Consider the following 121,896-nt stretch of genomic DNA (forward strand, 5'->3'; position numbering starts at 1 on the left):
TCTGCGATGGACGGGAACTCCCGTGGCTCCATGCGATGGACGGGAACTCCCGGGTCTCACGCCGGCCCTGTGGCTGGAGCCACCCTTGGGCAGAGATGCAAGAAACAGGTGTTGGAGCTGCTTTTGGAGAAGCCTGAGGACACGTGGGACAGGCATCAACGGGGTTTGCTACAACACGCCTCGGTCATTGATGCGAGGTCCACACTGTAGACGCAACGTCACATCAGTGATACAGCGAAAACACAGGAACTGTGCCTGAAAGAGGGACTAGAAGAAAGCACACCAAGAAGTTAGCAGCGATGTCCCCGGAGTGGTAGGCAGGACTGTGGAGTTCTTTTTTCTCTCCTGTTTATGACTTTGCTGCATTTTCCAGCTTTTTGCCATAAAACATTATGATTTTAGTAATGAATAAGCCACACACGTAAAAAAAAAATGATATAGTGAGAGAAATTAAAGAAAATCCAAATGATCAGAGAGATATATCATATTCAGTGTTTTGGAAGACTCAATATTATTAAAAACAACACAATTCTTCCCAAGTCAATTCAGTGATTAGCAAAAAAAAAAAAAAAAAAAAAAAAAAAATCCCAACCCAGTCCCAGAAGAGTTTCATGGGGGTAAATTGACAAACTGGCTCTAAAATCTGTATAGGGATGCAAAGGACCTAGGATATCTAAAGCTATCTTGGCAAAAAAAAAAATAGTTGGAGGACACGTTACTGGATTTCAAGTACACTCTAAAACCGTGGCAATCGAGACAGTGTGGTATAGGCAAAGAGCGTCAAATGCATCAATGGACGGGCAGAGTAGAGAGCCCAGAAACAGACCCCACTCGTGCTCATTCGATCTTCAGCACAGGCACTGAAGCGATCTGATGGGGGGGAAGGGAGTCTTTTCTATAAGTCATTCTGAAACTAGGTCCCACATGGGAAATGATGACCCTTGATCCCTACCTCACGCCGTGCTCAGAAGTCAAATGGAGGTGGATCCCAGACCTGCACGTAAAAGCCGACACTGGAAACCTTCCAGAGGCAAAGGGGGAACGTCTTCTCAACGTAACTCGAAAGTAACACCCCGAGAGCCATAACCAGGAGAGAAAACCTGATGTAGTGGACTCCCCGAACGTTCTGCTCCTCAACAGACATCATTAAGAAATAAACAGGCAAGGGACGACCGGGGGGCTCAGCAGTTTAGTGGCTCCCTTCAGCCCAGGGCGTGACCCCGGGTTCCGGGATCGAGTTCCGCATCGGGCTCCCTGCAGGGAGCCTGCTTCTCCCTCTGCCTGTGTCTCTGCCTCTCTCTCTCTGTGTCTATCATGAATAAATAAGTAAAATCTTAAAAAAAAAAAGAAATAAACAGGCAAGTGGCAGATTGGGAGGAAATACCGGTAAGGAATGTATTTGCACATGCAAAGAACCACCTGGCTCGACGATAGGAAGACAGACAGCTCAACTGGTGGGGACAGACTCATCACAGAAGACCCGCGGGAGGCCACCAGGCACACGGGGCGGTCCCCTTCATTAGACACCAAAGAAGTGAGAGTGGAAGCCACAGCGGCACCCGCCAGCACACTCTCCGGGATGGCTATGATCACAGAGATGGTGCGCCCCAGCGGAGCACTGCCGAGGGGACGTGTAAAGTGGCGCAACCCTTTGGAGAAGCATCTGGAAGTACCTGCACAAAGCCTCATCACCCGGCGATGGCTCCCTTAGGTTTTTACGGAGAGGAATGAAAAGTCACGCTCGCAAGACACTTGTATGAGGATCCGCGCAGCCGCTTGGCTCGGCTCGGGCCGCAGGAGCAGAGCCCCGGGCCCACAAGCGCTCGTTCCTTCTCCATTCTGAGGCCGGGAGGCCGAGCCTCCGCCAGGCCTCTGCGAGGGCCTCGTAGTGCCGACTGCTGGCGTCTCGCCTGGTGGACAGAGAGGGAGCCGGCTCTTCTGATGACGCACCTCCCGTTAACGTGAATAACACGTTTTCATTAACCAAACAACCACCACCAGACCCTGTAGGTTCCCAAAGACAAAAACCCAAACGAGACGCGCGGCGTTGTTTTCACGTTTTTGCCCATCTCTAGTGTCCGGTCCCATCGAGGACAGCCGGGCTCCCCACCTGCCTCGGCGTCCTGCCTCGTGTTGTGTGTGTGGCTGCAGCTCGTGGGGCGGGTCCCCTCACGCGGATATGCAGTGGGAACAGGAGTGTCTTGAAAGCCTTTTGTGTTTCCCGTGGCAACGGTTAACATTGGCCACGTTGGCTCCGTGTGTTTATATAAGGAAACTCACAGGAATTATCCAGTAACTGTAATAATGCAAGATCCAGTCCCTACCCCAGTGTCCCCTGCTGTGCTCGTGGGTCATATTGGGGTGCCCATTGGGGCCCGTGGCCCCCGCGGTGGCCTGGAGCCTCTGGCCCCCGAGTGGAGGAACAGCCCTGTGTCCCCTCTGCCCTCCCTGCGTGATGGTTTGAGGTTTGGGATCTGCGTTTTGGATCTGCCCGGTTGATTCCTGGGGGACCCCGTGGCCGCTTCCTCCGTCTCCAGTGGCACCTGCGAGTGGGGTGTCCGGCTGAGCAGTGTCAGGAAGCAGTGTCGCGGCGGGGAGTCCCGGGTCCTAACGCCGCACGGACGTCCGGCACCTCCCTGAACGGTGGGTGGACGCGGCAAACGACAACTGTGCCGGCGCCCGTGACTCTGACACAGAGTGAACACAGGACTTTGCACACCATGACGGGGCTCTGTTGAAGTCCCGGGGGTCTCTGTTGCTTCTCAGGACACAGAACGGCCCCGGCCGAATCACCCACGCGGTCAGCGGTCGCGCAGTGATGGCTGTCCTCCGTTCCTGAGCTGTTCCTGGTCACCAGGTAAAGGGCAGGAGGAAGAAGGATGGTCACTTCCCTTTCCAGGCCAGTCTGTGCAGTGAGGCATCCGTGTCGCCTCCCGGTGACAAGTGACACTTGCCTCCTCTCCTTCACTTTCTCACTGGTGTCACCCTGGACTTGTGGGCTGTCACCTAGTCAGGATCGTGCAGTCGACATCACCCACTGCTCGATTTTATGCCCCGGGCTTGGCTACAGGGAGCCCCCACGGTGGCCCCACATCCCCTGCCAGGCCCGCCCCCCGGGAGCACCCCGTTTTCTGAGGACACGGCCCCAGCCCACTCTCCGCTGGCCCCCTCCAGATGCCCTTCTTGGGCTCCCCTGCCCCCTTGTGCCCCCGTGCGGGACTGGGCCTGCGGGGGCGCACCCCTTCCTGCCGGGGTCCCACACTCTGCCTCCCTCTCGCCAGCCTTGCAGGCACGGAAACCTCTCGGCACACCCCAGGCTCATGTGCTTTTGTTTTCTTTTTTTTTTTTTTTAAGATTTATTTATTTACGACAGACACACACACACACACACACACACACACACACACACACAGAGAGAGAGAGAGAGAGAGAGAGAGACAGGCAGAGGGAGAAGCAGGCTCCAGCAGGGATCCTGACGGGGGACTCCGGATTCCATCCCCGGGTTTCCAGGATCAGGCCCTGGGCCAAAAGCAGCGCTAAACTGCTGGGCAAACCGTGCTGCCCATGTGCTTTTGTTTTTAAGGCTTTTTTCCAACTGTGCCGTGTGACCTGGCTCCCAGGGCCCCGGAAGCTGAGCCACAGGCTGCCAACGTGGTGTGATCTTTGGGACTTGTGGAACTACTCTGGATTTTGCTATTGGCACTTGTGATAAAACACCAGATTCTTCTGTTTCCTGTGCCCTCTGCTCCCACACGCCACCCATCAGTAGGCCGAACCAGCCCTGGCTTGCTCTCCCCAGCCCAGGCCCGCACCAACCCCTGTCCCTCCCTGCACCCTCCTGAACAGTTCTGTGGCTTTGGAGAGGAGGGTGAGGGCCACGTGTCCCTGGGTCTCCTCCACCAGCAGGGCAGCCGCTGGCTGTGAGGGCAGGTGTGGCCCACGGTGTGAAGCCGGTAGTGGTTTCCAGGGAGTTCCTGAAGCGGGGATGTCCCGAGGTTGCAGAGGGTGTGCTCAAGAGCCATCCCTGCCCCCTGGCTCCCCATGGCCCTCCTTCCTGAGACACACCAGTGGCTTCCACGTCCTCGACCGGGTCTGACCCATGCAAGCTGACAGCCACACCACACAGGGTCAGAGGGACCCTGTGAAACATGGCCAGCCCAGGTCAGCCTTCCAGGGGCTTCTGAGTGACTCGGAGGGGAGTTCATCCTCCCCCTCCACCTCAGCGGCCCTGGGCGGCCACCGTCCACCTCCGTCCACCTTCCCGCCCTGCTCATGCTTTTCTTAGCTTTCCAGCATAACTGTTTCCCTGTTTGCCTAAGGATGTCAGATCACAGATCGCTTTACCAAATGTTGTGGCATTTTCTCAGAGGATTTTTTTTAAAGATTTTATTTATTTATTCCTGAGAGACACACAGAGAGAGGCAGAGACACAGGCAGAGGGAGAAGCAGGTTCCCTATAGGGAGCCCGATGCAGAACTCAATCCCAGGGCCCCAGGGTCACACCCTGGGCCGAAGGCAGATGCTTAACTGCTGAGCCACCCAGGCGCCCCTTCTCAGAGGATTAAACAGAGTTTCCATGTGGCCCTGTGGTCCCGCTCCCGGGTATGTGCCCGAGGAACCAAAAGCAGGTGTTCCTCCCAGCCCTGTCCACCGTGGCCAGAGGAGCGTTCACCGACGGCGAAGGGATAGACACGATGTGGGCATCCACATGAGGACTGGAAAATTGCTCCGCCGTAGAAAGGACCGAGGTATGGACACACACTATAACACGGACCGGCCCCGAGCCCATGATGCTCAGCGAAAGAAGGACCATGTTGTAGGATTCCATTGACATGAGCTGCGCAGAACGGGTACATCCAGAAACAGAAGACAGGTTGGAGGTCATGGGGGGCAGAGGGACTGCTACTGTGTAGGGGTGTGACCTGGAGGGATGGAGGTGGTGGTGGTTGTACAACACGGCACAGGGGCCGCATGCAACTGACCGTTCAGTTTATTTATTTACTTATTTTAAAATATTTGAGTTATTTATTTGAGAGAGAGAGAGAGAGAGAGAGAGAGAGCGCAAGCACCTAAGCAGGGGGAGGAGCGGAGGGAGAGAGAGAAGCAGACGCCCGCTGAGCAGGGAACCCAGTGCAGGGACTCAATCCCAGGACCCCGGGATCATGACCTGAGCCAAAGGCAGACACTTCACCAGCTGAGCCCCCAGGCACCCTGATCATTCAGTTTAAAATGATTCATTTCGTGTTGTGTGAATTGCCTCCTGATAAATTATTTTTTAAATGTGTCTGTGTGTATGTGTGCATGTGCGTGTGCACATGGGTGTGCATCCTTCCTTGGGAGATGTGGATGAGGGGTCAGCCCTGGGCTGTTGGGCCATCTCACGGGGTGCTGCGCCAGCCTTCTCTGTCATTCAGCCAGTGGTCCCGTGGGCCTCCGGAGGTGGGCCACAGTGTGTTTCCCTGGGGCAGAGCAGGGCCACAGAAAGTCCCCAGTATAGCCAGGCCACGCTGCTCCAGGCCACGCTAGCACTCTGGGACAGCAGGCCTGGAGAGCACATCCCTCACACTTAGCTGGCCCCCACATCTCCTTTGGTGTCTCCGTGGGCACCCATGTCCGCCAACCCCCAATGCTGGCCTCGCTGAGTGTCTCCCCTGCTCCAGAGCATAGTGTGCCTGCCTCGTCCCCACAGACCTGCCTCCACGCCACAGACAGACAGCAGTAACCCCAGAGGCAGCCGCCAAGAGGTCCAGGGACCGGACTGCACGCGGGAGGCTCCTTGCTCAGGGAACAACTCTCTCGAGCCTCAGATTTCTCTCCTGACCCTCTGCACATGGTGGCGTGGGGACGAGGTGCCGTCACAGAGCTCACCATGCTCTGGCTGAGACCTGGGGACCATGCCCACCTCTCTAGTGGGAAGGTGATGCAGATAGCCTCAGGAAAGTAGGTTGTGTTCTGAGAAAGACCGTTTCCCACGCACAGATCCAGCTGGTCTTGTCCAGCAACATGCCATTTCCATGCCTTTGCTCCCCCTCCCGTCACATGTGGCAGCTTGTGTCAGGCCTTCATTCCTTTCACGGTGGAGAGCAGTGCTCCCCTGTACGTGTGCCGGACTTCGTTATCCGTTCGTCAGATGGGAGGCGTTTGACCTGTTTCTACTTTTTGGCTGTTAGAAATAGTGCGGCCAAGAACATTCATGCACAAATATTTTGTGAACGTGTGTTCATTTCCTTTGGGTATATACCCAGGAGTGGAATTGGGGCAGATGGTAACTCTGCTCTTGACCTTTTGAGAAATTGCCAATCTGTTTTCCAAAGTGTTTGTACCATTTTACGGTCACAGCAGCAATGAATGAGAGAGTTCTGCTTGTTTTCTCCATCCTTACCAACGCTTGTTCGTGTCTTGTCTTTTTCATTATAACCATCCTAGTGGGTGTGAAACGAATCTCATTATGGTTTTGATTTGCGTTTCCCTTCTGACTAATGATGTTGAACATATTTTCATGTGATTCTTGGCCATTTGTAGATCTCCTTTGGAAAATGTGTATTTGTGTCCTTTGCCCATTTTTTATGGGGTTGTCATTTTATTGTTGACTTGTATGTCCTGGATACAAGTCCCTTACCAGACGTATGTATGACTTGCAAATATTTTCTCTCACTCTATGAGTTGTTTTTTGGACTTTTTTGATGGTGTCCCTTGAAGGACAAAAGTTTTTAATGAAGTCCAATTAATTTTTGTCTTTGATTGCTTGTGCTTTTGGTGTCATATCTAAAAAAACATTGTGTAATCCAAAGTCATGAAGATTTGTACTTATGTTTCCTTCTTAAAGTTTTATAGTTGTAACTTTTATAGTTAGGTCTCAGGTCCCTATTGAGTAAAGTTTTGTGTATGGTGTGAGGCAGGGATCTAACTTTTTATCCTTTTGCATGTGGATATTAAGTTGTCTCAGCACCATTTGTTGAAAAGACTATTCTAATTGAATGGACTTGGAACCCTTTTTGAAAATCAATTGGCCATAAATGTAAGAGTTTATTTCTGGACTTTCAATTCTATTCTTTTGGTTTATCTATATATCCTTATGCTCAAATATAACATTTTGTTTATCGTAGCTTGGAGTAAGTTTGAAACCAGGGAGTATGAATCTCCCAACTTTGTTTTCTTTTTCAAGATTGTGTGGCTATTCTGGGTCCTTTGTATTTCCATGCAATTTTAGGATCAGCTTGTTAATTTATGCAAAAAAAAAAGACAATTGGGATTCTGATAGAGATTGAGTTAATCCGTAGATCAATTTGGGGAGTATTTCCATCTTAATGATATTAAGTCTTTTGATCCACAAACATGGAAATCTTTCCACTTATTTAGATCTTTAATTTCTTTCACTTATAGAATGAAAAAAAATGTTGTAGTTTTCAGTGTGTAGATCTTGCAGATCTTGTGTTAAATTTATTCCTATTTTATTACTTTTGATTCTATTATAAATGGAACTATACCCTTAATTCTACTTTCTGGTTCTTCATTACTAGTGCTACACATACAATTGATTTTTGTATATTGAGCTGGTATCTTGCAACTCTGCTGAACTTGTTTATTAGTTATAATGTATTTGTGGATTTCTTAGGATTTTCAATATAGAAGATCATATCATCTGCAAATAAGTGCATTTTTTGAGGGGAAGGTGGAGGGGCAGAGGAAGAGGGAGAAAGAGAATCTCAAGCAGGCGCCACACCTAGCATGGAGCACAACACGGGGCTCGATCTCATGACCCTGAGATCATGATCTGAGCTGAAATCAAGAGTCAGATGCTTAACCAACTGAACCACCCAGGTGCCCTCAAATAAGTGATTTTTATTTATTTTTTCTTACCTAATTGCCCTAGCTAGAATCTCTTGTTTAGTGCTGAATGGAATTGGTGAGCAGGGACATCCTTGTCCTATTCCTGATCTTAAGGATAAAGTAGTCAGTCTTTCATCATTAAATATGATTTTGGCTGTGTTTTCACAGATGTCCATTGTCATATTGAGGAAGTTCTATTCCTGGCTCCTTAGAGTTTTCATCATGAAAGTGTTAAATTTAGCCAAATTCTTTTTCTTCATCTACTGAGAAGATCATATTTTCTATTAATATGGTGTCTTACACTGATTGATTTTCATATTTTGAACTGAGCATGCATTCCTGAAATAAAACCACTTGGTCATGGTATAGAATTCTTTTTATATATTGCTGGATTTGGTGCACTAGTATTTTGTGAGGATTTTTCTGTATATATTTGTAGGGGATATTAGTCTATAGTTTTCTTTGATTGTCATGTCTGCCTGGTTTGGTATCAGGGTACAACTGGCTTCATAGAATGAGCTGGGAAGTGTTGACTTCTCTTCTATTTTTTGGAAGAAGTTATAAAGGATTGGTGTTCATTTTTCCTTAAATATTTGATAGAAATTAGCAGTATAGTAATCTTGGCCTGACTTTTGTGTGTGTGTGTGTGTGTGGGGGTAATTTTTAAAAGGTAACCAGTTCAATATCTTTACTTGTTATAGGGCTCCTGAGATTTTCTTTCTTCTTGAGTCAGTTTTGGTAGTTTGTCTGTTTAAGAATTTGTTCATTTCATCTAGATTATTTAACTCTTTGGTATATAATTGTTCATAGTTTCCTTATAAACCTTTTAATTTCTATAAGGTCAGTAGGAATGTCTCCTCTTTCTATTCTAGTAATTTGAGTCTTCCATCTTTTTGTGTGTGTGTGTGTGTGTTAGTCAATCTAACAGTTTATCTATTCTGTTCATCTTTTAAGGGACTAACTTTTGGTTTCACAGATTTTCTATATTATTTTACTATTCTCTAATTTCACTTCTCTTGTCATATTTATTATTTCCTTCATTTTACTTGCTTTGGGGTAGTTTTCTCTTTTATGTCTTGTTTCTTTTTTTAAGATTTTATTTATTTACTCATGAGAGACACACACAGATTGAGAAGCAGAGACAGGCAGAGTGAGAGGCAGTCTCCATGCAGGGAGATCCCAGGTCTCCAAGATCACGCCCTGGACTGAAGTTGGTGCTAAACCGCTGAGCTACCCAGGCTTCCCTGTCTTGTTTCTTAAGATGGAAGTTTAGGTTACTGATTTGAGATCTTTCTTTTCTAATATAGGTATTTACAGTCATATATTCCCCTCCAACCCCTACTTCAGTGCATCTCCTACATTTTGGTATGTTGTATCTTCATTTTCACTTATCTTGAAGTATCTTCTCATTTATCTTGTGATTTCTTTCAACCATTGATGATTTAGGAGTGGGTTGTTTAATTTTCACATACTTGTGAGTTTCTCAAATTTCTTTCTATTAATGATTTCTAATTTCTGGATTCTCAGGAGAATATGAAGATGTTTCAGGGCTCCCTGTGGACATCTTATTCCTCAGCTTTTCCCTTTAAGTTTTCGGTCAACTTGTTCACCTCAGTTGAGGTAATACTGCTTCAGACAGCTGTGATGTTAAACAATTGCCACTGATTGTTTTCAACAATCACCATAGGGAAAAAGCTGTTCACAAGAAGTGAGGATTGAGTGAGGTCAAATAAAGATAAGTCTTGCTTGTCTTTATTTCTGGGCTTCCAGGGAACTACCAGATAGGCCAAATAATGATAATTATCAGGAGATGGGGCTCTTGCAAACCCCCAAAACATTATCACTCCTCCAGTGGGTGTTAGGCTGCTGGTTTTTATGATTCCTGGGATTATGAAGCTGTTGGTTTTCAAGACCACTTCAGGGATGAAGAGGTGGTTGGGAATGGGGCAAGCTAAAATGACCTCAAAGCTCATTGTTCTTTCTGAGATGTAGCTGTTTTCCTTGAATTTCTTGGGTTGCAAACCTTTGGTTAAATTCTAAAAATTTGAATATTAATTTTAATAAATTTTGCCATTGTTCTCATTGATTTTATGGAGAAACAGATTTTTGGAGGTTCTTATCCTGTATTCTGAAAGGGTCTACTTCTGAAGCTTTTTCTTTTTAAACATCAAATACAGTATAAAATTCTGTCTGAAATAGTCTCTCTCTTTCTAATTTTTTTTTTCTCTTTCTAATTTTGATGCATGACTGGCACTCCCTGTCACTAGTACAGCTCTGGTGGGGTGCTAAGCCCTCAGATCTGTGTGACCAACAATGGTCAGTCTGTTGGGTTTGGGGTTTAGGCATCCTGGAAAGAAAATGATTCATGGGCAGACCGTGTATCTAGAGGCTATAGGTTCTTCTGGCACCTCTTGGCCATGTCATCTCAGCTGGTGGACAGAGGTCATAGGGGAGCCCACAAGAATGTAGTTGGTCCAGGATCTAATAGCATGAGTTAGAAAAAACATGGGAATGGAACAAAAAAATCTGAGCTGAGCAGAAAGCTTCTTCTCCAGACGTGATATCTAGAGCTGGCCGTGGTGCTGAAGACCAGGCTCAGGTGGGGAAGGCCATGGAGAACAGCAGAGTGTAGTGACATCAGCCACAGGACCACAGTGGGCCAGGCCAGACCAGGGGAAGGAGAAGGCATTTTTAATGTCTTCAGCCCTGAGGAAGCAGTTAATTGATGGGAGCCTTGTCTTTGTACCTCCTGCTGACATCCTAGTGTATTTTACATATTTACTTATATCACAGGCACTGGCACTAAATCTCACTACAGGAAAACTCACAAGCTAAGAAACAATTACATTTAATAGCAGCTGTCTGAAGCAGGTACTGTTCACAGCTGCTTCTTTCAGATAAGGACAAAAATTAGACCTTGGATTTAAATAGCACCTTCCCAGCTTCCCTTCATGGAGCACAGAGCATCACATGGAATTAACTAAACTAGTTAAACTTTTCTGAGTTACACAGTAACTTGGGGAACAGCTCAGAAGCACCCCCGTGTTCCTGACACCTGATTTACCAAGCCTGCCAAATTATAAAGAATAGAATAAAAGGGAGGGTGAAGCTTAAAGCAGCTGTAAATTCTATTTTGTCATACAGAATCATTTCTGCTGTGCCCTGAGCCCCAGGGGGTAGTCTGCAGACCCCTTGCCCACTCCAGGAATTAATCTCTTGTGTGGGGTCGCCCAGGACTGGGAGCAATGCCTTTCCTTAGTCCTGTCCCTGGGCCTCCTGGGAGGGGGCCAGGCTGGGACTTTGACCTGGGACCTGGACCACAGTGGAGGCAGAGATGGATGTCACTGTGTCTCTGAGGAGCAGGGATTTTAACGCTGTGGCTTCAATCATTAAAATACGCTCCAACTTTTTAAAGATGGCTTTATTGGGCTCCTGGGTGGCTCAGTTGGTGAAACATCTGCCTTTGGCTCAGGTCATGATCTCGGTCAGGGTCATGGGATCAAGCCACATGTCAGGCTCCCTGCTCAGCAGGGAGTCTGCTTCTCCCTTCTTTCTCAAATAAATAAATGAAATCTTAAAAATAATTTAAAAATAAATATGGCTTTATTGGCATATAATTCACATCCCATATGATCGTCAGTTTAACGTATATAATTCAAGGGGTTTCTACATATTCACAGATGTGTCTAAACATCCCCCTACTCAATTTTAGAACATTTTCATCGTCCACAAAACAAGCCGCTTCTGTGGACAGCAAGGTGACATTTTCAGCATCAGACTCATGTTTAAAAGGTTTACATGCGTAAGGATCCTGTATTTTTTCATACTCCTGAAAAATACCCTCATATTTGGAGGCGGTAAAGGACCAAATTAACTGAGTGAACAAGGGGACATAAAGGGGGAGATTTTTCAAAGAGTAAGAAAAAAAACCTCATACCTTTCAGCTATCGGCCTTCTTATCCTCCCAGCCCCAACCCGCACTCCCCTCCCAGGAAACCCCCCAAACCACTTTCTGTTTCTATGGATGCACCTGTTCTGGATGCCTGATGTAAATGGAGTCATGCAGCATGTGCTTGCCGCAGTTAGTGGCCTGCAATCTGTCATGTGGGAAAGGAGTACTAGTGACTGACTTAGAGGAGCCTCACCCTGGGGGGCGCTTCTTCAGTATTTAACCCCGACCACTCCGCTGCTCAGAAGCTTCCAGCAGCTCCTGGCTCACTCGGTGTAAAGACCAGAGGCTCTTCCCAACCCCCAAGGCCTTGCATGCCTGCAACCTTGCCCGGACCAGCCACGCTAGCCTCCTGGCTGCTCCCTGAACTCACCAGGGGCGCATCCCCCTCCCCAGCTCACACACCTCTCTGGAAAGCTTGTCACCATCTGACGTTCTAGGTGTTTTACGTATGTCTCTATTTGTCGGCTGACTCTCCTTCCCGGGAGAGAGTCAGCTCCACCTGCAGGGGCTCTGGCCCTGTCGCTCTTTGCTCACTGCCATGGCCTGGGTGCTGTAGACACTCACCTGGCCTTTGTTGAGTGACTCAATTAAGCCAAAGGTCTTTAGACAGCCGTGTTTGGCCCTGGAAAAGTTAGTCCTGACCATGGCTGTCACCTTCTCCTCCTACCCACATCCCTATCACTTGCCCACATCCTTCTCAGTCCCGTAGCCAATAGGTCACATAGAAAAAGCAGCGTGGAGGGTTCTTGCATGTGTCCTATCCAGGAATGCTGCCTTCTTCACATGAAGCCGTCTTTAGTAGAGAGGCTGCTCGACCTTTCTCTTATGCGCCGCTTCCCTGGGCGGGCACAGTGGACACACTCTTGTACTGACTAGTCAGTCTTTGCTGCAGATTTCTGCAAAAAAAAAGTTTCATTTTTTGCAGAAATGGCTGACATTGGCTGTGTTGTATGGACTTGGGATTCAGCTCCATTCTACATGTGTTATTCCAGACCCAGGTTGAGGAGCAGTGACCTCCCCCCACCCCACCCCGCCCCGGGCACCTCCTCACCATGCGGGGAGGAGACTCGGCTGCCTTGGCTCGGAACCGCCTCCCTGGCACTTCTCCCCACTTTCCATCGACAGGTTTCGGGGCAAAGCCCAGACCCACAGGGTAGGGGAGTTCATTCTGTCTGCATCGAGGCCCTAGCAAGGCCAGGATGGGGGTCTAGGGACGAATGGCACAACCTGGCCGCATAGGCCTCAGGGATGAAAAGGGACAGACCGTCCTGTGGAGTGTGTGGAAGGTCAGGGCAGTTCGCAGTGCTCCGAGCGTCCGGAGTGGATGGAAAGGCCAAGGAAATTGCAGCCAGGTGTTTCATTCCCTCTTACCAACTGACACCTGGTGGACCCGACTTCAAACCCGCTGGCGTAGGCCTGGACCTTGGCACTCTTGCTGCCCGTGGGGAAGCGAAATGCCCAGGACAAGCCAGGGGCCCAGCGGGTCAGGAGGAGCAACTGGGCCGAGACCAGGCGCCTGGGCCTGGCAGTGCTGGGGCTTCGCCTGGGCCTTGAATCAAGTGAGGGTCCGAGAAAGCTGTCTGTGGCCAGAGTGATGGACTGACGGTGCCAAGTGTCTGGGCAGGTCCCTTGCGGAGCTCTTCATATGCGTCAACTTGTTTTCTCCTCCCAACCTGCTGGGGCAGGTGCTGCTTTGTCCCATTCTACAGGGGAAGGCACCGAGTCCTAGGCCGGGGCCCACATAGAGTGCCATGCCCCAGCCCGCCGGGCCCTGGAGCGTGGTCCCTAACCTCGGGCGGTCCCCGCAGCATGCGCAGCTGGTGCCCAGCGCGATCAGCTCCCACGGCCTCTCGGAGCCGCTTCCTGCTCCCGGGAAAGGGACCCTTGCCTCGGGCTAGACTCACTCCCCTCCTGCTCCAGGGGGACACAGGCTAGCAGTGGCGTCTGGCTGCCTCGTGGACTGAGGTGACAGATGAGATAAACAGGGTGGGGTGTGCTGACCTGGCCCTGGGCAGTCGTGGCGACTGCCTCCGCTGGCCTGCTGCCCGTCCCCGGCGGCTGAAGGTGGGCAGGTGCCATGGGTGCGGGGCTGGCACGGGGGCGTTAGCAACGGCTCTGACCCATCCTCCTCATTAACTCTGGCTGATGGACTAGATTTAGGGCTTAGGGTGTCAGGTGGCCACCCCTGGTGAAGAGAAGCAGATAGAGGATTGGAGCCCAAGCCCTGTGGTTTAGACCAGCAGCTCAGCCCCGCGCAGGTAGCTGCAGCACCCCGGATGCAGGGGGCGGGCTGCACCAGGGCCCGTGGGGCTTCACCCCTCGTCCTGGCTTCGGGGCACCCGGGACAGCAGCTTGAAGGCGCTTCCAATCCAAGGCCTGCTGCACGGCAGGGCCTGCCTCCTGGCTCTGTCTCAGCCAGAGAACGTTCCAGATGGTGCAGCTCAGCAGGTCTGCTGGGTGCCGGTGCTGCGATCACCTCTCGGAGGCCAGATGGACCCCCACCCAGATTCAGTTCTGATATGGAGACTACTGGCGTGTCACATGCACTGGGAAGAAGGGGGAGGCTTTCAGGGGGGTGCAGAGGGCTCCCCAGCGGGTCTGCGTGAGGCCAGAGAACAGGCGGGGGCTGGCTGGGGTCTCCGTGAGGGGGTGAGGGGGTGGGTGGGTGGGGAGGGCTCCCACTCGGGGTTGGAGCCCGCACGGAGGTCGGCACCAGGCACACACCATGCACGACTCCCTGTCACAGCCAGAAGCACAGTGATGTGAGGCCTTGAGGCTTCCCCATGGGCCTGGGTGCGGGGGAGGCCCACGATGGACAGACAGATGGATGCATGCCTCCCCCCGCACTGTGAGACCTGGGGGAGGGGCTTTTTTCCCACCTCTCAGGCCAAACAACTCACTTCCTGTTGTCTGCTCTGGTTTTCATTTAGAAGATCTTGAAAATGTTAGCAAAAGTGAATCACGGCTCCTGCGGAGGGCTGTTTGGCAGCTCCTCAAACACCCAAAGCCAGTCCCCATGCAACACCGTGGTCCCCATCCTGCGTCTGCGCCCAGAAGAAGTGGGAGCAGGGTCTCGGGGGGACATTTGTTGGCTAGCTCGCGTCGCCCCAACAGCCCGCGTGGGCCCCGGCCCAGGGGTCGTCACGGAGGCCTGGGGACCAGCCTGCAGGCTGTACGCACGGGGATCGCACAAGGGGCTGGTCCTGCCCCATGCGTGCCTCCGGGTGTCGTGCTCAGCGACAGAGGCCAGGTGCCGAAGGACAGCCGTCTTCCTCAAGGTCCCTGCGAGGGGCGCCAAGCAGAGTCCATTGGGATCAGCCCAAGGTGTGGGGACGGTGTCATGCCCACAGAGCTGGGGGAGCCGGGCCCCCGCCTCGAGGTGCCAGCTGGTGGCGCCCCGTGTGCAGACCGGGGCTCCCTCCACTGCCCTGGGTGTCGGCAGGACTCAGTGTCCTGCCCACGTGGCCCCCCAGGCTGCCTCCCACGGGCCCCTCCCTCTCCAAAGCCAGCCTCAAGGTTGTCCCCTCCTGTCGGGGTCTCTGTGTCCTCTGCTGTGGCTCCGGACCCACATGTGAGGGACCCCTGCTCGAGCCAGGCCGCTCCTGTCGTCTCCTGACGTGAGCTCAGGAGTTCGAGCCTTAATGACGTCCTCAGAACCCTCCAGCAGCACTGGCCTGGGGCGGGGAGCCACGGGGGGACGGGGGGGTGCACCCAGGGTGGGAATCTTGGCGTCCGCCTCAGAAGTCTGCCTCCCACACTGGGTGCTTAATGGATGCTGCAAAAGGTGGTGAGATGGGTGCGGGACCGAGGGTGGTGGGTGCTTTCCAGCCTAGGTCTACTTTCTGCGGCCCCCAACGGAGGTGATGTGCAGTTTGTCAGGCCTGCACTGTCGGGAGGAGGTGGGGGCGGGGGGCCATCACGGCGGGAGCGTCCGCAGCATGGCGGGTGGGGGTGCAGGGGGCTCGCCCCGCCTTCTGTCCACCCCAGTGACGGACCATTCCTCTCCCCTGCCGCTCACGGGTCAGCCACCTGCCCAGTGCGTGAGCTTCCCGGGTCGGCCGTGACAAGTCACCAGGGGCTGGGAGCCAACAACAGCGGAACTGTGTCCTCACAGCTCTGGGGGCCAGACGCTGAAGATCGGGGTGTCGGCTGGGGGCCCCGAGGTCACCCCGTCCAGCTCCCGGGCTCCGGGTGCTACTGGCTGGTGGTCGCACGGCTCCCATCTCTGTCTTTGCGGTCACACAACCGTCTTCCCTTGGGACACCTCTTCCCGCATAGACCCCTTCCCGAACGAGGCCACACTCACGGTGGGTTCAGAGGCGCCTCTGTGTCTGGGGGGCCGCCACACCTAGGGTCCCTGGCATGCGCCTAGCGTGGGACAGGGGGACTCGGCTGCCTGGCAGTGCTGATACAGGGGCACAGACACACCGATGTGCACCCTGAAATCCCGTGTCCCCAACCCCCTGCAGCCTGGGCCAGCTGGGACGTTTGTCTCTCGAGTGGGTCCCAGAGCAGAGGACAGCTGCAGCTAACACGGTGCTGCCGGCTGGGGTGAAGGGCTTCCAGGAGCCTCGTGGGGAGCCCCGTGGAGGGTAGCGTGAGCAGCTGCAGGGGTTCAGCTCCCCTTGAGCTCGGGGCATCCTGCTGACCTTGAGGACGGGTTTGCTGGAGGTCCGTGTGCCCGGGGTGGGGAGGTGGGAGGCGGGGGCAGTGGGTGGCCGTCGTGCGGGGACCCAGGGGTGCCGTAGCCACTGAGGAGGCCTGGGATGCTTCCCTTTCCACACGGCTCTCAGTGAACCCGGTGTGAGAGGGGCACTGGGGGGGGGCTGTCCTCTCTCCGTTGGGCCCCTGGCCCTGGGAGGCTCATGTTCTGGAGGCTACCAGCTGGGTCTGGGTGGCACACGTGTCCTCATGTGCTGGACGGGCTGAGGGGGTGCCTGGGCACCAGCTCCTCCGGGAGGGCCCACCCTCCACACTGCCCAGGCCGGAGGCCCCACCCCAATACCATCGCATGGGGGGTTTAACCGGAGTTTGTGGGGGGACACGGACACTCGGGCCGAGCCGTCACTGGGCTCTGTGCCCCTGGCTTGGCCCCTGTGTGGGCGTCTCCTGAACACGGCCCCTGGGTGTTTGCAGGTGCTGTCCTCCAGCTGGGACAAGAACCGGGGTGTCTCGGAACTTCTTAGACTCGGGGCTCAGTCCTTGGGCCACCCCTGCCCTGGGCGGAGGTTAAATCGGGGGCTGCTGTGGGGGCTCACGGGGACAGAGCCCCAGCATCCGGACTCCCCAAGGCCAATGTTGGATTTTATCCATGTTCTCCCTTCTTTGGGCGGTGACGGGGGGCAGAGGGTGGGCGGACGATGTGGGCCAGCAGAGGGGGCCCCCTGCGCTAGCCCAGGTAGGCAGGTGGGGCCCGGGGAGCCCAATCTTGCTGTTGCGCCTCTTCCAGAGATCGGCGCGGCCCTTGCAGCCGTTGGGCAGAGGTAGCGCACGGACGGGGACGTCTTTTTCTCTGGAGCCCATGGGCCCCTTCGGGCCAGGAGCTCCCGGAGAGAGGAGAAGGAAGGAGCAGGGATTGCACACCGGGTCCCGCAGGAGGGGCTCAGGCTCAGCCCCGCCTCCCCCCAGGCAGGGCCTGCTGCTGGCGGAACCATCCGGGACCCTGTGCGCAGGGCTGGTGGGCCTCTGCGGGCAGCGGTACAGCCTCCTGCCTCACCAGACAGCTCGGCCCGAACTGCTCCCCGTGCCCGGAGGTTAGGGGTTCGGGAGACTGCGGGTGTGCAGCGTGGGCCTCTGCCTGCCTTTGCACCGGTTCATGCTCCCGGAGAGCGTTCTGTTCTTTGATCTGAAAGTTCTCTTTCTAGAAACAGCCAATGTGAGCAGCACGCAAGTGCTCGAAGGTGTGGACAGGTGAGTGTGCTTCAGCAACGTGGGGACACACCCTCCCCGTCGGTACCAAGAGGGAGTCCAGCCTCCTTTGTGAGGTCAGGGCTCCTCTGCCCCCGACGCGTCTAGGGTCCCGGGGCTCCATCAGCCCCGAGAGGTTGGTCCTGTCCCTAGCACCGCACCCACTGTGGCACAGGTGGCCAGACCCAGGTGCCCCACACTCTGGGGGTATCTGCCCCCCAGCCCTGCCCTGTGGCTCAGGGCTCAGCTCCACTGGCCTCCGAGGTGAAGCCTGGCCTCCAGGCCACGGTTCACACCTGTGGACGCTCTCCCTGGGGTGCCCAAGGGCCCCTGTCAGGTGCTCCCCGGGTCAGAGGCGCTCTCCCCAAACATCCGGACTTCAGTGCAGATGTCATCCGCCCGGTGCCCTCGCGGGGCCACAGCCTGGCAGGACCAGGACCTGCGTGGGGCCAGTGCCGGCAACTGTGCATCTCAAATAGGAAACAGGTACGGCCCTGACCCCATTCTTCCCGGGAGCCTCTCTGGCCCACATCGGAGGGTCCAGGCTGCCCGCTCGGTCCTCCCCAGGACGCCTGTGCCCTGAGGCAGCCTGCCCGGGGCTCCTGCGGGCACAGGGGGCCTTCGCCCCCGAGGATGGATGCCTGGCGTCCACCTTCCGGAGAAACGCCAGCTCCTCTCTGCTGGGCAGGGGTGCGCTGGTGTGTAGGGCCGACAGCCCAGCAAGCTGGCTTGTCTGCGCCCTCGGGAATGGTCAGTATTGCGGGATTTTCATGCACGGAGTGTCCCACCCGCGAGAGGCGCTGCCATGAGAAAGGTTTACCGCGTGTTGTCCCGCCTCAGGGACACGGGTAGTATCATCCTCCTGGTGTTAAAGACAGAAATTTATATAAAATATATAAAATTGCATCTAAAAGGTCTTGAAGGCTCACAACCAACATCCTGACAGTGGCTATAGCTTGGGGTTGGCCATGGGAAGACCTGTTAACCTCACACACGTCTGAGGTCCTGGAATGATGGGAATTGAGAGCAGCGGGGGGCTGGGGGCAGGCTCGGCTCAGTGCCCCGCCTCGAGGTCGTGGCGGCCCCCTCGGCCCCCGCTGCCCAGCCCACGACCCAGGCCCACCAGCCCCTGTGGGTTCCCGCCTGCTGGGCGGGCCCACGTTTGTGATCACCGCCCCTGGGCCGCGGCGGAGCCCGTGTGTGTGCGCGTGTGCTGCGAGCCAGGCTCCTCTGTCCCAGGGGCCGCCCCTTGCCCAGAGCCCCGTGGGAGGAGCGCAGCCCTGCCCGACTGTCCCCCCGCCTCACGGTCCCTCGGCCGCTGCCCTGGCCTCGGGCAAAGCCGGTGCGCTCAGCTCTTCCTTACAGCGAATTACAAATAAAATCCGTCTCATCCCCATGACCAGTAACCAGCGTCGGGCTTCCCGTATCTCCCCGAGGGATTTTTTTTAAATATATATATAATCCGGTATTACTCTCATTAACAACAAAATATCTCCACTATAGAAATTACTGCTCTGCTCTCCGTGTGTTCAAAAGTCAAGCCTGGTGTGGAGTCCAGTGGGGAAATGTGAGTAATGCTGTGGGAATCACAGGGAGCTGCTGTCCCCGGGAAAGCGGGGGGGGACGCGTCTGGGCGGCTGCACCCACGAGGGGCTCCTGTCCCGGACCTCGAACCGCGCAGTGCAGCCCTAAGACAGATGTGCAGCCCCGCAGCCCCCGGGGCAGAGGACAGTCCCGCGGAGCCAAGACTTCCCCCCTGCAGTGCTGGCCGCTGCCCCGGGGACGGAGGCGGCCCCAGGGTGGACCCCGTGCGCCAGGATCCAAACACGGGGCCAGCAGAGACGGGGGTGGGCTGGCTGGGGGGAGGGCATCCTGGGCTGAGACCCAGCACCCCCAGAGGGACATAAAGAGGAGATCGCTCCTGGGCAGTTCACCTGGCTCTTAAGACCAGTGATTTGTGTGCTTTCCACACAGGGTCCTGACCCCAGTCGTTCTGGAAAAACGTCTGCCTTGTTGGATTCATTTCACGTTGCCTTTTCTTTTTTTTCTTTTTTTTTTTTAATTTTTTTTCACGTTGCCTTTTCATCAAAGGCGTTGGGATTCACAGGCGTGTGTATGCACACGAATGTACACAGGTGTGTGCACACATGGATACATACAGAGAAACACAGATGCACACATAGAAACACACGGAAACAATGCACATAGGAAACGTGCATGCACACACAGAAGCATGGGAACACGCATGTTCACACGGAAACACAAACACACATGAACACATAGAAACACAGATATGTAAACACACTGAAACACACGCACATGTGGAAACACACATGGAAACACATGCTCACACAGAAAACACGCATGCACACACATAAGCAAGAGCACGGGGGTGGATTTTATTTTGTGAACTTGCACATATGTCCAGATGGGTGGAGATGGCCGCCGGCGACAACGTGACCCCGGGGAGGGTGGTCTGCAGCACAGGGGCAGAAGGAGTCCCCGCCTGTGGAGTCTGGCAGAGGTTTTCTTTCTAGAACGGTCTATCACGCACCTGCGCCGGCCCCCGTGGCCTGGCTCACTGTCAGAGAGGAACAGCAGGCCAGCTCGGGGCGGGAGGAGACAGACCTGAGAGCAGGTGTGGTTGGAAGCGTGGAAGTCCTCACGACACACACAGGCACACGCGTGGGGAGCCTGGGATGCCAGCTGGCTCCAGGTCGGGGGACCTTATAAGTTAGTGGACCCATGGGGCACCTCTGAGAGGGGCAGGGGGCACTGCTATCAATGATGCTGGGACAGAAGCCTGACCCCGGCAGCCCTGGGCAACCCTGGCCATTGGTCACCCCCGGCACAGTGTCCCTGCGATCCCTTCCCCTGCCTGTGCACCTGTGGCCTCAAAGCACTGAACCCAACTTTGAGAGGCTGGGCTTGAGGCCTGCTCCAGAGTCTGTGCCCAGCTCCTCGCTGGGGTCCACACGGGCCAGCCCGGGGTGGGGACGGTGCCCTGGCTGGATCGTGGAATCCTGAGCATGGGGTGCCGGTCACAGGAGAGCGTGAGGCCTGTGTGCACAACTGAGCGAGGAAGTTCAGTGTCTGTGGGGCTGGGGGCTGCTATGGTGCAGCTGCTGTGAAAACGGCGGCGGGGGTGGGGGGGCTTCTCAACAAGGCGGCCACCCACCGAGCTGTCAAATGACCCGGCAACTCCACCCCTGCGACCTCACAAGGGGGCCGAGAGCAGGTGTCCAGACAGAACCTGCACCTGCCCGTGCGCAGCAGCACCCTTCTCAGCACCCAAAAGGGGCAAACGACCCAAGGGTCCATGGAGGTCTGTCCACACTGGGGAGGAGCACTGGGCAGTAGGAGGGACCCGTGCTGACCCCCCGCTACCACGTGGGTGGGCCTCTGGGTCCTGACACTCAGCAAGGGAGGCCAAGGCACAAGAGAGGGCAAGTCCCAGGTGGGGTCACTCGTGTGAACTGACCAGGACGGCCAGGTGCACAGATGTGGGGAGCACAGGGAGCGGACAGCAGGGACCTTCGCAGGACAGCTGAGCCCTCCTGGTGCCACTGAGCCCCACACTGAAACCATCCAGGTGGCAAATGGCGTGTGTTTTACACAAGACACACGTCCCTGGGCTGGAGGGTGTGCTGGCACCGGGGTCCGTGTGGGCCACCCCCCGCTCACGCCCCACGGAGCACAGCATCCGTTTGCCGTGTCCCCACTCCTGGGCCGAGGCGGGGAGGGGAGGCGAGGGGGCCTGGCGGTGCCTCCCGGGGAGAGCCCCCCTCTCGGAGTGAGAAGCTGCCCCAGGGCTGCACACGTTTGTAGATGAGACCCCGCCCCTGGTGGTGTGGGGTTTGCCCCTTTAGGATTCTTCCTGCGGTTGGAGTTGGGGCGCCCTGAGCAAGCCCCCCGTCTTGGTCTCCCCTCCGGGCCGTGAGAGACGTCCTCTACCCACAGGACGCTGGTGCGGGTGTGGACCTGAAGCCCTGCACGGGGTCTGAAACCCTCGAGGTTGCCCCCATGTGGACGCGGCGGTGAAGACTGGGGCGGGTGCCACCCCTGGCAGTCTGTGGGACGTTACGGGGTGAGCTGTGCTGTGCTCTGGAGTGGGGCACCCCACAGGATGCATGCCCCGGCACCCCAAGGTCACGAGCACCCAGGCAGGGAGGACAGACCTGCGCTGTGCAGGTGCATCCGTGGGGCCGGACCGCAGGGGGAGGAACCGCCCGAGTCCTGGGTTCGAGTGATCCCGGCTTCGCCACGCACGCGCCTGAGATTTTAGGCAAGGCGTGTGACTGTTTCTGAGCCTGGATTTGCTCGGCTGTCAAAGGGGGGTGCGGTAGTCGGCAGCTGAGAACGTCGCTCCCGTTTCTGTGAGAGGGGCTCCTGCTGCACTTGCGGGGAGGCGGTGATGTCCTCGCGGGGTCCCCTGCGGAGCTTTCACAGTGTGCGGGGGGGGGGGGGCACGGTCACCAGCGCCGTGGGGAGGGTCCGGGGCATCGGGAGCAGCCCGGGGCTCATGATCGGGGCGAGACGCCCGGGGCCACCTTTCCCCCGGCGCCCCCTCGACGCGGAGCCAGCAGCCTTCCCCCTTGGCTGCCGGCAGCAGCCGCTCAGGGCCCACGGACGGCTTCAGCGCAGATCCCCCACGCCTTCTGCCACAGACGCCCTCTTTCCGTGCTTATCTCGCACCATTTCTTTTTGGTTTTGTGGTTGCTGGTTTATTGTGCTTTCAAAAAGGCTGTGGCTTTGAAAACAAAACCGATTTTTAAAATTTTACCCAAGTGGAACAGAAATGCATTCTTCTTGTAAAACGTCAAAGACAGAAGTCACAGGGGTGCCCGGGGGCGGGGGGGGGGCTGTGGTGGCTCCGTCGGGGAAGTGTCTGCCTTCGGCTCCGTCGTGATCCCGGGGCCCTGAGATCGAGTCCCGCATCGGGCTCCCGGCTCGGCGGGGACTCTGCTTCCCCTCTCCCTCTCCCTCTCCCTCTCCCTCTCCCTCTCCCTCTCCCTCTGGGGCTCCCCGCTGCTTGTGCTTGCACGCTGTCTCTCAAATAAATAAATAGGATCATTAAAAAAGGAAAAAAATAAAATCCGTGGTCACGGAGCTTCTGGGTAGGTGACTGCGTCCGCGTGCTCCCCAGTTCCGCGCTCAGGGCCCCTCAGGCCTGGCCCGTGCGTCCACCCCTCTGGGTGCTCATCTGCAGCCTTTGGAACAGGTGGTCAGAGTGAGGAGGCCCCGCAGTGACCCACGGCCCCAGGGCCATCGCCCCATCCCAGGCTCCCCTCCCTCCGGTGCTCAGGAGCGTGGGGTGTGCCTCCCAGGTCCCCAGCCATGCGCCCACACAGTGTGTGGGGTGCTCTGCAGCGTGTTTTTCCCCCCAAATGGCACCATGTAACACATACCATGTGCTACCGGTCTTTGAATTCAACTCTGTGCCTTGAGCTTCCGAAATGTCAAACAGCATCTCTCATGATATTCGAAGTGATGCCCGCAGATTCAGTCCGGGGTCACCGGCCTGTCCTGCCCCGGCTCCGGCTGCCCCCACCTCTGTTAGCCTGTGGAGGGCCCCTGGGGGGTGACGTAACCCAGCCAGCGTTGCCATTGTGCCCATCGCCCTGTGGGGTCACGCTGCCCGGGTCCACAGTTCTGGGTAAATCCGTGCGCTTTCCTTGAATCTGGATGGAGCGTTGGGTCATAGCGGGAGCAAGCGGGAATTTGGTGTTGAGGTCAAAGGGCCTCACTGACCACCCGCCCCCATCCAGCCCTCCCGCGCCCCGAGCCGTGCGCGGTAAGGCTGGCGCTTGCTGGCGTCTCTGTTCACTGGCATCTGATGATGACTTAGGACGTCCACACGGGGGGCTGCGAGCGGACTGGAGCGGTGGACCTTCACCAGTGGCTGTGTCCTCACGTGGAGGCCGAGAAGCCGCGGGATGACGGGGGCACAGAGTGGGCTGATGTGCCTGAGCCAGGGGACCCCGGAGCCCCCAGAGCTGGACGAGGCAGGGCCTTGGGAAAGGGCGGGGCCCCGCGGTGCCCTCACCTGGACTTGCGGCCCCCAGCAGGGGGAGGACAGCCCTCCACCGCTAAGCTGCCCGCGTGGGCCCGTTTGAACAGCGGCCCCGGGAAGCTCCTACTTCAGGTAATTTATGTCATGGAAATGGCTTTTCTGGCTACATCCTGATCCCATCCCCACCCCCAAACATTCCTGGGAAGGGAGAGGCACCGGATAAGCATATCCCATAAACCCGTCGTCTTGCACAGAACCCCAGGATCTATGCAGGGGCACTGGGAGCAGCCGAGGAAGCGGGAAGCCGGCGGTGTGGACGGAAACACATTTCCAGCAGAGCCCACCCCGCGGAAGCCTTCCTCCTGGCATTGGCTATGGGACTCCTGGGGGGCCTCCTGCTTGGTGGCCTCGGGCCTCAGGTGGGCCTGGCCCCCACAGACGCCGCTCTGCTCTGTGCATCTTTGAGAAGTTCCTGGGAACTAGGTGGGCTCAGTGCCGAGCTGCGTGGAAGGGACACCTCCAAGGTCCCTCCGTGTCTGAGGCCTCAGCTTCGTCTACACCAGGGGCTGCATGAGCTTTCCCCGTGGTGCCCTGGCGAAGTCAAGCCGCTGACCTGCGCCCTGGGTCGTCTTGGGCCAGGTCTCCGCCTGCGAGCACAGGGCTGAGGCCTAGCGGAGTCACGTTCGCCTTGTCTGGACAGTCTCCTCGGCCTGGAGGTGGGCGTGCTGCGTGCCTGCGGATGGGCCAGGCCCCTGGGAGGCTGGAGGCCACCTCGGGTGACCCTGGGAGGGAGGCCGGGCCCAAGCGGCCTGCGGGCGTGGGGAAGGGAGGCAGAGTCAAGCTACAGCGGAGATGGGGCGCCCCTGCTAAGGGAGCACCCAGAGAGTGCTCGGACACCCCCTTCCCCGTGAGCCTGCCAACACAGGCCCCTTCCTCCCCGAAGCAGACCCTCGGGCGGAACACGCAGTTCAGTCCCCTCCCTCCTCCGTGGGGCCGGGACCCTGACACGGTTCCCAGACAGCTGGGCGGCACTGACGTCCCAACAGGCATTGGGGACCCGCCCACGCGGTCCTCAGGGCACAGGTGCGTGGATGCACACCTCGGCCAGAGCAAAGCCCTCTTCACTTTCTTTATCAGGACATTTTGTCATCGAGCTTGGACGGAGAGCAACCCGAGGAAGAGGTGCACTACTTTCCTCTGTCCCGGATTCCTTCCCGGATTTCACAAGTGGCATTAATCACCTTAAACATGAGGACGTTTGCGGGAGCAAATATTCGTTTGTTTGCTTTATCTTTGTTTTGGTAAAGGCAGTCTGTCAATTGTCTGGATTCTAAGTTCTGGAAAACAAATGCCATTTTCATATCGAATCCCGTCATGACCCGACACGTGCCCTCACACGGGGACAGACCAGTCTCTGCGCGGTCAGCGTGGGCCGCATGATGCTCTGGAGCAGGGGTGACAGGCAGAGGGCGCGGGGTCAGGGAACAGCCCCACGGGGCAGGTGGCTGTGCTCTCAACCGACCCGGGAGAGTGGAGGGGGCCCGGAGCCCTGCTCGGCCCGGCCCTGTATCTGCGTGGGGCCAAGGGATCGGCCAACCCAGGTCCTCGAGCCCTTCTCAGGGAGCCGTGGGCTCAGCTCCGGGGTCAGAGAGTCCGAACACCCAGCCGAGGAACCCCCAGAGTTGCTGGAGCTCGGAGAGGGGCCTGGACCGAATCATCTTGTGGTGCCTCCAGCGGAAAGCACGCCTGCCGCCGCGTGAGTCTTGGGCTTCCAGCCTCCAGGCCTGGAGACGACACCGTTCGCGGTCTCTGTCTGCAGTGTGTACTCGGCGGTGGCCGCCACAGGGCGCACACCCGGGGTGTGGGAACAGGAAATACGTGACCGTGTCCGGAGCAGGAAGGGAACGCAGCAGGAATGTTTTTCTTTTTCCTGCAGCCTGGTTTTTCTGGATTTACTTCAATTTTGATTTATTTTTAAATTATTTATTTATTTGTTTGTTTATTTTAAAGATTCTATTTATTTATTCATGAGAGACACAGAGAGAGAAGCAGAGACAGGCAGAGGGAGAAACAGGCTCCCTATAGGGAGCCTGATGTGGGACTTGATCCCAGGACCCGGGGGTCACCCCCTGAGCCGAAGGCAGACAACCACCAAACCGCCCAGACACCCTTGATTTATTTTAAAGATAAAGCCTTTCCAGCAGCGGTTCTCAGACTCAGGGTGGGTCGAGTCTCCTGGAGGGCTTGTCGGAACCCAGATTGCTTGGCCCCATCCCTGAATTATTGGTTCGGTGGGTCTGCAGTGAGCTTGGAAAACTTCCCTCCCGATGCTCACGTCTGGCCCAGGGCAGGCCCGGGGCCACCTTTTCAGAGCGACTGCTTTATGGAGTCTGACAGGTAAATGCACAAATAATTCACATCATAAAAAAGAAGCCCCGACCTTCCACAGTGAAGAGTGAGGAAGAACGGATAGAGGTGATCGTCAAGCCCACCGGAGCTCGTGTTACCCACACCCCATGCCAGGCGCCCTGTGAGGCCCTGTTGACCTAATACCTTATTGATCCTCACAATACTCTGGAGACAGAGGTACTTTACTTTCCCATTTGAAATGGGAAAACAAGCACAGGGAGATTAAGAAACCTGCCTGAGGTCGCTCAGCCATAAGCCGTAGAGCCAGGATTCGAACCCAGGAGACTGGCCCCTCGAGGATGGAAGCTCAGGCCAGACTAATCGTGTGGATTAGATAGGACCTGCCTCCACTGGGACCGTCCAGGATCAAACCGCTCAGATGCCTCGATCTCAGTGGTAGCGTGGATTTTCACCTGAGGCCTGCCTGCATGCAGGGGACAGGGCTCCAGGCAGGGGGACGGGACCTGCAGCTGTCGGGCATCCCTTGGAGCCATGTCAGCCACGGACACGTGCTCAGGAGGGACACCAGCCTCCTCCCCTCAAGCTCCTGGGGTCCTCCCCAGGCCTAGACAGGGCGAGACATTCCCCAAACCACTGCCTCCCAGAGAGCACCCACTGGGTGCCGACCACAGTCTGAGAGGCCCGGGGCCCGGGTAGTGGGCAGGCGGTGGGGGCACAGAGGACCGGTTCCCTCCCTCCCACAGTTACCTATTGGCAAGCACCTCCCCATGGGCTGGTGAGCTGGTGAGCGAGGCCCCATGGGGACAGGACAGGGAGGAGGGGAGATGGCTCCTCAGAGGACGGTCACGGGGTTGCATGACTCTCACCTGGTGGGGCCACCGTGGACACGGGGTGCTCTGAGAGCCCGTCTGCAGAGACAGCAGGGAGATTCAGGGTGGCCTGGGGGTGACGTCGGGGCCAGCAGGGCTGCTAGTGGGCGGGCAGGGGGATCCACAGGGGCAGCAGAGACGTCCTGCCACCGGAAATGGTCACCTCGCAGCCCACCGAGGAGATGCGGCACCGACGGCCCTCACCGTATTGTTTTGCACAAAAAGATGTGTGATGGCGCAGGGCAGCAGGGGCCCTGGCGAGTGGCAGGTGCACGGCAGGCGCCTCAGCCTGTGTCCTGGTGAACAGGTCCGCCAGGCAAGGGGCCTGGGGCCGCCCACTGGCCTGGAGCATGGAAGGGCGCCCAGCCAGTCTGGGGGCAGACGCCTCATACACCCTGGATGGATGCCGGCCCTCGCGGTTGTTATTTAAATTACCAAAGCGTCGTTGACTGTGTCAGGTGTACAATAGTGAGGTGACGATTCCGGCCGATAATCATTGCTCACCTTGGTAAGGGCAGTCGGCACACATTAGTAGCGTATTATCGACCGTGTTCCCCACAACGTACTCCTCACCCCCATGACTCGTTTATTTTATAACTGGGAGTTTGGGCCTCTGCGTGCCCCTCTCCTGGCTCCCCCATCCCGCCCTCCCCTCTGGCAACCACCAGGCTGTTCTCTGTGTTTATGAGCCTGTTTCTGTGTTTGTTTGTTTGCTATCTCCCATATAAGTGAGATCATACGGTATTTGTCTTCCTCCGACTGGCGTATCTCCCTGAGCCTAATACCCTCTAGGTGCATCCACGTCGTGGCAAATGGCAAGTATTCATTCTGTTTTATGGCTGAGGAATACTCCATCGTGGAGACACCACGTCTCCTTTATCCATCCATCAGTCGGTGGACGCTTGGGCTGCTTCCCTATCTTGGCTACTGTGGGTGATGCTGCTGTAAACATCGGGGTGCATGTATCTTTTCAAATTGGTGTCTGCATTTTCTTTGGGTAAATACTCAGTGGTGGAAATCCTGGATCGTAGGGTAGCTCAATTTTTATCCTTTTGAGGACCCTCCACGCTGTTCTCCAGAGCGGCTGCACCGGCTTGCATTCCCACCAACAGTGCACGAGGGCTCCTTTTTCTCTGTATCATCACCAACACTTGTGTGCGCGCGTGTGATTTTAGCCGTTCTGACAGGTGGGAGGTGGGATCTCATTGTGGTTTGGACGTGCGTTTCCCCGATGATGCGTGATGTGGAGCATCTTCCCTTGTGTCTGGTGGCCATCTGGGTGTCTTCTTTGGAGAAATGTCTGTCCGGCCCATGTTTTCAAAACCAATCGCAAAAGCCCAGGCATGTGCTGGCTGAATGGATGGAGGTGGGCAGATGGCAGCCACTGAGCGGATCCCCCCCTGGGAGACCAGCAGGGGTCAGAGTGGGGGTGGAGGGTGCCCCCCGTGGAGGTAAGAGTCCTCCCTTGTGGGCAGGCTCTGCCTTCCCTGGTGCACGGGGAGATCTTACAAATTCAAACCTGCTCTTCAGGGTGGCCTGGGGGTGACGCAAAACCGTCCTTGAGACCACAAGCCTTCCAGACCGGGCTCTAAAGTCACTGGCTGTGGAGTTGCCATAGAAGGCTCCGCTCTTAGCGGTCCACCTGCCGCTCAACTAGCGGGAACTTGGTTCTAGATTGTCTGGTAGTTGGAGTGGTGCTTGCGGGGGCGGTGGTACATGCCTGGGGCCAGGGGGTCCCCGGGTGGGGTGGGGGAGCTTCCCTTGCAGACAGCCAGCCCGCTTCCATTTGAGGGGGGATGTCGGGGGCCCCCCGAGAGGCCCGAGGGCAGAGAGGCCCTGGAGGGGTGGGTGCCACATGTGCTCAGGTCTCCGAGCAGCGACAGTGGCGGATGTGTCACATGTGACCTCTCATCTCACCCGCAAGCACCTTTGCACCAGGAATTCCGACCTCTAGTTGCTCCAGAGGTCAAACACGCCAAGGTCGCAGGCTCTGATGTCGGGGAGCCGGCAGGGATCTGGCCATTGCAGGAGGGGCTGCAGAAGGAGCTAGAAGCCTGCATGTCCCCAGGAGAGAGGGTCAGAGACGGGGGTGGGGGTGGGGGCTGCATCCCGAGTAGGCATCCTGCCGACGCCCTAGGAGGGAGCCTGAGCTGCAGCCCCTGGGCCCGGGGCGCTGTGACCATCCAGGCAGCCTCCACCTGCTGGGGGCTTCTGCCCCTGTCCTCAACTGTGCGGGGCTCTCTGTGAATGACAAGTGCCTGGCCAGCTGCGGGGGGAGGACAGAGGGTCTGTCCGTCGTACTTTTATTCACGTTATTCACAGGGTGCTGGGCAGAGAAGCTCTCCAGCCGGAGGGCCAGGCCTTGATACGCCTGGGCTGTGACCTCAGGCAGGTTACTTAGCCTCTCTGTGGTTCGGTTCCCCCCACCCCCCCTGAAAGCGGGACAACATGTCCCTACCTCATAGAGTTGTTAGAGCAGCGTGGCATGTGGAGGACCCGCGGCAGGTGTTGGCTACCGTCACCACCCCCATCACCGCTGTCATCACTGTCTCATCGTCCCTGGCCCCGAGTCTGACCCGCTGGGCCGGCAGGTGCTGAGACTCTCTCGGTGGAGGATCCTTGTATGGGGGGGGGGGGTCGTCAGACTGGTGCTCCTTTTGATCCTGTTTCCTCTTTCCTGCCAGATTCCTAAGCCCCATTAGCTCTTATTCCCCAGAGGTGGAAGCCCCAGCTGAGGGCCCGGCCGAGGGGAGGCCAGGACAGAGGCGCTCGCTGCCCGCGCCAGCCGGCATCTCCGACCGCCCGCGTGAGCCCAGTCGGCCCCCACGGCCAGCACGCCCTTGACGTCCCCTACCCCGGTGCCCTTGAACCAGTGAGACACAGATGACTTTAAAATGCTTCTCAGCGTTACATAAGGAATACATGCTTATTGCAAAAAAATAAAAATAGCGTGAGAGAGAGAGAATACAAATATGTAGGCCGAGTGTTTGGGGGCTGTCACCCCCAAGGTCGTGTTAAGTCTTGTACTTGGCATGTGTTAAGTGTGACTGTATTTGGGGGGGGGTTCTTTAAAGAGGTCACTGGGTGGGCCCTAATGTAGCACGACTGGTGTCCTGAGAAGAGGAGGAGAGACACAGCACAGGGACGACCTGGTGGCGTCTACACGTCCAGGAAAGAGGCCTCGGAGGAGCCAGCCCTGCCGACACGGTGACCTGGACTCGTAGCCTGCAGAGTGAGAGGGTGGCCGCTGGCTGAGCCGGGCAGGCTCGGGGTTTGAGAGTGCAGCCCGCAGGCAGCACGTGTACCGTGTGTGGTGAGGAGCATGCTGGTCCCTGCGGACCCCCCGCTGCGCAGCGCCAAGGGTGACGGCACCTTTGCGGCTGTTCCTACGGATGGTACACAGGGGCTGGGGGCAGCGGGGGCCAGGCGGGGCGCTGGTGGCCTTCCAGGGTAGAGGTCAGACAGTGGCGAGAGCCATGAGGACGCAGAAGGATGCTCCAGGGAAGACTGGGAGGTGGCGGGGGTGGTGGGGGCGGGAAGGGTCCCTGGGAGGCGGCCTGGCAGCTGAGACACCAGGGGAGGGGTGTTGGAGAAACTTCTCGCATGGCCTTCCCTGTGCGACTTCACCCAGTCCTCTGGAGACCTCTTGGGGCAGGTGCAGTGGTGCCATCACTCCCTTGAACTGTACAGGGAACGGAGGCCCAGGGCAGCAAGATGACCGCTCAGCCGGGCCACAACCCTGTCACCCCCTGCCACCCCTGGAACCAGCCCCGCGGCAGCAAGTCCAAGGGTCCTTCTGTCCGGGGGTGACCATGCCTGTCCCCACCAGTTCCGGGTTCAGACGCAGAGGCGGCTTGTGAGGTAGAGTCGGTTCCATCTAACAGAGGGGGTGGGGGCTGGGGGGCACCTGCGAGTCCAGCCTCCGCCCCCAAGCCCTGCCAGGCCCCAGGAAACGGGAATGCGCAGAGTCACCTTGCAACTGCACGGTCCCCATGGACAGCTTGTCCCCGCGCTAAAGGATGCGCTGATTTTTTTTTTAAGATTTTATTTATTTATTCATGAGAGACAGAGAGAGAGAGAGAGAGAGAGAGAGAGAGAGAGAGAGAGAGAGGCAGAGACACAAGCAGAGGGAAAAGCAGGCTCCATGCAGGGAGCCCGATGTGGGACTTGATCCTGGGACCCTGGGGTCACACCCTGGGCCATAGGCAGCCACCTGGGCTGCCCAAGGATGCGCTAATTTTGTGTGACATGACAGGACCGTCGCGTCCCTCCTCCACTCAGCATTTCCAGAAAGTGCCACTGAGCTTGCTCTTAATGCCCCGGCTGGTGCGTGGGCCACTTCCTCATGGGGCCAGGGCCCAGCCTCTCCTTTTCCACTGTTACTCCAAGTATTTGGGTTTGTAGAGCGTTTGCTTCCCCATCCCGTGGCCCCATCACCTGTGCCTGTGCTAAGGCAGGTAGTAACCGCCCCCCAAACTCTGGAGGTTCTTCTCCTCGCCTAGTAACACGCTGGGCTGTTTTTTCTTCTGGAAGTGTTTCCTCGAGCCCGCCGACAGCAGTACCGACCGGCTCTTTCCTACAGCTCAGGGATTCGGTAGGCCTGTGAGCTGGGTTGTGCCTCTCCTACATCGGAGATGCCACATCTGGACAGGTGACCTTGTAGAAATAGCATGTACTTTAGTTTGTTTTGTTTAGTTTTGAATGCCAGAGAACAATTTGAAAGCTGATTTGGTGCAAAGAAAAAAATTAGAATTTTTGTGTGTCCAAGTGGGGCTGCGGGTGGAGGTGGGGTGGGAGGGGGGAGGGTGTGATCCTTTGATAGATCACACGTCCTGTGTGGGTTTCCTGCCCACCTACCCTGCCAGCCCCAGGCTGTGGGCGAGGAGCTTGGGCCGCTCAACGATGGAGAGGCCAGGGGGCCTTCAGGGCAGGATCTGCCCAGACAGCCCCCTTCACCTGCAGAGTTGGGTGCAGCACGTGCCCCGGTCAGGCAGTGTTTCTAACGGGCAGGGGCAAAGTCTCCTTTGCAGGTGCCTGTGTCAGGAGAGGCCTCTAGGCACAACGCAGCCAGTGGGGTTTGGGGCACTAGGGGGGCAGGACGGGGCAGGCGGAGTCTCAGGCCTTGGGGCAGCTGCTGACCAAGGCCAGGAGCCAACATGGCCTGTTAGAGGCACCAGGCTGTGAGCTGACATGCTGGGGTACCCCACCCACTCCGACTGGCTGCAGGGACGAGGCCTCACAGCCTGGCTCTGGTCACCCTGTCTTTGCCCCCTGGCCCAGCTGCCCACCTCTCTGGCTCCCTTACTCTACCCAGGGAGACTAGGATGCCGATGGCGGTCCATGGCTATCAGCGGGGTGGCTCTGGTCGGAACAGCCCCTGCACTCAGGCCACAGGTCCTCAAGCCTCACAGCTCGGCCACTGCATCCAGGAGCCCCATGGCTGAGTATGAGGGGGTGAGGCTCCTACTGCAGCTAGGATGAGCCTGGACTCAAACCCGGGGCTCTCCCCCAGCGCAGAGGGCTTCCCCACATGCTGGACGTTTGCCTGAGGTCTGTCCTCGGCTGGGCACTGGCTTCACCCACTCGTGTGACCTTGACTCTGACCTCCAGGCTGATCACAGTTTCTCAACAACCACCTCGGGGCAGGGTCTCAGAGTGTCGGGGGCTTCCAGGCTCTGCGTCATGAAAACTCCCTTTGAGGGTTTTCGGCCCTGTAGAAGCCCATTTTTAAAACACTTTGTCTCCTGTGGGGCTCCTGGGTGGCTCAGCTGGGTAAGCGTCTGATCCTGATCTCAACCCAGGTCTGATCGTTCAAGCCCCGTGCTGGGCTCCAACGCTCAGCGTGGAGCCTACTTAAAATAATACTTAGTCTCCTGAAAACCTTGCATTTGTAACCACTGTTTTCCTGCTATATACTAATTAAAAACATATACAGTATCTCTCCATTTGAGGCTAGTGTTAACTGCTGGAGTTCATCAATTTCCAGCAAAGTCACTATCTTTAGTTTTGGTAAACTTTTACATCTTGGTTAAAAGTAAACTCTAGGCTTTGAGAAATGCCGGAGCTAGCCCCTCGGCCTGGCTCTCTTGGCACACGCTTGGGGATCAGGGAAGTCTGGGGTGGGAACCTCCTTGCTTTATAGGAAACGAAGACTCACATAGGCCATGTCCTTGACCAAGGTCACAGGCTAAGCTCTGAGTTCCCCCGGGGCAGTGACATCCGTGTCCAGCTGCCCCAGGAAGCCTTCCTCAATCCGGACTCACCTGGAGCCCACAATGCCCTCGGAGCGCTTGAGGAGGCCTACGGGCAGGGCTTGACCAGAGCGAGCGAGAGACTCTGAACTGGAAAGACTGCTTCTAGGCTGCTCTTTGGCCTCAGGATCACCGCCTGGGGTCTGGTTTATTTACCTGGTGGAACGGTTATCAGGTTATCAAGCAAGTTGGTTTGGAGATTTAGAGCAAATAAGGAATGGGGAGTCCCCCTCCCAGGACCTACCTCACACTCAGGCTGTACTCAAAGGCCACTCCCCTCCTTTCTAGGCATGCAGAAAGCCCCTCACCCTGCAAATCTGTGCCTGTGAACACTCTGGCTAAGACCTGTCCTTTCCCCATTTTAATTTAAGCGGTTCAGGGGGGACCTAAGTCTCTCCCAACACAGAGAACTTGGTTACTGGGGTCACATGGAGCGGGGCCCTGCTGCCCGCTGCGGGCTGGCGGGGGAGACACGGAGCTTCCCGGTGCCTCAGTCTCTGCAAATGTGGAACAGATGCCGGTCGTCTCTACCTCAGGGCTTTGTTTGGGGACGTGGGTGAACTAACGCACGCATCTAATAAAGTCGGGGAATCTCAGCGAGGACCACATTTCCCAGCCGTCCCGGCACGTGCTCCGCGCAGGGCCCGGTAAGTAGTTAAGGGCTGCTTGGCTGACTTCCAAGCTCTGTTTAAATGTTTACTCTGCTCATATGTTCAGCTGAGCTTTTCCAGATGCAAATTCCTGCTAGCTTAGGTCTGAATGATCATAGATTCTATCTGAATATAGATTAGATTACACTGATGATGCTTTACTCTGTCGAGACAAGTAGTATTTTGAGCTGATCTAGAAGTTCAGAGTGACTATTAAGGGGCCACCGAGTGTCCAAATGATGAGGTACATTTAATTAGTTTTAAAAACCTATTTCTAAAGTGTGTGCATATGACAAATTTAAACGTGACTACCTAGCAACAATGAAGTCGACCTACCCCTGTCCAGCCGTTAACAGTCCAGCCGAGAACAAAAGAGCCGAAAACTCTTTATCTTTCAGAAGTTTTCTGGACGTACGGCTGCATATACGCTGCTTTTCAATACGGCAAAGAGATTCTTGTATACACACTGCCCTGCGTCTTCACTCTCTCTTTTGACTTAACAAATCTTGCAGATTATGTAATATCAGCATATATAGTTACCATATTAACTTTTTAATGTTCTAAATTAAAAATTATTATTTTTAATATATTAAAAATAGGCTGGAATTTATTCAACCAGATGTCTGTGGGTTGTTTTCAGATTTTTGTGATTCTGCGCCCTAAGTCAGAACATCCTTACTCGCACATCTGCAGGTGCCTGTGGGAATTTTACCTGTAGGATGGGACAGCGAGGAGGAGCAGCGGCGCAGGCTGCAGTTTTACCAGTAATGATTTTCCGCCAGCCCTGCAAACCATAACTTCTTTTTCAAGGATTAGGGAATTGTGAGTAGAACAGGTGCATGTATGTTTATTCTATTTTATTTTAGCCCAAGTGTTTTCTGAAATAATTGGAGGAGGGTTAAAAGGAGGTACAAGCCGTGTAAGGGCGCCTGGTATCTCAAATAGTTTCCCACTGAAAGCCGTCCACCGTCCAAGCTCAGGGGGGCAGGCGGCGGGGCAGGCAGGGGGAGATGACCCTCGGCGGGCCAGGCTCCCTGGGGCCGCCTCCTGGCTCAGCCACCAGCAGGTGCTCCGTGGGGAACTCCCGGGGCTGGGGGCGCCCAGGGACCCGGGGCACCGCGAGCGAGCGAGGCAGGTTCCCGGCCGCCGCCCCCGCCCCCCCCCCCCCCAGGGTTCCGGGAAGCTTCCTCCCGGGTCAAATCGATACAATGTTGCCAGTGGCTGCAAACTATGAATAAGTCAAAGGGCGCTGCACGTGGGTCGGAAATCCGTCCTCCGTCCACCCCCCGCGGCGCCCGCGACCCGGGCCGTGACCCGGGCCAGGGGAGGAGCTCGCGCCCGGAAACAGGCCGGGGCGCGGGGGCGCGGGCGCGGGCGCGGGGGGCGGGGGCTCGCGGGCCGTCTCCCCGCCCCCGGCCGGCCTCGCGGCCCCGCAGCCCACGTGCCCCGCCGCCGTCCCCGCCCCGGGCTCACGCGCGTCCGCTCCCGACCCCGCCGGCCCCTTCCCCGCGCGCCCCTGCTCGTCCCCGCGTCCCCGCGTCCCCGCCGCCCCGCGTGCCCCCCCCCCGGGCGCCCCCCGCGGCCAGCACCACCCCCGCGCGCCCCTCCCCGCGCGCCCCTCCTCCCCCCGCGCGTGTCCCCGCGTGTCCCCCCCGCGTGTCCCCCCGCGTGTCCGCCCTCCCCGCGCGCCGGCGGAACTGTGGGATCGCCGCGCACAGGAAGTGGCGGGGCGGCGCGGCCGAGGGCGGAGGGCGGCGGGCCGGGCGGGGCGGGATGGGGGCCGGGGGCGGCGGGCGCCGCACTCGCTGAGGCCCGACGCAGGGCCGGGCGCGCCCAGGGCCGGAGCGCAGCGGCCGCAGGGGCCGCCGAGGGAGCCGAGGCCGCGCGCGCGACGAGCAGGTGGCGGCGGCTGCAGGTGAGCGGCGCGGCCCCCGGAGGTCGGGCCCCCTCCCGCCGCCCGAGGTCGCTCCTCCGCCCGAGGTCGGCCCCGCGCCCGCGCCCGCGCCCGCGCCCCGCGCCCCGCGCCGCAGTGGGTCGGCTGCGCTCCGCCCGGCGCGGGGCCTGCGGGAGGACGGGCTGCGCGGGGCGCGGGGGGGCGGCCCGGGGCCTCCCCGCACCCCGGCCTCCCCGCTGCCCGGTCCGGCCCAGGCCCGGGACACCTCCCCGTGCGCCCCTCTGGGGGCCTCGCGGGGAGCGCGGTGGGGGGAGCCCCGGGGGGGGCCCGGAGGGGCGCCCGGGCCGAGGCAGGGCGCGACCCCCCGCGACCCCCGACCCCGTCCCCTCTCCCCGCGGGCTCCGCTCGCTCGGGCCCTCCTGCGACCCCCCCCCCCCCCCGCGGACGCGACCTGCCCCCTGCCTGGCTCGGGGGCGCTGGGGACCCGGGACCCCGCGCGGCCCCCCCTCCCCGGACCCGACCCCGACCCCAACCCCAACCCAGCGCGCCGAGGCCGAGTTTCACTTTTTACCCAACCCGCGGGAGGGCTGCAGGTGGGGCCGCGAAGGGGGGTGGCGGGTGCTGAGTTTTCAGATTTGACTTTGGCGTTTGCACCAAGGCCGACTGTGAATTTCCACCGTTCCCGTCAAGTGATGGGGTCAGCCCGTAATCCAAGAGCCCCAAGAGCCTTTGGGGGCCGGAGCCACCTCCACCCCCAGGGCCGCCCCAGGGTCCTGGAAAGGAGGGTTATTAGCACTTAAAGCTACCTTGAAAAATTGTGCAGTTTTTTTTTTTAAACTTAGAGAGAAGTTGAGTGCAGTAGGAAAAATGCTCTTATAAATGGCTTCCTGCACCTTTCTTTTTTTTTTTTAAAGCACACTATTAACAATCTTGCCTAAGGGAATATTTGAGCAGGTGGGTTTTTTTTCCTAGGAAATAGGATCTTACTAGAAGGAAAAACAAGGACCGTTGGCCTTCAGAGAGTCTGCGATGGGACACAGCCCCCCATCGGAGAAGTGACAGTCATCCCAGGGAGCCCAGCTCCACCACTGCTGAGCTGGTGCTGGTGCTGGTGGGGCCCAGAGCAGTGGGGCTAAGCCCAGAACCCGCCCGGGACATGCTCCAGGTTACAGCTCTGCAGGCTGATGATGCTCACTTAGGGGTTCCTAGTCCTCACTTCTCTGTTGAAAGCTTCCTAAGGGGTCCCAGATTCTGAACATTCTCGGATTTGATCGCTTTCTTGCTGCTCCTCCCACTTTTCTGGATCATCACTACACCCCCATCCCCCTCAAAGTTTTAGAGTTTAGCCAGTTGTGGTTCACTGTTGTATCCACTTCTTGGTCACCCTTAGAGATCTCCTTGATTACATTGTTTAAAAGAGAAGCTACATGGGACTGACCCGCAGGATGTGCAAACCCTGGAAGGTATAGTCACTGCCTTAGTCTCGAATCCAATGCCACGTGCAGTGCTAGGGGTGTCGCTGCACCGGGGTTTGCTGTTCACCCCACCTGTGTGGGACCCCACCTGGGGACCTCACCAAGAGCTCTGAGCTCTGTCTCCGCAATGACCTGAGGCGTGTGCGACAGCAGGATGACCGGCAGGGTTTGTGAGGTGGTCAGGGAAAGTGCCGGAGGGATATGTCGATCGCCGGAGGCTGGATTCTAGCAAGCGCCTCCAGGGAGGGTGCCCTGGGCCCCCGGCTGGCCCACGTGGCAGGCTCAGTGCCCACAGGAACACCCCCCCCCCCCCGCCCGCCGCCTGCGCATGGGTCTGTGGGCCAGGGTTGGGGAAGCAAACAAAGTAGTTGTTCTATTTTGAAAGGCAGAGAAAGTGTATCCACCAAAGTGATCTGGTCTGTCCGATTTTACCCCTGCTTCCCACATTAGCCGAGTCCACCGTGATACGCAGGGTTGGCCCTTGGCCTGTGTTCTCTCTGGTCACACTTGAGCCTTGGAAAAGAGTGGTCTGCGAGGACAGCGGCCCTGCTGCCTGCCGAAGGTGAGGTCACAGGTCAGCACGGCCACACTTAAAGCAAGGTCCGTGGGCTCCCGTCTTCTGAGACCCCACCATCTGCTAAAGGTCCACATATTTTCATTTGGGGTCAAATCGGAGGTAGGAGGAAAATACTGAAATCCTTAAAAACAAGGAAAAATACGTTGTGTTGAGAGGAGCCAAATTTACTTTTTTTTTTTTTTTTTGGAGGGGGAGGGTCTGGTTAACTTGTCCAGTGACATTTTACCCCTGACATGCACACCTTCTGTTGACTCTCAGCCTGACTTAACGGGAGGCAGGAGAGGGCACGCTTGCAGCGCAGGCCAGGCGGGCGCGCCTCACCCTTAGCAGCGGCCCCCTGCCACCGTCCGTGTGGCAGCCCCGGCTTCCGCCTCCAGGCCTCGTCAGGACTGTTTACGGGTACGAGGGTGGCTGATTGATGTTCATAGAGCAAAGGCTGCGAGTGGCTACATTTGTCCGTTTCCTTTGTAATGACCTGTATAAGCTCAGGTCTGTAGTTACTCAGTCCTAGGGAGACACTGATGGTACAGCGAGGTTGGACTGAATTTTGTAAAGCAGTTGGTCCGAAATTTCCCGGGTTTTCCTTTTGGTTAACCAGAGAACCTCTGAGGCTTTAAATGAGTCGTTTCAAGTCATGAAGTGAAACATCTGTGACTTTATCTGCCCTTTTAAAACTCCTTGGCAACAGTACTTACTCTATCTTAACGGTAATTGCAAATTACTTATTTCAAAATGCTGCGTTTGAGGCCCACACAGTAGTGGTGTGTCCTTGGGCCACCCTTCCTTTCGGTTATTAGAAGCATTCGCTGTGTTTTGATTATCTCTGTGGAGCAAAGCGTGAGAGGTGGTAATCTTGGGAGGGCATCTGTGCGATCGTTGGGTCATGCGGGAGGTGGCCCGGGGGGAGGTCGGCCGCGGCCTCCCCGCAGGGTGAAGGCTCACGGGCTGCAGACACTGGGGTTTGACTGCTGTCCCGAGCGCGTCGCCGGAAGGGTCTCAGGTAGGGTACGTCGCAGCAGGTGGACTTGTGACAGGCAGCGCTCGGCCCCTGGGCCTAGGACTCAGAAGGGAGGCGAGTGAGCGGTGGGAGCGGCTGGGCGGGGAGACCTGTCCCCAGGCGACTCGGGGAGGCCATGCATTATTAACGTGGCTCTTCTCAGTTCCTTTCTGAAAGTGGGGTGGGCGGGGAGTGAAATCGGTGACAAAGAACAATGCCAAGGAATTCGCCCGCGAGCAGTAGTGACCAGCTGTCTGCTGGAGGGAAGTACCTGCAGCCAGATGTGATGCTCAGCGGTGACTGGTGCCCCCAATGGTGGCAACCCTGGGAGGGGGGCGCCAAGATCTGGAGCCCCAGAGGTGGTGGCTCTTCTCCTCTTCATCATGTCGCTGCTTGAGCCGCCGGCTTTATGAGTGTGTGCCCCCCGCCTCCCCACTGAGGCCTTGTGTTGTGCTGCGACGGCAGCTACCGTGATGGCACCTTATGCTGTTTGATTCTTTAAGAAAAGGCCCCGTGAGGACAGTGGCGTTGCCCCGTAACACAGATGGAGAGACCAAGGGGGAGAGCTTGGGGGGGGGGTTGTCCAGCTAGCAGGTGATGGATGAATCTAGACGTCAGAGGTCGTCTTGGATCCAAAGCACTTTGCTGCTCAGAAAACTCAATGTGTCACGAACCTACATTTTAAAACTAAGTGGTTGGCTTCACGTAAGTAGTCATTTAAGAACTCCTCACTTCCAGAAGTCTGCACGTGGTGGAAGGGGGGCCAGAAATCCCTGTCTGAGGTGGCGGGAACAGCTGCATGCTAGATGTGGTGCCGCGCGGGGGCAGTCGGTTACCGCAGATGCACGTGTGCCCAGGCGCCTCGTGCACGCGGCGGGAGTGCGCTGCGGGGTGTCCCGGCCCGAGCGGGAGCGCGCCGGTGGTCGGTCAGGCTTTCCGGGAACTGGTTTGTACCTTAGGCCGCGTCCGAGTCTAACTGGAGCTACTGATGAACGTGCCTGTTACGAGGGAGACACACGCTATCCTCGTGTTCGGAGAGAAGCCCGCCAATCGGTATACTTTGCAAAATAAGGCATAACAGCAGCAATTTTTGCCAAAATGAGCCAGAATAGATTCTTGAATGAAGAATGGATCAGGTGGGGTGACGCAGGAGGCAGATGCCAAAAAAAGAGTTGCAAGAGGTTTGCTGGGAGAGAGGCTATGGAGGCCGAGGGTAATGGGAGGGGGGCGCTGGGGGGCCCTGAGGCCACCATGCTGGGGTGACTGGTGGAGGAGGCAGGGCTCGGCCCTCCCTACCCCCCCCACCCCCCCGCGTGAAGCTCTGAGGAGGTGTCGGCCGGGGGTCCTCGGCTGGACTGCTCCCCCAGGAACCCCGCATCCCCCAGGCCCGGCCAGCAGTGTGTGGAGGGCGTATTCCGGCCACCTGGCAGGTTCCCTCTTGGGGGGGTCTGAGTGTCGAAGCGTCACGACCGCCTCTCAGCGTTGAGTGGCTTCCACAGAAGCGGAAGGAAGGACGTGGTAAAAACACTCTTACAGCGTTACTAGTTGTGTGGCACAGCTAGCGTTTTGGTTTTGTTTTCCAAGAAGCCGTGTGGTCGCGGCAGGTGTCCTGGAGCTGCTCCACACCTGCCCCGGTGGTGCGCTGGCACCCAGAGCAAGGTGCCGGGCGGTGGGAAAGAGTCCAGGCTTCTAGGTGGGTCGTGGGGCCCGGGCACACACTGTAGCACACGGTGCGTATTTTTTTTTGTATGAGTCTAGGCGCGTGCTGCTGTGGCCTGAGTTCCAGCAGATTCGGTGGAAAAGGCGGCGGCAGCCCGCAGCTGCCCTCTGGTTCCAGGCTGGCGTGGCGCTTCTCCGGAGCTCCAACTGCTTTCACCTTTCACTTCCCTCCCTTGGGTCCTAGGGAGTTGTTGGGTACAAACTTTTTTTGTTTTTTGTTTTTTTGTAAATAAAACTACATGAAAGTTGTGAACCCAGATTCTGACAGAGGCCAGGCAGGAAGGGGAGCCGGGAGGAATGTAGGTGTGAGATGGAGTGGGGGCGGCTACGTGGATGGAGTGATGGCTAGGGCCCCTTCTCTCCCACGTGCTCGCCGGACCCCCAGCGCCGACCCCCAGCACTACCCCAGCCGGCAGGAGCGCAGCACGGACCCCAGATACTCACCCCAGCACTGACCCCCGGCACTGAGCCCTGAGCCCGGCACTGAGCCCTGAGCCCAGCGCTGAGCACCAGCCAACATGCCCAGGTGGACGCAGGACTAGAAGACGTAGTTCTGCTAGGAGAAGGCAGAAATCTGGGTTTTTATGTGCAATTACTTATTTTTAACAAATTGCAGACCAAATAAAAAATAATTGCCTGAATTTAGCCTGTAGGTCGCAATTTTTACAACGTCTGGTCTAAAACATTTGTTTAATTTTTGGAATAAAGTAAGTGAGCTAATGAAATGAGGACAAAATGGGCATTTCCTACAGATGGCTGAGAAGCAAAAACAGGGAGAACAGGGACGCCTGGGTGGCTCAGCAGTTGAGCGTCTGCCTGTGGTTCAGGTCGTGATCCTGGGACCCGGGATCGAGTCCCGCATCAGGCTCCGTGCAGGGAACCTGCTTCTCCCTCTGCCTGTGTCTCTGCCTCTCTCTGTGTGTCTCTCATGAATAAATAAATGAATCTTTAAAAAAAAAAAGGGAGAACAGAAATCCAAGATTTCCCGTGCAGGCGAAAGCCGGGATGTGCGCATCCCGCGGGGGGCTGCGGGCGGCGGGGGTTCTCGGGGGAACGGGCGTTCACGCGTCTCTAAGCGCAGGCGGGAGGCCCTGCTCAGGTTCGCGCGGAGCTGAAGTCTGCGAGAGAGGTTTCCAGCAGGTGCCCGGCCGCTCGCCGGACAGTGCTCCCAACCTGGCCGTGGCCGCTGGCGAGCTGCAGGCGGAGGCCAGGGCGGGTGGGGGGGAGGGCAGGGGGTGGCTCGGGCTGTTTCTCAGATGCCCGCTGCCCACGCAGTGGCTCTAAGGTGCGTCCAGCGCTCCGGGCTCTTAGCTGTTGTCATTAGTTCTTGCAAATGGAACGGACGCACCGTGGCCTGTCGCACTGTGGCCTGGGTTTGCACATCCTGCCCAATGCCCGGAGCGTCTCCCCGCGCCACAGGGTCCTGCGTGTCCCGTGTGTCCCCGCTGCCCTCCATCCCCGTGGGCCTCTCCGGCAGACCTGCGGTGGCGTGTGATCGCCTCTCCTGTGCCCTCACGTGGCTGCCACGGGCCTCCTCTTCCTTTATTGTCATGAATGAAATGCTTGACTTCCTGTGGGTCTGCCCATCTTCCCTTCTGGGGGGGGGTGCCTCTTGGCGGTCCTTCCCTGGCCTGGGGCACTAGGACGCTGCCCCGCGTGTCCTTGAGGCTGCAAGTTGGCTCCCCTGTGGAGGCCTCCCATCGCTCTGGAGCTTGCTGTGCGCTGAGAGGGACGGAGCCCGGGGCGCCTCGGTCCCCAGGGGCAGTGCCAGGTGTCGCACGGCAGGTCCTCAGTGCCGCCCCGGGGACACCCGGCCACGTGCCCAGGCGCCCTCCGTTGGGTTCCCTGGCCCTCCGCTTGCCCCGCAGCCCCTGCTCCCTGTCCGTTCTCCCTGCGGGGTCGTGGGAGCCCCTGGCGGTTCCTGCTCTTTGCTTTCCCCTGTCGTGTTCCATGGGCTTCCAGCGCCTCTTGAAAAACTGTCAGGATTTTGGCTGAAATGGCACTGACTGTAGACCAGCTGGGGGACTCCACCCTCCCCATCCTGTCTTCCCGCTGTGAACACGGCCCGTGTCTCCAGCAGTGCAGGTGGTCGGCGGCGGCCCGTGAGGCTGTCTCACTCAGTCCGCGGTTAAAGTCCCTCCCACGGGCACAGGTTAGGTCTGTTGCTCTCGTAGGTGGCGTTTTTAAATTTTATTTTTTTATTAAACATCTCTTCTAACTCCTTGTTGGCGTTGAGCACAAATGCATTTGATTTTGGGTGTTGCCGTGATACCGGGTCACCTTAGCAATCTCTGTTTCCTGTTGTTTATTTGTAGATGTTTAGGATTTTCTTCTCTTTCTCTCTTTTTTTTTTTAATTTTTTTTTTTTTTATTTATTTACGATAGTCATACAGAGAGAGAGAGAGAGGCAGAGACACAGACAGAGGGAGAAGCAGGCTCCATGCACCGGGAGCCTGACGTGGGATTCGATCCCGGGTCTTCAGGATCACATCCTGGGCTGCAGGCAGGCGCCAAACCGCTGCGCCATCCAGGGATCCCTCTCTCTCTCTTTTTAAAGATTTACTTATTAATTTCAGAGAGAAAGAGAGTGTGAGCAGGGGAAGGGCCGAGGGAGAGAAAGTCTCCAGCAGATGCGTGCTGAGCATCTGAGCTCAGCATCTGAGCATCTGAGCGGGGCTCGATCCCACGACCTGAGATCCTGACCTGAGCCAAAACCAAGATTCAGATGCCCAACTGACTGAGCCACCAGGTGCCCCCCACTCTTTCTTTTTCCTTTTAGTGTTTTCTGTGCAGCCATCCCTATCATGCGGGAAAGGGATGGCTTTGTTTGTTCCTTATGACTTCTTGTTTCATGGCTGGGCCGGGCCTTCAGGATGGCGTTGAATGGAAGTGTGACAGGGTGTCCTGGTTTTGTTCCTGATTTTAGGGAAACACTGCTATTTCCCCTTCCAGGGTTGGTATAACAGCTAAGCAGTTCCAAATCTTGGTTCTTTTTTTTTTTTTTTAAGAGAGGAAGAAAATCCTCAAATGGGCTCCCCCTGAGTGCAGAGCCTGACATGGGGCTCCATCCACGACCTGAGATCATGGCCTGAGCCAAATCCAAGAGTTGGACGCTTAACTGAGCCACCCAGGTGTCCCCCGCCCCAAATGTCAGTTCTGAGTCCTCCTCCCGTTACTGTCCTTGGGATCAGAGGAGGCAGGACCTCTGAAAAATAGAGATGCAAGGTTCCTGTGCATCGGCCACCAGGAGGGCGTGAACCTGAAGCCCTAGGTAGGTGCTGGGCCGCCCGCCAGGGGCAGGGTTGGAGCATAGGAGCGCCGCGGTGGGTGTGAAGGGGTGCCCGCGGGGGAGACCGAGTGGCAGGACCTGCCCCCGAGGCCGTTCACTCCTGGGCGCCCGTCAGGACCCACGTGCAGCAGGTCCAGCAGCTCCGGTCCTAAGGCACAAGCCCTGGGATTGCTTTCAGTGTCTTCAAGGAAAATGAAGAGGGGACCCTGGCATATTCATGCGGTGAAGAGAATGAAGCCGTCCCACGTGCAGGCACGCGTGTGTGACACTTACAAGGTGCCGAGCAAAGGGAGGGAGGCCCGAGGGGTGCGTCTGCTGGTGGAAGCGGCCTGCACGGCGCGGCTGTGGGAGGGGGCTTCCCGCAGGGCAGGGGGCGTGCAGGGCTCCCAGGGGGCACTGCGGCAGCATCTTCCTCGAGCCCCATGTCGGTTGCACGGGGGTGTGTGGTGTGTAAAAGCTTGAGCTGCACACTTGTGATGTGTGCACTGTTCCGTGCGTGTATCATATGGAAATTGAAAGTTTTGAAAAAGAGTCAAAAAGAAAATTCTAGAGACAGGCGTCAGGCAAAGGAATGCAGCAGATGCATCATCAGTGAACCGAGTAGCCTGAGCAGGGTGCCAAGCACCTGCTCCCCTGGGACCCTGGCTCCGGAGGGGAGGGACCCGCCTGCAGACAGTCCAGGGGCTCGTGCGGTGCGCGGCCCAGAGACTCTTGCCTGTCCAACAGAGGAAAGCAGCCACCTCTAGGCCCGGGGTCTCAGGAGAGAAAACGGGGGCTGCAGACTCATCTGGACACGCGGTGCTTCCAGGGCCCACCGAGACAGCGCCACCGCGAGGGGACCGGCTGCTGAGCCACGTGCCCGCGGTGCTGGCAGGAGGGTGGCACTCGGCTGTGACTGTGTCGAGGGCCACCGGCCCGTGCGACTGACGTGAGAGGGAGCAGGGCCCGGGGACGCCGAGGTGCTGCAGGCCCCAGCGAGGAGAGACACGGGCTGGACGTCCCACATCCCCAAGTGGGGCACACGCTGCCCTGGAGCCTCAGGGAGGGAGGGGGCTCCCCACAGTCATGCGACCAGGGTGACCAGGGTGTCGCTGCACTCCTGGGGCGCACGCTCCAGGGACCCTTTGCCGGTGTGAGGTGACCTGGGCGGCATCAGGCACGGGGATACCCTGGGGCCCGTCTCTGGGGGACTGGCTGGCTAAGCCCAGAGAGGCCCACGGGCCTGCACGCCGTGCACCCCGGGAAGGAGGCAGCCTTCCTGCCCCCCCAGGGAGGGCTCCCCGGGTTTAGAGCGACGTCCACGGGTCGGGGGAGGGGGTGGGAATGCCTCTGAAGCTCTTGCGTTGGATGCTGCTGACACATAGGGAGGGGCCTCGAGGTAACGGCCCCCTGCGTGGGGCTGGGGTGCCGCGTGGGGGGCACCGACATTGAGGTGCCTCCGCAGACGACGTCTCCCATTCCAAACAGTGACGTGACAGAAACAGAGAAGGCTTATTTTTCTGTAGATGGGCCCTTTCTGGTTAAGAGCGTTGTCTTGTTTCTAAGAATATCTGCTGAAGATGTTTCATGAGGGCCGTTCCTGCACGTATTGAGCGGATCACAGACGTCTCTGTTTCTCTGTTGGCTCCGTGAAGTACGTGCGTACTTTGCCACCCGGAAGTACCCCAGTGGCCGCGGTGCATTATCTGTGCTCCGTGACTGTGGCTGGCGTGTAGCGTGTTGGGGATTGTCCGCCCCCGTGTTCCAAAGTGGGTTTGGTTTGTGATCGTCCTCGATCACGTTCTGTCCTCGCCTGGTCTGGTGTCTGGGTTACGCCAGCCTCCTGACGTGAGTCGGATGGCGTTGCCGTGTGGGAGAGCTCGGGACCGAGACCCCGTGCGTCCTGGCCTCTGTGTGCCCGTGATTCCATCCTGGCTGCGTCTGTAGGAGCAGCAGGTCCGTCAGGTTCTCCAGTGCCGTCTGCATGCGGTTCGGGGGGTTCTTCTTCTGGGCACTCACCTGCGTGTGCCAGCTGTTGCTGCCTAACAGGTGACACCGACACGCAGCATCTCCCCGTTCCCGTGGTCCAGGGGTTGTGGGCGCGGCGTTGCCGGGTCCTTAGGCCCGGGGCTCTCCCAGGCCACCAACATGGTGCCACCCGCGGCTGCCGTCTTACCGGGAGGGGTTGTCGTCAGGATTCCGGTCCTTGCCAGTGGTTGTCCTGAGGGCGTCCCCACGTGGCAGCTCACACAGAGGAGCACGGCAGTGCAAGTCCGGGGTCGGGAGGCCTCACCCAGACGGGGCCCTCTGTGGCTCTTGTCCCTGCGAGGGGACCATGGGGTCACCCTGGGGCTCTCCACTGCGTTGTTCGCTTCATAGCATCCTCTGTTTCTGGGTGCAAAGGTCATAATACAGTCTTAGTTTTCAAATCTGTACTCTGACATCAACTTCCCTTTTTCATTCTGAAAATTGTTTTTGCTTTTCTGGTTCCTTGACTCATCTCGGCAGAGGTTTTCCTCTGTGACTTTGTTACTGTTCACGCAGAGCCGGCGTTCAGTCGGCTTCTCTGCCTTCCTCGCCGCCGTCCTGGCCATGCTCCTTGGGTTTCCCCCGGCGTTCTCTTTCTGGGCTACTGAGTTGACTCGTTATTTTTCATACTTTTTTTTTCTTTTTAAAGATTTTATTTATTTATTCATGAGAGACACAGAGAAAGGCAGAGCCCCTGGGAGTGGGAGAAGCAGGCTCCATGCAGGGAGCCCGATGCGGGACTCGGTCCCAGGACCCCGGGGTCACCCCCTGAGCCAAAGGCAGACACTCAACAGCCGAGCCCCCCAGGTGCCCCTTTCTTACTTTTTCTAAGCACCGACTATTTCTGTCAGCAGAGTCCCAGGCTCCCCGCCCCGGCTCTGTGGGGCTGCGTGCTGTCCAGTGGGAACACTCTTCCGCTGCCGTTCTGGTTCTCCTGGGACCCAGGAGCGAGGCCTTCTGACTTCCTAAGCGTGGCGATTTTAGGGGACATTTCTCTTACTGACTTCAGCTCACGCGCCTCTTGGGCAGAGGCAGCTTTCGAGACTCAGGTCCTGTGACGTCGCGGTGCCCTGGCCGACGCGCTGGCCTCCCGTGCCCGCCTCACTCTGGCACCGCCGGGGGGCTGCCTTCCTGCCCAGCCCGCTTCCTGGAGGCCGTTGTTGTGTCTTCGTAATTCCGGGGAGCTCCTGGCCCATCGGTTTGTTGAGTGCTGCTTGACTCAATTGAGCCGTCCCCCAGCCTCTGAACCCTCGATCGTGCTCCCGTTTCCGTCACTTTGTGCCGCATCCCGGGCGGATTCTTCAGGCCCCCGGCCCTGCCGTCTCCCGGCCTCCCGGTCCGCTGTGTAGGCAGCTCATGAAACTTCTCATTGCGCTGGTTCCTCTGTTCATTTCTAAAAGTTCCCTCTGACGAGGGGCCCGGGTGGCTCAGCTGGTCGAGCGTCTGACTCTTGGTTTCTGCTCAGGTCACGAGCTCGGGGTCATGGGATCAAGCCCCGCGTAGGGCTCCGCGCTCAGTGGGGAGTCGGCTGCAGAGTCCCTCTCCCTCCGCCCCTCGCCCCCCCACCAGCTCGTGTGCACGGGCGCATGCTCTCTGTCGTGCAAATAAATAAATCTCTTAAAAGAACAAAATCCTCTTCGGTTCCTTCCAGATCTGCTGCTCCTCTTGCTGAGAATTCTGTTCCTTGCGTGGATTTCACTGTCCTCTGTGATCTCCAAACGCTTCATACACAGCCCCTGACAATATCAAAATAATAGTGACGGCAATCACAATAATACCAAAGTCTGCCTTTCTCGAGGGTTGGGTTCCACCCCTAGTCCCGCTCTCTCTTGCTCCCAGAACCCAGCCTCTCGTGTGCTGTGTAATTTTGGATCGTGGGCTTATGTCCAGGTGAGCTCTGTCTGCAGGTGCCCGCAGGTCTCCCCGAAGAGGCTCGCTTCTGCCGGGAGCCCTGGGGCGGGGCTGATATGGGACCGTGTTAGGTCAATTTTTCTTTTTTTCGTAAGATTTATTTGTTAAGAGAGAGTAGAGGGAGGAGGGCAGAGGGGACGGACAACCCCAAGCCGACTCTCCGCGGAGCACGGGGCCCAGTGCACGGCGCGATCCCACGACCCCGAGACCATGACCTGAGCCGAAGCCAAGAGTGGGACGCTCGACCAGCCGAGCCCCCCGGGGGCCCCAGGTTGGTTTCCTGGATTCCAACGGCGGCTCATAAAGACGTCACTGACTAAGGACAAGGTCTGCTGAGGGTGGACGGGGAGGGACCGTCACGTCACAGGCTTAGGTCTGCCCGCACGACCGAGGTCACCTGGGAAGATGAACGCGCCCCGGGGGGTCTGAGCCCAGAAGACCCTCCATGCCCGGCACATCCCCACCAAGTGCTGGGGTGCCTTGGGAGGTCCCCTGGACCTCGGCTGCCTGCTGACTTCTCGCCCTCCATCCCACTGGGGCGTGTCCACTGTTTTGGAATCCGCCAGGTCACCACGCGAACCCTGGGGTTCCGGGGACGGTTGGTAGCCGAGGCGCTGCTCTTCGCACACTGCGTGGTGCCCGCGGGAACAGCAGGATCTTTCCACGACGCCACATCTTAGTGCGTCGTCCGTCACCGTGTCGCTTTCGGAGCTAGAAGCCACGTGCAGATCCGGGAGGACCAGTGTGTGGAAGGCGGTGGTCCTCGGGGCGCGTCGGAGGCATCTTCACACGGTGCCCCCTACCCCCGGCCCCCACCCGCGCTCGGCCTCTCAGGCGGGAGCGTGGCTCGTCTCCCGTACATCCTGCGGCGCCCGCACCCTTCCTCCGCCTCCCCAGGCCCTGCTGGGGCCCCTGTCGTCCGTGTCCCTCCCCCCCCCGCCACTGTCTTGTGGAGCCTCCCGCTTCCGACCCCCACCCCCTCCTCCAGGCAGGCCACCCCCCGTCGCCCACGTCTTCTTCCCTCCACTACACCTGCTCTTTGGCTTCCCGCCGGGCCTCATACACCTTCGTCCGGAACACTCTTTCCATCTTTGCCTGGGGAATTTGTACGCATCCTCCAGCCGTGCGAGGGAAGCCTCCTGCATCCCGAGTGTGAGTGACGACGCGCACACACGTGCATTTAACACGCCCCTCACACCTTGCCTACGTTTTCGGGCCCCTCTTTCTCTGGCTCATGTTGTACTGCTGACCTTTGCCATTTGCCCTTGTCATTGGGTCCAGACAGCGAGGGTCGGCCCTGACTCTGTTGGGTACACAGCAGGCACGCGCTGCGGGAAGAGGGGTGCATGCGTCAGGCACCGCGTGTGTGTCGGAGAAGCCGCGTGACGTGTGGCGGTGGCGGGTTGTTGCTGGGCTGCTCCAGGCCCAGAGCTCCTGGAAAGTCACTCAGATTCAGGGGAAGGCACAGCAGAGTAGGGGCCAGGGCTGAGCCCCACACGGGCTGGTGGCAGCCGGGCCGCGTGGACTGTTCCTGTTCCTCCCTGCAGGTGCACGGGGGCCCCACAACGGAGCATGTCGCCATGTCCTGGCGTGTCTCGGGGACGCAGCAGGGGCTGGTGTGTTGGCCGTCCCACCCGCCCGCCACAGAATGGGGTGCGTGTGTGTCATCCCAGGGCAGTGTCCGTGTCGGTGCCAACCTCTGATTTTCCTTGCTGCTGAATCATTGCATGGCTCAGCACATCCGAGGGCAGCGCCTCGTGCGCCTCCAAGCCTCGGGCCTGGGAGCGGCAGGGGCCGCCTGCTGCCTGGCTCCCCGCATGGCAGCTGCATGGTGCTGGGGGCAGGCCGGCCCCGTCCCTTGGTCCTGTGTTGTTCTGACGCTGCCTGTTGGCGCTTGGGCGCTGAACGTCTGGTGCAGCGCGTGCCCGGGGCTCCTGGGCCCGTTTGCGGTGTGGACGGCGCCCCGTGTGGCCCAGCGGGGATGTTGCTGTCTCGTCACAGTTTTCCCTACAGCCGTGTGCAGGTGTGGACGGGCCCCAGTACGCCCGTGGCCTTTTGAAAATGAACCTTGAGATTTGCAATCACACGGATGGTAGGACAGGTTTACTTAACAATACAGATTATTTTTCACTTACTCTTTTTATCCCCGCTCAGACCTGCGGCGGGGAAGGGCAGCAGCAAGCTGTCCGTAGAGGCGCAGGCCCCGGCCGCGCGCCGACACGGGGGCATGGCTCTCCCTCGACACCGGGTGACGCGTGACCGCGGTGCGCTGCCCACGCACAGCTGCGAAGATTGGTTCCGAGGCCGGTGGTCCGACTGCAGAGGGTACCCTCCTGGCAGGGTGGGGGTGCGGGCGGCAGGGACGGACACAGAGGAGGGCCGTAGGAGGGAGGCTCCGCATACGGTGCGTTTACTGGTCTGCTGAGGGCTCCGGGAGCGCAGCGGTGCCTGAGGTCACAGAAGCGTGTGTCACAGCTCTGGAGCCAGAAGCTGAAACCATGATGTCTGAGGGCTGGTTTCCTCTGGGGGCGGGAGGGGTTGTGTCCAGGCCTCTGCCCTTGGTTTGCCGACGACCGCCTTCCCCGTCTTGCCATGTGCTGCCTTTCCCAGGTATGTGTCTCCGTGTCTCTTTTTTTTTTTTTTTTTTTTAATAACGCCTGTCCTTAGGTTAGGGCCTACCCTGGTGACCTCATCTTAACACGCTGCGACTGCTCCGACCCTGCTTCCAGCTGAGGTCTCCTTCTGAGGCCCCAGGGGTGAGGGTGTCCTGTGTGACTCCAGGCCCGGGCGGGGAGGACGCAATTCCACCCGTAATGGTGAGCTATCTTTATTTGCCAGCGGCTCTCATAAAGCCCTGATTACTGATGAGATTGCGGTGGATTAGAAGGCAGCGAGGCGGCCGCATGCAGTGGGTGCGTTCTTGCCAAGACCTGCTGTGCCAGGCACATGGTGGTGGTGGCAGGCTGTGGGTGGCCCAGCCTCGGAGTTCATGTGGGAGCATGATCTGGAAAAGCGGGCTTCCTTGTCCCTGAGCGGCGGGGTCAGTGCTGGTGGGTGGTGCTGGTGGTGGCCCTGGACTCTCCCGGGTCGGACAGGCTGCACCCGAGCCCGGCGTCCGCGTGGGATCCCGCCTCTGTTCACCTCCTCTCATCCCACCTCCAGCTGAGGTCGCCACAGAGAAGCTGCGCGCGTGACCGCGAATCCCGGCATCACGGGGGATGCGGGCCCTGAGAAGTGGCGGGATGGCAGCCCAGCAACGCCCCGCTCTGCAGGGGTACGGGTGGTGGCCGGCGGCCGACTATAAGACCATTTTTAGGAAAAGAAGAAACCTGAAAAGGGAGCGATGATAATTACTCATCACTTATTCTTTGTCATTTATTATGCATTTATTTCCAGAAAGAGATTGGTTTCCTCTTCTCTTCCAAATTTTGTAGAAGAAAAAGAAAATTGGAAGTATTCAATAATTTTTATCTAAATTCTATTTTTTAACCTGTGATTATATTGTATTTCTAAGAATAAGTTGGCTTTTTTTTTTAAATTAGGAAATACTTTAGGAAAAGAAAACACGTAAAATATTGACCCCCCGCCCCCCGCAGCTCCTGTCCGGTGGAGGAATTAATCATCATAGACACATTTGAAGTAAAAGAACGAGTGAAACTAAAAGCTTCTAAAAACCATGTAAATGGAAAAGAGAAGTGGGAGGAAAACGGTCCTGAGAGTGTGTCCTATCTGAGCTGGTGCTGCCCGAAGGCTGTGTCTCACGGGGACCATGTCTCATGGGGTCATGTCTCATGGGGGCCTCGCTTGAGGCGTGCCCACTCCGAATTCAGATATGTTCTCACTGTGAAAGGTGAGACTGACTCAACGCCTCCACTGGAAGGCTTAGTACAAAAAAAAAAAAAAAAAGCAAAATGTCTCATTAATGTTCTTTTATATGGATTAGAAGTTGAAATAATATTTTGGATTTATTGGGTTCAATAAAATATTACTACATTACTTTTGCCTGTTTCTTGCGTTTTTAAATGTGGCTGCAGAGAATATAAAATTGAAAATGTGGCTTGCATCTGAGACCCACATCACGTTCCCGCTAGAATGTGCTCGTCATGATTCCGAGCAGCTTCCCCGGGGAGGGGGGGTGGTGTGGGACCCTGGGCACGCCCCTCGTCTCCGGAACCTGCAGCCCCAGGAGTGGGTGAGATTGGCCTAGTGTGTCTCCACCCGCTGGACCCCGTGCCTCCTCAGGGGAAGTGCAGCTGGTACACATTAAATGCTTAGAACAGGATCTGGCAGATACCAACCACCAAGTATGTTTGATATTATTAATAATAAAACATTTTGCAGTAGCTCGTTTGCAGTATAGAAATGGATTTTTTAGCTTGTCCACGTCCAGAATTTGAAAAGGCTGTGTGTTCCAACGTGGGAGTGCTTGGGCCTGTCTACACGAGAGGACAGAACGGACTGGCCCAGAAATACCGCCCTTGCTTGTGTCAGGTGCAGCCAAGAGAGGCAGGTGGGGTGGGAGCCGCATCCCTCCCGGGTGTTGCGTTGGGTCAGCAAGGCAGAGGGCATCTTCCTGGGCATATCTCGTAGGTGGCTGCCCTCCTGGAACGTTGTGTCTGTGTGGAAACCAAACGACACGTGTTTGTGTCCAAGTGGAGTCAGGCTCTGACCCCAAAGCAGGTGTCTGGTGAAAGGTGCGTTACCAGACCTGCCATCTAAACCCCAACCGTGCCTCCCACCCCTGTGACCATGGATACCCCTTGTTTCTGCAGCGGCCCCTGGGGAGTGAGCGGTAACGACCTGGAGGTCCACGGGGCCAGAGGGCCGTCGGGTTTCTCTGGCCACAGGTGTGCGGTGGTCCGGGCCGCCTTGGGGCTATGCCCTGGCTGGGCTGTGGAAGCTGCCACCTAGCTCATCCTGCCACCTCTGGCCTTGGGGACAGCAGGCTGGCCACCAGGCTGCATCCCCTGCCCAGCCCTGGATACAGGCTCTCTCGTGTGGGCCTGCGTGCCTGTGCCACGGGAGCAAACACCAAGTGGCCGTGGGGCCAGCCAGGGGCCGACACTGCCCTTAGGGCTGTGCCTCCACGGAGGCCCTGAAGGTGTGAAGAGCACACGGGGCCTCCTCTGTTTCGCACGTAGCTATTTCAGGGGAGAAGCACCGAGTCGCTCTGGATTGGGAGGCTGTGACCCAGAGGAGGCGAACGCTTTCTCCCTCCCGGCTGGTGACTCGGCGGGGGGGCACTCAGAGCAGCACCGGGGCCTCCTGGCCTCACCTGGCTGACAGCCCCAGGACGGGAAGGCCGGCAGACCCCAAGCACCTGTGCTTCCTTCCCGTCTAAGCGAGCCTGGGCAGCCACGTGGCCGTGTGGGCAGCCTGGAGCGTGGGCGCCCCGCAGCGCGCACTGTGCCCGCGGTCTCTTGGTCCGTGTCTGCCACCCCTTCCCCGTCACCTTTGAAATCCAGTTCACCACCCGGCTTGATGTGCGCTTGCGAAGCTTGGCAGTCGCCCCGCCACAGGTTTTGTCTGATGGAGGCTTGGGCTCCCAGCAGAGCCGGGGTCGCCCTGGCCTGGTACCCGGGCCTGGCCCCGGGGTGCCAGGGACAGCGCGGGGGGGAACTGGGCCGGAGCAGAGGCCCTCAGCCGCCGAGCGCCCGCAGACTCACCAGCTTCCCGCTCTGTGGGGGTCTCGGCTCTCGCGGGCCGCTGTCTGACGTCGCTGATTTGGAGGGAGACGTGTCCTGTTCCGCAGCCCCGACGCCCTGGTCACCTGCCGCCGTGCGTGTGCGGAGGTGGCGGTCCCCGGGCGCGGAGGCTCGGCGGCACTGGACTCCTGCTGCAGTTGTTTGGGTTTCTGTATTTTCTTAAGCGTTTTGTCAATTATTCTTCCCAGGACTTTGTCCTTTCAGCTACATTCAAAGTTCATTGCCTCAAAGCTGTTCATAAACCCTCTTGTCTTAAAATCCTGCAGCATTTGGTTATTTTCCCATTATCCGTGTGTGTGTGTGCGCGTGTGCCTCTTGTCTCTCTTGTCAAACTGTCAGTTTTATCAGTCCTTTCAAAGAGTCAACTTTCTGGCTTTCTGTACAGTTTTTATTTCATGAATTTCTGCTTTTCGAATTATTTCTTTTTTCTTTAATTTACTTTTTGTTTTTGTAACCTCTAGAGTCATGTTTTATGTTGTTTGTCTTCAACCTCTTAAAATTTTCTGCCGTACGCTTAGGTATAACCTTCGACACTGAACTGTTTTAGCTACGGCCTTTATGTGTTGTGATGGGAAGTCCTTTTGTCACTATTCCATTCAGTGGATTTTTAAATGTAATTTTTTTTCACCGTTGATGTTTTGGATTTCTAAACCTGGTGATTTCACCAAATATCTTTCTGTAGCCTTTAAAAATTATTAATTTTTTAGCTTCAGTGAATTGTGGTCCAGGAATATGCTCTGGCTGATGCTTGTCTTTGTTGAGACTTGCTTTATGATCCAGCATGTGGTCCAATTTGGGAAATGTTCTAAATGTCCTTGAAAAGATTGTGTTCTGCACTTGGTGGGGACAGTGTTTTGTGTCAGCTCATAAAGTTTTGGATCATGTTATTCAAACCTTCTCTATCAGGTTGGCAAGCTACAGCCCATGGGCCAAATCTGACTTGCCACCTGTTTCTATAAATAAAATTTTATGGGATTCCCAGCTACGCTCATTTGTTTCCATGTCGTTCGTGGCTGTTTTGCATGAGGACAGAGTTGAGTAAGTGTGGTAGAGAGCACTTGGCCTGTACAGTATTTACTGTCTGGCCCTTTCCAGAACACGTGTGCCGACTCCCACATCCTTACTAGTTCCTTACATGTCCCTGCTCTATCAGTTACGCAAAGAGGTCCATCAGAATCTCCAGTCACCACTGCGGATTTGTCTTACCCTTGCACGGACATCCGCTTGCTTTGTGTATTTGGGGGCTGTGTTATTAGTGATAATGGTTCCTAAATGGTTGTATCCTCCTTGCGGATGGAGCGCCTGCCACTCTGACGTGCTCTTCCCTCCTGTGATGTTCTGGGCTCCACGTCCTCTTTGAAATTCGCATGAGGAACCAGCCACTGTGGGCTAGCCTGAGCCTGCACATCTCCTTCTCTCGTGTCTAACCTGTCTGCCTCTTTATATCTTCAGAAGTAGTACACGATTAAAGTTTCTTTCTTTCTTTCTTTCTTTCTTTCTTTCTTTCTTTCTTTCTTTCTTTCTTTCTTTCTTTCTTTCTTTTTCTTTCTTCTTTCTTTCTTTCTTTTTTAAATATTTTATTTATTCATGATGGGGCAGGGGGGCAGAGACACAGGCAGAGGGAGAAGCAGGCTCCATGCAGGGAGCCCGACGTGGGACTCGACCCCGGGTCTCCAGGATCAGGCCCTGGGCTGAAGGCAGGTGCTAAACCACTGAGCCACCCAGGGATCCCCTAAAGTTTCTTTAAATTGAAATTTGACAATTTTTTTTTAAGTCTGACAATCAATTTTTTTTTTTTTAAACTGGAACCTTTATCCAGTTTCCTTTAAATGTAATTACTGACGAACTGAGTTTAAATCTGTCACTTTGTGGGCAGCCCGGGTGGCTCAGCGGTTTAGCGCCCCCTTTGGCCGAGGGCCTGATCCTGGAGACCCGGAATCGAGTCCCACGTCGGGCTCCCTGTGTGGAGACTGCTGCTCCCTCTGCCTGTGTCTCTGCCTCTCTCTCTGTGTGTGTCTCTCATGAAGAAATAAAATCTTTTTTTAAAAAAAAATCTGTCACTTTGTATTTTGCTAACTGCTTTATCTGTGCCGTGTTTCCCCTTCCTTCTCCTTCCTTACTTTTTTTTTTTTTTTTTTTGGTGAGCATGGATCCTTTCATTTTTATGCCCTCTAGCAGTTTGGACGTTATAGACTCTTCCTTTGATGGTTTTCCCAGAAATTACAACATTCATAATTGTCAGTGATCTAAAATTAACAAGCTCTTTACTCTTGGGGATGGTGCAGGGACCCAGCACGCCCCTAATGCCACTTTCCAACACGTGTTGTTGTGTGTTTACTTTTCTTTTTTTTAAGATTTTATTTATTTATTCATGAGAGACACACACACAGAGAGAGGGGCAGAGACACAGGCAGAGGTAGAAGCAGCCTCCATGCAGGGAGCCCGACATGGGACTCGATCTCGGGTCTCCAGGATCAGGCCCTGGGCCGAAGGCGGTACTAAACCGCTGAGCACCCGGGCTGCCCTGTGTTTACTTTTCTTTCTTCCCACACCTGCGCGGCCAGCAAAGCAGGATCCCGTGTTTACTTTCTTTAACCTCACCAGCATTGTGCTGCATTACTTTTGGTTTCAGACTTGTAGACGTGTTTGCCACTCTTTTTGCTTTTTGTTCTGTTTTGGATCTCCGATTTTCCATGTGAGAGTACTTCTGCTTGAAGCATGCGTGTGTTAGAGATTCCCTTAGTTAGATTCTGCTGGTTGCAAACCCTTCCCATTTCTGTTTGTCTGAAAGGGTATTTGGCTTTCCCTGCTCCTCCAGAGACGTCCTGCTGGTTGTGGGCTTCTCAGCTGGCAGGTGGGCTCTTCTAGCACCCGAGGACATATGCACGGGCCTTTGATATCCTTTGCATGCTAAGATACAATTGCCAGGCTGTCTCTTCTGTCAAGGTAATCGGTCTTTTCTGTGGCTGCTTTTAAGATCAAAATTAAAAATCTCTGTGCTTCAAAGGACACCATCAGGAAAGTGAAAAGACAACCCAAGCAATAGGAGAAAATATTTTCAAATCACATACCCGACAAGGGACTTGGATCCATCTCACGAGTCCGGGACTGGGCTCTTGGCCTTGTTGAATGCTGGAAGGGGTGAGGAGGAGGGGGGACCTGCCCACATGCCTTCCCATGCCCCTGCCCTGTGCGGAGCAGCACCCCACCCGTCCGCCCCATGTGCTGGAGCATCAGCCGTTGGTCTGGAGACTTCTCAGCCACCACCTGGCCTCTTGAGCTTCTGCTTCAGCCTCAGCTCAGTTTCAGGAAAGAAGGTGACTTCAGGTGGTGGGCCGCTCAGGACAGGATGCCAGCGATGACTTTGACCTCACTGAATAAACTGGGGAGAGACGATTAAGTGAGAAGGGACCTGAGTGTCTCAAGGTGTTATCGGCACGTGGTGTATCTTCAGGCACCGGCTTGTCATTTTGCTCATTAGCTGCAGGCCTGCCTGTTCTAGGGCCACGTGGGCAGCCACCCAGCCCCAGCGTTCCCTCTAAAATAGCAAGTGGGCTTTTAATGAGATTCTTCCATTGAGAGTAAGTGATATGAGACTGGAGAGAAAAAGGTAAATGCTTTTGTTCTTTTCAAGAACTGGCTTTACGTTAGCTGCACGGTAACCAGACCCATTCTGGCGAGAGGGATCCTGCTTTAGATTCACAGCTCAGTGCTTCTCAGATGAGACCCTTCGCTTAAGTCCATTAGAGATGTGCACTTGGGATTAGTGGAAAATTGAGTTAAAAATACCAGGTTCCACCCTCGACCTGTAGCCCCAGTGGGACACACGGACCGGATTTTACAACCCGCCTGACACAGCAGGAAGGCAAAGTGTGTGGGGCCATAGGTTTCAGAGCCTGCACAGCAGAGCACGGGACAGTCATCCCTGTGCGGGACCTGGATCCCCAACTATTGTCCATGGTGTCCACCTGAGCACCGGGAGAGGGAGCCCAGGACCAGGTGGAGACAATTGGGCACCAAGAGGCCCCACCAAGGCTAGAATTTTTGGGGAAAACAGCACGGATGAGGGCATTGTGTAGAGAAAGAGCTCTAGAGAGCTCAGGAGGGGGTCCTCCCGGTGGTTGGCTGATGCCGATCTGTGCACGTGTGCAGATCCCACCACGGTGAGGGGATAAAGCATTGGAGAGGGGTAAGTCCAATGGTTCTTGTGGATTCCTCAGGGCTGGGGATGAAGTTTGTGTTCTTACCAGACAGACGGGAAGACCTCACGGTTCAAAGGGCGTGGGGTAGAGTCCTCAGAAAGTCATTGCCTTAGCCTCGCCCTGGACTGGACGCAGCCTGCTCAGGACTCACCTGCCAAAGCTTACGGCAAGCCTTGAAGGCACCAAACTGATTTTAAGCAATTTATGTCCCCAAGTAAAGAGCCAGCCTGCAGCGAAACAACATCAAGTTCACAATGTCTGGGGCCAATCAGAAATCACGTGTCCTACAAATAAGTGGAAAATCATCATCAGAAACAGATCTGGGTGGAGCCACATCCATCCAGACAGTGGAATTAGCAGGTGAGGTGTTAAAATGTCAGTATGAATATGCTCCACGTGTTTGGTGACAGAGGAAACGTGAATAAAGGGAAGGTGGAAGGTATGGAGGAGACCCAGGAGGCTCCTGGATGGGGCTCCGACTGGGTCAGACTGTAGAGACAAGATTCGGATTTGTGAAGACAAAGGCCTAGACTCTTAATACAGTGAAACCCGGAAAACAGCAGGATGGGGGAGGAACAGAGTATGGGTGGGGGACCCTATCGGGGAATTACATATGGAATTGAATTCAGAGAAGAGATGTGTGTGTGGTGCGAAATATTTGAAGAAAATAGTAGCTAGAATTTTCCCGAATCCGATGAAAGTTCATTCTTAAGAAGCTCAACAAACCCCAAGCGGAAGAAACGGGAAGAAAACCACACCAGCCATAATCAACTGTCTGGAGATTTTAAAAGCAGAAAAATCTCAGAAGCAGCCAGGGGCAAAAAACCTACTATGCACAGAGGAAGAGAGATGAGATCAGAGCGCACTTCCCGCGATCCGGGTGCTAGAGGAGCATCTTCCAAATGCCGAGACGAGGAAGTCTTCAAGCTACGCGCTTCTCCGACAACAGAATATCCATCCAAAGGGAAGGCAGAGTAAACACTTTCCAGAGTTCATAAGCTGAAAGAATGTATCCCCGGCGGGCTGGGTCTGGGAGCTGTGAAGGAGCCCCTTCAGGGAGGAGCCAGAAATTTGGATCTGAAGGAATGGGGAGCAGCCGAAGTGCAGGCAAAGAGAAAAGACATTTGTCCCCTTGCCTTAGAAGAGCCCTGTAACAGGTGATTTCCTATTTAAAGTGGAGACAATAATGACATCTTGTAAAGTTGGGCATGCAAGTGCAAGTAAAAGGTCTGCAACAACGTAGCACAGAAGCCCAAGAGGAACAAAATGGAAACTGTTGTAAAGAATTTAAAATGCACAATGGAGTGTTAAAATATTACTGGAAGGTAGACAGTGAAGCGTGTTGTAAACCCCAGGGGCAGCCATGAGAAAGCAACAGGGAGGTCTAGCTCGCACACGCCATAAAATAGAGTCACTAAAAAAATAGACTATATAAAATAGAGTCACTAAAAAGAAAGAAAAAGAAAAGAAAAAGAAAAAAAATCAGGAGTCCATAAGAAGAGAGAAAAAAGAAAAGATGAAGTAACGTAATTCAGATAGGACAAATAGAAAGATGATGCCTTGAAACCAGGCTGTATCGACAATGCCATCAAAGGTAGATGGACCAGAAATCCCAAATAAGAGACATTTTGTCAGAGGTTGTCAGATCCGATCAAAACGCTTAGATAAAAATGCTATCTGCATTTAAAGGAAGAGGTTGGAGGGGATCCCTGGGTGGCGCAGCGGTTTGGCGCCTGCCTTTGGCCCAGGGCGCGATCCTGGAGACCCGGGATCGAATCCCACGAGACTCCCTGTGTGGAGCCTACTTCTCCCTCTGCCTCTCTCTCTCTCTCTCTCTGTGTGACTATCATGGATAAATAAATGAGATCTTTAAAAAAAAAAAAGGAAGAGGTTGGAAAAAATGTACCGTGCAAATATAAATCGAAAGGTGGCCGAGTCCAGTAAGTTAGATTTCGGGACCAGAAGTGTTTCCAGGAATAAGAATGGCGTGTTGCAGTGGTTGACAGAGGTCCGCGCATCAAGAAAACGTAACATGTTGACTGTGTACGCACCTAATAACAGAGCCTCAAAATACAGGCAGCACAGAATGATAGACTTGAAAGGACACCTACAGATCCAGGTACAGTCGGAGTCTTCACCGCTCCTGTCTCAGTAACGGATGGGACGAGGAGACCTCGCATCAGTGAAGATGGAGAAGGCTTGAACCGTGCCGCCGACCCGCTCTAGCTGCTTGGTGTGTGTAAGTAGACGAGCGCCTGACCCGGCGGCCGCAGCAGGACCTGCGCTCTGCTCGGGTGCACGCAGAACCATCACCAAGACGGACCACGTGCTGGGCCATAACACAAGTCTCAGCAAATGGAAGAGGACTCGACCACGCGAAGTATGTTCTCTGACCAACAGAGAATTAACTAGAAATCAGGAATTGAAAGATATCTGGGAATATCCTCAAACACGTAGAAACAAAATAAGCACATTTCTTAATAGCCCCTGGCTCAAAGAGGAAAATCACGAGGGAAACTAGACACCATTTCGAACTTAGTGAAAGTCGACACGTAATGTGTCACAATTGGTGGAATCCAGGTAAAACGGTGCTTAGAGACTCACTGCATTAAATGATTCTATCAGAACATAAAACAGTTCTCAAATCAACGACGTAAGCTTGAACCTTAAGAAAAAGCAAACAGAGGAAAGAAGTCACAAAGAGTAGAAATTGATGAAATAGAAAACAAACAACAGAAAAAAAAAACACAACCCAAAAAGTTGATTCTTTGAAACTCCTAGATAGACCAATCAGAAAAGAGAGAAAGAGGAGAAAACCACCAAAATCAGAAACGAGAGATAAGAAATCACTACATCTCCCATAGGTGTCACTATGGTGGCTAGAGAATATTCCAAAAAACTTTGTGCCGGGAAATTTTAGGACATGGATGAAACGGGCAAATTCGTGGAAAGATCGAGTCAAAATAGGTAACCCAAGTAACCCTGTATCTATTGAAAATTTGAATTTATGTATAAAAGCCTTTCAACACCTTGGTCTGGATGACTTCACTGATGATGCTGTCAGACTTTTAAGGAGGAAATAATACACATTCTTTTTAAAAATTTTTTATAAATTTATTTTTTATTGGTGTTCAATTTGCCAACATATAGAATAACTCCCAGTGCTCATCCCATCAAGTGCCCACCTCAGTGCCTGTCACCCAGTCACCCCCAACCCCCACCCACCTCCCCTTTCACCACCCGTAGTTCGTTTCCCAGAGTTAGGAGTCTTCATGTTCTGTCTCCCTTTCTGATATTTCCACTCATTTTTCTCCTTTCCCCTTTATTCCCTTTCACTATTTTTTTATATTCAATAATACGCATTCTGTGTGAGGTCGTCTAGTAGTTGGAAGAGGATGAGTACTTCTCAGCCCACTTCATGAGGCCCTGATACAAAACCAGGCAAGGACTGTGGCCCAATGTCCCTCACAAGCAAAATCCTTCATAAATTAAAAAATGTCAACAGGTTAAATCCAAAACATGTAAAAAGGACACAGCATAATAACCAAGGGCAGGGGTGGGGGTGGGGTTACCGCAGGAATGCAGGGTTGGTTTAACATTTGAAATCAGTCACTGCAGTTCACTATATTAACAGGCAAAAAAGACAAATATAACTATTCTCATGGTGCACAGAAAGAAAATTTGACAAAATTTAATACCATTTATGCTAACAATCCCCCAAGTGGAGATCCCTGGGTGGCTCAGCAGTTTGGCACCACCTTTGGCCCCGGGGTGTGATTCTGGAGTCCAGGATTGAGTCCCACATCAGGCTCCCTGTATGGAGCCTGCTTCTCCCTCTCCCTCTTCCTGTGTCTCTGTCTCTGTCTCTCTCTATCTCTCATGAATAAATAAATAAAATCTTAACAAAAATCCACAAGCTCTCAGCAGTCTGGAAGGGGGCATCCAAGACTGCTAAAGGGCCCATGTGAAAACCTACAGCCAGCGCCATCCATCATGGTGGGAGACCGAGGGTTTTCCCTGTCATGCTGGGAGCCAGGAAAGAGTGTCTCTCTCCCCACTTCTGCTCAACATTATGCTAGAAGAGTGCTGCAAGGAAAATCAAGGCTGCATGAGTGGAACAGAAGAAAAATTGTCTTTTTCACAGGTGGCATGATGGTTTATGCAGAAAATCTTAAGAAACCTACAAAAAGGCTACTAGAATAGGCGAGTTAAGGGCAGCCCGGGTGGCTCAGCGGTTTAGTGCCGCCTTCAGCTCAGGGCCTGATCCTGGGGACCCGGGATCGAGCCCCATGTCAGGCTCCCTGCATGGAGCCTGCTTCCTCCTCTGCCTGTGGCTCTGCCTCTCTCTCTGTGTCTCTCATGAATAAATAAGATCTTAAAAAAAAAATAGAATAGGCAAGTTAAGTTACAGGATACAAGGTCAATCTCACAAAATCCATGTTATTTCTTTACTAGCACTGAACAATTAAAATCTGTAATAAAACACTTATAAGAGCTTCAAAACATGTGAGATTCTTAATTTCTTAGCACATAAGCAAACAGTGTGCTAAGAAATTAAGGACTAAATGGGCCGAGCTATACTCTGTCATTGGCCACAAGACCCAATGTTATTGAAATGTTGTCTCGACCAAAATTGAGTTATAGATTCAGTGCAATCACAACCAAAATCCTGGCAAGGGCTTTTGTAGAAACTACAAGCTTCTTCTAGAATTTACGTGGAAATCCAATGACCTCGGAGTGCCATGATGATTTTGAAGAGACAAACAAGAGACTACCTGGTTTGGGGGCTTCCTCTGTTGCTGTAGCGATGTGGACCTTGCGGCTGGCAAAAAGGCACACACGGAGGTCGGCGGGACAGAACGGGTTCCAGGGCAAACCCACACGTTTATAGTCAACGGATTCCCAATAAAAGTGCCACCGTGATCCGTTGGGGGACGGAGCCAGGACTGTCGGCCACCGAAGTGCAAAAGCAATGAACCCCTGCCCTCCTTTGTCCCATGTAAACAAATGAACGCAAAATGGATCACAGACCTAGATGTGAAAGGCTCAACTGCGAGATCCACAGCAGAAGAAGCGGTGGAGTGTCGCTCAGCCTCAGAAACCGAGTCCGGAGCCACGCTGCGGTGTGGATGCACCTCGAGGACGTCCTGCCCGCTGGATAAGCCGGACACGGGAGGACAAATCCTGTGAGTCCACGAGGTGCCGGGAGCGGTCAGAGCCCCAGAGGCGGGGAGCGGGGAGCTTGTGTCTCCCGGGGACGGAGCCCCCGCCTGGGGAGGTGGACGGCGCCTGGTGGCCGTGGCTGCACGGCAGTGTGACTGCCCTCAACCCAGTGGCCTGGACACTCAAACTGGCTGAGGTGCTACGTTTCCGTGTTTTACCGCCGTTTGAAACAACCCAAACTAGAGAGCCCCGGTCTGCCAGTAGGGCTGGCAGGCTAGCGCTGTGCGGGGGGAGGGCTCTGCCCCAGGGGAGCCGGGTGCCCGCGGGTCCGTGGGGGCGGCTGCAAGTGGGGCACAGTGTGTGCGGAGCCTCTGCCTCCAGAGAGGCCGCCCGCCGTCCACTGTCCCCGAGCCTGCGGGGGGACAGGGAAGTTGCTCTGCTCTCTCCCGGGGTGTGACCTCTGGAACTCTCTGGGCTTGTTCATTTCCAAGCCGTGTGTCACCTCCTTCTCCAGCAGTGGGGACGGAGGAGCAGCACATGGAAGGGCCCTGGTCCTGCCTAAGTCAGTGGAATATTCGTTCCTTCTCAGCTTCTCTGCGATGTGCCGTCTTGGATGTGGAGCTTTAGCCGGTGTGTCACCCTGTCGCCCTGCGTGAGTACGGTGGTGTTTGCGCCTCTGCTTGTGGACCCGCAGGCGGGATGATTGCCCCCCGGCTCTGCTGCTGTGCCTCGGAGAGTGGGGGACGGAGCTGCGGGCACACACTGTGCGTGTGCGTGTGCGTACGCACGTGCGTGGTGACTTCTCTTCCCTGGAATCGCCAGCTCTTGCTGGCAGACGTGGGAGCCCAGGCAGGAGCACTCACTTGCCAGTCCGGCCTCGACGATGCTGGAGGACCACGTGGGGTGCAGCCAGGCCTTGCTGCATCACCGATTAGTTTTCTTAAGGAGGTTTGTCTGAAATCCAGTGAGAACGTTCTGGTAAATGAGCCTTTCCCTGAATGTCCTTTCCTGGGAGGAGCTACAGAGGGGACCTTCCTTCCCGGGTCCCTTCCACACCCCCACTCGTCCTTGGTCTGCCACTGTGGGGTGATGGAGCCCGGGCTTCTTCTGCCCTGGGTCTTCTTTGGGGCTGGGCGTCCGCTGTCTTTGCGAGAACTTTCTGCAGAGACGAGGCTGGACGCCGTGCGCTGGAAGCTGAACCTCCTGAGCGGTGCTCACAACGGGCTGATCACAGCTGTTGGTGCAAACACACGACTCCCAGGGTTTGCGCGGGGTCCACGGAGCCCAGAGCCAGCCCCGGATCCCCTCCACCCGGAGCCGCGGCCTGGGTGGCGTCAGGGGCTGCGTGCGATCTGCCAGCCACGGGCACCTCCTCAGCTGTCGAGCCACGGTGCCTTTGTTTACGGGCTCCTCATGAGGTATGTCACGGTGGGCGCTCGCTTGCTCAGCGGTGGCGGCGGCGGGACACACGCGCCACTCCCTGGGCGCTCCCCGCCAGCTGCCGGTTCAGCAGAAGGCCGTTTGCTTCTTCCCTCGTCACCCACTTAATCCACTGCTCATGGTCTCGGCCGTGGAACCGTCGCGAACTCCTGTCTGCGGAGGGAAGCCAGGCCATACTGTCGCCTCGGGTCGGACGCCCAGCGGGTGCCTCTCCCGCGGGTGTGGTCCAGCCACGGGGCGCTACACTTGGGCCCGAGACTATCTCCCCACGGCGCCCCGCACCTTCCGCCTGGTGAAGCGTGTGTCCCTGACGATGCTCCGTCTCTGGGGGTGCGTGGCCAAGGGTCACCCACTGGCCATCGGCCAGACCCCTCCAGGAAAGATGGACCTTAGGGAGGTTGGAGATGGACGTCAGCTTGATCTCCTTCGTTTCTGGGGACGAGGACTCAAAGTAACACTCCAGACCTGATTTACAGCCGAGCATCGGTAAGATTTAAGTCCGCGCTCATAAGCCAGACGGCTTTTGGGGGTGTGAGTCTGCGCACCCACATGCATATGCACACACACACTGTATCCCCCGTTTTTTTAAATTTCAGAGGTAGAGGTCAGGGACTCATCAGTTGCACACAACACCCAGTGCCCATGACATCACGTGCCCTCCTTCGTGCCCGTCCCCCAGGGACCCCGTCCCCCCACCCGCCCCTCCAGTGACCCTCAGTTTATTTCCTGGAGGCAGCGTCTCTTCGGGTTTGCCTCCCTCTCTGTTTTTATCTCGTTCTATTTTCCTTTCCCTCCCCCTCCGTTCTTCTGTTTGTTTCTTAAGTTCCACACATGGGAAGGGGGTAGCAAAACCAAACAGGCTACGCAGACAATGGGCTACAGCGACCCGCTGCCCCCCCGCCAAAGCTGATAATCGTCACCGTTGAAATAAAGCCAAACATTAATTTATGACTTGACTGGCACCTCTCAAAGAAGACGTCCAAATACCTCATAAACCCATGGACACAGGTGTGCAGCTCGGTGAGTCATCAGAGAACTGAAAATCGAAAGCCTCCAAGGTGGTGTCTGTTCAGCACCGGGGCTACGAGGCTGTGCAGCTGTGGGGTGCTCGTCCCCCACAGAATGTGACACGCGCCCCAAGGACCACAAAGGGCCTCAGCGATCGCTCCGACCTGCGGTGGCCCGTGTGTACTGTGCCCCTTCCTCCCTAAGATCGCGTGGGGCGGGGGGCGGGGGGGAGACAAGGCCAGGGTGCCCACGGCTCTGGGTGCGGTTCCCACTGCCATGTGAAGACTTCTCTGTACCCTGAAGGTGGTATGATGGGGCCCAGCAAAGGGCTCAGACTTCGACCAGCCCAGTTGTGTCTAGAGAAGATAGATACCCTGCAGGGTAAGCTGTTTTCCTGAAAAAGTCTTATCAGTGTTCCGAGTAATCAGACTGTTGTTACCACTGTAGAGGCAAAGGTTAGAACTTGGGGCGCCCGGGTGGCTCAGCGGTCAAGCATCTGCCTTCGGCTCAGGGTGTGATCCTGGAGTCCGAGGATCCAGTCGTGCATTGGGCTCCCCTATATCTCTGCCTCTCTCTCTAGGTCTCTCATGAATAAATAAATAAAATCTTAAAAAAAAAAGTTAGAACTTAATAAGCAAGCAAGGTAGCTTTTTCCCTAGCACCTAAATTTTAATGATAAAAGTAATGCATGCTTGTAAAAATTGAACCCAGAATCAAGTCTGATAAATAATCAAGATTTCATTCTGTAGTGCAAGCCCTGCTCTTCCTCCTGGCTTATGGTTGATCCTTCCGGAACTTGCAAACATACACATAAACACATACACAGAGTTTTCAAAAACACGCTTACGTGTCATAATGTATGTCTGCACCCGTGACTGTGACTCGGCCCGGAAGTCTTTTCCGACACAGAGCTCTCCGTGATTGAGAAGACCTCCTTTCTCACGCGTGTTCTGGAGTGCGCGTGTGTATACATCCGTGTGCACGCACCCACACGTTAGAGGAAATGTCTGCGTCCTGGTTCAGAGCTCAGTTGCCCCCTTATCAGTTGATGAGAACCAGACTGTGCCTTCAGGACTTGCAGTGTGCGCGCGTGGCTCCGAGGCCCTGCAGGACGGTGCCCTGGTGGTGTTGAGGGGCCGGCCGGGCATCAGGTGAGCGCAGTGGGGACAGCGTCCGTGGAGGGGGGATGATGGGCCCAGGGCTCTGCAGTGTCTATGCCTCGCCTGGCCTGCCGCCCGGTGTCCTGAGCGTGGACTCGCCCGCCGCCGCCACACATGGGCTCTCTCCACTTCTGTCCGTGGCCGGTGCTGTTTGTAAGTCCCCGAGATGACAGGGAGGCTGTAGGCAGACAGTGACCTGGGGCAGATTCCCCTTCCGCCGAGCCGCGTGTGCTTTCTGGAACATTCCATACTGCGCCCGCCCTGTGGGGACACAGCAGAGGTGCAGCGCTGGGGCGCGGTGTTCGTGTTCCTTCGGCAGGTGCAGACACGGGGCTGTGGGCACACCGTCTGCTCCGCGGCTCCTCACCCCGCGGTGACTAGAACTGAAAATCGAGGGCACGTCCGGCGTCGCCGTGTGTGGGAGCACCCGCAGGTGTGGCGTGCCTTTGGCTTTGCCCCCACGCTCTAGTTGAGGAGGGAGGACCGAGGGCTGGGAGCCACCCTCTCGGCCGGGCCCTGGCGTTGCCCAAGGGCCTCTGCTCCTTCACCTCCGTGGGGATCGGAGTTAGGAGGTGTGTCCCCCGACGACTGGGGCCGAGGCCAGGCGGCCGAGCTCACCTCTGCTGCCCCAGGTGCTGAAGAGGGGGGTCGGGGCCCCGCAGCGTGTCCCAGAAGGCTCGGCCAGGGCACAGATGGCTCGCAGGGTGGATGCCCTTCAGAGGTGTGTGGGCTGCCGAGCGGCCGCGGAGAGGGAGGACGGTGGCGCCGTGGGGCAGTGGTGTTGGTGCCACAGGGCATCCGGCCGAACCCCGGGAACGGCCCCGAGGATTGTCGGGTCCCCTCGGTGCTGGGTCTTTACCGGCCTCCACACAGTGGCTGTGGCAAGTCGTCCGAGGAATAGGAGCCTCCAGGTGGGTGCCTCCAACAGCCGTGGGTGGTGCTGAGCTTCACCACCGGCTTTTCTGGAATCTAATGAAAGCATCACGTTGTTTTCTTCCTTTACCTCATACCGCCGATAGCTCGATTCACCGGTTTTCTGGGGTGAACGTTCCTGCGTCCTGGTATAAAGCAGATTTGGACAGGAGGGTTCCTATCTGCTGTCGTAACGCCGTGGCGGGAATCGATATGCGGCAGCGAGTCTATAGCGATCATCCCGTCTACACTCGCGCACCTGGCCCGTTAGGCCACGGCCGCTCCTCTCATTGCTGGTGTCGGCTCGGGCGCCCCTGCGTGTCTCTGCGCTGAGTGAAGTTACCCCCTCGCCGGGAAGCAGGCAACGAGTATGTAGCATATTTGAAATCGACTCTTGCTTTGTTGAGTGTCTTTGTCAGGAAGCGACATTGAAATTTGTTAAGTTACCGGCCCAGCATTTTTGTTAAAGAGAAAAAAATGATTTTATGAATAGATTTCCTAATCTCAAACCACCCTTGCAGAGCGGAGCACAAACCCCACTTGGTCATGATGTCTTATTGTCTTTTTCACATGCTATTAGATTTGGTTTGCTCTTTTTTTTTTTTTTTTACACCAGGTTTTGGTATTCACCTTCATTGGCAGAGAGCAGAGGTTCTCAAACTTCTGTTGTCTTTACACTCTCAAAATTGTCGAGGGCTCCAGAGAGCTTTCCTGTGTGTGTGAGTCATATCTATTGCAGGTCTCACCGGGGGGTGATTGCCCCATCACCACCAAGGGGACAGTTGGCAACGTCGGGCGTTTGGTCAGCACAGCCGGTGGCGCAGGGAGTCACTCCCGGCCACCAGTGGGCAGGCACGGCCGCCGGCAGACAGCCTGCCTTGCGCAGCACAGCTCCGTAACAAGCAGTCTTCTGGCCCCAAATCTCAGCAGTATCTTGCTCAAGAAATCCTACCGCCCGTATAGACCATTTGAGAAACTAACACTGAGAACACTTAAAAATATTTACTTAACAGTCCCTTTAAAGCAGAAGCAATAGGGTTACCTGGGTGGCTCAGTGCTTGAGCGTCTGCCTCCGGCTCAGGGCGTGACCCTGGGGTCTTGGGATCGAGTCCCGCATCGGGCTCCCCACAGGGAGCCTGCTTCTCCCTCTGCCTGTGTCTCTGCCTCTCTCTCTGTGTGTCTCATAAATAAATAAAATCTTAAAAAAATAAAAATAAAACAGAAGCAATAAACTGATGACATGTTAACACAAATAATCTTTTTTAAAAAAGAAAAGCTGGCAGCCTGGGTGGTTCAGCGGTTTAGTGTCGCCTTCGGCCCAGGGAGTGACCCCGGGATCCTGGGATCGAGTTCTACATAGGGCTCCCTGCGTGGAGCCTGCTTCTCCCACTGCCTGTGTCTCTGCCTCTCTGTGTGTGTGTCTCTCATGAATAAATAAATAAAATCTTAAAAAAAAAAAAAAAAGAAAAACTACATTTTCCATGACGGAACCCATGGGTGCAGAGAGCGGTGCACTTTTATACTTCTACGAGTCTCTTTAAGGCCTGGCAACAGAGGAGGCAGCCGCAGTCACCTGCTTCTGAATTCCCCGTGGTGTTTGGTTGAGGTACATAAAGACGATTCGGGCTCATCAAGACACACGGGGAAACGGGATTCCGTGTCCCCTGCTGGGAGCTCGGGGACCCCAGGCTCCTCGTGTCACACGTGGGAGCCATCGACGTAGACAGGCCTCCTTCCGCCGGGCTCTTCGTCGTGGGGACGTTTGGTGCCGTGCCGTCTCCATAAGAGGCATGCGGACATCTCCTGTCTTCCTCTCTGTTCCGGAAAAGCTTAAATAGAATGAAGATCATCTGTTCCTCCACGTTGGGTAGAATTTGCACAACCTCCAACCTCTGAGTTGGCATCTTTCACTAGAGGTAGTGGACAGATATATTTTAATTCTATAAAAATAGGTCTGCTTTGGGGCGCCTGGGGGGCTCAGTCGGCTGAGCATCCAGCCCTTGGTCTCGGCTCAGGTCGTGATCTCAGGGTCATGGGATCGAGCCCCGGTTTTGGGCTCCACCCTCAGCTCTCAGTGGGGAGTCTGCTTGGGATCTCTCCTGCTCTGCCCCTCCTGCTTGTGCGCTCAGTCTCTTGCTCTGAAATAAATATTTAAATAAAATAGTTCTACTTAAATTTTCTATCTTTTTTGTGGTCACTTTCTTTGTGTATTTTTCCAGCGTATTTTTCCATCTAGAAAATACCCATTTTATCTAGGCTATTAAATTTATTTGCACAGACAAGTGCAATTATTTCCATGATTAAAAAAAATGTTTTCTTTGGATGGTTATTCCCTGTTTTCTCATTTTGTGTATTTTCACTCTAGTTTTTCTTGATTAGTGTTCATTGCTATGGGTGACTTAACTGTTTCATTGATTTTTTTTCAAGGATAGCTATTAATTAAATTTTTAAAACTCAATGTTTGCTTTTATTAATTCCTTCCTGGCTTCGTAATCCTCTTTTAGCTTTTTGAGTTGGAAGCTTGATTGCCTTATTTTCATGCTCTCGTTCCTAAAGACTTAGATATCTAACGTGATAGCTTTCCTTCCAAGTAGGGCTTCTGTTTCATCGTGCTTTTTAGAAATTGCGGTTTTGGTTTCTGCGTCCCCCCAAGAGGACCAGCTAAGAGGGGGATGCTTGCCTCTCAGCGGAAAGGCCCTGTTTTCTGATCTTGTTATTAGTTACTAGCAAATATCGTCTGTACTTCAGATATGATTCGGGATGTGTTGATTATTTCTCTGTTGCTGACTACGGGAATGTCCCCAGGGGCAGTTGAAAGAAGCTGTGGTCCTCGTTAGTGACCGGATCAGCTCCAGAGGCCTAGATCCACCTGCTTCTGTTCCTGCCTCACCAATCTCCTGCCCCCTTGTTCTTTCTTGGATCAAAAGATAGGTACCCATGTCTCTCGTTATCAGCACGCAGGGGTTTGTTCTTCAGCGTCCCCTGTGACGTCTGCTTTACGGAAAGAGCTGTGGGTTATTGGTGCACAGAGACAAGACTGTAAGATCTTCTTTAGGAAGTTCAGTTCCTAGCATCATAAATATTCCTGTCTTGTCTCATCTCGTTTCACCCAGTCTGACAGCCCACTGTCCCATCCTAGAGTTCTGAATCCTCCTTTTATATTTTGCATTTTCCCAGTACACATGTATTGTTTCCAACCCTGCTAAACTACCTAGGTTGAAGTCTTTCTCTTACCTGTAGCGGAGTTTGATTTTATTTTGTAAGGCAGTGTGAGAATAGCCGCCTTTCTGCAGGTGATCTCTGCCCGTCTGCGTTGATCGATGGGTGGGCGTGCGCAAAACACACATCTTTCTCTGTGTGGTCCCTGTTTTTGGCCTTTCTGTTTTTTTTTTTTCTGTTTGATTTTGTTTTTGTTTCTGGGATTGGCTGTATCTCCATGTTCATGGACCAGGGTTGTGGGCGGGGGTGTCCCTTAAACACCCCAGGATAGTTTCTGCTGATGCTCCCTGAGGAGCAGGCTCAGTCCACGTATGAGTGCGGTGACCAGTGCGCACAGGCCGCTTCCCCTCCCGTTAGCTGCCAGCCCAGGGCAGGCAGGACCCCAGCTCCACAGGTCCCAGGGACCAGGCTTCCTCTGAGCTCCTCCTCAGCTTCTGTCCCGCTGACCGTGGCTTGCTGGTCTCAGGAGGGCTGCTTGCTCCTGGCCCTTTCATCTGCGTTCCAGGCAGGAAGGAGAAGGCACGTCTGGGCCATTTCCCTTTGGAAGAGCTCTCCCCAGGCTCCCCCTAGTGGCTTCTGTGCCCCAGGCCAGACACGGCCACCGCGGGCATGAGGCTGGGACCTTCCCTCCCTGGCTGCCAGGAGCCTGCCTGACCGAACATCTGTCTCGCTGGGACGGAAGCAAGGGGCAGTGGACCCTGGGAGGACGGCGTTGCAGAGTAGCCAGTGTTCCAGAACCCAGGACCTGAGTTCAGGGGAGGGGGCGTCTTGCCCCCTGTGCTCTTGTCCCCTTGTCACCGCGCTGCACGCGTCGGTGCCGCTGGCCCTGTTGGCTGGCATTGCTGTTTCCCGTGTGGGAGGCCGGTCAGGTCCCTGCCTCTGGTCTCTGTGGAAATAAAAAGGAGAAGGGTCATGGCTCCCGTCAAGCAGGAGCTGTTCCCCATTTGCTCAGTGGCCCCAGTTGGAGCCGATCCAGCCGGACGTGGGCAGCGGCGCCCCAGGCTGCACTGCTGGCCGTCCCCGCCTTCCTGGTTGCACGGGGTGCAGGTCATGGGTGAAGAGGACACCTTGCAGACCCCGCCTCCCCGTGGCACCGGGAGGAGCAGAGGGCAGGATAAAAGCCAGCACTGTGCACCCGGGAGGCTTTCGAGGGACTGCCCAGCTCCCCTGACCCGGGAGCCCTCAGGTAAGGGCGGGCGCGCTGCTCTCCAGCAGGAAATTAGGGCTCCCCCCCCCACCGTGTGCGGGTCTGCACCCTCTGCGGGGTCCCGGAGAGCAGGGCCGGGCCGGGTTCCTTACTCACCCGCTCGGCCTGCAGGAGCGCTTAGGCCCTGCTGGGTGTGCCAGGTGCTCGGGGCTCGTCCCACCTAACCCTGAGCCTGCCTCGGGGTCGTGTCCAGTGCTGGACTCTGCACCCCGGCACCTGTCAGGCCACGCTGCAAAGTGCCTTCTGAGCCCGTCCCGCCTCCCTGGTCAGGGTGGCCAGAGGCCGTCTGCCACAAGTGTCACTTGAGTAACCACCGTCGGCAGAGCCCCACGGTTCAACGTCCGCGACCGCGCGGCCCTTGAGCCCTTGGACGGAGCGGCCGAGCTGGGGGCCCCCGGGAGTTAGTGCAGGGGCCTCAGGGCCCCGCAGGACGGGCGGCCGCAGGGGCTCCCCTGCGCCTGTTTGACGCCTATTGAGAGGACGGGGTTTCGGTTGCGGCGGCCCAAGTCGACAGGCGTTAAACTAAGCTCTCCCCCCCCCCCCGGGGGCCGTGGCTGGTCACGTCAGGGCAGGCTCCCCTCCCCGTCCCTCCCCGTCCCTCCCTGTCCCTCCCGCCGCCCCGGAGCGCGCTGCCTCCACTCTGCCTCCAGCGGTTGTGAAACCTGGAGAATTCCTACCCCGCAGCGATGGAGACGGGGCGGCCGAGCTGTCGCTTCTGCTTTCCTGGGCCGAGCGAGCGGCTGGTCTAGCCGGCAGGTTGACACACGCGCGGCTGGAGCCCGGGGTGGGGCAGGGCCACATGTGCCTGAGCAGGGCTCTCAGGGAGCGTGTGTGCACGGGGACACACGTGGGGACACACGTGGAGCACGGAGTCCTCGGGTTGGGGGCGGTGCTGCCGAAGAAGCACCCAGACGTTAGAGAGAGGACGTGTTGTCCGTGGTCTTCCTGGGGGTTGGTCTGTGTGGGCTGGAGCGGGACCCGGAGCCCGGCCCACTGTCCCGCGTGACACGGGGGCCTGGACGGCCTGGCCACGGGTGCGGAGGCTTTGGCGCGGGCCCCACGCGGGCACGGGTGGCGGGAGGTACAAGCACTTGCTCCTGAATTACGCTGCCCGCGCCCTTACTACACTGATCCGGGCGTTTCACAACCGGACGACGGCCGTTGGCGCCAGCACGGGCAGCAGGAAGGGGTGCAGCGCGCCGCCCGCTGTGGGCCTGCCCCCTGGGTCATTGGGAAACCAGAGGTGGGGGCAGGAGAGCAGGGCCTGGGGGTGCTGGATGCCCTGGCCCCCGGAGCTGTTGGCTGCTGGAGGTGCGGCGTCCCTTCCCTCTGGTGATTTGATCACTGGCTCCTCGTGTTTACAGACGTTCCCAGAGGACTCAGCCAGATGTCAGCGGGAACGACCGCTTCTCCTTCCCTGCTTTGCACGGACGTTTCCAGGGCTCCATGTTAGTGAAACCGCGATGTGACACAAGCAGCTGGGCAAAGTGACCTAAGTGCAAACAGCGGGTTTTCCCCAAACTTGTTGCCGTGGGTGGGGCAGCCCGCCGGGGTGAGCCTAGCTGCAGGAGGGGTCTCTGCCGCAGAAAGTGCTGGGGCCTGTTGGGGGACATCTGGGCGGTGGAGCACCTCCCCCACCCCTGCCCCGACGAGACCAGGAGACCTGAGAGCTCCCCTCGAGGCAGACACCCCCACCGCCCAGGAACGACCCAAGTGCGCGGCCTGGGGGTGCGGAGGCCAGGGCTGTGGACGGCTGCCTCGGGGTCCCGCCAGCGGGGAGGGCACAGGGTCCCAGGTGGACGGGGACGTGACGGCCAGCTTGAAACAGCACGCGCGCATTTCCCACACTTGCGGAGGCCGGGAGGCCCGGACCAGGATGCCGCGGGCTTGGCGTCGGGGGAGGCCCCTTCCGGTCTCACGGCTGGCGGCCTCTCTGGGTCCTTGCGGCGGGGACAGTGGGGACAGTGGGGATGGCAGGGACACTCCCAGGGTCTCTTTCCTAATGGCACTGACCCCAGCCCGGGGAGTCCCCTCCACAGGCCCCGCCTCCTGCTGTCCCTCGGGGATCAGGTGCCAGCCCGGGAGCTCGGCGGCACGGGAAACTTCAGCCCCTGGCAGAGGGCCCCACGTGACAGAAACAAGTGGTGGCACCCCTGGGTGTCAGCTGAGTGGCAGCGTGTGGAGCCTGCAGCCATCAGAAGGGCCATCGGCTCCGGGCGTGGGGTGGGGACGACGGCCGACCTCCCTTTCCCGGCTCTGCTTCTGCGTCGTTCCACATTTTTACGGCAAGAATGTCCTACTCACAGCTAATTTTCATCTTCTCATTAGGGCTCGAGAGCTGAGTGTACTTTAAATGTCATGTTTGAGCTGGGTGTGACATCCCAGCCTCCCAGCCCGAAGGGCGGGTCTGCGCAGATGTTCCCCATCTGCCCAGACCGGATTCGGGAAGTTAGTCAGACCAGAGAAGGCAGCTTTCAGCAGGGTCCCCGCAGGCAGCGTCTTATCAGCTGGAGCCGGTCTCCCCGGCTGGGGGCCCGTGATGTCAGCCACCGGGGACACCCGCCTTTCCGTGGGAAGAGAGAACAGGTATTTCTGCTCCGTTGGGCGTCCCGGTTGCTTGGGACGCAGGCCCTGTTTATGGAGGCGGTGGTTGTGCAGGTGGGTGCCTGGGTTAGGGTCCTGATTCTGCGGCTTCCTCGCTGCGTGACTTCGGGCAAGTTGCGTGACCTCTCTGTGCCTCAGTTTCCTCATCTGTAAAGTGAATCTCGTGAGTGCTCATCTCCCGGGAGTGCCGTGAGGGCTGGATGAGCAGAGACGCGGGCCATCGGGATGCCGGGGGATGGTGACAGCGCCTGCGCAGGGCGCTTACAGACGTCACCCCACGGAAGACCGCAAACTCCAGCTCTGTGAGAGCATCTTGCTTGCGGTCCTAGAACTCAGGCGCCCACTCGGGGCTGTGGGGACAGGCAGGCCCCGCCTGCTGCCATGGGGGCCACATGGCAGCCGTCCAGCTCGTGGGCGGCTTCCTCTGCGGGAGACAGGACGGCTCAGGGGCTGAGGCCTGGCAGGCGCACTTCTCTGGGAGGGGGGAGTGGAAGGGCGCCCGGGACACGCCCAGGGGACTGTTGGTCCCGCCGCCCGGCAGGGCAGCCTTGGGCACGGCCCGGTGGCCCAGAGCAGGCAGGGGAGGAAGGCGGGGGGCTTCCTGGGGAGACACGCCCCCCCGGCCCTGGGCTTGCTCCAGCCCCTGGCCGTCCTGCAGAGGTGGGAGGTGGGGGTCCAGCCCAGCTTGTCCTCCTCCCCATGAGACCCCCCCCACCAGGTATCTGCCACTAGGAACAGGTGTCCTCCACGCGACTGTTGTCACTGCCACCATCACCTAGTACAGCAGGGCTTTGTGCACCGGCCCCTGGGTCAGACCAAACCAGCAAGTGGGGGGCATGGGTGGAGCACCCCCCAGGCACCCCCTGGGGCGGGCACTTGCCAGGTCCTGTGAACCCGCAGGAGGAGCCTCACGCTCAAGCCTCATCCAGCCGTGTGCTGGCTTAGCCTCGGCTTTCGTGGAGACGTGCCCCAGCCCCGGGGGCCTCCCGGGAGTGACGTAGGCCCCTGCCTAGGAACAGGAGCCCACAGGCCGTGCTGTCCATGTGCCGAGCGCGTGGCCTGAAGCCGCAGCAGAACTCTTCGCAGTGATTCTTGTGTCGAAACGAGCCGCCTGGGTGATGCTTCACTGCCAGGCACTTGGTGTTGCTGGCAGGTGCTTCAGGGCCGTGTGCGCGCCTCCTGCTCCGCATCGGCCAGCCCTGGATGGCCCTGCCTAACTCAGGGGCTGCAGGTGGGACGCACAGCCTGCCAACCAGTCCCAAGGGTGGAGCCTTGAAAGAGTAAGAATGCATCCTCCTTACCCCAGTGCGTGGTTCCCCAAGGCAGCCGAGGGCCGGAGAGCCGGGCCACGTGTCCGCGGGGGCGTGGCCGGTCATCCCAAGCCCACCCTGGACACGTGAGGCCCTCCCCAAGAGTGGCCGCGTACTCCCAGGACGCCTGCGGCTGTGACCCCCCCCCATGCATGGTCACCGGATCGGCCTGCGTCAATGCCCCACGCGGTCACAACAAGCCGCACACACAGCCTCTGGCAGCGAGAGGTCCCGAAGACGCCTCAAAGCGCTTGAGATTTGGTCGCCGGCTTTCGTGTGCTCGCACCTCAGGCTGTTTACTCGTGTTTGGTTTGCATAGTAACCCGTGTTGTGCGCGCGTCCCGCTGTGGATTAGCAGGGCGGCGTGTCAGCCAGCCCCGAGCGCGGCCTCCCCGGAGCCTCCGCCACCGCCACCGCCACCGCCTCCTTCACCCCGGACTGACTCAGAGCAAACAGCCTTTCCACGAGTGGGGGGGATTCCTGTTACCTCCTCATCTGTTGGTGCGTTTAAAGCTGGGGGTGGGGGATTGGGTGGAAGACAGGCCCCCGCGGCCCCGGGTCCCCACGGAGCAGAGGGCGCCCCTCAGCCATGTCCTGCAGAGGTGCTGGGGGATGCTCCTCCCACGTCGGGGCCGCAGCCGCCCCACCCCCCCGCTACTCCCTGGGACCACCGGAGCAGCTGGAGCAGCTCCGTGTCCAAGTGGTCAGTGGGGAGGACACCCTGGGTGCAGGAAGGAGGTGTGGGTCGTGCCCGTCGGCAGGAGGGGCTGGCGAGGACTCCTGGGGGGTCGTACGGGGCTTTTGGTGACTCCTCTCCTTGTGGCTTATCCTGCGATGTGTGGCTGGCACCGGGAGGGTCTGTCCCCAGCCCTCACGCAGAGCGAAATCTGGATAAACAGGCTGGTGAGATGGCGCCTTCCCAGGGGGCTGGCCGTGTCTCGTTAACCTAATAAATGCCGTGAGCCTCTGTGCGGAGACCTGCCGGGACACGTCTGTCTGTGAGTCCGGCAGCCAGAGGCTCGCCGCAGAGCAGGAGCTCCCAGGGCGCCCCTCCTGGAACCCCCGCGCTTTGTGGCCCCTGCTCTGCAGGTGTCGGGCAGCGCGGGGCAACACCTGGAGTCCACAGTGTCTCTGGGGGACCGTGGGGAACAATGACTGGCTGCGGTGTCGCAAGTGTCTGGGGTGTGGAGACGCCCTGGCCCAGCCCCTGGGAGCGGCTGGGTTCACCCCTGGGGGCCTGGGGTGGAACTGGCCACTCGGGGTGCGTGGGGCGCAGAGCACTCAGAGGCCACGTCAGTCGAACCTGGTTTCAGATGCCGGGTCTGCCACTTATTTGGTGATTTGGGGCCGGGAGGCGTGGAGTCGGCTCTACTGCCCGGAGGGCAGAGCCATCGTGATGGTTGGATGAGTAATTTTCGTGCTGCACCTGTCACTTAGCTTGGCCTTGGCCTGGCCTGCCTGGCCTCCCACCCGTGTGTCTGGGTGTGACCTCTGGGTTCTCTCGCCCACGTGTCCCAGGGTGGCCTCCCGCACTGGGCAGGGTCCCCTGTAGCCCCTCAGCAGCATGCCTGGGCCTGGCCCGTGGGGTCTCTCGTCCAACCTGTCCTCTCCCACCTGCTGCGTTAACAAGCTCTCCCCGTTAACTCGGGTCATCTGTACCCGATTTTGGGATGGTCGGGGGGTTGGGGGGTCCACTAGGGGGGGAAGCGAGTACAGGGCCTCCACTTCTGTGTGGAGCCAGGGCAGCCGGGGACTGTCCCCACTCTGCTGAGCAGGGACACAGTGCACGCGCCAGGACTGCAGGCGAGCAGAGAGCATGGGATGGGGCCGGGGGCTCCCAGGCCAGGAGACTGACAGGGCAGCGGGGGACCGTCCCAGCTGGCTGTGCTCCCCCCAACCCCGTCTCCCCCGGAGGCCTCTGTCCTGGGGGCTGGAGAGAGGCGCCGCTCGCTGAGCAGCCCTGGGAGCAGGGGGGGCTCCCAGGGGCTGTCTCTGCACCCCTGGCCTCAGACCCCCCGCCACCCAGCCTCCCAGTGGTTGCACTTTATGAACTTTCTGGCAGTTGACTCTCTGCTTCTGCTTTGCACCTGGGTGTGTGTTGGAGCCTTGTTTTCCCAGGGCAGGGGCTCGTGGCGCCTGGCAGGTCCTGGACAAGAGAGTGTCAGCCCTCCTCAGGGGCCCTCCCGCCGCCCATTGTCCTCCTCCCTGTCACGGGGCTCGCCGCTGGGCGGGGGGCTTTGAAACTAAACCATGGTCCTCACAATGTGCTTGTCGCTGGCATGGCCCCGTGCCTGCTGGCTGTTCCTGTCCACTGGTGACGCGAGACTCCCTTCCACCCTGAGCTGCCCCAGCCGGTGTGTAAGAGGGAGTGTGGGAGCTCCGTGCAAAGAAACTGTCCGGTCTCAGGAAAAGTCATAGGTAGTCTTGAGGGATACTTTCATGTCCCTGAATTTCTATCAACGCACTCTTTCATCTTCTCTTACCGTTTCAGTATAAATCATGAATTTTCAGGTCCTGGGAAATAATGTCGAGATTATATTCCTGTGACGTTTTCTTGTGCGATACGTTCAAATCAGCTTCGCCCCCCCCTTGACTTTAACGAGGCGGCATGGAGGGTGGGAGCCGCACGCCCGGTGGGGAGCGGGGTCGGCCCTCGGCCCTGGACGGTGAGGCCTGGATGGCGCGGCCTGGGTCAGCACCCTGCCCGGTGGGGCCTCCGTCCAGCAGAAACACAAAACAAATACAGGCAAGATCTAAACTTTCCAGATTTTACATACGTAACAGAAAGAGCATAATAGGATTTATAGCTATTCTGACATCCCGTACGGTTAGCATAACCGGGAACGGGCTTGAGACTTTGCCGTGGTTTGGCTCCGAGCCTGGGGAGGAATCTTGGGTATTTCTTTTCATGTCTGCGGCCTGTGCCCTCCCCGGGGAGGGGCCTGGGATCGGTGCTCTTTCCCTGGGCTCATCTCTTCAGTGTCATCCCGTCCCACCCCGGTAGTAACAGCTGTTCACACCTGACAGTGGGGGAGACTGAGGCTCAGCCGGGGCCAGGGTCCGGGCCTTGCTGTGCGCCCTCTGGCCAGGGCCACCCCAGCGGGCCTCCTGCCACCACAGCCTGAAGCCCTCCAGCCAGAGAACCACACTCCTGCAGCCTACCTGGTGCCCCGCGTGGAAACCGGGGATGCCAGAGGCAGGGCAGTGGCCCTGTTCGGCCCGACCATCCCCTGTTCTCTGTTCCCCACGTGTCGGGGCCCTTGGCACACAAGGGATGGTACCCAGCCCCGCGACAGAGGGTGAGTGTGTCGCTGTCCTCCAGGGGCCCAGATCCAGTGGAAAGCGAGATGTAGACCCCGGTGAACAGAGTGTCTCAGCCTCCGGAGGCCGGGCACTGACCACGGGCCCGGAGGTGGCCCGGAGGAGCCCCGGGGGCTGCAGGCTCGAGGCCGAGCAGGTCAGAGGGGCCCGCAGCTGTGGGGGGGGGGTGCAGGAACCCATGACCCACCCGGTCTCAGGGGCCTGGAATTCGGCAGGTGGGGGGGGCGGGGCAGAGGCAGCTGGGAGTGGGCTGTGACTCAGCGTCTACTGCACACGAGCCACTGTGGCCATGCCGTGGGGGCCGGGGCTGGAGCACAGGAGTCCCGGGGCAGTGGCCGACAGATGGCCGTTCCCAAGGAGGGCAGGGCCAGCCCGGCCTCAGAGTCCGCCCAGGTGTCTGTGCATTACGGCCCCGGGCCAAGGTCGGTTCAGGTGCCACCTCGCAGGGCAAGTCGGGGGCCCCTGCCGCCCTTCATGGAGACCTTGGCCCAGTGCTGGGGCCCCCTGGGGCCTCCGGGATCACAGGCCGGCGTCCCCACACGGCACAGGCACAGAGGCCCCCGGGGTGGTCCTGCAGACGCGCCTGCTGAGCAGCTCCGAGAGAGGAGGGTTTTCTTTTCGTGACTTGTTGGAAAGGCAGAGTCTGGATGCCTGGCGGGGAGCAGGGTGGTTTCCGGGGCCTCTGTGGGAGCCCGCCCTCCAAGGACAGATTAAGGACTCGGAAAGCCTTAGCCAGCAAGGTGCTGCTCAGGGCAATCCCCCGGAGCCGGAGCCCCTTCCCATGGCCAGGGCGGAGGGCAGTGACCGCCTCCTCTCCCGAGGCTTCTCGGGCCCGAAGCCAGACCGAGGCCTCTAGAAGGAGCCTTGTGATGACCTGTCAGGGGCCCCAGGACCGACCGCCTCAGGGACCCCGGGACGTTCCCATGCCGCCCAGTCACTCTGGCGCCCTGGGGGCGGGTCAGGCGTTCGAGGCCGTGGGGTCCTCCGCGGTGCAGAGTGCGGGGTCTGCGGTGGGCACGCGGGCGGGAGGGGGGCGCTGGGGCAGCCTCGGGTCAGGTGCCCTGGAGGGTGCCCGCAGCAGCGGCTTCATTTCATCCCAGGAGAGTGTGACAGCCCCACTGGGAGGTACGCTGGCCAGAATAAGGTCTCTCCCTCCCCCTTCCTCCGGCGTCGCTGAGCCCTCTTCACTGGGAGCAGGTTTCACAGGTGACCCTGCTGTCCCCGGGTCATGGGTCTCCCCTCAGCCCCAGTGCAGATCCGCAGTCTCAGGCTAGGAGACCCGGGGGGAGGGCGCCCCCTCCCATCTTCGTGCATTCCCCATTTCTCCAGGGTAAGACGGGTGAGTCTTCCCCAGGGTCCTGACCCCGAGGACGAGGGGCCTGGGGTCGGGAACTGGGTGTTGTGCGCGCGACCCTGGAGCCCTCGTGTGTCACAGCGGGACCCGTGTACCCAAGTAGAGGCTGTTTGTCCACCCTTGGAGGCCTGACAGGCATGCCTGGGCCCCGCCTCACCAGCTGACCCTGCAGGCCACGCTGTGTGGGGTCATCTTACTGCCCCCCCCAGCTCCCGAAAGGTGGGGAGCTACGGGGTCTGGGGTTCCCGGGTCAGGTGCCCGGGCGGGGCCCGCTGACCCGTGTCCTGGCCAAGCCCCGTGACGCCACCTGTTTACAGCTCTCAGCAAAGCTGCTTATTGGATTAGCGGGCACCTCTCGGCCCGCAGCGGGCGCAGGAGGGCTGGCCTCCGAGCTGCTGCTCCAGGGAACCCAGTCCTCGTCGGACTTGGCCTCTGAGGCTTGCTGGGCGCTTCTGGGTGGCACCTCGCCAGCGCGTGCTCCCCTTTCCGCCGAGCACGTGGTCTCGGGAGCCCCGGCCGGTCGGGCGCAGGCGGCGTAGGCCTGGACGGCATCCCTCGTCCTCATCCTCTGGCCAGAGGCTGACAGGCGCTCGGGCCGCCGGCCTCCTCCTCACGCGCTTCCACGGCCTCACGGGACCAGGTCTGAAGATGCTGTCCAGCTACTCGGCCTGCCTCTTCTCGGGGGTGTGCGCCGCCCTGGTCGCCGTGGCCCTGGCCTATTACTTCTACTGGTGAGTCGGGTGTGGGGGACTTCCCCCTCCTGTCCCCGCGTGCCACAGACGTCCCTGCTTGGGACCGGGACCTCCCTGACGGCCGGGGAGTGCATCCCAGGCCGGTCGTGTCCAGAGCTCGGCCCAGGTGGCATGTCCCGCCTTCTGGGATTGCTCCTCTACTGGGGACCTTCCTGGAGAAGCCTCGGGGGCCGCAGGCCTGTCGCCAGCAGGTGCTGGGCGAGCTTCGGGGAAGCAGCTGTGCCTGACGGCGAGCGTTCCCGCTCCTCTTATCTCGCGCCTCCCCCGCGGTGGGTGCTGGGATTACAGGGTGGTCTGTGGATGCAGTAGAAGGCGGTAGTTCCCGTCGGAGGGACGCCACCCTGTTGTGCCCGTAGATGCTGAGCTGGATCGTGGCCAGTCACCCGCGCCCCTCTCTGGCTGTCGTGCCCGGTGCGCACACACAGGTTCTTGCTGGGAGTGGGGAGTCCGCGAGCTGGTGCGGACAGCATGGGCCTGGGGTTCTCGAGGCTCCGGTCCAGCCCGACCCACGCGAGGGTGTGAGGGTGGATGGGGCGCGTGTGCTCCGGGCTGGCCCGTCTGCACGAGTCCGTCTGTGCTTGGGGCACCAGGTGGTGGGAGCGAGCCCACGGGGCGGCGTTTCTCCGCAGGGCAGCTGTGGGGAACCCTGAGCCCCAGGTGTGGGGCTGGCGTCCTGTCTTAGAGTCACAGAATCGGGGAATTTCTGGTGAAGACACATCGGCTCTGCTGCAGGTTCTGTCCCACACTTGACAGGTGTCCTCCAGTGCACACTCGGTCTGTTCTCTGGAAGCTTTCCCCTCTGTTGATCCGATTATTGCTGCTTCTGTTCCGGGTGAAGAGGCGGGCGCTGCAGGAGCTCGGCCCCCCGACAGGCGGGGTGAGCGCTCCAGGCCCCGGTGGGCCTTTCCTGCCCCAGCGCCTGGAGCCCCGTCCTCCCACTCCACGGCCTCGCTCTTTAGAATGAGCCCTCATGACATTTGACAAGGGGTTTGGATGTGTATTGTGTTTGTTTATTTTATTCTGAGATTAAAGTATGCAAAATAAAGAAGATACAGTTTAAAAAAAAAAAAAAAAGAATGAGTTTTCTACCCCCCAGGGATTTGCATTTCCGATCGTAGGTAAACCTGATTGTTGGACGGTACAAGGAGAGTTACCAGAAGGATAATAAGCACGTGCGTGATTTAGGGGAGGAGTTAGCCCAGGGAGGGAAGGAAGGACTTTCGACCCTTGCTAAAGGAGTTGTGGGTCTTGGGGAGTGTGGGGTGGTTCCCAGGCCCCGAGGAGCCCCCGTGGGAGGAGCCGTCTCTGGCTTTTATCATAGACCTCAGGACACCCCTGCGAGTGGGAGGCCACCAGCCCAGGCGCGTGGGCAGCCAAGGTGCCCTCCCCCCGTGGAGGCCGCCCGCAGACCCTGTCGCCAGGGCCCGACCCTCGTCCCACCCCGCACCGCTCCATCCGCACACGGACAGAAACCCAGTTGGAAGAACGTGTCTGCAGCGTGTTGTGACCTGCCTGGAGGTGTCGGGCAGCCCCGGCCACGCCGGCCTGTCCCCGGCTTGTCCCTGTCCTTGTCCCTCATGCTCAGAACTGGGAGAAAACCCTGAGGTAGTCATTCTCTGGGTCCTGCTCCGGCTGGCATGCGCTCCACCAGCGTGGCAGGCGGCCTTCCGACGGGCTGGGCTACCCCCACACCGTGTGCAGCCAGCACCCACGGCAGCCCTCGGAGCAGCCAGCGAGGCCCCCGGAGGGAAGGGGCCATGGGCAGGCCGAGGAGCGCTGTGGGCGTGTGTGAGCGCTCCAGGGTGAAGGCTCAGGGCCTCCAGCGGGAGCTTGAGCTGCAGATACTCTCACTGTCGCCCCAAGTCGCCACCAGAGACCCGCGTCCTTTCCATCGCTGTCTGTGTGGCCCGGCGCTGCCCGACGGGCTCAGGTGCCGGGGACCCCTGGCCTGACAGCGAGGTGCTTCACATTTGGGCACAAGACCCCCCAGGACCCGCGTGTGACGAGTCAGGGGTGTTGGTCCCGGTTCCCAGGTGCGAACCTGCTGTGTCTTCCCAGTCATTGTCCTGCTCAGCGTCGCACACCTGCTCTCACACCTTCCTGAGACTCACCCTGACGTGCACACTGGACCTGTCTGTGCTTCTATACGTTGTTGAATAATTTTTGGGTAGAGGAGCGCGTCGACCCCCCATCACAGCACCACCGGGGAGCCCGGTAACATCCACTTTGCGCCTTCCCACCAGGAGGAGTGGCATCGTGTGCAGGAGGCTGAGGACCTGGAGGCCGTCTGGGAGCCGGGCGGCGACTGGCCTCGTGCCGTCAGGGGAGAAATCAGGAAGGGCCGTGTTGCCGGCCTCTCATGTCTTCAATATTTAACAGGGTCATTGGCCTAAATGGCACTTGATAGGTTGGCTCAGGCATCTTCCTCGTTTTTAAAGAGTTAAAATTCCTGCCGCTAAAACTACCCTCGTAGGAGAAAGACATTGTAGCAGCTGATCTGCACCACACGAGGACGTTTGGTTGGGGCCTGGGGCGCTCTCACTTCTCACGCCTGTGGGCGCCCCCGGGTCCCCTCTCTGTGAGCACATGGCAGGCAGCACACCTGTCGGCAGCTCCCCCAAGCTGCATTGTTGCTAAGTTCCCCCATGATTGAGGCTGGAGTGTGGTTACCCCTCTGGGAACTTCTGGAAAGACAAGCGAGCACCAAAGCCCCTATTTGAAATCATGGTGGAAGCTGTTTTTATTTATTTTTTTTTGGGGGGGGGAGCTGTTTTTAAACGTCAGTGACTTACAACCGTGTCTAGTAATGGGATTTGCACCGTGCCTTTCAAGACGCGTGCGCACAGAAGGAATTAAAACCTCGCTGAGGTAGACTGCCCGAGGGAGAGTGGGTCTGCGTCAGTGCGGCTCACCAGTAAGAGATACTAAAAGCTTCTCTCGACGCACAGTTCAGAGCCTTTCTTCCCAGGGAGCTCCTGAGCTGGTATCAGGTGTCTGCAGCCTGGAGCGGGGCGTGTGGGATTTCCCAAAGTATTGTGACCGGGGGACCCTCCTGTAGCAGGTCATTTCTTGGGATTAGTGTCTGAATTACGGAGTTTTACAAAATGCTCTGAATGGTTTAAGTGTCTATTTGTACAGAAAACAGCTGCCTTGGGAACCTGAATACCCGTGAGAAGTTGGCTTACCCAGGACCCTTTAGACGTCAGTGTGTCTCTGAGGTGGGGAGGGACCCTACGACTTGAAGATTTTTCAAGAACACCCGCACCGAGCCACCCTGAAGTATTGGCAAAGGTTATCTTATCCTCAGTTTCAAATAACAAATTAAAAATGACCACGTCACACGCTGAGGCCACAGACAACGGAACAAGACTGGTTTCCTGAGCCCTGAGCCCAGCGGGCTTGCTTCCAGCACCCAGTCCTCCTCCTCCTCCTCCATGGAGGACAGCACGGCGGATGGGGGTTCCCCACTGGGGGGATCAGCTGAGTTGACTTTCTGCACATCATTTTCACTTGACCAAGTTATGGAAGTCCTGTCTTTATCTTTAAAGGTGCTATTTCATCAGCAACATTAACCCAGACATTAAAATATTTTTTATCTTTGTATTTCCCTGAAATAGCAGTAGGCCCTAGTGTCAAGGAAAGCGAGCTCCCGTCTGTCTCCTACTCACGCTGCTATTCCTAAGGCAGCGGCACGGAAGCCGTCCTGCTCCTGGCCTGGGTAGTGGGCCTGGACTCTGTTCCTTGACTTGCTAATGTGCTCCATTCTCTGGTTCTCCGGCAGGTATTTACTGGGCACCTACCGTGTGCTGGGCACTGTTGTAGAGTTTTGCTCACCCGTGGCCATGACAGACAGACCGTCACCTTCGTAGATGTTCCTGCCACTCCTCACCGCCCCTGGGGTCTGCTGGTTATATCATTACTCTTGGTTATTTTACTCTTCTCCTCATGCTTTAATGTACTTTAACTTTTTGTTGAATCCATGTGGACCAAAAAAAAAAAAAAAAAATCTCCTGCCTTGCATTAGGGTTCACGGCGTTTATATTCTGTTCTGTAGTTATAATTAAGCTCTCCACACTTCCTTTGTAGGTTGATTCTGAATAGTGAAAGTCCAGAAACAGCACTCACAATAAAAATTTTTGTAAGTTATTTCATGCAGGTGCCGCAGAGCAGGTCTTGGAATCCTGTCACTGAGTTTGCTGCTTGAAGGAGGAAGGTCGAGTTCCACATTCATGCCTGATGTTCATGTGATCCACGTTTGGATCACCATTTCCTGTCATGGCATTTTTAAATTATTTTCAAATATTCATTGCTTCCCTTTTTAATTTTTTAATTTTTTTAATAAATTAATTTTTATTGGTGTTCAATTTACCAACATACAGAATAACACCCAGTGCTCATCCCGTCAAGTGTCCCCCTCAGGGCCCATCACCCATTCACCCCCACCCCCTGCCCTCCTCCCCTTCCACCACCCTTAGCTCGTTTTCCAGAGTTAGGAGTCTTCATGTTCTGTCTCCCTTTCTGATATTTCCCACACATTTCTTCTCCCTTCCCTTATATTCCCTTTCACTATTATTCATATTCCCCAAATGAATGAGAACATACAATGTTTGTCCTTCTCCGATTGACTTACTTCACTCAGCATAATACCCTCCACTTCCATCCATGTTGAAGCAAATGGTGGGTATTTGTCGTTTCTAATGGCTGAGGAATATCCCATTGTATACATAACTTCTTGCAAGATACATCCACGAAAGCAAAAGAAACAAAAGCAAAAATGAACTATTGGGACTTCATCAAGATAAGAAGCTTTTGCACAGCAAAGGATACAGTCAACAAAACTCAAAGACAACCTACAGAATGGGAGAAGATATTTGCAAATGACGTATCAGATAAAGGGCTAGTTTCCAAAATCTATAAAGAACTTCTTAAACTCAACACCAAAGAAACAAACAATCCAATCATGAAATGGGCAAAAGACATGAAGAGGAATCTCACAGAGGAAGACACAGACATGGCCAACACGCACATGAGAAAATGCTCTGCATCACTTGCCATCAGGGAAATACAAATCAGAACCACAATGAGATACCACCTCACCCCAGTGAGAATGGGGAAAATTAACAAGGCAGGAAACCACAAATGTTGGAGAGGATGCGGAGAAAAGGGAACCCTCCTGCACTGTTGGTGGGAATGTGAACTGGTGCAGCCACCCTGGAAAACTGTGTGGAGGTTCCTCAAAGAATTAAGAATAGACCTGCCCTACGACCCAGCAATTGCACTGCTGGGGATTTACCCCAAAGATTCAGATGCAGTGAAACGCCGGGACACCTGCACCCCGATGTTTCTAGCAGCCATGTCCCCAATAGCCTTTTTATTTTTGAGAAAAGAAACCTATTCCTCCTTCAATACCAAGACCTTCTCGCCTTAATCATATTCTCTGCCGACCAAATTCTTTCTTTCTTTTTTTTTTTTCTCCAAATTCTTTCTACTTGAAAGATTTCCTGTTCTAGTTCGGAGCAGTTTCTTTCCGGGCCACCCGCAAGGTGTTCCCTGGCGTTTCCTTTCATTGCATAACCGGGTGAGTTCTTCCTCTCAAATCCCGTGTCTCTCTCTTCGTTAGATTCCTTCTCGTTTTGCTGGACTACATCCTCAAGTAATCTTTTCACGAAGGACAAGCAGAAGTTACGTTTTCTGAAAGCTGGCCTATCTCCAGCCTGCTGAAGTTTCTGTCTTCGGTCTTTGTGTCTCTCTGGTCCTGATAGACAAGAAATAGTGTTGAGAGAGAGGAGGATTTAACAAAGGAGCTACTTACGAGGTGCAGGCAGAGGTTGGGGAGAGTGGCCAGAAGGTGAAAACCGTGAGCCAGCGCATCCTTACTGATAGTGTAGTTCGTTTCATCCAGAGTTTTGTGGGGAGGGAAAGGGTCCAAGGAGAAGTAGAAGGATCATGGAGTCCAAGTTTCCTTGGTCTCAGGGTCAAAATTCTTTGAAATCTGTAAGGTGGCCACATTTTGGGGGGCGTCGAAGCTGGGGGACGTCTGTTGTGCTCCACTGCTCTCGACCCAAAGGTTCCTACTGGCCTGCTCCTGTGAACCGGGTGCCGTGGTGGTGCATCCGCAGCGATGGCACCGTGTTTCTGGGACACATGTGCAGTGTCTCTGGTCCCGTCGGCAGGCCCATGGCCGTAGATGTCACAATGTAGGGAAATCAGTGTCAGGAGAGAAGGGCTGTGCTAGGACCACCCAGCACGGCAGCACGGCAGTTCCCCAGTGGGGGGCGCCGTCCACTGGGCACCATTGCTCAGGGTGGGGCCCGGGCCCAGGGGCGCTCTCTGCTGACCATCTGGGGAGGAAATAGGATCCATGCGCCTGTGTTCCTTTAGGAAAATCGCTCTTGCAGTGGCTCGGGAGGAGGATAAGAGCCCTGCCAGGGGGTGGACACTGCGGCTGGGACGGGGGGTGGGGGATATGGTTAGAGACCTTCCTCCCCACGCTGCGGCCATCCTGCCCCGGAGTGGAAACCTCTCTGGGCCCCCGTGCCTGCAGCACCTGGCCTCTGAAGGGCCACGGGCAGGGCACTGGGCCTAGCGCAGGAGGCGGGGCTGCGGGGCCGTCTGGGGTTCACATAAGAAGGGGTGCCGCTGCCCCCTTGGCTCCATCGTGGAGAAACTGGGGGACAAGACGGGCCGGGTTTCAACTGTCAGGGATCCAGGAAAAGCAGAGGAAGAGAGAGAGTGTGGGAAAGGGGCTGACCCATGTTCAGGGGACCGAGGGAGGAGAATCTCGGAATTTGGTTCCCACACCCACTTAGAAATCGTGGGAGGGGGCAGGTGGGACCCACAGAGCAGGGCTCCCGTCACCTGTCGCCAGACTCCGTGCAGTTCCCCATTTGTCCTGGAAAAACTGCTCTCAGGCTGGGAAGCTGTCCCAGGGGCACAGCACCAGAGTGGCACCTGCCACACGCGGGGTCCAGTGGCGGCCCCAGAGCCAGCCCTGTGCGCCCGCCGCTGCTGGAGGGAGGGTGGGAGCACCGGCCAAAGTGGACCGTGCAGCCTCTGTTCGTGTCCTTGAGAGCGCAGTCCCGTCACTCAGTGGGGACGGGGCAGCCCTGGGGCTGGGGCCCCAAGCACAGACACTCCCCACTTTCCAGTCTGGGGAATGGTGACAGGAAGGAAGGAAGAAGAGGGCAGGGTTTGGCTCCCCGGTCCTGGCCGCGCCCAGGCCCCGCTGCTCGCAGGCCGTGGGCTCTCGGGCACGCCGCCCCGTGCGCCTCCTGCGCTCGCTGACCTCGCCACCGCGGAAGGCGGGTGCACTGGCCGTGGCCGAGGACGGTCTCCATTCCACTCTCCGCTACTAGAGTTCACGGGTCTGATTGATGTTTGGGGGGGACTATATAGTAAAACACACGTATCTGAGATGTTCTGAGTTTATATTCAGGCAGGAAGCTCAAATAGGAGTCAACTGCTGAGTGACCAGTGTCCTTCTGTGTCAGGGGACATGAAGTGACATGTGGGCGCTCCTCCACGCTCAGAGTGGAGCTGAGGAGGCAGAGACACAGGTGGAGGGAGAAGCAGGCTCCCTGCAGGGAGCCCGATATGGGACTCGATCCCAGGACCCTAGGGTCACGCCCTGAACCACCAAGCCACCCAGATGCCCCTTAAATCTAGTTTTTGAACGTGATGCCTCTTTAATGGCAAATGTGACATTTTTTATCTTTGTAAATGGTTTTGTTCTTCCTTTAAGGTTTGTGTTCGTATGTAGTAAACACTGTTAAGCACCTATGTGTTCTGGACTCTGGGCTTGAGCAGCTTTCCCAGGGCTCTCCCCAGGCACCCCTGCAGCACCCGGTAGGGATGGGATGAGGTCACAGAGAAGGGGAGGAGTGGGGCCCCTGCCAGCAGTGCTCCCTGGCCCTCCCCAGCTCTGCTGTTCCAGCTCAGCTCCTCTTCCCAAACCCCGCATCCACCCCAGGGGATCCCCAGGGAACCCTCAGGGGACGCAGGGGTCACTTCTGCATCTTGCCCTAGATTTCCTGTCAGTTGGCTGTCCTGTGACCTCAGATCCCTGGTGGGGCCAAGAAAAGCTATGAACGTGCAGTCTGTCTGGCTCTCTAATTCTTATAAGGGCGGGAGTGATGAGCTCTCTGCATCCCAAGGGAAGCCGGAGCTCCCATGCAACTTTTTAAATTGTGAAATATATCGTACTTGTAGAAAAGCACATTAACAACCAATTTATTGAATGATATTAGAGCGAACCGGGATCCCTGGGTGGCGCAGCGGTTTAGCGCCTGCCTTTGGCCCAGGGCGCGATCCTGGAGACCCGGGATCGAATCCCACGTCGGGCTCCCCGTGCATGGAGCCTGCTTTTCCCTCTGCCTGTGTCTCTGCCTCTCTCTCTCTCTCTGTGTGACTATCATAAAAAAAAAAATTAGAGCGAACCCTTGCCTCTTTCTTTTTTTTAATTTTTATTTATTTATGATAGTCACAGAGAAACAGAGAGAGAGAGGCAGAGACACAGGCAGAGGGAGAAGCAGGCTCCACACACCGGGAGCCCGACGTGGGATTCGATCCCGCGTCTCCAGGATCGCACCCTGGGCCAAAGGCAGGCGCTAAATCGCTGCACCACCCAGGGATCCCCCTTGCCTCTTTCTTTAAAAGTAAAATGTCATTATTATAATGGGCAGCTCATTATCCAAATTTACAAGTCAACTTACCCGTGACTATTTTTTGTGTGAGCACGTGTGCTTGTGCATGTGTGCATATGTGTGCATGCGTGTGTATGTGCACGCATGTCTTAGTGCATGCATGTGAGAGCATTGTGCACGTGTACGTGTACACAAAGCATGTGTATGCACACATGCATATGTATAGATGCATGCATGAGAGCACACATGTGCCTGCAGTGTGCACATGCATGTGTGTGCATGAGTGTATTACGAGAGCATGTGTGCACAGGTGTGTATGAATCTGCATGTGTGTACATGCACAAAGTAAAGCACGTGTACAATGCATGTATGCATGTGTACAAGGCATGCACGCACATGCATGTGTGTCTGCATGTGTGAGCATTACACATGTGTGCACACATGTGCATGAAAGCAGGCACACACATGTGCCTGTGTGTATGAGAGCATGTGTGTGCATGTGCATTATGAGAGTGTGTGCGCACCTGTGTGTGTGTTGGAACTCTGCTGCCACGGTCTGACCTGCTGGAGAGCGGGCTTCTGCTCTGACACCGCAGCTGCCTTGGTGTGAGGCGCACCTGCCGTGTCCTGCAGGTCCAGAGACTTGTCACAGATCTATTGTGCAGTCACCAGGCTGCAGGAGGTTTCACATGCCCCCTGCCTCCCGCCTCCCACCATGAATATCGCTGCTCAAGCCAGTAAAACCATCTGAACAACCAGGGAAAGACCAACAATGCCGGAGCTCGCGGAGTGGGGGTAGGTGGGGCATGGCGGGGCCTGGAGGCCCCTCAGCAGCTGCTGTGTCCGGCCCTGCTACGCACACACGGCCCCGGCCTCCCCTCCTGCCAGGATTTCGCAGATGTCACGCGGAAGCAGACCCAGCAAACAGTGCTAGGGGAGTGACAGCCCTGTTGTCTTCGTGCTTGGTCCATGGTCCCCGTTCCTTTCCCAGATGACACCTGGTGGGACACATCTCACCTCATCGGGGGAGTGTCTTGGGGGCCCGGGCCCCTTGGATCCTCGTGGCTCCTCCAGAAGCCTGTTGCCAGCCGGGTCTTCAGTGATGTCCGGAGACATTGGTGGTTCTCGTTTTACCGAGTCCCGGGTCCCTTCGAGCTCTGTGTGACTGTGCCCCGGAGACCCGCGGCCTGTCGGTGTTGGGCGGGAGGTTGAGGCCTCAGAGGAGACCGTTGGGTGGACGTGCTCCACGGGCTCTGGTCACGTTGTTCTTCCAGGAACCTTTTCATGGAGATGGCACGACGGTGCGTGGTTGGTACAAGATGAAGAAGCCGTGCTGCTGCTTGTCACGCATGTCTGCACGGTGAGCACGAGTCACCCACTTACACACTGATGGAGCACCTGGGGGTTACGTGCAGACCTGCGCCACTACTGGGAACAGAAGGGGCAGCGGCGGCGTGCCAGGAGGGTGGCCTGCACGTCTCAGGACTGGTGGTTTAATTCCTGTGACTCTTGTCCTCTGCCTCACGCTGCGGGTAGCTGCCCACGTGGCCTCGGGCCTTGGAGGACCAGGGGCTTCCTCCTCCCGCCCCCACCGTGAGTCTTCTGGCCTCATGTTTGTCGCTTCATGCTCCCAAGGTGGCCGCTGCGCCTGGGACACCCTTCCTCGCTCCAAGGGCAGAGCGCAGAGAGCACAGGGCGCTGCCGGAGGGATTGGTCTCTTATCTTGAGAAAGCAGATGCCCTCCTGAAGTCCCTGCACGCTTCTCCTGGAACGGGGCCACGTGCCCAACCCCAGACCAGCCGCTCGAAGAGCGGGGGTGGGGTTCCTTTACGGCTTAGATCTGGGCCTGGGGTGTCCTCTTGGGGTTCGAGTCTCACCTGAAGTCGTGCAGGGGGCTCCAGGGGAGGTTTTCATATGTCATTTAATTATATATATATTTTATCCACTGGTTTAGGAAATTTGTAACGCTACAGGATTCCCATGAGGCCAGTAATGGCTTTGAGTTAATTTTGTGTTCTGTTTGTCGTAACGTGAAAGGCACTAGAAAGACAGATGTGCCCGAGTGCAAACACAGCAGGAAGTCAGTACACGCGTGACACGGGTCATCTGCGACGCGGGTCCCGAGCTCAGTGCGTCGGCGGCAGCTCGTGGCTCGCTCGTGGCCCAGGCCTCGCCCTTGTCATCGAGGCTTTGTCGGAGTTGGGAGACCTCGGAGGCCGTGCCCTGGTTCTTTCTCGCGGTGTTCTCGGCTCCTCTCTCCGGTTTGTCTTTCCGTCTGAGCTGCCCGATCCGCTGTCTGGTTCCAGGGGAGGGCGGGGGCCCTGTTGGTTTGTTACTCAGGATTCAGTTGCATTTACAAATGAACTTAGAAGGAGTGGTGCGCGGGTCGCTCGGGGGTCACTACCCAACAAACCACCCGAGGTCGCGGTCCCAGGGCCACCGCCTGACTGGCCCCCAGTCTGTGGCTCTGCGATATGAGCTGGGCCCCAAGGGGGTCCTGTGTGTGGCTGCGGGTCGGCTGGCGCCCGCCTGGGGCTACGACTCCACCCTCACCTGGTGGCCCGGCGCGTGGGGAAGCCGTGGGGCCTCTGGGGCCACGCGCTGTCTGCGGGGTGGGGTGGGGGGCTGCAGCGGGGGCGCCAGGCCGGGGAGCGGACCCCGCATCCAAGGCTGCCTCGTCGTGGGCACGGGCACGGAGGGCACCTGCTGGCGTGTGTTTCACGGTCTTTCCCGTTGTCGGGCTCTGGGTTTCCCCTCTGCATATCCTGGGCTTTCCGCTCTCCTCCGGCGGCTGTCAGTAGGTCTTCTGTCGCTTTTGTCGCACACGTACTCGGAATCTTCTCTGCCGCCAGGCCCTCTGTGACCGTGTTCACAGGAGGGTGTCCCCGGCCCCCCGGCTACCTGCACACACATGGGCCGTGTGTCCTCATCCTCCCGCCACCAAGTGCGTAGACCGTGAGCGTGCACCCCGCTTGTGTTCGGGGCGAGCCCGAGTCCTACCTACCTGGACTTCCCATTTCTCTGTTCCTGCCGGTTAGAGAGACCGTGGAGTGCCCCGGGGCACCATGGACTGAAGCTGGGGTTGGTGCCAGTGGCGGCAGCTCCCCGTCCTCCGTGCCTGGCTCCTGGGCTGCCCTGGGGTCTCTGAGGACCGCCTGGGCCCCGTGTCCCGGAACCGCTGCGTCAGAAATGACCCTTCTCTGTTGTCTCCGTCCCTTCCAATGACGTGGGTCGGAACCCATCACGGAACGTTCTGAGAACGTGGATCTCTGCGGGTCGTGTCTCCCCTCTGCACCTGTTCTCGCTGGCGGCAGCTTCTTGGCTGCAGGGGCCTCTCCTGGGTCTGCAGGATGCGAACCTGTCCTCCACAGAGACTGATGATTTTCTGCTCTTCTTGGATCCTGAGGCTTCTAGATGGTTCCAAATGCTGATAAGCTCAGACGGGCAACATATGATCATTAGCAAAGAAACATGTCCTGTTTCTCGGCCCGTGGGAGGATAAGGTGGGCCCCGTGAGTGAATTTCCCAGGAGCTAAAAGTAGCCCCTTAATGCCCCGAAATTAGGGTTGTGGGTCTAATCTGAAATTTTACCTGGACTCATAAATACCTTTCCTGCTTCCTGGCCTTGTTACGTCACAAGGCGATGGGAGCAGTGCGTGGCCAGCTCATGGACAACAGTGGCCGCATTGTGTTCTCACGCGTGAGGTCATCGAGGGGCTGCGGGGTCTGCGCACTGGCTCCCGGCACCGACACCTTTGGAGGTGCTGCCCCCCGGGCCACGGGCTGGCCTCCACCCCTCCACCACCGTCAGCAGGATGTCTGCCGCCGGCGCCCCTGCCGCCCCCTGCTCACGGGGGATCGGCTGTGGGCCGAGAGACCGCCCAGTGACGCTTGTCCCCGCCACGTTGACAACAAGCGCGAGGCGGAGCCCATCAAGGGGCTAGAGCGGCCTCCTGTGAGTGAAGTGCTTGCTTCGGGAACGCCTGGGCCGGCCACCGGGGAGCACGAGCCTCGGTCCTGGTCCTGAGCTGTGTTTAGACGGTGACAGTTGGTGCCTCTGTTACGTCGGGGCAGTTTAGGGGTATTTGAGCTCGTGCTCTGTCTCTGCCCTCCTCACGGTTTGTGTCCTCCGGGGCTGCCTGACTCAGAGGCCACGGAGTCTCCCCACGCAAACCCCAAACCGGGTTCACGCCTGGTGAAGCCCCGGGGCAGCCAGCCAGCCAGGCCTGGTGTTCCGCTCGGCACGCCGCACCTATGGGTGCTCCAGTGTGGGTGGGAGAGCGGCCGGGGGCCAGGGACAGGGGAGGCGACGCCACGTCTTCATTCCGCGTCGCGATGGGCCTCGGGTGCGGAAGTAAGCAGTTCCCCGAGTCCTGTAATCAGACCGCGTCTCTACATCATCAAAAATGATGCATTTCCGGCGGATTTCACATCTTCTCCCGTCCCCAACCCGTCCTGCCGGGTTAGACCTGCCCTCGGAGGGAGCATGCAGGGCCGGCGACGCTGCAGGGCTTTGAGCTCCCACTGCGGTCAGAGCGGCTGTCCCGTGTCCGCCCTCCCCAGGGTCTCGGGCCAGGGCGGCAGGTCACCTGCAGAGGGGGCCGCAGGGCAGAGCCGGAGACACGGCCACGGGGGCTCTCGGTGCCATCGGAGGGCAACCATGTGGTCTCGGTCCTGTGCTGCTTCCCAACGAGTGACGTGGACTCCAGGCGAGGATGGGGAGGTGGAGAGGCACGGAAGCATGCAGATGGCGGGACTGGGCTGAGTCCACACGTAAATGAAGTGACCGTCCCTGCGCACAGTCACGGCCACCACTCTGATGTGTAGGGGATGGCGGGTGGGTGGCCTCGGTTTCTGTTCCCACGCAAAGGCTTTGTTGGAAATGTGTGGGTTTTCACAGACGAGGGACCAGGGTGCCCAGGAGGACATCGGAAGCTCAGACCGTTGGGTTGGCTGGTTCATGAAGAAGAGGGACCGTGCCGGGGAGCGGGGGGACGCGAGCGCCTGGTGATGGGCCCTGAGGCTGGTGCGGGACACAGGGTCTGCCTGGAGCTCCAGGCAGCGGGGCCGCGGTTCGGCAGCAGGCCGTGGGCAGGGGCCACACGCGTGGCGAATCTCAGGACCTGGGAACAGGGCCCGAATGTGTGTGTGGGTGCCCCTGTCACTGGGGTGGCCAGGACACAGCCCCGCAGGCCCGGCGGCGTCAGCTGCAGATTTCTATCTACTCACCGCCACTTGGAGGCCGGCCGGCGGGGCTCGAGGGCTCGGCGGGGTTGGCTCCTGGGGAGGCTGTGGGGCTGGAACGTGCCTAGGGACGTCCCCACCCGTGTCCGCGGTTGGGTCCCTCTGTGGGAGGCTGTGTCCCAGTGTCTCCTATGAGCACAGCAGGCCGACCGCGGGGCCGTCCACCCCCATGACCCCATTTCATGCCCCCACCCCTTTAGAGACCATCTCCAAACACAGCCACGTTCTGAGGGGCTGGCGGCTGGGATCCCAGTGGGGGTGTCCCCCCGGGGTCATGGTTCATCCATAACGACAGGTGGCCCAGTGGGTCTGAGGGTGGCCAGGCCCCTCACATGATGCCGGGGAGCTGCTCCAGGGGGCTTCTTCGCTTCCCCGTCCTGGCCCCGAGCCGCAGACAGCGGTGGTGGGAACCCCAGAACCTCGGCCTTGGGATCGGTGGCAAACGCACCTGAGGAGGTGGCGTCAGAAGCGCTGAGGGCCCCGCTCCTTGGGGGGGGGGGTGCCAGCGCTGGGAGGAGGGGCCGCCTGGGTCCCCGGCGCGTCCTGCGGCCCGGGAAGGCAGGCAGGCTTCCCCACAGGGCCCAGGCCGCTGTCCCCGCAGTGGTCGGTGGCACCCGTGTTCCCGTGGGAGGCCGCGCGGCTGCTCTGTGGGCTCCTATCGGCCTCGCCCGCTGCCTGGTTTAGCGCCCCGTCCCCTTGGCCAGCGGCCCGTTCTGTGCCTCCCGGCCCTCAGGGTGGCACCGCCCTGTCCCCATGGCGAGGGGGGTGAGTGCGCGGCTCGTCCCCTGCCCCGCAGAGGGGGTCCTGGCAGCTTGTCCGGGGGCGCAGACTCAGGCGGCAGCCACCTCACCGCCGGGATCCCCACGTGCAGACGCAGGCTTCCGGGTCGCTCTGACGAAGGGGGTGAGGGGCAGGCCCAGGCCTCCTTGCTGCCTCGGTGACGGCGCCTGAGCACTGGGGCAAGGTGCCTGGTGACGGGGATGGGCTGGCGGGCCTGCCCTAGGCCCCCCGAGGGCACTCCTGGAAAGCAGTTGGCATCACCCGAGGCCCAGGCGCCAGGGCTCACCCAGGTGTCACAGAGTCAGGGTGATGGGCCGGGGGAAGGCGGCCTCGGTGTGTCAGGCACGCACGTTGGGGAGCAGCTTGACGGCAGAGGGCTGGGCTCTGGGTCCCCCACCCCGAGATTGAAGGCTCTGGGCCTCAGTTTTTTCATCTGTAACGCAGAGGTCTAGACTCCCAACAACCCGTTCTATGGGATATGACGTCACAGGCGTCAGGAAAATGCAAATGAAGATTCCCGAGTGACACCGTCATACCCGGGGTTGGACTAATGAGCTCGGACCAAGAGAGTGTCGTACAAGTGAAATCTGCGTGGGCACAGTGTAGTCACCGAGGCGAGCCCAGGCGAGCGCCCCGTTGCCACGGATTGCAATCCTGGGTCATCACCCAGAGATCCTGCATGTCGGGCAGCAGTGGGGTCGGGGTCGCAGGAGCGCCCTGAGCACAGGAGGGAGCGTCATCAAGTCTCCTGGGGGAGCAGCTGAGCTGAAAGCCCTGCATCGGGAACGCAAGCTTGGGTGTTCATGGGTGTTTCTGTTAGAGACTCTTAGGGTGGCCAGTGGAAGACTGAGCGTCACGCAAGAGGGCGCAGTAAGGGCCCACAGGGGAGGCACGGAAGACGTAAAGCTCAAGGGGGAAATAGGAGGACGCGTTTCCTGACTGGACAGACGGGCTCGGCGTTTGGAAAACAGACAGTGGCTGGCGGGTGCTGTGGCGTCAGACCCCACGGGCAGCATTTAGAAGAAGGTCTATTTAAAAAGACCTTGACAGTGTACCCCTTGCTTGTTTATATTACTTTAAAGATTTTTTTTATTTATTCATGACAGAGAGAGAGAGAGGCAGAGACACAGGCAGAGGGAGAAGCAGGCTCTACACAGAGCCTGACGTGGGACTCGATCCTGGGACCCTGGGATCACGCCCTGGGCCGAAGGCAGATGCTCAACCGCTGAGCCACCCAGGCGTCCCTCCCTTGCTGGTCTAAACTTGGATTTAAGAACGTAGAGCTGGCTTCAGCCTGTCTGGGCCCGTCGAGCCGCCTGTAAGTGCTCCTGCGGCCCGAGTCCAGCTCCCAGCCGCGCTCCTGCTGTGCCCACCGTGGCCATGGAGGGGCGGGGGGCGCGCGGGCCGAGCGCAGCGTTTGAGCGGACGGCCGGCCCTGGGTGCTCCGCGGGGTGGGCGTGTGGACCAGCCCCGCTGGCTCATGTTCCTTCGGATGGAGCCCAGCCCATGGGAGCGATGAAGCCACACGTTCTGACCCCACCCCCGGGGCGTCCGGGCCAGACGCTGACAACCCAAGCAGGTGCCCAGCAGCAGGGGAGCATGTCCTGAGATGCCAGCCGCAGGAGCACCCAGGGCCAGGCCTGCTCTCAGGACAGCGGGTGGGACCCACCGAGAGTGGCGGTGGAGGGAGGACAGGGCAGGTCGTGACCTTGAGCCATGAAGAGGGCTAGCAGCCAGGACGGAGCTCCGCGGCCAAGGCCACATCCCTCGGCTCTTGTCAAGGGCCCCACGGAGCCCCAGGGCCCGGCTGGACCCAAATGCCAGTGCTCCAGACAGGAGATGCGGTGTCGGTGGTGAGGCCGTGAGAAACGCATGCCCAGGGGTGGGTGCAGCTCCCCGGGGAATCCTGAGGATGGGCTTTCAGAGGAGAGACTCAGGTGGAGCAGGGACTGGCTACCTTGTCACCTCGGGGACTGCTGAAGTAAGGTCCCGAGCGAGAGCCTGCGCCACGCAGCCTTGGGCTCCAACACGCATGGTCACTGAGGCTGCACGCGGCTTGGTGCCACGGGCAGGTGAATGGGCGGACCGGGACGCCCGCGCCCTGGAAGGGGGCCCTGCATTGAGGCTGGACGGTGGAGCCACAAGGCAGGTCCCGCATGGTTCTGCTCATGCGAGCCTATAGGGAAGGAAGCTGGATCCACGGGGCCAGGGGTGATGGGAAGCGCCCTGACACGGCCATGGGATTGACCCCGGCCGTGGCTTTCCAGGTGCCGTCACATTGCACAGCAGTGAGTGCATCTGAGCTGTGCATGCGCTGTCCCTCGTGCCCCCACGGTGGCACCAGCAGGTCTGCGTGGCCCCTGGAGTCTGCTTTGAAGAGCATCCTGGCTGATCCGGCAACCTTCGAGCTGCCTTCTGGGGCCCCTGGGTGTTGTGGCCCGTGTGGCAGAGCCGCAGGCCTGACCCGAGGTGGTGGGGGTGCAGGTGGAGCCTGGTGTTGGGGGGCAGTGGGGCGCAGAGAGCCTGTTGTGTGTCAGGTGCCAGAGGATGGGCAGCAATGCCGGGTCTGGCCCAAGCCCTCCTTTCCAGTCTGTGTGAGGAGGAGGGGACTCGTCAGGCCCGGTCTGGCTGGTGTGTTCGAGACTCTGCTGCCTGGGAGCGTCCCTGCCCGTGGAAGGCCTGTGGGCCTGTCTCACCGCCCCCACTGGAGCCTGGTCCTGCTTCTCACGGTGGGACCCTGGCCAAGGCACCTCTCTGTGCTTCCATTTGCTCGGAGGGAAGCGTTTGCAGGGTCCCCAGGAGTGCAGTGTCTTTGCAGCCTCTGCTGGGTCTTCTATCCTTTGCATTCAGAGCATCGGTCGCAGTCACTGCGGAGTAATGAGTTAGTAACAAACCTTCCCAACACCCGGCGCTGAGAGGCAAGCGCGATCCTGCATCACCCTCGGTCTCTCGGGGTCGGTACTTGAGACACAGGGGGCTGGTGGGCCAGGTGGCTCCTGGGCTGCGGGCCTGGACAGTCAGCTTCCACCTGCAGGGCCCGCGGCTCAAGTGTCCCCCTGACACGGCAGCTGGCTCCCCCAGAGCCCACCACGCGAGGCCCGAGGGCCGAGCCAACGTGCGCTTGATGACTCAGCCTGGAAGTCACAGCGCCTGGGTGCCCGCACGGTCGTCTGGCTCCCCGGTGCCCCGAGGCGTGCTCAGCTTGTAAAGTGAAGCAGGGCCTGCCCCGGAGAGCGGGGAGCCTGTCCCAGAGCCCGCGCCGCACCCCACCCCCAAAGAGCGTGCGGGCACCTCTCCTGCCTACCAGGCCTGCAGGTGCCCGGCCTCGGGAGCCCTGAGCTTGGGTCCCGCCTTCCGGTTGGTTCTCTGCCTCCGGGGGGGGGGGGTGGGCACAAGTGCAGCCAGGAAACGTGAGCTTTGGCTTCACTGTTGAAAGTAAGGAACACGTGACAAGGGGAGAAAAACTGGTTAGGTCCCTGGGTGGCCCAACAGGGCGCGTGTGTGAGCCCAAACAAAGGCGTAGGAGGCGCAGCACCGTCTGGGAATCAAATAGTTGCGGTACCGTGGGTCTGTTTTTATAGGGATTCCATGTGCAGTTTGATGTTTTAAATGATGCTTAGAAAAGCCTAAAATAAAACCTACCTGTAATGCCTCCTCCCAGAGCTAACGACTGGTGACATTTAGGGGCATCACTTCATGTCTCCCCTCCTTTGTGCGTGAGGGCGTGTGTGTGGTGCGCACGCGTGTGTGGTGCGTAGGTGTGTGGGGTCTGGGTGTGCTGTGTGGTATGTAGGGTGTGTCTGGTGTGTGTGTGACGCATGTGCCTGCGGAGTGCGGGGCTCCCGGGCGCACCTCTGACCGCCGTCCCCGTCCCTGTCCTTCCAGGACGGCTGTTCTCAGTGAAGGGCCGTGCACACGCTCCTGAGCAGCGACCATGGGCCTGCTCGCCTACCTGAAGACCCAGTTTGTTGTGCACCTGCTCATCGGGTTCGTCTTCGTGGTCAGCGGGCTGCTCATCAACTTCGTCCAGCTATGCACGCTCGTCCTCTGGCCCATCAACAAGCAGCTGTACCGCCGCCTCAACTGCTGCCTCGCCTACTCGCTGTGGAGCCGTGAGTGCCGCCGCGCCGCGCACGCCTGGGAGGTGGGGGCCCGGGGGGGGGCAGGTGGAGGGTGGGGGGGAGCCTGGTGGCCAGTGAGGACCGGTGGGGGGCTGGGCGGCAGGTGGGGCAGGTGGGGGCAGGAGGGGTGCAGGTGGGGGGGCCAGGCAGCAGGTGGGGCAGGTGGTGCAGGTGAGGGCCAGGCAGCAGGTGGGGGTGGCCAGTGGGGGGGGCGCGAGGATGCAGGGGAGGGGGCCAGGCAGTAGATGGGGCCAGGCAGTGGTGGCGGCCAGAGGCAGGTGGAGGCTGAAGGCAGGTGAGGGCTGGAGGCAGGTGGGGGCCGGGCAGGTGCAGGCCAGGCCGTCCTCTGTGCTGGACAAACCCCGGGCAGAGCAGTGTCCACCCCCTAACAGGCAGGGCCTCGGGGGTAGGAACGCTCCCGATGACGCGACCAGAATGGGGCAGGGGTGTCCTGGCCAGCTGTCCCTGCACCGGGAACGGAGGGGTGCCCAGGAGTGCCGGGGGCTGGTTCCTGGCCACCGGATGCTCGGCCCCAGACTCCTCCCTGGGTTGAGCCGTGTGACATTCCATCGTGTGACCGTTGGGTCCCACAGAGAAGGCAGCTTTGTTTGGTTTAACACAGTATTTTGCATTTTTGAGGACGAATGTAAACCCGGTTCTCCACCGCCCAGCCTTGCCTCATGCGGGCTCGGCCCGCCAGTCGCCAGGGCAGCCCGCAGGACTGTCCGTTCTCTGGCGCATCTGTGAACATCCGTCTGTGAAAGAGAAGGACTCTCGCCCACCTTCTCATTCAGTACACGTGTGTAGCCGTGTGCGTCTGTGGCTAGTGTGCACCCGCGTGTGTGCGTGTCCGTAGAAAATCAGTATGCACCTGCCGGATGGACGGACACGCCAAAGCTTGACGGCAAAGCCCGCTGTTGACGGAGCTGAGTGCTCACACTGCAGCTTTGGGGGACCAGGCACGTCCTAGGAGGGCGACTTGGCAGGGATGTCAGCAACTCGAACAGCTATAGTTTTTTACCGTTATTCCACAAAATAAGAATGTTCCTAGAGACTTATCTGCAAAAGTACATATGTGCACAGATGCTCTCGTTTTATCCTTTTTACATTAGCACAAAACTGGCAGCAACCCAAGTGCCCGCTGGTGGAGACCAAGTACGGTGACTCCACCCGGTGGCGCCCGGCAGCCGGTACGAGCAGGGGTGGGCCTTACTGATAGAGAACCATCTTCAGAGTACATTTTTATTTATTTATTTTAAAAAAAATATTTATTTTTTTTAAATTTTTTTTTCAGAGTACATTTTTAAAAAGATTTTATTTATTTATTCATGAGAGACACACACAGAGAGAGAGAGAGAGCGAGAGAGAGAGAGACACAGGCAGAGGGAGAAGCAGGCTCCATGCAGGGAGCCCGACGTGGGACTCGATCCCGGGTCCCCAGGATCACGCCCTGGGCCGAAGGCAGGCGCTAAGCCACTGGGCCACCGGAGCTGCCCACGCTGCTGGTTATTTCAAGACAACACGTGTGTGACGTGCGCACATGCTGTCCGTGCCTAGAGGGTCGTCCAGAACCTGAGTATCCAGGGACCAGAGGAAGGAGGGACTTCTAGTTTTCACTTTTTTGTTTTACTTATTTGCTACTTACTGGGCTCTTTATTTTTTCCTTTTTTATCATTGACATTTATTTCTACGTCCAACTATGTACCGTTGAAGTGTTTTAGCACAAGCCCGTGTTTCTTTTGCACTAAGGAAGGAACAATACCTGTTTTACGTCCTGCAGGAGACGGAGCGTCTCTTCACCCTCCAGCTCGGGAGCAGAGACGGGAAGCCCCCCAAGGAGGCCCGAAGGCCCACGACCTCCTGTGGCCTCTGCGGAGACCAGCGAGCTGGCCTGTAGCATTCACTCGCCTTGCATGCATAACAGCTCTAGTTCCCAGGGTTTGGTTTCTTTTTAAATTTTTTTGAATTTTTAATTTATTTATGACAGTCACACACACACACACACACACACAGAGAGAGAGAGAGAGAGACAGAGACACAGGCAGAGGGAGAAGCAGGCACCATGCAGGGAGCCCGACGTGGGACTCGATCCAGGGTCTCCAGGATCATGCCCTGGGCCAAAGGCAGGCGCCAAACCGCTGCACCACCCAGGGAGCCCTTGGTTTCTTTTTTAGATGAAAGAGGGTGTGTGTGTGTGTGTGTGTGTGTGTGTGTGTGTGTGTGTTGGGGGGTGGAGGAGAATTAGAAATCCTGTCGTGTGAAACGTGCAGTGAGCTGCCCATGAGCACACGTGGGTGCGACGAGTGCACAGCAGAAGGGCCAATACTAGTTACTGAAGAACTAAACTGTAGACTCCACCTGCTATGGGGTCTTTGGGTCCAAACGGGTCCGACGGCTGAGCCCAGGGTGAAGCTGCCTTGCGGCTGTGTGGCTGCGTGCGCGGGGCCTAAGGGACGCTCTGGGCCCCCCCATGCCCTCAGCAGAAAGCGGGGTGCTGACGCAGAACCTTGAGCTTGCCTTCCAGGGCCCCGGGGGGAGGCAGCTGCAGGAGGCAGCTGCCCCGGGGCCATGGCTGGGCGGGGGCAGGTGAGCAGCGCCCTTGGGTCAGCCGATGGGGGAAATGCGCCCCCGCTGGGCTCCAGAGCCTCACAGAGGAAGACAAGCCCGCGGGCGCTCACGTTCGGAGGGCGACAAGCGAGCACCTGCAGTGACCGAAGGGACCAGAACGTCCATCAGTGACGCTGTGATGCTGGGGTATTGTCGAAGTGAACTCTTAGCAAACGGATGTGACATCACGTCAGAGCCAGCTCGGGGGACAGTGGGCACATGGGACGCAAGTGAGTGGCCCGACCCCGGGAGGAGAGCGACCACCGGGCTGAACAACTGATGGGGGAGAGGCCAGGCCTGCGGGCGGCAGCGGAGGATGCTCCTGGGGGCACGGAGACAGGAGCAGGGGACACAAAGCGACTCGCCCCAGGGAAGTCACAAACCACGGAGACGAGAGCAGGCGTGGAAATACCCAGAAAGGAAAGCCAGGGTGCCGGCAGGGACAGCGGAGGGACGGACGGATGGAGCGCAGCCTTGGCCCCACGGCCGTCCCAGCCCTTCAGCCGGGGGACAGGGCCTGCACCCGCACGGCGGTCTCTCCCGAGGGTGACGGGAAGAGTGCGAGGCCGGCAGAGAGTGGCGGCGCTCACGCCCCCGGGGAACGCACCCGGAATCCCCGTGGAAGAGGGATCTTTAGGAAGAACAGAGGGCGTCGTAAAGGCGGGGCCGAGGCGCGGCAGGCCGGGGGCGGCACGGCTAAGCCGTCCTGTTCTGTGAGGCTGGCACAGGCGGGGCCTGTGTGCGTGGGGAGGGCTGCAATCACGTCCTTGTTCTAACGCCCGTGCCGCTGGCCGCACTCCTGCTCTCGGCCTGGGAGGCCCGGCGCCCTCCCGGCGGCCACCCCGAGCCCGTTCCCGGCCTGACCCTCGTCCCGCCGCTGGGTCCCGCCAGCCTGACCACGGCTGGTCCTTGGTGGCCAGAGGGGAGAGAGGAGAGCCGCGCCACCCAGACTGAGTCCATGCAGACGGTTGGGGACGTGGTGCGCAGCAGGGGTGGGTGCAGCGGAGGAGCTCGCTCACCGCGCGGGGGCCAGCGTGCACCTGGAGGAGGGAGGTCGCAGCAAGATCCGCGCTGCGCCCAGGAGCCAGGAGCACAGCTCCTGGTTCGCGATGCTCCCAGCTGGGCCGGGATCGCGGACACGGACGGACGGACAGACGGACGCCGGGCCTGGCAGTCGTGCTCCATGGAGAGGCTGGCTGCCCGGCCTGGACGGAAGAAGCAGCCACAGCCTCCCCGCGGCCACCCTCCCAGGAGCCGCTCTCCGGGACCCAGGGGGACTTGCGGTGTCTGTCCATCTGTCTTCATTTCTCCTCGCTGCCCCTCCCGGCCCAGACCCCTGGTGCTCCATGAGCAAGGGAAGGTCCTGAGGACTGGCCACGGCGGGGGGGGGCGGGGGGGAAGGGGAGGGGAAGGCCGCCCGCCTGCGCACGTCCCTTGTGGAACGCCGGCTGTGTCCTCCTGCGCCAATGTGGGTCCCACCGGCCCCCCGCAGCCCCCGCCTCCTGCTCCGCTGTGCTTCCACGCGGCCGTCCGAGCACCGGGGGAGGCCGTGGGTGCTGGTGACGGTCTGGACGGCCTCGGGGTAACATGCGTGGCCCCGTGCCGTCCTGCTGTCCGCGGAGTGTGGTTGGGGCCTTGCCACTGTCTACGGCACGATTGCCACAGCTACTCAGCGTGGGCCGTGGGCCGTGGCCCCATGAGGCGAGGCGAGCCCGGGACGCCACGCTCCTGAGGCCGTGCCCTGGGGGCCCGCGGCCTGCTCTGTGGGTTCTTTCCGGGAGGCGGTCAGGGAGACGGGGGCCACGTGAATGTGGTCGTATGTGCCAGCGTGAGTGAGGTGTGCATTGTCAGACCCGAGTGAAGAAACGGTTGCAAAAAATATCTTTTTTTTTTTTAGAAAACCCAGTGTCTTGCGTTAGTCCTGGAGATGCACGCCCTCTCCCCCCGTCTGTGGTTTCTGGGCGCCCCTCGTGGGGAGCAGTTCCGTTGTGGCGGGCAGGCCCCGGAGCCCCCGCGGGGTCCCTGTCATGGGGGCCGCACGGCCGGCGAGGCTCAGGTGCGCCCTGCCCTCGGGCCCTTGGCAGTTCTGAGTCGGGGGGGGGCTGAACTGGCTCCCCTCAAAGGAGAGGTGAGAGTGGAACTTCCCCGCGTCCCCAGCAGCACCCCTCGCGGGGCCAACGGTGGGAGCCCATGTCGCCCGGAGGACGGACAGAGAGGGAGAAGGCGGGCTGCACCCGGGACGCCACTCAGCCTTTGCGCGGGACTGCACCGCGGGTGACAAGGCGACGCTCCGCAGGACGTCCGCTGAGTGAAAGGAGCCGGTCCCAGGAGGACGCGAGCTGCCCGCCTCGGCCTGCGTGAGGGCCCCGATGGCGGGGCTGCAGCGGCGCAGGGTGGCGGTGCCGGCGGGCCGGGCGGCCTGCGCAGAGGTCTGCAGGGGCGTTCTTGCCAGACAGCGGGAACCCCTCCCCGCTCCACAGCGGCCTGGGGTGACCTGGTGCCCCCCGGGCCCCGCCCAGGCCCTGCCCGGGCTTGCCGTCGACTCGCGGCCCGGTGGGGTGTCTCCCGGGGGCTCCCCGGGGGCTGCGCCGCCCGCCCCGTGGCCTCGGCTTGCCCCCCGCTTCACCAGCTTTACGAGACGGAGTCACTCGTTGCACTGTGCGGCCCGTTCAGGGCGGTGGTCCTGGTGCCTTCACCCCAAAGGAAACCTGCCCGTTAGCGGTCACCTCCATCCCCCGCAACCCGTAAGCTGCTTCTCGTCCGTGGACTTGCCCGTCGTGGACGTGGCCCACATCCGTACACGTCGGCCCCGCAAGACCCACTCGGCGAGCACGCGGTCGTCCGGGCGTGGCTGTCGCTCCGCGGGCATCTGGGTGCTCCTGCTCTGCGGCCGGGGGGCGGTGGTGCTGGGACACCCGTGCACAAGCGTTCGCGTGGACCCGCTTCCAGGGCTCCGGACAGGCCGCCGGGGTGGCATCGCCGGCCCATCCCGCAGCTCGGTGTGGACGCCGGTTACCGAGGAAGAGCCGCCCTGGGCCACGGCAGCTGCCCTGTCCTGTGTCCCCTGTGGTGCTGTGTGGGGGTGTCCAGGGACAGCCGTCCCGAGGGGTGCAAAGGGGCGTCTCCCTTGGTTTGGGTGTGCGTTCTCTAACACTGATGGTACTGAGCGTCTTCCCGTGTGCCCGTGGGCACCCACGCATGCTCTCTGGGAGCGTCCGTTCGGATGGTTTGTCTGCACCTGCGCCACTGTCCGGGCGCTTGAATGCGGATGGAAGTGGCCGGGCTGGCAGGGTCACTGGGACCGAGTGCCCCTGACGGGCGGCTTTTCCGCTCACCCTGCCCCGGGTGCCCCTGGGTGGAAGGGGCTGTGGCTGGTGAGGGTCCCGGTATCGTCTCACGGCCACACTTCCGTCAGGCTCCTGCCTGGAAGTGAAGGAGGGGGACAGACCCCAGAGGCTGCGCATTAGCCCCATATCCGGCCCCGCCTCGGCCCGGGCTGCTGGAAGGAAAGCCACCATTGCCTCCTTTCTGCAAATGGGGAAACTGAGTCCCAGGCAGTCGGGTGTGGAGCCCGCTCTCCAGGCCCTGGCCTCCGTCCTCAGGGCCCAGCCCCATCAGAAGACGGATGGGCAGGTGTCATGGTCCTGCTTCCCGGTCTGCGTGGTCACCTTTCTCGGGACGCCTGGCCGTGGTGGCCGTGCGCCAGCGGGCGGGATCAGCACAGCCACACTGGCGGCCCGGAGGTCCTGGGCTGGGGGCGCACGTGCACGCACCCCTCCTCCCGTTCTGTTGATGAAACACGACAGTCCCTCGAGTCATCGTAGTTGGACCTGACGATGCCCACCCACGATTACGGTTTTCCTCCACTTGTCCTTCCCGTTTGTCTTCATCCTGATTTTTGCTCAGAAAACATAATTATAATTTAGGAAAGTCAAACTCATGACACATGAACCGTCGGAGCTCGTTTCTAGCAGGAGGTCCCCTCCGGACAACGCTGCGTCGAGGTGCCCGGAGCGCGGGCTCGGCCTGTGTCCCCCGCCGTGGGGCCTGGACCCGAGCGCGGCCTCCTGGCCCTGCTGACTCTGCGCCCCTGTGTCCACAGAGCTGGTTATGCTTCTGGAGTGGTGGTCCGGTACCGAGTGCACCCTGTTCACCGACCAGGCCACGGTGGACCGCTTCGGCAAGGAGCACGTGGTCATCATCCTCAACCACAACTTCGAAATTGATTTCCTCTGTGGGTGGACCATGTCCGAGCGGTTTGGCATGCTGGGGGTGAGCCACGGGGGGACCCCGGGGAGGGGCTGGGGGTGAGCAGTGTGGGGACCCCGGGGAGGGGCTGGGGGTGAGCAGTGTTGGGTCCCTGGGGAGGGGCTGGGGGTGAGAGTGTGGAGACCCTGGGAAATGCTGTGGGTGAGCAGTGTGGGGACCCTGGGAGGTGCTGGGGGTGAGTCACATGGGACGTGGGTTTTTCTTCCCTCCTGGTCCCGCTCCTGGTCCCGCCCCCAGTCCCTCCTAGCCCAGAGTCTGAGGTCAGGGTGGCCCTCAGCTCCCCAGGGCGTGTCTTGCACTCCAGTTGGTTCCTCGCATTTCCTCCCATGAGCCCTACACGCCCAGAGTCCCCGCAGAGCTCCCTTGACCAGCTGAGGCAGGCCGAGCAGTGTGCTGTGCTTGGCGGCCCAGGTGGGCCCCGGGCAGCCCCGGAGTGCGCACCCCTCCCTCCGCCAGGCCTGTGCCTCAGTTTCGTTGTCTGTAGCACAGCTTGCCTGCACCCTTGGGGCCTGCTGAAGGCAGCAGCTGTGCTCAGAGCAGGGCCTCCTCGCTGGCCGCCAGGCTGGTCCCGGGGTGCCTGTGGGGGTCTGGACCCTCACTGACCCCCCCCTCCCACCCAGAGTTCCAAAGTCCTCGCAAAGAGGGAGCTGCTGTACGTGCCCCTCATCGGCTGGACGTGGTACTTCCTGGAGATTGTGTTCTGCAAGCGGAAATGGGAGGAGGACCGGGACACCGTCATCCAGGGGCTGAAGCGCCTGTCCGACTACCCCGAGTACATGTGGGTGAGTGCCCCCCCGCGTGAGGGATGCCGCACGCTGTCGTCTGTCCACGCTCTGTGAGGGGGAGCCGCCCCTCTCCGTGGAGCCGCCCGCCCGCGGCCTGGGCTGACCTGTGTCCCCGTCTGTCCCAGTTCCTCCTGTACTGTGAGGGCACGCGCTTCACGGAGAAGAAACACCGCGTCAGCATGGAGGTGGCCGTCTCCAAGGGGCTGCCCGTCCTCAAGTACCACCTGCTGCCTCGTACCAAGGGCTTCACCACGGCGGTCCAGTGCCTCCGAGGGACAGGTAGGGGGCCGCCGAGCTTTCCCTGGGCTCCGCGCTCAGACGCGCCAGACGCGCCACCGACGGGACCCAGAGGGTGGGAGTGAATGACAGACGGGCCGGTAGGCGGAGTTGGCACAGCGACGGTCCTGGTGCTCCTGAGGTGACGAAATGCTGGTCAGTGCAACACGTGATGAATAAGTAAATAAGGAAAAAGTCTGTGACCGAAAGCCCGAAAGGAAAAGACACGTGTTCTGAGGACTCCCAGAGGGGGCGAGATCAAAGGAAGGGACGAGGACAGGGCGTGGAGGAGAGGCAGCCAGACAGTAAACCTGAGCACAAGTGGTCAGTAAAGGTGGTGACCTGTGTCCCCCCAACCCCGTGGGTGGATGAGCCCAAGGGACTGGGCGGGCTGAGCGCGGTGTGGGCTGAGCGCGGTGTGAGAGCAGGGCCAGGGTGAGCGGGGTGCAGGGTGAGCAGGGTCGGGTGAGCGGGGTGCAGGGTGAGCGTGGTCTGGGTGGGTGGGGTGCAGGGTGAGCGGGGTTGGGGTGGGTGGGGTGCAGGGTGAGCGGGGTGTGAGAGCAGGGCCAGGGTGAGCAGGGTCGGGGTGAGTGGGGTATGGGCTGAGTGGGGTGTGAGATCGGGGTGCATGACCTGGTGGGTTTTGGGGCTGAGTGGGGTGTGACAGTGGGGTCTGAGGTAGAGCAGGGTGCTGGCGTGGGCCTGGGGCTGAGCAGGTGCAGGTGCGGGTGCAGGCACGGGTGCAGGTGCAGGTGTGAGTGCCCACGCCCACCTGGGCTCCCCCACCCCAACAGTTGCAGCCGTCTACGATGTCACACTGAATTTCCGTGGAAACAAGAACCCATCTTTGCTGGGAATCCTCTATGGGAAGAAGTATGAGGCGGACATGTGTGTGAGGTGAGCTGCCCTGCCCACCCCCCCAACCCCCCGGGCCCTCCCGGTGCCCGTGGAGGCAGCCAGCTCCCCAGGACTGCAGAGGTGGGGTGCGGGAGTGGGTGCGGGGTGAAGACAGAGTGTTCTGGGTGCTCTGAGGGAGGAGCAGCCTCTCCTGCCCCGGGGGGGTGGGGAGGCAGGGGGGGTGGAGGGGCAGGAGGGCACGTAGAAGTGTTTTAAGAGGTGTGGAGCTTCAGCTTGGCCATGACCAGGCTTCCAGGCAGAAGGGTGACTGCTCCAGCCCCAGGGTGTGGGGTCCTTAAGTAAAGGGGCCTAGGACCTTGGTCCCCCTCAACACATCTAGTTGGGGCCTCCCGGGCCTCCCCTCGTCTGGCTCACCCCACTGGAACTTCCCGGTCACTGGTTCCGTCAGTTGTGTCCAGGAAGGCCGAACCCTCCCTGGGGCGTAGCTGTCTGTTAGGTCCCGGGACTGTCACCTGGCAGCACTGACTGGGTGACCCCCGAGTCAGACCGGCCCTCAGGGCTCCCAGAGACCCTCCTCATGTGAATCTCGAGAACACGAGCTGGTGCACCCCGCCCCCCCGAATCATCTCGGGAATGTGAAGAGTGAGCCAGGGGCTTGCTTCCCCCGCAGTGTGCAGCGCCCCGGCTGGGAGCAGGTGTAGGTTCTCCCGCCCACCCAGGACGTGGCCAGAGCCCCAGATCCCTGCCCTCAGGTCCCTAGAGCCAGCAGCGTCCCGGTGGCCTCCAGCCCTGGCGTGGCTCTGACCAGAGCAGGTCAGCCGTTGTCACCCCAGCCAGTCCGGGGGAGTGAGGGGTGGGCGGAGCTGGGGGGACGCCCTGATCCAGCTCCGGGTGGGTGCTCCGGCCACCCCGCCAGGTTACCCTGCCCCTCCGAGTGGACGGTCCCCTCCAGGAGAAGCCCCGTGCCTTACTCTGAGCATTCCCCCTTTGTTGCAGAACTACGCTGTGCCTCATCTTATTTTAACAGATACGTGCTCCGAACTTCTAAAAGCTTCGGTTTACTATTTTGTGATACTTACCATTCAGGTATTTTGAAGGAAAGCAATATCCCAGTGAGTCCAGCACATGCTTATAATCAAACAAGCCAAAGCTCTCACAGCCAGATGGAGCGTCGTGAGGCTCCCCATGCTCGTTCCGGCACCGGGCGCCCGCATCCCTGAGGTGGCTGGAGTCCACTCCGGGACACAGATGCTCACCTTTTTATTTATTTTTTTATCATCATTTGAAATTCTTATTTTATACGTTTCATACTGCGTGTAACAGCCATTTAACACTAGGACCTGGGGGTGGTTATCTCCTACAGGATACAGATCCAAAACCAGGGGAGGATAGGCAAGTGGGCGAGAGGCCTGTAGGCAGCCATCCCTCCGTGGGCAAGCCCCTTCTGACCTTTGTCTCCTTACCCGTGGCGCCCCGGCTCCCAAGGTCTTTCGGGGTCCACAGAGTTAAAGCGTCTTTGTTCACGAGGGGGTGCACGTCTCCTTCACTGCCTGGGAGCGTGCAGCAGAGCTTCCCTGAGACTGCGTGACGTGCGGCACCAGCATCGCTGCCACGTCTGGCGGCGTGTGTCCCTTCTCACTGTAACTATGAAGATCGACAGGTGTGACCCATATAAAGCCAGGTTCTCCATTTTTAGAGGCAGAGGGGTTAGGATCCCTTCCAACGTGGAGATTTTGCGGGGCTCCTCATGCTGCGGCCCACGGTGGGGGGGGGCAGCCAGGCGGGAAGACTACCGTGATGGTCATTGCACATGCGTGTCCCCGGTGGCCCTTGCTGGCGGGCTGGGTGCTGCGGCTGCGGGGGGCGGCCCTTCTGGCCCTGTTGGTCTCCCCAGGAAGACGCGGGCGCTCCTGGGCTGGCGGCCCCCTGGGGACTGGGGTCATGCGTGAGTTAGCATCCTCACTAAACCCAGCTGTTTGTGAGTCGAGATCATTAAGTCCTGAATCTCTATTGCTTTCCCCATTTGGAGCAAGTAGATTTCATTTGTGAAATATGTAATCTCTGCCCAGTGGAAGACCCTCTCGGTTTTGATTATTTCCAAACAACGAACCATTAAGAAAGAACAGAACTCCTGCCGAGGCTAACAAATGCTCACCCTTCGCAGTGGAAACGGGGGCACGATCTGCTCTGTGAAACTGCTCGTGAGCACTGCCTGTGAAATGCGTCGGCTGTGCCCTGGAGAGGGACAGCCCCTCCCCCCCCGCTTGCCCTCCGTGGCCCTCATAGTCCCGCGGGGCGTAGGGAGTACAGCACTGTGTCCGGGTGAAGGCCTTTGACGTGCGTGTGGCTTTAGAACCCAAGTGAGTCCCATGAGCAGAGAAAGTGGGGCCGGCGAGTCACCCTGCCGTGCAGTAATTTTTTTTCTCCGTTTCTGTTGATGCCATCCAATGGGTAAGCCACTTTGCTTCAATCTTCTTAACAAAACAGGAGATTTCCTCTGGAAGAGATCCCACTGGATGAAAAGGAAGCGGCTCAGTGGCTTCATAAACTGTACCAGGAGAAGGTAAGGGTGCGCGGTTTTCCTTTTCCCCGGGGGGTCTCGTGAAGACGTTTCAGAGGGGGAGCTCTGGGGCAGGCGGGGGCTCAAGGGCTGCTGGAGACAGGAGGACTATGCGCTTATCAAACACGCTCTACCTTCTTTCCAGTTTCTTCCATTTTTCTTAACTTGTGAGAAATCAACACAGTAGAGAAAATATAAAGGACAGTGTTCATACAGCCGTGGCTGATAGCATGTTATCACATTTGTTTTGCTATTTCATGCAAAAGAGCTAATAGAGCTACAGCCTACACGTATCGTGGGTGTGAGCTATACATAGGCGACGTGAAGAGATCCTCATGTCAGCCACACCGGTCCCCGCACCGTGTCCCCCCAGCACACCCTCCCCTGAAACGTAGCACCAGCACAAACATACAGGATGAGACGTCTTCATCTTCAGCATTGTGGGAGCCTTAGAGAATGAGAGGATCCTTTCCACGTATGACAAATATCTTTTTAAAGGCCCTGGTGATTTTTTAAGAAAAAATAACGGAAATCTCTAAGGGTCAAGAAGAAGATGGAGCTGCAAATCAGATGGTGAGCCTGTGAACCAGGAGTGGCATGCTCCACCAGTGGCATTTGCAGGTCCCCATAACCTGGACTCTTGAGTTTTAATGCCTACCCAGAAACAGGAGATAAGGGTTTGACCTCATTCTAGGCAGGAATGCTCAGAGTTTTTCCCTTGCATGGTGGACAGAAAGAAACTTGCCTGCTGGCACAGGGAAATGGCTTTGCGCCTCACCCTTCTCCTCTTGGTCTCAACAAGGTCCCCCTGATAACTCATAGTCACAGGTTGGCCCTCAAAGGGTTTGGGGTTTGAGTTTGTACTAGCTGCATAGTTTAAGGAGAGCAAAGCGAAAATACCAGCACAAGGAGAAGTTCTAGGCAAATGACTCCAGAGTCCCCGGGAGAGAAACAGTCCTCTAAACCTCAGCTGCTCGAGATTTCCACAGCAACTCTGCTGGCGATGAGCATGTCAGCAGACACGTGCACAGGGTGCGCAGACACAGAAGAGATAGACTCTCCAGAGACGGTCGCCAAGGGAATTATCAAACCAACCCGAACATCAGTATTCTCGAAGTGATGGGCCCAAAGGAGTAACGGAAAACAAAAGAGCAACGCCTACAGGAAGTCAGGTTTGAGAAAAACCAAGTAGAGTGTACAGGCAGGAGAAATGTGGTGGTTGACAGGAAGGTCTTAATCGATTAAATAGCAGATTTGATACGGCTGAAGAGAGAGTCAGTAAACTGGAAGATTGAGAAGAAATTACTCAAGATGTAGCGCAGAGGAAAGGAGAACATAGAAGGAAGTTGAGAAGACACGGACGATGGACCGAGAGGCCCCGGAGGTAACTCCTGGCAGGTCCAGAGGGAGGCAGGAGTGGTGAAGAGCAGGTGGCAGAGACAATGACCACACAGCTTCTGGAAGTCATCAGGTTCAAGAAACACAGTCTGGAAGAGGGTAAATAAAAAGATATCCACCCCTACTTACCAATGAGATTGCAGAACACCGAAGGCAACGAGGCGATCTTAGAATAACTGCAGAGTAGAGACATACTCCCCGCCAGGGAATGGCTGTGAAGTTGATGTTAGACACCTATCAGGGCCCCTTCTAAATGTCCTACGTACATTTTATTTTCTTAATCATCACACACGCTGCCATCCACACACATAACACATGAAACACACGTTAGAAAGAGAGTCAGCCCGGGGAGAACAGAACAAAGAAAATAATGAAAATAGCATAAATCATTTTAATGGAAAGCAAAGCTACCAAAGAGTGAATCAACTGTACTAAACACTTTTCCTTTAAAAATACTAATAAAATAGAAAGCCGTGGTCAGGACTGACTGGTGAGAAGAATGGCAGCGTCAATAGGAACGAAAAGGTAAGCCCACCAAAGAGCAGGGGGAAGCAGTATGAGAGTAGTACCGCTCACTTCATGCTCACACACCCAAAAACTTAGATAAAATGTATGATTTCCAAGAGTAACTCTGCAGAAGAAAAATAAAGCCTCCGTGAAGAGGAAATGCAGCGTATGCGTCCACGTAGATAGAACGGGGTGGGGGGTAGGTGTTGAACACACTAGATCACAAAGGAGAGCCCATCGCGGAGTCCAGGGCATCGTCTGAGAGTTTGAAACTTACAAGAAACAGTGTTGTTCAACGGAGGATGAGACCTAACCTAACCGTGCGTTATTAGGAAGTGGGACACTGTGTGTGTCTTCGTGTGCTGCGCTTCCGTCAAAATGAACAAACCATGTGTCAGCAACATAACCAGATTGTGGGGACATAATGTGCAAACCAAGATGGCCTCAGTGTGCGTGTCGTACGTATGATGCTCCGTGAGGAAGGGGGCACGGTGTGCAGGCAGCACGTGCACTGTGTTCACACACATGTGCCTGCCGAGTGCATGTGCGAACAGGGGCCGGGGCAAGGAGGGGAAGAGTGGCCCAGCCGGGAGCACGGCAGCCCCAGGAGGTGATGGAGCAGGGGCCTCATCTCATCTCAAAGGTTCACTTTCCAAAATCATCTGACGCAGACACACCAGTGACACACAGTGACATATATGACTTCTCAGGGTATTTTTATGTTATTTGCCATCTTTTCCCATAGTACTGAGACATAGGATAGTATTTTCAGTTGTCTTTTGCGTCACTTAGAATGTAATTCACATTAAGGACGCCACACTATGTGTGATGTCATTTCTTCAGACCCCGTTGAGTTTGTATCTGTCAACATTGACATAAACATATTTAATTCACTCCTTTTATTTTTTTAAGAAGGTCTTTTAAATTTTATTTATTTATTTATTTATTTATTTATTTATTTATTTATTTATTAAATAGAGAGGGAAGGGTTGGGGGAAGAGAGAGAGAGAGTCCTAAGCAGACTCCACACCCAGTGCAGGGCCCGACCTGGGGCTCGATCCCATGACCCCGAGATCACGACCTGAGCCGAAACCAAGAGTCAGACCCTTAACCAGCGGAGCCACCCAGGCACCCATTGGTAATTGAAGTAAACTCTACCCCCAACACGGGGACCCACTGCACGCTCCACTGGCTGAGCCAGCGGGTGCCCCGACTCATTCCTCTTAAGTGCACTATTCCAGGACTCACCACGGGGTGACCACCGCTTAGGCCCCTCATCTTCCTGTCTGTGAACAGTTAGCTTGTGTTCCACTCTGTGCCAAGCGTCTCTCCAAGACACTAACGCTGTAACCTGCAGAAGTCGCCTATCGGCACTTGGCGAAATGTCTCCGAGTCGTGCCTCAGAGAGACTGCACAGGTTGCGTCCTGTAGGTGAGCACGAGGTGCCCCTCGGGTGCCCGTCTTGTGAGCAGAGGGTCCGAATGGCCCCCTGCCAGGCCAGACACAGACCCCGCGGGGACCGGACTCGGCACTTGGACCCTCATGCGACATCGGCCTCCCAGAGGCGTTGACAGCTTGCGCCGTCGGTTATTTACCAGTTAGCTCCACATAACCTCTTGATGTGGCGTCATCAATGGGCCACAGAGGTCGAGCCGTGTGGTCTCCCCAATCCGCAGATGTGGAAGCTGACCTGGGGGTGCTGGGGGTTGCAGGCCTGTTGGCCCCACCCCTGCTGTGTGCGTGCCCCGCGGTCAGGGAAGGCGGTGGTGAGGGAACTGGGACGGAGTCCTGAGTCCCGGGCTCCCACCTCCTGGGCACTCGAGTGGGGGCCACGGTGGCCGAGTGCCAGCCAGGCCTTGGAGGGGACACGGAGTGGGCGTGGCTAGGGGGCCTGGGGCCGTCCTGGCAGAGGCTTGCCAGGGGAAGGAGCAGAGGACGCGAGCTGTGCGAGCAACCCCGAGAGAGCCCCTCGGCAGCCGGCCCAGCGTTTCCTGTCCCGGAGCCAGTGTGAACGAGTCTCACTTCCCCGTGTGCTGTGGGCAGGTGCTGCTCCCGGACACGCTTGGCAGACGCGGCACATGTGTGTGCACAGCAGATATGCCTCCCCACCCGGGTCCCACCTGGAGGAAGCCACGGCACAGCACCCGCTCACGCTGTGGCGTCCCAGGCGCCGGGGCTTTGCGGCAGGTCTGTCCTCCCCCACCCTCCCCAACGCCGCAGGCAGGACCCCGCCGCCTCGGCCGGCCGTGGGTGAGGGACTGAGCCACCCGCACGTCAGGGCAGGCGGGGGCAGGGGGCTCCAGAGGCCCCTGGAATGTGGGGGTGCCCGCAGGATGGGGTGACGGGAGCAGGCCCAGCCCCAGGCACAGTTGTCGGGCTGCAGAGCAGTGCGCCGAGGCGAGGAGTGCGGCCCTTCCACCAGAGGGTGCTGGGGCTACTGGGCCCCCAGCCCCCCACCCCGTCAGGAGGTAACAGGAGCCAACGAGGGGCCCCCCCAACATGCCATCATGGGGGCCGGAGGTACCTATGTGCCCCCAGCTTTCCTCGAGCTTCCGTGCGAGCAGCCTCGGGTCCCGCAAGGGTCCTGCCCTCCTCCACCTGTTGCACACGCCGTCGTTGTCGCCTCATCTACGTGGAGCTTTGACGGGTGGCGTCATTCTCATCGTCAGCACCCCCCTTCTGTGTTAGAGCATTCGGGGCACCTGGGGGGCTCTGTCGGTGGAGCGTCTGCCTTCGGCTCAGGTCGTGATCCCGGGTCCTGGGATCGAGTCCCACATGGGGCTCTCTGCTCAGCGGGGCGTCTGCTTCTCTCTCTGCTGTTCCCCCTGCTTGTTCTCTCTCTCTCTCTCTCTGTCTGTCTCTTTCTCTGTCAAATAAATAAATAAAATCTCTAAAAAAAGAAGAAGAACATTTAAAGCAGCCTTGTTCTCGACTCTTCCAGGACGCCCTACAGGAGATGTACAACCAGAAGGGCGTGTTCCCGGGGGAGCAGTTCAAACCCCCCAGGAGGCCGTGGACGCTCCTGAACTTCCTGTCCTGGGCCACGGTCCTCCTGTCTCCTCTCTTCAGTTGTGTCTTGGGCGTCTTTGCAAGTGGCTCTCCCCTTCTGATCCTGACGTTCCTGGGGTTTGTCGGGGCAGGTAACGAACGTGAATAACGCGGCTCGGGGTAGGGGCGGGGGGGGTCTTCTGAGCACCTGCCACCGTGCCGGAGCCTGGGAGCCGTCGAGGCGACCGGCCCATAGGGAGCGGGTCCACCGGGAGTCCTGGCCTCGGAGAGCGGCCTCTGCCCTCTAGGCCGCGGGGTCACGCAGACCACAGCCCAGTCCCCGGGCTCCCTGCAAGCTGACCGGCCACCTGCTCTGGCGAAGCTGTGCCGAAGCTGGGTGGGCGCCCCTGGGAGGGGCCCTGGGCTGCTGAGTCTGCACGGTGGCCTGAGGGTCTCTGCGCACGTGGTCATTACAGCCCAGCACCCGACCTGGGCGCCCAGGGTCCCTCACGGAACCTTATCAGATGGACACCCCGTGTGTCCCTGGCACCTGGCAGGGCACTGCAGCCCCAGGCCCACGCCTACCTCGCCCCTGCGGTGGGAGTGGGGGGGTGGGCTGGCCTGCCATCCCCCCGGGAGCTCTGAGGCAAAAGGTCCAGGACCCCCCATGTTGGTTTTTCCAGTTGGACGGCCAAGCGATCGGTCTAACCTCCTTTTTCCTGTTTTAAAGCTTCCTTTGGAGTCCGCCGGCTAATAGGAGTAACTGAGATAGAAAAAGGCTCTAGCTACGGAAACCAAGAATTTAAGAAAAAGGAATAATTACTGGCTGTGATTGCACATACAGAACCTGACGGTGGTATCCAATTAACTCAATTAAAAGCAGAACAACACACACAGATCAAAAAAAAAAAAAAGACCCTTAGAAACTATTTTTCTTATTAACTGGTGACTAATACTGACCAGTAAACCTTGAGCCAAGAGTGAAGCTGGCGGAGGCCCGCGGAGGAGGAGTCCAGCCGCACCCCTGCGCGGGGGGCGAGAGCCAGCTGCGGGGCCGGGCACTGGGGCGGCGACAGTGCGGGGTGGGGGGGCCACTCCTGAGCCACGGGTCCCACCCCAATGTCATCTCCAGAGAATTCTGGCTGCCAGAGGGAGCCTTCGGATGCTTTCTCTTCTTAAACTTAGATCCCAGTTTTGGTTTTTATCGGTTATTTCGGGACCTCATCCTGGCCCTTCGCCTCCTCCTGCCCTCGCCCCTGCCCTCCCGGCAATGGGGACACGTGCGTCCCAGGCCCCCAAGCGCTCGCCTGTCCCGCCCAGCCCGGCACCGGCCCTTCACTTCCAGCGGTGGGGTGGGTGCGCAGAGCGTCCCTGGGGTGAGGAGCCCTCGCCGAGAGTCCGATGTGCGGGGAGCCGCAGCGCAGCCAGGCGCACCCGTCGCACGTTCCGACCACCTGGCCCCGTGTGTCAGTACCTCGCATCTGTTTCTGTAGTGGAGGCGCCCCCCCAGCCCCCCGAAGCCTTCTGTCCCCGTCTCCTCCTGGCCACCAGGGGGCCGCCCTCCACGGGGCCGCACCCCTGCACCCGGTGCCAGGGGAGGGCTGCCCTGCAGCCCACGGGGCTCTTGGATGCTCCTTAAAGGATCGCCGCCGTCAGGCCTCCCTCCTGGAGGTGCTTGCAGACCGTCCGCTCGGAGCTCGTTGGCGTCTAGAGGTTTTGCTTCTGCAGTTGGTCCGTGGAGGGCTCTCAGCTCCCCGGTGGGCAGGAGAGGTGGTGAGCCTCTCGGGTTGTGCCGCCCTCTTTCCCAAGTGGGTGCCAGGGCCCGGGGTGGGGGGCAGGCGGGCGTCCCCCCGGGTGCCCTGGGGCACTGCTCCCCGCAGCTCCCCCCACCAGGGGGTGTCTCTCCGCATCCTGACTTGGACCACAGCCCCCGGGGGAGCTGCATGTTCTGCGGATGGAGGCGTGGGGCTGGGGCCACCCGGCAGGTGGCAGGAGGGCCCTGGGGGCCTGGGGCGCAGCTTGCCCGCCTGCGCTGGACTTCCTCCTAAGACTGCCCGTGTGCTGTTTGCCCGTCACACTCCGCGCGGCCTGCTCAGCGAGGGGGGAAACGCGGGTGTTGGGGTGTCAGCTCTGGTGCCCGGGGCCCACATTCCAGAGAGAGGCAGCTTGAATTTTCCAGGAAAAGAAATGGAGGGAAGAGGCATGGGAAGAAGATAAGCTAAATTAGACAAATAACTATGCATCAGCCCTAAGTCTGTATTTTGGGAGAATTTCTTGAGAGAGCACCCACTCTTTAGAAGGGGGACCCTGCGGGATTCCGGTGGTTGCCGTGGGGAAGGGCGCGGGCACGGCGAAGGGTGAAGGTGACGGTCCCTGTGAGACTCGGGGCTGAGGCAGCCCCCCAGCTCAGAGCCTGCAGGCAGGGAATCACTGCCTGGGGCTCCCCGCCCCCCCCGGCCACTGGGCTCTGCCCCCCGTGTGCGTGTCACTCACTAACTTCTGGGACATCCCGTGGCCGCCACAGGGCACAGCCGTGCACCTGCATTCCCTACCAGCCGTAGACGTAGGTCCCACCGGTAGCGCCCAGCTCTCATTGCCGGGATCCGTGCTGTCCCCCCCAAAGCCAGTGTGCCGGGGAGCCCAGCCGGAGCCGCCCAGCGAACCGCGGACGCCCGGGCCAGCGCAGGTCTCAGTCTCAGTGATCCCCTTCTGATCTAACAGATGAGCTTGTGCACTTGATGCCAAGACTTTGAGAGCAATAAAAACTACACCATGAATGTTTGGGGTTTTTTTTTTTTTTGTTTTTTGTGTTTTGTTTTTTTTTTTTTTTTTTTTTGGTTTATGGAGGGGGTGGAGTTGCTTTTCATCCACTTCAGGAGGAAAAGGGAGAGGGAATTCCTTTAACTTTTAAAATGAATAAATCAGGATAGTGGTTTTCTTTTCTCTTTACACCCCACAACTGAGCTTCATGTGTTGCTGATGTCAGTCACGTCCAAACAAAGGCCAGACACTTGGACCGTCGGGTGGTTGGGGTGCACTTGGGCCCCGCGCCCTGGGCACCCCCCGTGGGTACCCCACGGGCTGAGCTCTGAGCTTGCGGTCAGCACAGGCCCGTGCACGGCGAGTGGAGCTGGGGTGGCGGTCACCGCCGCTGCGTCCAGCCAAGGAGAGGACTGACTGACTCCCCGGTGAGGCTGGGGGGTTCCAGGGCCTTCTCAGGCGCCTGTGGCTTCACCACGGCTTTGTGGCAGCTGCGTGACCCGGGGACTCTGCGGTATAGTGTGGGCGACCGTCCCCACTGCGAGCAGCTGAGGCGGCGTTGGGGGAGGGCCGAGCAGGTGGGAAGGGAAGCATGTCCCCGTTGGCCATAGTCCAGAGCAGGAAGGGAGCCTGGCCATGCTGCGCTTGGTGGCGGCACGCCCGGTGCGTGGTCCTCCAGAAGGCGAGTCTAGTTGAAGAGATGACTTCAACATCCAGCCCCCTGAGCAGCAGCATGAAGCAGTGTCCACAGCACCGTGTCCTACACGAGGCCGCAGCGGTGCCCGATGGATCTGGAATTTCCGCGTGCCCGTCCCTCCTGCCCCCCCGACCCCAGGGCACGCGGAGCTCCCCTCCCCCTCGTTTGCTTACTGAGCATTGAAGTCCATCAGCTCGGGAGGCGTCTGCAGTCCGGCCGCGCCCACGTGGCTGCCGCTGGGGGTCAGATCCGGGGTGAGGAAGTCGCGCTCTGCATGTCGCCTTGTCTCTGCTGAGACCCTGCTAGGACAAGCCCAGGAGAACCTTTCCAGCCCGCTGATTTTTCAGCTGAACTGTTCAACCTTGTGCGTCAACTCATGCCTCTGGTTCCTCGCCGGTACCTGCATGCTTTCCGCAGCGCGCCGTGCTCGGTGTTCAGCGGGGTGACGCGGCCTCGGACCCTCCGCAGTGTGACCGGGCCTGGGGCCGTGGCGGCGGGCCTCCCGTCTGGACGCAGCCCGTCCCCGGGCCGTCACCTGCCCCTTCCTGTAGCGAGCGAGCCCCTGCAGAAAAGCAAGCCTCTGCCAGCGCCCGGGCCCTGGGACCACTGGGGTCATGCAGACACTCAGGCCCCATGTTCTCGCCCATCAGGGTCAGGGCACAAAGCCGCAGGGATGGGTTCGGGGTAGAAGATGTCACAGTGCGTTCTGCTCCACCGAGGGGTGGCCACACATCCCGAGCATCTGCCGCTGCCCGATTCCGTGCTGTCACCGGAAAGGACCAGAGCATTTTTAGGGCCCCTAGGACGTGGCCAGAGAAGCTGACCCGCATAGTCTTTTCAAAGACCACTAAATTGCTTAAAATTTTTAAGCTCTGTAATGACAAGCCCACCTGGAGCTTTCTTTCCTCATAGACTTCTCAATTTCTTAACTTTCTGTTGCAAAAGCCAAGGGACAAAGTGGAGCTGTGAACAAGACACTGAGATGCACTGAGCCGTGTTACATTAAACCAGTTACTGGATGCAACGCAGAAAGGCATCCGATCCGCTTGTATTTATTGTCTCAGACCCGTAAGACTCGTACGTTGTGACAATCAAATGTGACTTGCCCAAACGCCGGGAAATCCCACTGGCTTCTTAATCGTAAAGACCGTCCGCAAGTACTGCAGCCGTAAACGGGCGTCTCTGTCCTTGGAGAACCACGCGGACCCCTGACACGACCCGTGTGACGGCCGCTGGGGTTCTTTTTCTATTACGGATGCTCTGTCCTACCTGACCGTTGGCCAGTTTCAAAGAGTGATGAATTACATACAGGGTGCAAATGTATTATACGGATGTTTCCTTTTATACACTTAATTTTTACAAATTTTGCTACTCACGAGCTTTATGTAGTTGAGAATAGCAGTATTTTTGGCCTATGGGAGCCTGTGGGGGTGGGTGGGGATGGGTGGGGATGGGCGAGCCACCTTAGGTTTTAAATGCCTGTGTCCCAGACATGCGGCCGTATTTGCCGTGCTCTGTGGACATCGCTTTGTACGTGGGCGTGCGTGAACTTCCTCAGCAGGGGCACACTCCAGGTCAGATGCTGCAGGCACTGTGTGTGTTTATTAACATTGCTGCTGCCGTAGAGAAGGAGAAAATGTCCTCAGCATGAACGAGAGCCACCGTGTCCTCCTTCTGTCCCCTGGTGTCCAGCGTGCTCAGGTGCTCCCCGGGGGAGCAGGGGACCCCAGGCCGCCCACCCGCACGGACCACCCCGGGGTGACCGCTCTCTGGGAGGCTGTCCTGCTGGTTGCACTTTTCAGGCTTCTCCATTTCACGTAAGATGCTTTTGGAAGGGGAAATCGGGACGGACGGTGACCACCTGGCAAGGGCAAAGGACAAGATCAGCTGGTGCACAAAGTGCTAAGTGACCCTCTGCCTGCAGATGGGTCTTAAAAGCCATCAAGAACAAAAAGGTTTTCCAAAGTAGGCATGTATATATCAGAAATTATTTTTTTGTAACAACAAATTCATTCTGTGGAGAAAAAATCAAGGACCACTTTTTCTTCTTTATAAAGAAAAGAACTCTTGTTAGAACCAAGAGCTATTCCAGGCTCTCATTTGTCTGTCTTGTGAAAATAAATCGAGCTGAAAGAATTGTGGTGTCACCTGTGCTGGAGGAACAGCCCCTGGTGATGTGCTTTTCTGCTCTGCTCTGGTGTGGCCGCGGCGCTGGGGACACTCCGCTCAGGCCGCCTGAGACCAGGCTCGATGGGCTCTCCCGAAAGTCCCACGTCTAGGCTAATTTTTTAAAATATTAGTCCTCGGAGGGGGGCCTGGGTGGCTCGTTGGTTAAG

At 58.1% G+C, this 121,896-nt stretch overlaps 2 protein-coding genes across 8 annotated transcripts; both read left to right on the plus strand.

Annotated features, from left to right (window-relative positions):
- Positions 1-35,628: 35,628 nt before the first annotated feature.
- AGPAT3 (1-acylglycerol-3-phosphate O-acyltransferase 3) lies at positions 35,629-121,696 on the plus strand. 6 transcript variants are annotated; one of them, XM_055313702.1, is made up of 9 exons: positions 35,629-35,757; positions 99,620-99,846; positions 106,565-106,734; positions 107,352-107,513; positions 107,642-107,795; positions 108,587-108,689; positions 111,138-111,213; positions 116,057-116,255; positions 116,834-121,696. In XM_055313702.1, the coding sequence occupies exons 2-9, from the start codon at positions 99,669-99,671 to the stop codon at positions 116,920-116,922; spliced, it is 1,131 nt and encodes a 376-aa protein (XP_055169677.1). In that variant the 5' UTR covers positions 35,629-35,757; positions 99,620-99,668; the 3' UTR covers positions 116,923-121,696. The 6 variants fall into 6 exon arrangements, with proteins under 6 accessions (XP_055169677.1, XP_055169676.1, XP_055169679.1 ...); XM_055313701.1 differs by lacking the exon at positions 35,629-35,757 and adding an exon at positions 71,629-71,706; XM_055313704.1 differs by lacking the exon at positions 35,629-35,757 and adding an exon at positions 73,099-73,175.
- On the plus strand, positions 103,889-106,557 carry LOC129502195 (uncharacterized). 2 transcript variants are annotated; one of them, XM_055313707.1, is made up of 2 exons: positions 103,889-104,518; positions 104,620-106,557. In XM_055313707.1, exon 2 carries the CDS (start codon positions 104,832-104,834, stop codon positions 105,927-105,929), a length of 1,098 nt encoding a protein of 365 aa, XP_055169682.1. In that variant the 5' UTR covers positions 103,889-104,518; positions 104,620-104,831; the 3' UTR covers positions 105,930-106,557. The 2 variants fall into 2 exon arrangements, with proteins under 2 accessions (XP_055169682.1, XP_055169681.1); XM_055313706.1 differs by having other exon boundaries at positions 104,623-106,557.
- Positions 121,697-121,896: the final 200 nt, after the last annotated feature.

Source organism: Nyctereutes procyonoides, unplaced genomic scaffold (assembly GCF_905146905.1).
Source record: "Nyctereutes procyonoides isolate TBG_1078 unplaced genomic scaffold, NYPRO_anot_genome, whole genome shotgun sequence".
Classification (NCBI taxonomy): Eukaryota; Metazoa; Chordata; class Mammalia; order Carnivora; family Canidae; genus Nyctereutes; species Nyctereutes procyonoides.

What these genes read in the sequence shown, in the direction of transcription:
- AGPAT3 (XM_055313702.1), top strand. Translation starts at nt 99,669, where the DNA reads ATGGGCCTGCTCGCCTACCTGAAGACCCAGTTTGTTGTGCACCTGCTC. An exon ending in GAGGCGGACATGTGTGTGAG is followed by an intron (nt 108,690 to 111,137) that starts GTGAGCTGCCCT and finishes TTAACAAAACAG; the next exon opens with GAGATTTCCTCTGGAAGAGA. An exon ending in ATAAACTGTACCAGGAGAAG is followed by an intron (nt 111,214 to 116,056) that starts GTAAGGGTGCGC and finishes CGACTCTTCCAG; the next exon opens with GACGCCCTACAGGAGATGTA.
- LOC129502195 (XM_055313707.1), top strand. Translation starts at nt 104,832, where the DNA reads ATGGCGGGGCTGCAGCGGCGCAGGGTGGCGGTGCCGGCGGGCCGGGCG.